Here is a 144,179-nt window from a genome sequence, read left to right on the forward strand (position 1 = left end):
TGTTCATAACTGTGGAATTCACAAAATGGAACGCTTCCTTAAAATCCTTTAGAAAAAAAAAAAAGTTCTTGTTTTAAAATTTTGTCTTAAAGTACATAATTAGGACCCCTCTTTGATCTTTGGTTTTTTCCTGTGTAAATCCTATGCTACAAATTTTTTCTCGGTTTTGTGATAAGAAGCTTTTAGCTAAATGCTGTTTAATTTAGCAACAGGCTAAAGTTCTACCTATTGTTGATAATAGTGGTGAAAATCAATTGGGTCAGTAGTCACAACTAGCTTTTGAATGAAAATTACCCTCTATTAACAATCATATTTTTTAATTTTCCAGTAATCATATACTTTTATACCTTTAATCATATTGTACATATTTACCTTTCTTGTTGATTGTAAAATGTAAACAAATTAAAAAATCAGCATATTATGTCACAAGCTTTCTCTGAAAAGTTTCAGTATGTGGACGTTGAACTGGTATAAGTATTTTTCATTGTAACTTTGACTTACAATATTCCAAATTATATCAATTCTTTTAATTTTTAGCTTTAGAATCCATATTGTAAATGTAATGTTTTAGAAAAATAAATGTATAGGACCTCTTATTAATATGGAATTAATAGCTGCAATGAAGCATATTTTGATTAAACATTTTCTATGTTATGTTATTGTGCTTATATTGTTCAGATAGACCAGCGACACTCTACTGGTGGTCTGGCAAACCAGGAAATTTTTCCCGTGTGACTGTTCCGCAATCCCAATTAGTATTATTTTTTGTTATTAGTATTACTTCATGAAAAAAGAGAAAAAAAACCCACACTGGTTTGCAAAATACTTTACAAGATTTTAACGATCCTCGAGTCTTTTTTTTTTTCTTTTTAAGATCTTTTTGCCAAAAAGTAAGGAAAAAACTTGACTGGTCCGCAAAATTTTTCCAAAAACTTTTGCCAGTCCATAGGTCAAAAAAGGTTGAGAAACGCTGGTGTAGACCATGGTTGAATCCTTCTTGGTATTAATTACATGCAAGTTAAAGATTGAAAATATTGAACATTGCTTATGCTTTGGGGATTTAATCTTTTGCCTTCAGTTAAACATTAGTTTCGATCATGCATTTATTTAAAAAGTGTAAAATGTTTGGGAACTTATCTGGCAAAAAGCCTACCATGCTAAGCTCTCCAAGAGAGATTTACTTCACCAAGTCAATTATATACAAAGTAATTTAATTGAATCTAAGTAGGCAGCACTTATTTTGTTACCTTAAAAATTTTATTAGTAGTCCTTCATTAAAAATTTGTCCCATTTTGTTTTATTGAGTCAGAATGGTTGAGTCCGTTGGGTGGAGCTTGGTTACTGTATAAACATTTGTTTTGTCGAAATTCGCATGTTTATGACAACAGTAATTTTGATCCTTAATTACAAATAGTTTATTAATTTTCTTTTATATGTTTTGTAATTTAATTCAGTTAAGCTTATACACTCCTATTTTAGCTTACAGCATTTTAATGTTATGTATTTATAAGGTACCTGTAACCTGCAAATTTCCATAGGTGGCAATTCAAAAACCCATCACTAGTGTGTAGGCCCTTTAACCGATAAGTACCAACGTAATAAGGGTACATCATCTTGTTTAAAAATATAGTTTTACCAGTGTACATCTATTCTTCTTTTTCATCATGGAAAATACTTTCTCATTTGGTGCAAATGATTGTTGAATGGTTCTTTTGATTGATTTAAATTTCAAATCAATTGGAATTTGTTTTTAAAGTAAGCATGGCATTTTGTTTTAAGTTACGAACTGTGAATTGACTTGATATTATTATGCATGCATTTTTCATTTTTAATGAAAAAACTAAATTTTAGTTTCTTGAAATGAGTTAAAGTAATGCAAGTTCATTTCTATTTGTTGCAGGTTGTAAAATTATGCTTTTATTTAAAAAAAAAAATTAAATTAGTTTTTAAAAATATTTACTCTCATCATTTAGGCATTACTCCATTGAATTGCAGACTGAATGCAGCAATCACTGTTTGTCATATGCATTATCTTGCTTTTGATAAAGAAATTTATGAGGTATAACTAAATTAAAATATTTTTCCATTTTTACTTAATTTTTAATGTAATATGTACATTCAGTTTAAAACATAAAGCTTGTAGGTATGCAGTACTAAGATTTCAAGTAGCTCTGTCTTCATATTTATGGGAAGGATTGAACTGGTAGTTCATTGAAATTTTTAGGAAAATTTGCAGGACTATTTTTTCATTTATTTATTTATTTTTTTTGTTGTTAAGGGGAGGGGGTCTTTGTAACATTTTGGGAGCACATCATTTCCCTTGGGGAGGGGGGGGGGAGGCACCCTTGGTTGTCCATATATTTCTATCTAACATATTGTCTGATCTGTCTTAGACTTCTTCACTGTTTGTGCCCTGAAACAGGTTGATTGAAATGTTAGCCAGAAACAGTAATGTCACTGCGGGTAAGCGGTGGGGGGGGGGGGGGGGTCCGACGATTATCGTTCAGAATATCCCTAGACAGCGCCTCAAATTCTACATTTATACAAAATGGGGGGAAATTGTCTTAAGACAGTTAGTAACCATCTTTTTTTTACTGGTTAAAATATCACCTTTTAATTTTGTTTCAAGCAAGTACTAATAAAGTTGTTGAAATAAAATTTTTACCTTTTATGTAATGTAATTTTTTTTTTTCAATGTACTTATTCTTGAGCTTGATAAAAAGGGATGTGAGGTCCGTTTGATGATCTGGCAAAGAACTCCTATAACAAATGGTATGGTGATCGCAGTGAGATTTCTTTTCAATATTTTCTGTATAAAAGTATAGCATGTAATTATTTTGCTATACTGTCATTGATTTTATGAAATTAGTTCTTATTTGAAAATTTATTTTTCAGAAGGGTTTTTTCCCTAAGAGTAAGAAACTTGAAGCTTTTCCTGTTTCATCACGCCTGTGTCTTTTTAGTGGCTTGATGGCCGTCCTTTCACCTGAAGATTGGGTTGCCATTCAAGAAGAAAAATATTTTGCAGCAGAACTTGTAGAAGAAATCTTTACCATTTCTAAATGGTAAAAAATATTTTATATTCAGTAAAAAGACTGATTTCCTGAAAGATGAATCATATCTTGAAATTTTTAGGTAGTTTGTTTCTAATACCTATAATCTGCACTGTTGTAGCATCTAGGACGAACATACAGTATTCCATATCTTTTAAATCAAAGTTTTATTCCCCTCAATTAAACTGGGAGAGGGGGGGGGGGCATAGCTTTTTTACAATAAACATATATTTCAACTTAAAATCACTTTTTAAACAGATATAAGTGGAATATGGATTTTTTATTTTTGTTTGAATTCTAACTAGTTTTATTAACGAAGCAGAGAGATTTAACACGATCACAAGAAATTCAATCTCTCTTAGTACTGTCCTTTTATGTAGGTAATACATGTACTTGGGCAACTGGAAATATGCCTGTTCTGGGGAGTTTTTCACTACACCTTGATGCACATATGGTTGTATGAGTCCCCCATTTGACTCAAAATCCATTAGTCGTAGATGGTTGAAATTTTGTATCTAAGACTTGTACAGCGTCTAGTTTTTAATATTCCTTTCAAATTGCAAATGAATTGTTTAAAAATGCTCATTACTGAGCTTTTGTAAAAAATCTGTGCTAATTTCATTTTGTATAAAGATATTTTCTCCAAGGCATCCTTAAATCCATCTCTATAGTTTATTGAAATTTTCATACTGTTTGGAAAGTGTTGTTAACAAATACGTAGACCTGTTAATTTGTAAGTACTTTATTTCACATAGTTTTTAATTTTGTATTTTCAAAATATTTTAGTTTTTCAGATTGCAGTGGATGATTCAGTTTTTAAAAAGTATGTATTAAGTAATGTGGTGACCACAATGTAATAAATATTGCATAGCACTATTAGTGATCCCAGAGGCCGAAAGTTTTGTAGCTGTCTGCGACAAGCTTTTAGAACTTCAGAATCTGTCTGCAAAATTTTGCACATGATTTCAATAAAAAAATAAACGGAGTCTTTTTAAAATTTTTTATTTGAAACATGGCAGGAGGTGACCCCTCCCCCCACTCTCAAAGGCAATGGCGCACCTCCCTAAATTCTAAGAAGCACTCCCCTCTTAAGAACGAGATCCCCACTCCAAAATGAGTCTAAAATCTTTCTCACAAATTACTTCGCTTCCCCCTCCCCTCCACCTAAAAGTTTCGATCGTGCAATCTGATGACCTCCCCTCCCAAGGGCGCCCATATTAGGGGGCAAGAGAGGGCTCAAGCGCCCCCCCCCTAGAAATCAGAATTTCCTTGCTTTTGGTACTTTTTTGTTTGCAAAAATGTAAAAACATTTCTTCTCCAGCCATTAATGAATAATTAACTAAAAATGTCCAACTTTAATAACTCTAATCTGTACTGAACTCAGTTTCTATGGGGAAATATCGTGCTAAACCATGGTGAATATATCTGAGCCCCCCCCCTAAAATTTTGCGTATGGGCGCCCATGCCCCCCCCCCCCCCTTGATTAGCACCTGATATTTGCAAACATGCGGTGACTACTGAACAGGGGTCTGTCCAGGATTTTTCACACGATACATTTTTTTGCTAAAACCAATTAATTTTGAGAAAAATCACATAATTTTTGTGTGTGTGAAGGGGGGGGGGGGGTGAAAAACAAAATTTCAATGTGGATGTTTTTTCTTTTTTCCCTTGATATTATCATTTTTGAAGGTTTTCACCGGAGGAGGAGGGGAGGACTCAGTGGAATCACTCTCAGAGAGATGGAAACCCCTTAAGTATATTAATACCTATGCAACATTCAACATTATATTAAATTATACTATAAATGTTAATTGGAAATTTTATATGCACACATTTCAAATAATTGAAGAAAAAAAAATCAAGCTGTCGTTGAGCATTTAACTCTTTGAAACTCTTAAAAATCAAGGAATTTTTTTTAAAGCTTCTAAATTTCGTGATTTCAAGAAAAATAAAAGGAGGATTTATTTGTTTGCCTCTTAACAAAGCGTACTAAACATCAAAAATTCAAAAAAATCCTATTCTCATAGCGGATACATAGAGATTGCAACTCTCAAAGTGAAAGCTACAAAAAAATAAAAATGGCTGATAAAAGTATTAATTTAAAAAAAAATATTTTAGAATTACATTTTAGAGGCCTATGATAAACATATCATTAATATCTATCGACACAGTTGCAGGAAAACTAAAACGAAACCATCTGTTTAGCATTTAAACATGCTAAAAACATAAACGGAATTTCGTTTTAAAATCTTAAAATGATGGTTTTAATTGACATTTATTTGCCTCCAAGTAAAGCAAAGACAGCTTTGAAAAAAGAGTAAAAATTCGATTCTCATATCGGATGCAAAGAATGCATTTTCAAAATGAAGGCATTATAAGTATAAAAACAGAAAATGAAAAAGTTTATTAAAGTAGAACTTTAGAATTACCATTTAATAGGTCTGCATGATAAATATTATTAATATCACTGATATATTCACCAAAAATTCGGAGTCGGGGGGGGGGGGGGATGAGTAAAGGTCTAACACTAGTTGCTAAATCGCGATAATTTTAAGCGATCATATTTCAATTTGTGGATAAATGCTTTTTTTTTTTTTTTGAAGTCATTAGTGAGAAGGAAAAGTCCTTACATTGCATTTTCAGAGAACTTCATAACAACACCATCACTAAGAATATGATAAAACAAACAAGCAAAATTTTTCGCTATGTTAGTTTTTTATCGCTTGCATCACAGAAGTGTGCTGACTTTTTTTTATATGCAGAAATATGCCTTATTTTGATTTCAGATTTGCTTTTTCAGTAAACTATTTGAAAAAGATCTGTTTTGTTTTGGTAGGGCGGCCGGGGGCAGGTGCGTTATATCATAACTTGAATCATTCTCTCCCCGCCTCAGCAGTTCATGCAAATAAATGTCCGACTGTTGCGGACAGCTTTTATTTTTTCTTTTTTCTCTCTGCGGACACGGTTTTCATTCCTTGCGACGATGTCGCTGTGTGGCGGGGTTTTTGCCACTGGGTTAGTGATTAAAAAAAAAAGAAAGATGAAAATATGATGTCCGTAGTCATGTGTACCGCTAGATATTTTGTGATAAAATCATTAGCTCATAAATACAAACTTTAATGTGAAACTGGTGAACCTTTTTAGTTTTAAGACTAATTTGCTACCCCTGGGCTTTGATTATGCACCTGTACACCATAGGCGGATTTAGGCCGAAATATTTGGGGGTGCAACAATAACATGGATCTGGGGGGGGGGGGGGGATATTCCCGGAATAACAATAAGGCAGTGGCGAAATCAGAAAATAATTTTAGGGCGGGACACACTTTTAAGTCTAAAAAACGCGATGTAAACCATATTTAGTAAGATTAGGGGATGGGCAATTCTTAACATTTCAAACTGCAGAAAAAGTTTTTAAACGAGAGTCGATATTAGAAGAAATGGGTGAACCCAGCTTCTGGTTTGGGAATGGGATTCACGCCCCAGAAAGAATTTGAAATAGTAGTTTTGAAAACGCAGTTTTACCGTTCTTGGTGATATTTTAGAGGCAAGAAAGGTACGTGTGGCTCCAAGGCTATTTTTAGAAATTCTAGTCTTACAAATGTGATTAAAGTCCATATTTATAGTTTGGGTTAGGAATGAGACTCATAGACTGTCTCCAATCAATTTTTTTGAAAAGCAGATAGAAATACGTACCCCCCCCCCCTCATCTGCTCACGTTACCTCTTTAACTTTTCATAATTGAAGTTCCAAAAATACTACGGAGGACACTTTTTGATGCTGTTACCGGACGGAGTGTTCTGGAGCTCTCCTCTGGAAATTTTTCGAAATTGAAGTCCTAAAAATGAAGTTCTTCTGCAGTACTCCATAGTATTAAAAAAAAGGAATCTCCCACTTAAATATTTCGAAATAGTAGTTTTCAAAACCAAAATAACTCTTTGATGATATTAGAGAAAGGGGGTCGGAGACCCTTGCTCGAATATTTTCCAAAATTAAAGTCTTAAACACATGAGTGTAAGACCATATTTGGTAACGTTAGGGACACTGCAATTTTTCAAAACTGAAGCTCCAAAAACGCAATTTTAAACGATTTTCGATGTATTTAGGTGATTAGAAGATCTTCATTGGAAATTTTGCGAAAGTGAAGCCCAAGAAACAAAATTTGAGATACTCTGTAATAACTTTGGCTGGAGAATGGGTTTTGGAGAAGAAACATTTTGAGGACTAATAGAAAAAATGAAAAAAAAAGGGGGGGGGGGGGGGGAGGGGGATATATGAAAGAAAAAAGATTGGTGGGAGGAGGCACACAATTCGCCGCAAATAATCTGAAGCTGTTGAAAAATTTAAATGCCAATATTTCTTTTTGAAAGAGAAATTAAGATTTTTTCCCGACATTCTTTTTTTTCGTAAAATAACTGCGCTTTCCCAAAATGAGATATTTTCTTCTCTTCAATAATAAAGTATATTTTTTTAAAAACATCTACTCAGCATTTTGTGGGGATGGTCACCAGTCTTGTGCCCCCTCCCCTCTGGATGCACAACTGCAGCAAAATGTCTGAGAGATCACCTTCAAAATTTTTTGAAAATTTACCTAAAAATTGTTGGTTTTCGGTTGATTTCAGTGTAGATTTTATTGATCAAGTTTCTTGCAATAGTCAATATATATATATATTTTTTTTTTACTTAGCCATTGTTGTTTCAAAATAGAAGAATTTGTATTGATATACGAATAAATACCCAATTACAGAACACGCAATTATTCTATACAATAACACAGCACTGAACAATAAATTGTTTGAGAAGTTTCTTTATTTGCATGAAATTATTTACTATTATTTTTTTTCCAAATGGATAAAATTACTTTAATTCTTAATATGAGCAGTTATGTTTTTCTTGCACTAGCGACGTGTGGTGATACACTGGATTCAAGTAAATTTACTAGTATAACAGCTATGATTCCCCCCTCCCCCCAATTGCGTTTCTGAGTGAAATATACTAAACTCATTTTTTTTTCAAAACTCAACCAAAAATTTTGGGGGTGCAGTGCACCCCCTGGCACCCCCGTAAATCCGCCTATGCTGTACACCTAATTCTTCAACATTTTCTTTGGAAGAGTACTTGGAAAACCAGTTTTCTGCAGGTTATCTGAGCCTTTAGCTCCCTTGCTACACTGGTACTCCAAATTATAAAGCTCTGCATTCACCTATGCCTGTGCATAGGTTTGGGCCATTGAATATGCTGTTTGGATAGGCATGGGCATACATTTTACTTTGAACATAGATTTTCAAACTTTTTTATTATCCTCTAAAAGTTAATGTGACATGCATGTAACATTTGTTGAGTCTGAATTGTGCACTCGGTTCAGGAAGGGGGGGGGGGGGGATCGTCCACCAGGAGTGGTGTTAACTTTTTTTTCCCATTATATTGCTTTTTACTCCTGTGAAATATTTGGCACTATTTTTGTTGTGTACATTAATTTGATTTTAAGTAGTTTAAAAATGAATTATCCATTTTTAGTGTTGAAGAATCGGAATTGATGTTGCTATGTGCTAGAAATCTGATTCAGTGGACCAATGCCATGAGGTAAATAAAGAAACTCATGATAGTTTACTATAACTTTAAACTAAGTTGTGAATGTATGACTTTTAGACATGATGTTCAGCGTTCAACATATAGATTTTTTTTTAATGTGTGATACATATATTATGTGTTTCCCAATTTTCTCTCATATTTTCAGAAACATTACTAGCTTAGACGCAAAAGAAACGAATATCTCTGTAACTAAGAGTTTTAAAAACATGTTTTCAGAGGAAGGAACTGTGATCAAACAAATGTTTGATTATGTAATTCAATACAGAGAACATTTCATTGATGTAAGTATCAGGTATGAACTAAGTCTAACTATAATTCATAAGTACTGCGTATTTGTTTAAAATATTTATCAATAAAATTTTTTTTTGTATATTTGCAGACATTTCGCCACGTTTGTAAAGATCTTTTCAAAAGCGTTATAAAGCTTCACCTTAGTTCATCTGATATGAGTAAGTTAAAACTGCTTACTTTTAATAAGCTTTAATCAAGCATTTGTTATTTAATGAAAACTATTGGACACAGTTCAAGTGCTCATATAATTATTATTATTATTTTTTGATTATGTGTAATAAAATGTTATATGCTTTCTGATGTTATTTATTAACATCAAAAGCTGGTGCTGTCAACTGGAGTAACTTGCCCACCGTGTGCAAGTAATGATAATAATTACTAATCATTAATTAGTTAATGATAGTATATTTACAGTAGTTATTAATCTCTTTTTTCTCTCTCTCAATCTTATATAACTTTCTTGTGGAATGCAGTTAACTCTGAATAACTGAAAACCTTATAACTCAAATATTCCTTTATCTCAAAGTTTTCATTGAGTCCCAAACTCTTGGGGATTTTTCCATAAGTCAAACTTGCAATACCTCGAGGGTTTTTTGTTAATTTGATTTATCAAGAGTCTACTGTATATATTTCAAAATTTGCAGAAGGAACAAGCAAACCTTCTTTTCTCCTCTCCTGTACTGTTGATACACATTTACCAAATGGAAATAGCAGTAATGTTATAAAATTAGATATTCGTATGAATGCACTTGAAAATGAATGTACTAGCAGAACTGACTAAGAGATAAATTCTAGTGCTATGAATTTTTCGTTCATAATGTTATCAATAAACTAATTAAATATAAACAAATCACAATCATCTCTGTATTTAGTTAAAAGCTTGGAAAATTATTATTATTATTATTTTTTTGTTTCAGGTGCTCAACAAAGTCGTTTGCTAAAAAATATGGCATTTTACCTTTTGAATGATCTACCTTATCATAGTAGTGGGAAATATGGTCTTCTCAGCTGTATTGTTGAAGTTATTGGAACAAATACTCTTCTGCAGTGGCACCCATCATTCCCAGAAGAATTATTCAATGCATTAGAAGACATTAACCTTGTCTCACATGTAAGCATTAGTTTTTTCGTTAAATCTGAAAAAGAACGTTCTATCACATTAGATCTTTTCACATTTACATAAAATATGTCTTGGTACATATGCTCGTACATGCAGATGTTGCTACAAAGCTTGTTGAAATGGACTCTGGGATGGCCAAAAGGAAATTTTTTTTTCGCCCACATGTTTATGTACATGATTCATGAGTGTTTAAAATGCAGATTTAAGTGGGAAATTTTTTATGTAGGCTGTACTTTCTTTATTTTGTAGAAGGAAAAAAGGTGGGAAGCGCTGTCACTGTTGAACATTTCAGAAACCTGGCTGGTCTATATATATTAGGAGTCCCGCCCCCCCCCCCCAAAAAAAAAATCGAAAGTCATTTTTTTTAAAGTCACACACACACCCTCTTATATTTTTCCTTTCATGTCTAAACAATTGTGAAAAAAAGTTTCGTTTTATTTGAACAACGGTAACTCGTGTCGATTGCCCCTGAAAATGTGAATTAGCAATGTGTACTATGCGAATCAAAAAGATTTTTTTTTTTGGAAGTTTGAAATGTCATGTTGATGAAACGTTACCCCTATAGCCCCACATGTACCACAAAAATATTTATTTAAATTTAAAAATATGTAGGTGTCCTACAGAAGGCCTAATATTTGTAATTTTCGTCAAAAAATTGGTTTTCTTTCTCTCATATTTTTAAAAAATGCATATCTATTTAAAAAAATAACAAGTTCAAAAATTATTGTCAAACACATTTTCAAATTATCATTTGCAGATGAATAATAAAAGAATAATATTGTTAAAATGAAAAATATAACTTAAACTTGAAAAAATCCATAGATTTGAGTACAATATGGGAGTACAATATGGGAGTACAATTGCAAAAAAGAAAAAAAATCAATTTATTGCTAATTTCTTACTTTAATGTTTTTATTATTCAACTTTATAACTTCTTAAAATTTACCTTAAATTTTTTAAAAAATGCATAGAAAAAAATCAATTTTGTGAAGAAAATTATGAATTTTAGGCCTCTTGTTGGACGCCTAAATATTATTTAGTTTGAATAAATATTTCTGTGGTTCATGTGGGGCTATAGGGGTAATATTTCATCTACACAAAGTTTCGATCTTCCAAGAAAAATAAATCAATTTGGCCTAGTACACAGTGCTGGTTTACACTTTCAGGTGCAAGTCGGTACGGGTTGCGGTTGTTCAAATTATATGAAACTTTTTCAACAAATGTTTCGACACAAAAGAAAAACTGGAGAAAGTGTGGGACTTGAAAAATAAACTTTCATTTTTCTTGGGACACCCTTATATATATGTCTTTGGCACTATCAAGTCCAAATTTTTTTACTTTTCAAAAATGAAAAACCACATGTGTTTTATCTTTAAATTTTAATACTTACTACTGTTATATTCCAAATTTAGCAGCATTCTGTTTCATATACCAGAATCATTCCTTTTCCTTTTTTTTAACCCCTGACACAGCAAAGTTATAAACGAAAAATGATCAAATAAGCTTTGCGCTACAATATGATTAGAATGAAAAACCAACATAAATAAAACATATGCTGTATTTTCTTGCCAATTTGTACTTTATTTACGTTGGTTTTTCATTCTAATCATACAAGTGGGTTTGTGAGTTATAGGTTTGATGTATCTATGTGTTTGTCTGTGGCAGCTTGGCTTCCAAATAGATGAACCAATTTTAATAATTCTGTTTTTTTTTTTTCTCTTTTTGTTTGAAAGGAAACTTGATCAATAGTGTTCTTTGCTAGATTTCATCTTTGTATGACTTTAATTACCAAAGACATTCATTGAAAACCTCCAAAATTACCATTTTTTCAAAATTTTGGCTACAAAAATATATTTGCACTACTAATCAAAAGAATGAAATTTTCTGCATATGATGGAATTTTTTGGAATTCAAAATATAACCATTTTTAGAAGATTCAAAATACAATCCAAGCCTTTATTCTAGCGATAGGTGATGATGTCATTGTTGGCCAACTATGATTTAAAATTTATTAATCTGCTACCAGTTTCAGTTTGTTAACAACTAAAATACTTGTAATTAATTTTAGTTTGGAAGAAATGCTTTGAAAAGGGTTTTAAATTTTCCCTCTTGATTCTTCCTTGCTGACTAGCAAATTTTACTAGTAGTGATTTCCTTTTCCATGTATCTGGATTAATTTTAAATGTATTTAAATTTTCCATGTGTTTTGACCCGCTAAGTTGATTTGAATGTGTGGTCAGCAATCCTGGTAAAGTTTTTTTTTTTAATTTCCAATATGGATATCAGTTCTTGTGCAAAAAGTTTAACAAGAGAGATTTGGCTTGCATTTTAAAAATTGTATACCCTTGATATTTTTTAACTGCTTCTGTTTTGAAACTTTGTTTTCATTAATATTTGTTTTTGTGCAGGTTTCAGATTTGTGCCACACATTGTTTAACCACTTTTCAGGAAATGATGATGAGTTCGTTGAAGTATGGTTGAAGCCACTTTTGGAAATTCTTAGCCATAATTGTAAACAAAAGATCAGTGTCATTAATGAAGTAATCACTTGATTTATATAAATAATTTATTATTTATTAATTTTTTCTAATGTTTTCTTTTATTTAATATTGTGCTATTCTTAATACTTTTTTTAATGCACACTTTTATTTCTTCTTTTTTATCCTTTTAAAGTGATTGTAATCATTATGCTTACTTTCAATTTATTATGGTTGTATGATGATTATTTGTTTCAGTTTTTAATATTTTGTGCTAAAAATGCATTACAGAAATTGAACACACCTGTACCCAGAGGTGATTGTGCTCCAGGGCTGTGTGCCTCAAATTTTTAGGTCACGTTGCTTGGGGTTACTCAGGCAATTAGTTATTTTACTCCTAGAATTGAAAAAGGAAGAATTAAATAAATAAATAAATAAATATGATGGATTTTCTATGTTTGTTTGAAGTAGAAAATAAAATATGCAATAAAATTTGACCTTTGCTACCTATATTTTCTGAAATAGAACTCAAGTTCAAATTATTGATATTTTTCGGATCCTTTATTTTGTACCGGGAAGGTAACTATGATTTCTTTTAAAATATTTTTTATTTGTTGGGAAGGAAAAGTTTGTAATGAAGGTAAAAGTAAAAGGGTGGGTGGTCCTCCTTTAATGTGTTTCATTGAACCTAAAGTTTCTCAAGACAGAATTGAGGCGGTGAGAGGCAAAAAGATGTAAGTGAACATTTTTAAGTTTTGAGTAAAACACATTTAAAGTTCCAGTCCTATAATTGAGGCAAACCTAATCTAGCCGCGTTGTGATGCTATGGTTAGGGTCTGTGTAGCTTTCACAGTGCTGCCAGGTTAGGTTTGCCCCAACTGTAGGCTTTCATTGAAAAGTTTTTCTAAATCATAGCAGCACCTACCAGGGGTACAAGTTATTCCTCTTGTCCCAAAGAGGTTCACCCACCATTTGTACTGGTTATCTAGGAATTACATCCCTTTGGTTCTCACTGTCTCAACTTATTAATGAGCTAAAGAACACTTTTTCATAGTTTTTTAGTAAATTCTTTCTGCTTGGCCAAGTCATATTCCTGTATCTTATTACTTGACTAAGTAAAATACAGTATAACCTTGATTTAATGATTGTCAAGGGACTGAAAAAAGTTATCGTTAAATCAAGGATATTGCTAAATCAAGGAACATAGACATTTATTGTAGTCAAACCCAGATCATTAATTTGAGGAAATGGCAGGTATCATTTAATCGCATGGGCTCAGGGGGGGTGCTCAAATATTTTAACCATGGTTTAGCAGGATATTTTCTTCATGGAAACCAATTTCAGTACAGATTAGAGTCATAAAAATTTGACATTTTTTATAAATTATTCATTAACAGCTGGAAAAGAAATGTTTTTACATTTTTGCAAAGAAAAAAATACTAAAAGCAAGGAAGTTCTAATTTCTAAGGGGGGGGGGATACCCCTTGCCCCCCTATATGGGCGCCCTTGTTTAATCGAAGTTATGCTGTACTTAAATCCTTAACTTCTCTGAATAAATTAAGCCTCTGTTTTCCTCTTAAATGAAATTGCTTTTATATTCATAATTAAAACATTATATGTAATTAGGTAATAATTTACTACTTATATTTCAGTATATACTGCCTAAATTACTGATATCTAAGCCTTTTTGTCTGCCCCTGCTGTTATCAAAATTATCTCAAACTTGGGAAGAAAATGGTGGTAAGAAATATGTCTTTCATAATTTTCATTCATTACTTTAGTGCTCTTTAAAAATAAATAATAATTAATTCTTATTTTAGGAAACTCTTTTTGTGCATTAATTACATGCATCAAGTTTCACCAGAAAATGTTTAATAACAAGGTAGATGGTGTCTCTCACTCAAGTTTGAAAAAAGCTTTGTGTCATGCTGATGAACAGGTGATTTTAACTACATGTTTGGTTGTAATCTATAGTAAAATTGGTATACAAACGTTTCACAGCCCTTCTTAAGGGACCCATTACAATTATTGCTATAGAGGGATATATTGTAAAACCAAGGATGAATCCTTTTAAAATAAGAGACACACTTTGGTTGGTTTGATATATTTATAACATAATAACACAAACGGGGGGAGGGGGTATCAAAGGTAAACTTTCCAAGAAACTGAAATTGAATTGGTTGCTGTAAGTTTTTAAACCAACTGGTCTATTTAAGCTCAAAGCTCAAAACCTTTTTTTTTTCTTTTTCAAAAGAAAATAAAATGAATTTGAATTTTTTTCTGACAAATTCAAATCTTTCTTTCTTTCTTTCTTTCTTTTTTTTTTTTTTTTTTTGTTTCTTTTGTAGTTAAGATTCAGGTAGAACCATTTTGGGAGGGGGAGGGATCAAAAACTAGCAAAACTGCAGTGAACTCCCCATTATTTGCAACCTTTCTCGCTTATTATATTTATATTTTTTTTTGCTGATGATTAATTGAATGTAGATAATTGCAGTCATTTTCACTCAACAAGTGCAAAATCTATTTTTAAACATTTCTTTAAATAATTATAAATTAGTTTTTCTCAAGTTGAATGGGTTTTGTTAATTTTACTAGAATGCAGATTGTAGGCATTTTGGAAGCAAAGAAAAATATTCATTCCAATTATCAAACTTGCATTTGAATGCTTCGTGGCAATAAAGTTTTATGCCTTCCATTATTGCAATTCACTCTATCTTTCTTGCAATAACTGAGGAATTTTTTGGGAGATTACCAAAGAAAAACATTTAAGTGATTTTTTTTTCTTATTTGCTAATGATAATTTAACATTTTTCTGCTATGTATTACTTTGAAAAAGGATTTTTTGTTGTTGAACTTTTTCTATTTTAACATTAAAAGGTATGATCAATCTTTATCTTAATACTATCCCAACAGATTAGACTTTCTGCTTTTGCTCTACTTTGCGAAGATACGAAAACGTCAAGTGTTGTGCAATTGGAAACTCTTGAATTGATTAAGTACGGATTACCATGGAATATCACCAGTCAGTCTCCTTCATTTCGTCAGCAACTTATTTCATTCATCAAAAAGGTATTATTCTTACTGCTACAATTGCAATTATGATAGAAACTGTTATTGACGTTTGGTATGTTGTTGCAGTTATTTCACAGATTGGTTGCCAGTAGCTACTTTCTTAAGAAGAAAGCAAGTGCAATTGACAACGGAAAGGCAGATAATGAAAATGATCTCCCAAATTCATATAAGGTAAGTTAAATTTAAAGAAAAATGAATATTTATATCTGTCTTTCTGATAATAGAGATCAAACCTGTGATGTCAAAGCATTTTAAAGGATTTTTTTATGATCTTTTTAACCGACTTCAAAAAGGAGGCGGTTATCAGTTCATACCGTATGTATGTTTTTTTTTGTTTGTCCACTCATAGCGTCTCACCTAGTGAACCGATTTTGATGATTCTTCTTTTAATGGATAGGGGATGGCTCAACTTAGGTCCCATTACTTCGTTTGACCATATTTGTTCTTTAGAAAAAAAGTTATGGGCAAAAAACAGTAAATTTTATGCAATTAAAATGATATTGTAGCGAAGTTCGCACTTCTCATCCGTGGATAACGGTGGCTCAGTGGTAGAATTCTCGCTTCCCCCACAAGCGACCCGGGTTCAAATCCCGACTAGGACAATGTGAATTTTACTAAAATTTCGTTTCTACTGTTTCCCGTATTTTCTCGAATGTTCTATTAATTTCTGTATCTTTCCAAGTCTGGAAAGTTCCAGCACTTTCTCAAGTATTCGCTTCATTTGGCTTTCACATTGACTTCGCTTACTAGGTAACTTCTTACTTTTACTGAAATATCTACATTTACACTAAAAAGAATGAAATAAAAAAATTTTGAAAAAAAAATAGAACCGACTTCAAAATTGCTCTAAAAAGTGAAAAATAATTTTATTCTTTAAACACCATCGATAATACTTTTAAACATAATTTTTGAAGTTGGCGCAAAAACAAAACGTAAAATCCATTGTAACCATGCTTCGTTCATATTTTTATCAAAAAATCATCCAAAGTTAGGAACGAAACATTTATATCGCTATTTAAATATGCTGTCATCAATGCGTAATGCATGTGGTAGTGAAGAAACTGGACCTGGTAAAATTTATACTTGTAGTTGAGTTATGGCTGTGAATGATTTTATCGATCGTTTTTGCGCCAACTTCAAAAATTATGTTTAAAAGTATTATCGATGGTGTTTAAAGAATAAAATTATTTTTCACTTTTTAGAGCAATTTTGAAGTCGGTTCTATTTTTTTTTCAAAATTTTTTTAAAATAGAATATTTCAGAACTTCTTCCCAACAAAGTAGGTACATCAAAGTATATTTTCAGCAAAGAAAATCAAAATTTCTATGCCACTATGCTTTTGTTATTTTTTAACAAATAAAATTTACAACATTTCCTTACATACTAGCTACGTTTAGCATACACTACATACTAGCAACGTTTCCTTACATAGCTAGTAACAAAGCCAATAAGATGCTTGGGTTTATTAATAAATCTATTTCAAACAAATCTAAAGAAGTTCTTCTGCCCTTATATAGAAGTTTGGTAAGACCTCATTTGGAGTATGCTGTTCACTTTTGGTCTCCTTATCTTAAGAAAGATATTAATGTATTGGAAAGGGTTCAAAGGCGGGCTACAAGGCTAATAAATGGACTTTCTCATTTATACTACGATTCCAGGCTTAGAATGCAAAAAATATACAGTCTTGAGCAAAGAAGAGACCGAGGGGACATGATTCAGTTGTTTAAGTTTATGAAAATTAAAGATGTTACGGGGCTAAAGTTTAGCACTGAAAACAGGACAAGGGATCATTGTTTTAAGCTATTTAAATCTCAGACTAAAATGGATATTAGGAAAAATTATTATTTTAGCAGGGTAGTGGAACCTTGGAACAGCTTACCGGAAGAGGTGGTAATGAGCAAGGGAGTAGATAGTTTTAAGAGGGCCATTGATCTTCACTGGGGATTGTAAATTGACTAGGAGCAGCCTAGCTGGGCCCAGAGCCTGTTGCTGGTCGTCACTTTTGTATTTGTATTTATACTGAGTGTATCACAATTCCTGATAGGGTTAGAAGGCTTATTAAAACAGCACATTACCAATACAAACAGCAATTACATTGACTGCATTGGAGAACAAAACTGCACAAGTGCTTTCCCCGAAATGTTTAGTATGTGATTCTTTCGTAATGGGGCAGCTATCAAGTCTAGAGTCTAATTCTTGTTTCACTCGCTGTAATATGTCAAGATTAAGGGTCTTTCATTTTTTAACAAGATACCCCCCTCCCCATTATCTAACAGATGTCTGCCATTTTTTTAAATAGCATGCTTCATGGTTGGATTTGACAATTCTCTGTTGAAGTCAATCGCCTTCTTTTGAGGCAACTGTGCTCCCCGGACCTGATTCCAGGAAATTTTTTTTATGTGTCTGCTCCATGTTCCAGGTAGTTTATAATATTTTTGCTGAAAGCTCCCAACCGCATTTGCTACCATTGATTGTGACATGTTACAGCAAGTGGAATAAGAATTTAACTTTAGACTTGATATCTGCTGCATTCAGGTATTGAACACTTGGGAAACAAAACTTATGCAGTTTCTTTCTCCTGTAATGTCGATGTTTGTTAGGCCATTATTTGGGCAATATACCATCATTATTTATTTGTATATGTATTTTGTTGTTTTTCTGAATAAAATGTATTATTTTCTCTCACACCCCCATGGAAAATTCTAAAATGACTCTCCTGGTTACTGCTGTGTTGGTAATATGTTTATTTTACTACTAGTGGTACCCGCATGGCTTTGCCTGTAGTAGAAAATTAAAAGGTCATTTGGTCCGCCTGTATATTTACAAATAATGGAGGATGAATTTCTCGCCAATTTTCTATGTTCATTGGCTCTCCCATTCCACGTCATGATAATTTCGTAATTTACTCATCCATCTTATGATAGTTTTGCTTCGGAAAATGTTTTTAAAATTGAAATAGAAAAAGAACAAAATCGAATTTTCGAAAAATCGCTTCAAGGTGCACACCTTTATGCTACAAACCAACTTTGAGCCAAATTTCATGAAAATTGGCCAAACGGTCTAGGCGCTATGTGCCTCACAGAGATCCAGACATCCTGACTGAGAGACTTTGAGCTTTATTATTAGTAAAGAAGAAGCCTCCCAGAAGAATATGGGAGGAAATATCGACCCACCCTGCTTTTAAAAAGTTGAAGAACTCCTTATTTTTTATTCAATTTCATGCACCTTTTTGCTTGTATATATCAAGCATGATTTGATCATATTGTTGTAATCTGCTTTTGGTTTTCTCATAGCTATTACAATTATCTTATAATTTATTTCAAATATGCTAACCATTTTGCTGTATTAGAAATTCATGTGTGTAATATCAAAAGTGTAAGTTCATTCTGCTCTATGAAAACTATAACATATTATAAAAATAATTGTTCCATTGATAAAGAATTGTTATAAAATCATAACATATTAGTCAATTTAGCACTTTTTCCAGCTGAAAAACTAGTGCCTCTGAAATATTTTCAAAATTATATAATTTCATTTACTTTTTAGAACTTTCTGATATGGATGAAAGAATATCTTCTTGATTGTTTACATCCAGGTGCAAATTTTCCTAGGCGTGTAACTGCTTTGAACCTGCTTTTTCTTTATCATACCTCATTTTCTGATGTACTGCCAGTGAGTAAGTGTTGGAAAGTAGTTGATTTTCCCATTATGTTTGAATTTTGATTGTAGTAGTAATTTCATAACTTTAATTACAGTTGACTCCAATGAGGCTGCTCAAACTATGATTTATGCTTTGCAAGATACTTATGAAAATAACAAGTTACTAGCTTTTGAAATGCTGTCATCAAAGCTAAATACATCTGTTGAGTTAGAAGTATGTTATTATTATTTTTTTCTTTTTTATTTGTAACATGTTTCTTAAATGTAAAATATAGGCAACTTAAAAAACCTTTTGAAGTAATGCTTAGTTCCTTTAGTTAGTTTTTCTTGACGTTTGTCCTTAATTCATGAGCCCCTTGGCTCAATGCTCTATTCCACCAGGAGGTTGGCCTGAATCTCACTCTCTTGCCCTTGAAGAACCTTGTCTTTAACACCCTAACCAAAACCTATAAAAGGGGCGCTTTCAACATAAAACTAAAAACCAAACTTTTGTTAAAATGCGGATTTTTTATGCTCTATAATTTATTTATTGTTCTGATAGAGGCAAATACTGATCTAAGGCAGGGTATTGACTTTGAATCATTTAAAAATAAGTCTTATTACATGAGTCGGGTAAAGATGAATATGTAATAATCGAGAAAAAATGTGTCATTATAGAAAATAAAATTTGCTGACATTTTATTTTTGAAGGTGGGGGAGGGAAGATGTATAAAGTGTAAAAATATTAACTTTATTAGAAACCTTACTTTTCTGAAACCTTACTTTTAAAGTGGTGAATTTCTCATAAATAAATCTTATTAGAAATTTGCCCCCTCACTTTCATCTTTAGATGTACTAGGAGTTTCAAAGAGTAAAGTAACAAGACCATGGAACACAGAAACTTATTAAGAAATCAGATAAATATATACTGGCTAAAGTATACATGACTTCTCTACATTGTCACCACACCAAACCATCTAAACGGGAATGGAAGAAATTATTGTCAAGATTGTAAAGACAGCTTTCTAAAATGGTGACCTCCTAAGTGTTTCTTTAAAGGTCCGAAAAGATGGAAATCTCTTGATGCGAGGTCTGGACTTTACGGAGGGTGACCCAACACCTCCCAGTAAAAATGCAGTAACAAATCGCACATAGCTGTGACCATATGCAGATGCCTTTTGTGTGCAGTCCTAGTCGTTTATGACAAATTACCTCTTGCAATCAACCCAGCCGGGCACAATTATGGGCAGTATTTACAGTTGACCATGGTTTCATCAACACAGCAACTTCTAGCTGACATTTTGTCCTGTGCATACCCAGCTCTATCTTCTGGCAAAGGTTGAAGGCTCTGATCATCTTCATTATCTTTAGCGTGATTTTTATTCATGCACAGAATCTGTACACCTATCAAAGCTCTTGCTACCTTACTGTTTAAAATACTTAAATACTTCTGTTATTTGCTGATTATAAAATATATTTCAACGTCTGTTACAAACCAAAAATATATGACATCAAAAGTTGTTAAAAGAATTTCAGATAATCTTTTTATATTTTACCATGATATAAGTAAAAAGATTGGAAATCGGTACCTTTATTTCCCCTTTTATGTTGAAATGTTTTAGTGTACGTTTCATTTGTAATTTTTAAATTTAGCATTTTATGTTCAGATATTTCTTGGTGTTGATGATGATTTATAATAAGTGATATATGTAATCTAATGCTAATTTACCTTTCAGACTATTTTTGAATTTTTCAAACTTTGTCAAAGGCTATTGACCAAAATTCCGCTAATAGGCTCGTTATTTGAACATTTTTAGGTATTCTGTCATAGGCAAGTAAAGGGCAGTAACTGCAATGTTTTTAATTTTGAATTTGTTTTTGCATTTCCTCATCAATTGTATGTTAGCTGTGTTGTACAAGTTTGCTTATTTGGTTTCCACCGAAAAAAAATTCTAATTCCAACATTTCCCTATTGTTAGTACTGTATCCAAAACACGTTTCTTCAAATCTCTCAAAAGCTCATTTCTGCAGATACTGTCGTTTACCTGCCCAAGCCCATGGTGGAATTGTCCTGACAATGTATTGAGTAAAAAAGGGGAGGTATAAAGTACTTTATTATTTTTCCTTTTGAATGTGTGGGAACCCCGATTAGATTGTGTGTGTGTTTAAACTTTCCTTTTTATGAGTTTGATGTGTCTGTGTATCTGTGTGTCTGTCTGTGGCACTCAAGTGCCTAAAGTGATGGACCGATTTTGAAAAAAAAAAATTTGCTCGAAAGAAGGTTGATCGAGTGTGTTCTTAGCTAGGTTACATCTTTGGATGACATTAATTAACGAAAATATTAATTAAAAACTTCGAAAAGGTTTTTCATGATTTTTACAATGAAAACATAGTTAAAAATTTTAAAATTTAATACCAAAATAAAGAGAATTTTTTTCTGCATCTGATAGAATGTGTTTGGAACTTCCATGTTTCATAGAATTCGAATTATAACGTTTTTTAAAAGCAGATTTTAATAACGGCTAAGCCTTTATTCACGAGATTGATAACCAAATTCATTGTTGGCCGACAAGGAAATAAAATACAATGATTTAAAATTTTTATCTTGCCAGTTTCTATTTAATAGCAAATAAAATACTTGACTTTAATTTTTAATAATATAAGGCTTTTAAAAGAATTTTCAATTTTCCCTCTTCATTCTACAGTTGGGACTCAGTCGGGGTTTTTTTAATTTTTAATTTTATAGTTGTTTATTTTTTAAATTTTTTATATTCTTATTTATAACACTTTTGTGTTGTACTTATTTTTTGTGAAATATTTCCACTAAATGATTTATTTATTTTGACAGACTGAAAAAATTCTTCACACAGCTTTCATGCTTGCTTCTAGTACAAAACCACCTGATACTGTGACAGCATCCTATTTATTTGCTTTTCTTGTGCAATGCAGTAACTTTCAAATCATTGCTTTGGAGTACTTGAAACAATCTAATGAACAGGAATTTGTGGACATTGAAACACATTTTTCTGAAATAACCCATTCTAATTCATTTATTGCATGCTTGATGTTGCTGATTGAGCTAAAAAGGCAGATAAATTTGGCCAAAATTAGTCTTTTGGATGCGGCTGCCCATGGACCTTTGTATGGTGTACTAGCTTGCATTAGAAGCATTTTACATTATGTAGACTTCAGGTATGTTTCAAATTTGTTTTATGTAAAAATTTTCTGTACTATTTTATTCTCATTAAATAAGAGCTGGAACTTTCGACTGCATTGTAACTATCATGTCAATGTTCAGTCCATACTTCTGTTCCAATATATATATATTAGGGTGATCCTTATTTTTGGAGTTCTTGATATTTTACGGGACGCCCCCTCAATTTGTTCCATTATTCAAATAAATGATGCTTGCAAAATTTTAAGTCAATCCATGAATATTAACACGTGCCCCTAGGGCCCCCCTTCTTTGAGTTTCGAAGAAAAAATTGCTGTTTTTCTCATTTTTATGTAAAAATATTCTAACATTTTATATTTAAAGTAATTTTGAACCTCAATAGGTGCTGCTACTTCCAGACCGACCATTTTCTCACTTTCATTCTGTAAAATTTAACATGGTACAGATAATAAAATGTACACCAATGGCCTTGGGTCAAGTGTACCGTTATTCTGCGCTCATTTTACACAAAGCGGCAGGGGAACATTTCTTTCCACCAAGATGGACACAAAGGATTCTAAAGGCCATTAATGAATCGCCTAGGCAATTAATGAATGATCTTTGACAACAACAAATTGCCTCCTCCAGGCTTTGGGGGTGTTGATTTACAAAGTTTCCTGCATATGTACTAGGTGTGGCAAATAGGATCGCTAGGCTTCAATGCTATAAATATAAGTAATGGCAATTACATTTTAATTCGCTGTTCTTTAGTTGTAAATATACTTAAATGTTTATGTAATTTTTAATTCTTAAAATGTAAATTTTGAAAAATCCTCGATTATTCTAACGTAAAAATATACTGCATTTTCCACATCTAAAATATAAATGTAAAAAATTTTTAGATTGGAATAATGCAAAAATCTATACTTAGAATTAATTTTTTTCTATTTCAGTACTTAGTCCTTTATTATCATCAAATTCTTCTTGCAATTCACAAGGTTTAGAAACTGAAATGGGTATCTATCCTAACCTGTTGAACCTTTTTTCTATATCTGGTCTACTACAACTCAAAAAAGCTTGTTAACTATTGATATCTGCTCGCCTTTCATCACTGTTAGACAAATTCCATATTAGGGACAAAGAAGCTGTTAATTTATTAACAGCCGATATTGATGCAATAATTTAAATCCAAATGACCTTGTGATCAATCATACATCCCTTAAGAGAGCAAGAGCAAATCTTCGAGAGGTAAAATCAAATTTCATGAATTTAAATTTAGATTTTTTAGTTATTCACTGGGATACAAAGCTACATCCAGATGTAACTGGGGGGAAAAAAACGCCGATAGGCTTACCGTGATAGCTTCAGGTCCCAATGTTAACAGCTACTCAGAATTGCCTGAGATATTTCTTCAGTTGTATATGATATCTTTGATGATTGCCCTTTATTGCTAACTGTTCAAGCTGAAGCGTTTGATACAACGGCTTGCAATACTGGCCGTATAAATTGTGCATGCAATTTTTTAGAGCAAAAACAGAATGGTGATATGTTACATTTCGATTGCCATCATCATGCACTTGAAATTGTTTTGTAGAGTGTGTCTTCAAAGAAGTTCTTGCCTTTCTTAGTTCTAGACGCCGATATTCCATTATTTAAGCGCTTCAAAATTTTGTGGAAAGATCTCCTTCAGTCAGAACTTATAACATTTCAATCCAGAACACATTCCACTTAAATTCTAAAACACGAAGTTGATGACATATTATTGTTCGTGAAAAGCGAAATTGAGAAATATTACAGAGAATTCTCATAACTTGTAATAATATTTCCTGGTGAAGTCCCTCCTACAGGGATATGTTTTTGGCAACCTGGTGCTTATCCCTGAGCCAGATGGGTGGCAAAAGGAATTTATTGTTTGAAAAAATATATATTTTACATAATTTAGGAAACAATTTAAATTGACCTTACATGAAGAGAAAGCCTGTAAATGCTGTTTTACAGTTAAATGCTGTATGAAGATATGGTTTTTTGCAGCAACCAAATCTTGGCTCCTCTAAATAGTATAATGTGTCTAAAAAACTAGCAGCGTACAAAATGATGACAAGTATGCAGCAGAAGCAGTGATTGGAAAATTCATAAATCACTTATGGTATTTAGGGGATGAACTCGTATCTTTGTATTGGATGAAGGAATTAACTTTGAAGATAGGAAAAAACTAGTCCAAAAAATGCTTGTTGATATGGAAGACGTATCAGGTGACTGTATAAAAAATTTCATATAACAGTAGATGATTTGGAATACTTTCTTAGTAAAAATCTTCCTCTTTATAGAATCAATTACAAGTCAATAAAACTGTTTGATAAGTTAAAAACACCAAAAGAAGTTTTCCTATTTGATCCTGATTCATGGCAAAATGAAGGAAGCTATTTAAAGGGAAGAGATATCGTTAAAATGCTGAAACTTGTGAATGGTACAAGGTTTTTTAAGTTCATGAGTAAAGAAAGTTGGAACTGTGAAGTTATATTTTTAGATTAAAATTTTCTAGGGACAAAAAGTAGAATTTCAGATCATTGAAGTCTTTTCCTTTCCACAAAAATTGTTTTGTATCAAAAAGTTGTTCTTATTTAGCATTTTTCATTTAGGGTACAGACTTTTGTATCTTTACTGTTGATTACATATAGGAAATTTGAAATTGTTCTAAAGTTGTGAATTGAAAGCATTGGTTTTTAATACCAGTTATTGCTTTTCAAAATTGTCAGACAGGGAGCTGTGTGTGCATATGCATTAATATATTCCTTCCTTTTTTCTTTTTTTCTTTTTGTAGTTCTATTGACAACGCTTACTCATGTACCCAATGGCACACTTTGATTCGCCAACTGATTTTGACTAGCTTTCACATAGCTGATATTGTTGAACCAGTTGTTTGTAATTCTTCTCCTGAAGGACACTTGCCAATGGACACGGATCCAGGTAAGGCACAATAACAGGCAGTTTACTGATCTTTTCTGAGTTTTGACAAATTATGCTGATGTAATACAGTGAAACCTGTGTAAGTTGACCAATTGTGGTGCACTACTTTGGTGGTCAACTTACAAAGGTATGATAAGGGCTAATTCTGTGCCTGAAAAAAGCTATTAACTGGTCAATTTGCAACTTCACAGGTTTTACTGCATTTTTATTATGATGATGTGTTAGTAGCCTTTGTAGTTATTTTAATCATGCATTCCGATATTTGAACGTCAAAACAAAATAAATCCTACGATTCAAATTTTCTGTTTGCTTCCTTGTATTTAGTAAACTGTATTTGCAAAAAAATTTTCACTCAATTTTCAACCTAAACTTTCATTTTAATTGCTCTAGAATGAATTTTATCAATTATATAGTAAAATAATTTTTATGTTTCAGTAAATATTTCTCAACTGCAAATTGCTGTGCGTAAAGCTATTGGAAATCGTTTTCAGTCAGCTATTGTCAGCGATGAGTCATCTACAAGGAAGGATGCTATCCAATTAGACATTATCAAGACTCGTGCAGTAACAGCTCAGATGCTGCTTTTGTGTTGTTGGAGAGCACATAAAGAAGTATCCCTTTTATTTGGTGAAATTTGTGAAAGAATTCCTATTAATATTGAGGATGAACAATCTAGCATTCTAAATACTACTCAGGTATATTTTAGTACTTACACTTTTCTGTTATCTTTGATGCTATGTTTGATGTTGAATTTTGAAAAAAAAAAAAAAAAAAATACTGAATAAGATAAACACACCAGTAGTGGTCAGTGCTTCAGTAGTGGCCACTTCAAGGTTACTTATATACTTTGAAGAAAGAAATAAACAATAATAATATGATTAATAAATTGGTACTTAATGTAACTATCATATTGAATTAATTTTATTCAACAGTTATTTGAATTTAAAGTAATTAAAGTAAGTAATGTAAGTTCTTCGGATGGGAGAATGTCAGATGGCCACTACTGAAATTTTCAGAGTTTGGAGTGGCCACTGCTGGATCAAATTTGAAGTTTGGGGAAAAAGTGAACAACTTGAAATTCTGGCATTTTTAGAAAATGGAGCGATTAAGGAAGAGAGTTGTGCTACAAAACACTCATCGAATTTCAAGAGAGGTAATTAATGTTGTAGGTCCAGAGTTTAAAGACATACTTCACTGTGGCCACTATTAGTGTGTTTTAAATCTTCAAGTAGCCACTACTGAAGCACTGATGGCCACTACTGGTTGTGTTATGTTTTAAAAATATTTTTGTGCTACCTCCATCTGAAATGTTTTTAATGTTTGCTCTATAGTTGAATCTTGTTAACTCTAATGCTTATATGAACAAGGGTGCCCATATGCAAACTTTAAGGGATGGGGGGGGGGGGGGGGCTCAGATATTTTTTCCATGGTTTAGCAGGATATTTTCCCCATAGATATCGATTAAATAATTCCTTTTTATAATTATGTATAGATTGATTCGTCTGTGTGTTGTCTGTATTTTTTTCCTTCTCCTTCCTTTCAAATTTTTCTCTCTGCCATTGAAATGTACTTCCGTTAGTTGAAAAATGCACATGTGTTCTCTGTCTGCTTTTTCCTTATAAGGTTAAGGTTATTGTCTGTTTTCTAAGAATTTTGTAGGGCGTAGGTCCTTCTGGCAATTTTGCGTGTAAGGAACCCTTCTTTCCCACGCTACAAGTATTTTCTGTATTGCAAGTTTTGTGTTTTGCTCTAAAAAGGCTAACTTGGCGATATGCTTTTGGTGTTGGCCGCTTCTCTCCCATTCCAATTCCTGTTTTGGCTCACTCTTGGCGAGATATCTGGTTATTGTAACCTTTCTTGTCGAGCGGGAAAAGTTGTGTTCATCTCTTCTCTTGCAATGTAGCTTCGAAAGTTATAGGATGCCTTTTGGCGTCCTGTTTTACAATGGACCAGTATTTCGTGAGTACCTCTTCCCCTTCATTTTTCCAAACTTCTTTTCTATCCTAAATCCTGTCCTTAAATTTTGGTTTATGTAAAATCTTGTTAAACTTAAAGAAAATGTATGCATCCTACTAAATGTTTTCAGATTAACCTTTGTGAACCTTAATGAAGTTTAAATGTTTTTTTAAACACTTCTAAGTCTGGTTTTTAAATGAATGCTAGCGATAATATGTGATGTTAAAATGTAAGAATTTTCAAGTTTTTTGCTCTTTTTCTTGCTAAGTACATCATAGGAAATAAATCTCCTTCCTTTAAAACTTTCCATCTTTCTTGATATTTTTTTTTTTTTTGTGTGTTTTAAAAATGCTTTTTAGATTAGATTTAATATTGTTTTGGGGGATGTCAGACGCTGGCAGTCTCTGTATGTTGAAACTGAGGTTAACGCACAAAAATAGAATGTACATTGCAGATTTAAATTGTAAACTATGACACTATACGATTTGAATGTATTTTAATGTATGTAGAGGTGGGTTTTATGTCACAGCCAAAACTAATATCTAAAATTGCTATTCACTTGAACCTATCACTACAATATGGTGCCTTTAACTATTACTATCGTCATAGAGTACTCAATTATGCCCATCATTAGTATAAACACAGTATCCACTTAAAAAAATGAAATTGTATTAGGTCTGGTAAGCTGATGGGGTATCAGCTCATAGCATAAAGTGCTATGTTCCCTCTCCCTTCATCACCATTTTGACCAATTGATTAATAAATAATTAGTGGTACATATATGATAACATGCAGAGAGATCTAGTGGTAGCTAAGTGAAATTTTTCAACTCGCTCCTCCATTCAAGCTGCACCAGAGGCTCAATATTCCCAAATTGATTAACTTATGAAACCCCACTACATATTACACCGAACAAGCCTTGCCGAAGTCTATCATCACTGCTGTATTGAAATGTATGTGTTGGAACCCAACTTCAAAATCGAACAATGTCTTTAAAAATGCCCACATCACGAATGAATCACTGACAAAAGCGCTAATTCCAAAATGGTGAATTACTCGGGGCATGCGCACTTGAATTTGATCAGTTCGCAATGAGGCAAATCAGTAGTGATCCAAGTCCAATTTTACATTTGTCGTACTGACGAAACATCTTCACATGGATGAATAAGCCAGATAAAAGTCAGAAAACGATGGTTTTAGTTTTAAATAATTGATTAAATGAAATGAATGAAATGAGTTAGGGTTAAAAATAGTGAAATATTAAAGGATGTAAAATTAACAGGTATTTTGATTCATACATTTTTTTTTTTTGAATTCTTAGATTAATTGTGTTACAAATGTGTATTTTTAGGTCACAGATATTGGACACTATTTTACAAAGCAAATGAGTTTGGTAAAACATAAAGGTGCATTTGAACAAGCATACATTGGCTTTAGCAAACTATGCAAAACTCTTTGGAGGTATGTCAGACTTGATGATGATTTGATTAAGTTTTATTATTTAATAATGTCTTATATTGTGTAATATTGACACAAATTAAGGATAAATCAGTACTATGATAATTTTTTCTTGTGTAAATACAGGCAAATTGTTTCTCTTTTTGAGAACTAAATTTTCATGACTAGACTCAATAATGTTTCCAACTTATGTGCTGTGGATTTTGCTGGAACCTTTTACGTGCCACTGGTTCATTGACAAATTTTAATGCTTGTAGTTTCTTCTGGCAACCTCTCTATAAGTGTAGGTGTTAATTTATTTCTATTGTTAATGCCCAGTTACAAAGTGTTGAAGTTTTTGGACTATGAATTTTGCAATTTGTTTTTGTTTTTTGAATTTTGTTTTGACATTCACTGATTCACGCATGTGATTTCATGTTTTGTTTATTTCTTTATTGTAAAAAATTGTAGTCATTTTTTTTTTCATGAATGTACATTTAAAATGATATGTATGCAGCTCTTATTTATAGAGCCTCCCTCCCCCTTCAACAAAAAAAATTCTGTGTCCTATTTTTTAAAATTTTATCTGTTTTTCACATTTTGATTATTTTTTTTTTCTGAAATAGGAGTAATATCAGTGAACTTAATAAACTCCCAAAAATATGGATAAATGATATTCTGTTAGTTATTGAGGACAAAGAAAAATCCATGCAGTTATGTCCAACTAGAAGAAGTGCAGGGCTTCCTTTCATTGTTCAGGTAATTTGAATGACAAATAATGTTCTGTTGTTTTAATTTTCAAAAATATCCGAATTAAATATTATCAAAAATATTATTTTTGCATTTATTAAAATTGCATACAAGCAAGAATTATCCTTAAACTATATGAGATTTGTATGGTGCTAAAGGGGTAAATTTACTGCTAGGAAATATTCCTAGATTGTAAATGTGAAACTGGGGAGCAGCAATGGAAACACTCTTCATTTTTATCTGCACATTTTAAAACTTTTTTTTTTCCATTTGGAATCTTTTTTAACTTCCTAAGCGTTAAAGCTGAAAAAAAAATATTACTTGAATAATGCAAGCATTAAATCTACCGTAAATTTTTCTTGTCTGTGTGTTTTACTGTCTGTTGTAAATGGCCCGATTTTTTTTTCAGAAATATTATTATTTCTTAAGTACTTTGTCATTAGAAAATTATATCAATGGGAGAAAAAAAAAATCCTAAAGCTGCAATAATCAATTTGAAAAAAAAAAAAAAAAAAAACCTGTTATCCTATGTATTACATGACCACTCTTCAGAGTAGATTACTTACTTCTTTAATGCAAATATATCTTGGTCATTTTCTATGTATCTGTTTATTCTTTTGGATTTGTTGCTTGACTGCTTGCTCTTTAGAATTTATTCTATGTGATGCACTTCTATGGTCCCATGTTGGTTTGCAGAGATGTCAGGGAATTGTTTTCACTTATTTTTGGCTCAGTACCAGTCAGACCCTTGAAAACTCTCATGCCTATTTCCCTATTCAAGGAAGTCAGTCCGCTGATGAGGCCACAATGTTTTTTTCTTTTGCAATTTCTGTTTATTCTATGTTCTTTTTTTTTCTAGTAAGTTTTCCTGCATTATTTTTGCTAATATATATATTATTCATATAGTTTTACTACTCATTTTCAAAACTACAATTTTGAGTTACATTTTATTTTTGATTCTTGCTTATTGCTTCTAATTCTTTTTAAGGGAGTGATGTTTTTTTTTTTTTTTATGTTTACAACTGTAAATTCATTATTTATGAAATTTTTACTGTGAATTCAGAACTCTGTGTTTTACAGTTCCCACTTAAACAATGTCAAATTTTGCTATAAAAAAATAATAACAGATCTTGTTGTTGAACACTTTTTTTTTACTACTGAAATATATATATTTTTTGACAAATTGCTTTTAATTCCAGGCAGTTGTAACATCTGAAATTGAAATAATAAATTCTTCTTTCTTCAAAGAAACAATGTCCAAATTTTTGAACATTGCTAAATATTCTGAGAAGACAAATCCTGATGCCCAAGTAAGTTTTTAAATTATTGAAGTTTTTTAGTTTTACAATTGTAGTAAATGTAAAATGTTTTAAAAAGACGGTTGGTAGTTTAAAATATTTAGTGGCATCGACTTTTGTTGCCTAAAAGTTAATTTCTTTTTAGCAGAAAGCAGGGGATTGGGTGCTGTAAATATTTAAAAACAATAACACAAAATATAATGATAAAGCTCACATAATATTCTAATTTTATCATAGATTAATATTGTCTTCAAACATTTATTGAGGTTAATGTACTGATAACTGAAAGTATTGATAAAGCTAAATGAATGGGTTGTTTTTAATACACACTGTCTCTTAGTATATATAATTTTAAATTGAATGCAAATAAGCAACAGTTACAAAACGATCAAAGTCGTAACTGTGTGGAGTGTTGATGTTTTGAAGCAGTGAAAAAAAAAGGTGTTTATAATTTGCTCAGAATACAGTCAATCGAATTGGCGAAATATGTTATCATGTATGTATGTGTGTTAAATGTATGTATTCATCAAATACAAATTTCCATTTAATAAAAAAAATAATCATAAAAATCGCTGATTTCTCTAATGCTTATAAAGTATTCAAATCATAACATAATGAAATGTCTGTTCGCTTTTTCACAGACTTCAAATGTTTTCTTTTTATTTGTAGGTACATGCATTAAATATTCTTCGAACATTGTTTCGTGATGCAAGTTTAGGTGAAGCTGTGATGCCATTTGTTTCTGAAGGGTTAAAAATTTCTATTTTAGGTTTTAAATCACATTTGTGGAGTGTAAGTGCTACTTTCATGACATTTAGCTTTATTTATTTATTTATTTATTTTTTGCTTTAAAAATAATATTTTTATGAAATTAGAAGCTAAGTTGTTGAATCAAATGAAAACTAGTAAAAGTACAAAAGGAACAATTATAAAATTGTATTTGTGAGTCAGTAGAAATAAAAATTTCCGAATATTAAATAATATACTTGAAATCTTATTTCTTATTTTATAATATACGTGTATGTTGTAGTTTTTCATGAATGAATTTTTATCCCCAAATCAAAATGCTATGACTTTTACAAACAAATAAAAGGCCAACTATCCAAATGAAAATTTATATTTTAATCAAATAACTATCAAATTTTACTCCTATGATTTGCATTGTACATTAGGGTGCTTGGTTTTGCAACTTTTTTTTCTCGCAGAAATTGAAATACCTAGCACAAAGTGGTCAATCACATGAGCATTGCAGATAAAAATATTTTTTAAATCCAATCATGTCTTCTGTGAGAAGTATTGTCTCAAAATTTCGAATAAAAACACCCAAATATTTATTCGCAACTCCAACAAACTATAGGGGGCATGGCATCCACCATCTAATGGCGGATGCTAAAGGTAAAACAAACACATGCCGTAGTGTAGAAAATGCTAAAAAGCCTAGCAATTCTTGTTTGTGTGTATGGTTTTTTTGTTTTATTCTTTTTAAATTCTTTTTTAAAGTCTTGTGGATGTTCTGAGAAAGAAATGAGAATTCAAGAAGCATTACTGAATGTCAAAAGTTAATGCAAATGACGTAGTTCGTATTTTTAAGCTGCCATTTCAACGATGTTGAATTCGATATTTATCAATTCTTGATAGAACTACATTTTTATTATGGCAATAAGACTGACAAGAATAACATTTAATGCTGCATAATTTAATTATATGGCATTATGATTGGTTATCAAAAGAAGAAGATGATACTTCTTTGTCTTGTTCGGCTTTCGCTAATTGTTTTACATTTGTAGCTAAGTTATTTTTCTCAAATTTCCAAATCGGTTAATTAAAATTTTTTTCTGTTTTGTATGTTTCTAATTTAGGAATTATGATTTAATTCTGTCATGCTATGCAAATCATCAATAAAACTCTCATGGATATATAGTGGTAGTTTTCTTTTCAATTGATCTTCCATTATTTCTTTAAACTTATCAAATTCCGTAATCTTTCTACCATTTTATCCACTCATCATAACAAATAAAAATGGTTTAACTGACATGCGAAATCTCGCCAAGAGTTCTTTGCTTGCACAATACTAAAACTATAACCCAAAAAACATTTTCGCGAAACTCTTTAGCTGGTAATATAAGCGATAAAAAGTAAAGTTAGCGTAATATTTTGGCAATGAAAATTCTCCACTTTTGTTTTTGCTAGTTCAAATTCTAAACGTTCTTTCTTGGTTAAACATTTTCATTTCGTTCTGTGATAATTTTTTTCAAGAAAATATTTTACATACTGTCCATTCCAACTAAATGCTGCAGTAAAATTAGGTTAGATAAATTAATTATTTTTAAACTAGGCAGAGATGAAAGCCTTAATTCTTCTGCTGATGTTATCAAATCTTTCTTTTGAGCTTAAGATTTAAAAAAAAAAAAAACCATATTCTTACAAATTCGCACAAAACAATAAAAAAATTTACCTGGTATTACGTTATCCTCTTTCAAAAAAAAAAACTTCGAAAAGATTCGTTGTTAATATCATGCAAATGCAAAGTTTCTTAATCAAGAGTTTTCTTGTGTTTATGCTTTCGTGTATATTTACAACAATCAACTCACTTTTTAGAGCAAAATAATGAAAACTAATGTTATTTTGAGAAGCTTGAGAATATAATTAAGGGTCGAAACAATTTCTGCTGCTGAAAGCAATCTAAGATACATCGAATGAGTTACTAAATACACATAACAAACTGCCTAGACACACGTGGAACACAATGTTTTTCCTTTTTCTGTAATTTTGTAAATTACCTCAAAATAGCGTATTCGAGCGCTGGAGTTGCGAATCACTTTTAGTCAGATTAAAATAGTCATATTTTTACGTTAAAAGATGTCATCTGTAATAAAATTTGATGTACCAACCTAAAAATTTCAGTTTAGTCCCCCTTGGAGTGGATTGCAATTCCACCTCTGGTTTTAAAAAAAAGGGAGTAAATTCCATTCAATGTTTTTTTTTTTTTTTGGCAGTGCCAAAAGACAAAAATGCAAGCTTGTGGGTGCAATGGTGTGCTTATTTTAGCTCTATATTAGCGAACCTATATTTACTTTGCTATGGAAGAAAATTTTAACTTAATAATGCTTTTCCTGATTTAATCTGCAACAGACATATAGATGACATGCTATGGATTAATAATTTATCTGATCTTAGTTATCAAATTTATCGTAATTTTTTCAATCTCAAGAAAACCAACAATAATGAATAGAACTTTCAGTCTTGTCTCTGTAAAATGGTTTTAATTGGAATTATTTTGTCGCCAGAAATTCAATTTAAAAGAATATGTATTACTGAATTCACCTTTAATCAAGACTTTTTTTACTTAAAACTTCTTAATTATTTTCCCTTGAAATTTCTTGAGTATTATTTTTAACGGATTAATGTCACTGAATAGTTTACTCCCTTGGCATATCTATAACTAACCTTTTATGAGAGGTGATGTTGAAATCACCCATGCTGCAAGATATTTTTCGGATGATTCTTGTGCTGCTGGAAATCACGGACAAACTTGGGATTTTAGATAAAATTTTGTCTAACAAATAATTTTTTTTCCTTCTTTTCTTGTTGGAAACTGCTTGAACACTGAATATGGATCATAGATTTATTCTTACTATCTCTTTAGGTAAGTATTGTTTGGCTTAATTTCATCCCTTGGAGTTTTTTGCCGTATTTGTCTTTTGGCACAGAAAAAAAAGGGTGATCCCCTTCCCCCCACCCTTTCCTTTGTTTCCAACTTTGCAATTTGGATGTTCAGTGCTTTTAATGTAATGTCTTTTTTTCGTTGTTTGTTGAGAAGTAAACATTGGGACATATTTTTGTATCTGACTCATCCAGACCAGACAAGACCTGGTCTCAAGGTTATTTCTTTTCCAATTAAGTGGTCCTCTGTTATTGGATTTTTTTTTTTTGCTTCTTTTATTAAATAAAGTTGTTTAAAGTATAATCAAGTCTCAAAAAATTTAATATTATCAGGTGTTAACACTAAACTAATAAAAACTTTCCTAGTTGGTTTTTAAAATAACCAACCTCAATATTGTGCAATATCTAACAAAATGAAAGTGTTCAGGCATTCATATTTTTGTTTTTAAATGAATTGATTATAATTTACCATTCAAATCTTACCATGTATATGATGTTCACTTCATAATTTTTGGTTATTTAAAGGTCCGAAATTCATCAACTTTGCTGTTCAGTGCACTCACAACAAGGATTTTTGGTGTAAATAGATCACAAGATGAGCTTGGAAAGAAGAACAGGCTAACTGGAAAGTCCTTTTTTTCCAGCTACAAAGATCTGTATGACTTCCTTCATGATGAACTTAATCATTGCGTTTCATCTGTACGTCAAAGACAAGATAAGAGGTATGCATTGTTGAAAGTTGACAAAAAGTCATCTGCATGCATCATTTGGCTTTTCAGTCATTTCTTGTAGCTCTATTTTAAATTGACATCTTGAAAAAAATCTTACTTTTAATTGTTGTTTTAAGTCAAAGTTCCACATTGCCTTAATTTTTCGTTGTCAAAGGCCAAACAACAACACAGACCAGTTCTCCCCATCTCCTTTATATACATAAATTAACTTAGCATTAGAAAGTTTGCTCTCTGAATTTAATACTACAGAGATTTGCTGCAATTGAAATTCTACTTGTAATGTAAGCAGGGCCGGATTTAGGGGAGGGCAGGCGAGGCTACTGCCCCGGGGCCTCCACAACAAAGGAGGCCCCACAATAAATTTTTACAAAATATCCTAACTTTCACGGGTTGAAAATATCGGATATATACATATATATCAAAATATTCGGATATATATCAAAGTATCGGATATTTTCGAAAATATGATGATTTTTTCGAACCCTGATAAGGGGTCTCCACTCCTTCGTTGCCCCGGGACTTCCACACTTCCAAATCCGGCCCTGAATGTAAGGAATTTCTCCTTGTCATTCCTGTGTTTTATAGTGTGTGTGTGTGTGTTTTTTTTTTAAACCTATTTCTTTAATTTTAGACCATCTATTGAACCTAGTTTGTACCCTATCTTGTTGATCCTTGGAAGACTTTATCCTGCGCCTGGAGAAAAAGACCACAAACTAGTATCTTTTATCAAATTCTTACACATCTTTGCTGAAAGCTCTATTTGGAAAACCCGAGTATTAGTATCCAAAGCTTTAATATCTCTTACAAGTGTGGAAAATTTACCAGTCACTCTGGAATTTCTTTTAGAGTCTCTGCATTGCAATAGAGAAGGTATCTTGTGCCAAAATCATGTTCATGGTTGTTTACTACAGGTACAAAACATTTGGTATTTTTATGCATGAATAATATTAGCAAGAAAACTCATTCCTGTATGAATAGCTTTTCCTTTGTGCTTGTAAAGCAAGTTCGCAACAATCTTGTTTACTACAGGTACGAATTTTTATGCATGAATAAAATTTGCAAGAAAATTCATTACTTTATGAATAGCTTTTTCTTTGTACTTATAAAGCAAGTTTACAACATATGAAAAGTTTAATCGTTGTTGAGTCTTGGTAAGTGCTGTAGTTGAAAAAAAGTATTTGGGGAGGGGATGACAGTTACAGATATTTGTTATGCCATAAGAGTCAGTTTAGATTGCTTAGTCAGCTTTCATTTAAAAAGCAGGCACTTTACTTTGTATTTTAAAGTGGTTTCCAACTAATTTACAGTAATTTGCATTACAGTATAACCTTGGTTTAATGATTGTCAAGGAACAGGGTAAAGTTATCCTTAAATCAAGGAAATCGTCAAATCGAGGAGCATAGACTTTCAATGCATTCTAATCCGGACCAGTGAAAGTCTTTAAATTGAGGAAATCTTTGAATTGGGTATATAGTTAAATCGAAGTTATACTGTATTTAAAAAATAAAACAAAAATGTCAGTTCCAAATGTTTCGCTCCCCTCCCCCTGCATACAGCACTGGTTATGATATATTCTACATATTGTTTTACCTAGCACATAATGAACTTTAGTTAATATTGAATAATTCAACAGATATTTTCTTGCCCATCACTATCTCACTATGAAAAATCTGTCATTTATTATAATGCAGAGATATTGAGACTGTTATTGTTTTATTGTTGCATTCCATCCATAATAATTTCTTAGGTTTGTTTTATGTTTGTCTTTTGTGTAATTATTAATGCATGTAATCAAATCTAGATGTTTTCCTTAAAAATATTCTATTTCATTAAAAAAAAAAAAATGAAGTGTTCAAAAAACTTGTGATAGTTTAAATTTTTGGTATATTATTGATTGTTGCAAAAAATGTATTTAACAAAATGTCTCTTTTTTTGACATTATTAAAAATTTAAAACAGCCACATAAGTTGAATAAAAAATAGACTTCATATATTTATGCACATTTTCATAGACATTCTAGTCACTACTTTTGATGGAGTTCCTCTGTTTCATTTAAAAAAATGAAATTGTAAAATGTACATTTTATGTATATTATGGTAGTTATTAAACACATGTTACTGATCAACATATTACTCAAGCAAACTATTAGAATTAAATAAACATAAAATGTCTATCAACTCGTTCTTAGAGAGCCATCTAAATCAATGCAGTTAAGGAAGCATGCAGCTTACCTTATATGTTCTTCATCTGTTTTGTATATCTATAGTCCAAATTATATGTTGGAGGAATCTTCCGCTAAATAAGACTGATATCCATAGATGTATATTCACGAACACATTAAAACCATAACTTCTTCTGAACTAAGAAACACAAATTTAATATATGTATTACAGCGCTACATGTTTACAGTATAAGCAGTAAGAGAGAAGTGAGTAGAGTTCTAACAAGGAATTAAAGTTCCTGGTTTGCTATTCGGCGACAGCGCCGTCTAGTGGAGGAAGTGGGCAACATACACAGTTTCTAACATTCCCCCTTGTGTGTTGTAGGACTCGACCGATGCATCGGCCAGGCCGATGCATCTGCGTCGAAGGTTCAACAATTTAGCCATCGGCATCCGATGCTAACTTGCAGGAAACATCGGCCCATCGGCCTTAAAAAACATCGAAAAGCTGATGGAATTGGCCGATGTTTTTGAAAAAAAAAAAGGACCTTTGTTGTTTTACTTTTTAATACAAAGTAAAGGGAGTTATTGTTTTCATATAAAATTGTTTACTTAAATTTCAGTATGAATTTCTATTTTAGTCACCCCTGAAAGAGTTTTTTATACAGCATTCAGGTACCAAATAAGTTATATGTTGCGTTGTTTCTTGCGGCTGGATGTACGTATGTATCTCTCATAATTCATAACTCAAAAATGGTAAACTGTAGAAGGCTAAATTTTCGCATGTGGGGTGTGCGTACGTTCCAGTTCTGCACTTCACTTTTTGTTTTCGATCGGGGGTTCTAAAAAGCCTATTTACTCATTTTTTGTGGCTATTAATTACTTATTTCAATGCAAAACTAATATAGCGTCTCAGACTGACAATCATTCGGCGATATATTGCCGAATTGGAGACCATGGAAACAAATATGAGATGGCGAAACCGGTTTTGTTTCATTTTGTTAGATTCCACTTGAAACGACGGTAATTTTTAATTTTTTCGATATTTGTAATATGAATCACAGTAATGCAGTCTTTTCTGTATTGCTTCGGCGGTGCTATACGTTTGAGGCCCGTCGAAATACATTTTGGGGCCCTATTTCTCTAGCACAGAAGTTGTAAAACATTTATCATAAGCATTTTTGTAACTCCTACGGTTCCCTTATGGTTATGGGGCCTCTCGCGCAATCGCAACATATGCTATATTTTAAATCCGCCACTGCACGTCAAAACATACTCGGATGCAAGTTTTAACAGGGTTTTTCTGTTCAATGTTTATTATTATTTTGAACTTTATTTTTTACGATTATTTTTTGTATTTCCTAGAACACTTGCGTGTCCCTCCTCCAAATCGAACAATTTCTGAAATTAAACCCTAGTTGTACTTCTGAGTTGTTTAAAACTAACACCATTTATAAAATTGGAGATCTTTTTTTCAAGCTTTTTCTATTGTTGTCAGAAATTGATTAAAGACGCTTTGAATGGAAACATAATTCGGAAACCAAAGGGACTTTTGAATTTTTTCTTCGAAAGTGCTGAAGTAGATTCAGAAACTCTTCCGAGGCGTTGGTGGCAGCGGTTCTGTACTAAAAAAATGAGGCCGAAGTTTAATGTTGTGAGTCACTCCAAAATCAGAGGGTGACCCCCCCTAACCCACCCTCGTCGTTTCAAGCACTTCTCAAATATTTAGCGATTATTTATTTTGGTCAAGAAACATCATTTCGCGTATTTCTTATATTTGTTTCACCTATATTTCGTAATCCGCCATCTTTTTTGCATCATTAATAGCGATCGATTTTTTTTTCTGTTGTAAGTAACTATTTTTTTATATAAATATATAAAATAAATGAATAAGTTACTTTCGTGTTCATCATATTTTTAATAATATGTTATAGAAAAGTTTCAAGGATTTTCTATTATGTAATTTTTTAAATTTCAGAAAATTATTGTTAAATTTCAAAATTTAATTTGAACTTGTTTGTAATGCTTCATAAAAAAATAAACAATCAAATTGTTCAATATTACGTGTGAAAACATCAGATCAAGTAGTATATGTGTTCAGTTATTAACTTGATGTAAATATTGAGTTTGTTTATTGTGGCTGCGTTTTAAGAACCTCGCTCTTTTCATTGCTATTTCTTTTTTTTCGCAAAATTTATGTCACGGTTATAGCTTTTATGAAAAATGCAAATTTTTCCTTTCATAAATTTTAAATAAGTATAAAAATATTCTTATTATGATTTAATATTATAATTTATCTATTCCCTTTTTTGTTTAATTTTATGACTAAAAATGTCTACGTGCAATCTTTCCACTTTAATTGCGTAATTTGTTGACGGTTTCATAGTTTGATTCTTAATTTTTTTTTGAATGATTAAACAACATAATTTAATGTTTTTAACGATGTTTAGTGTACCTAAATCCTTACATTATTACAATATTACTGAAATCTTAGTTATACGTTCAATTAAAAAAAAAAGCCTATTGGTTATTAAACAGTCTCTTTGTTTTTCTTCCCTTATTTTTATTTTATTTTATTTATTAATTAATTAATTAATTTATTTTTGATGTTGTTTTTTCTCTTCCATCATACAGCAGTCAAAAAAGGATAAGCATAACTACACCCTATACAGATTGTACGTAGTACGATCCAAAAGTTCGGGGGACAAGCTGTATAAAACCTTACCCAAAATAGTTCACATTAACTAAGCACATCCATCTTCAAAAGGGCACCTTGAGAGACTATGTACTTCTGCCAGTTTTCATATAACTCTTGGAAACACTCCTGGAAGCCATTTTTCGCTACCTTCTGTGATGCAGCTTTATCTTCTCCTGATAGAAGAAGCGGCGTCCATGCAATTTTTTTTTGCTGGGAACAGGTAAAAGTCACACGGAGCTAAGTCCGACGAAACGTTATGTTATTTGTTTGTCACATCAACGTTGGCAGAAGTGCATAGCCGTTCAAGGTGAGTATTTTGTAGATAGATGTACTTCGGTAATGTGAACTATTCAGGGTAAGATTTTAAACAACTTGTCCTCGAACTTTTAGATGATACTACGTACGTATGAGTTTTCAACTTACTATTTCATAACGTTTCTGAGTGACGCAAGTTTACGCGCATGAAGCCATCACAAGAGAATTTGCGATAATTAACTAAGGAGGCGTTCAAAATAGATATTTCGGTCATCTATATGTTCTTAGGTACATATGCATGCCGAAAAAACTTGTGAAGTTTAAGTTGGGTGATCGTAAAATAAAAATTTAGGTCGAAATCTGATTTTTTTCTTTCTTTTTTCTTTTTTTTTTGTGATTACAATTCCTTATTCGTAGAAAGGAAGTAAAGTGAAATGAATCAATGATCCTTTAAATCTCTGACAATCTTATCAATTTATTTCTGTTAGATTTTTTTTTTTTTGCCATCGGCCAACGGCATCGGCCATCGGCAATCGGTCATTTGGAGGAAAACAATCGGCCATCTTTGAACAATCGGCCAACAATCGGCATCGGCCCATCGGCCAAAAAATGCCATCGGTCGAGCCCTAGTGTGTTGAACACTACATTAGTCCAAGTTCTGAGCGAAATTTCTCAAATAGAGGTTTTGCTAGAGGCTTTGTAAAGGCATCTGCAACCATTTCTTGGCTTGGTAGATATATGACCCTTAACACTCCTTTTTCTTGAAGGTCTCTCAACAGATGATATTTCACGTCTATTGCTTTTGTCCTACAGTTGTTTCTATCTGTCTGTGATAATTTTATACAGGAAATGATGTCTTCAAATAATGTGATGGGCAGTTTCTGAGAAAGTCCCAGATCATCAGTGAGTTTGATCAGCCATTGTAACTCTTGAGCTGCGTTTGCTGCTGATATATATTCTGCTTCTGTTGATGACATAGCAACGCAATTTTGCCTTTTGGAATTCCATGCGATGCAATTTTTTCCGATTTTGAAGACATTTCCCTCTGTCGACTTTCTTGTTGTCAAATCATTTCCCCAATCTGCATCTGCATATGCAGTCAGAATTGGTTCATCTTTGCTAATTGTTAGCTTTATATATTTTGTTGTTTTCAGGTATCGGATGACTCGTTGTACTGCATTCCAATTTCGTTGTCTTGGTTTTTCGTTTCTTCTACTTAGCAAGTTTACTGCTAGTGATATATCGGGTCTTGTTACACTTGATATGTATAGTAGGGCTTCGATTGCTTGTCTATATTCTGTATTATCTGGTAGTAAGTCATCTTCTCCTTCTAACTTTAAGTATCCAGTTTCCATTGGTGTATAAGTTGGTTTTGAATCACTTAAGTTAAATTTCTCAATTATTTCTTCTATTTTGTTCATTTGGCTTAGACAATAGCTTCCATCTTCTTTCTTTTCAACATTTATTCCTAGATAGTAGTTTGCTTCTCCTAGGTCTTTTACTTCGAAATGTTTTCTCAGCATGTTAATTATCCAATTCATGTTTTCTTCTTTTTCTTTCTTTCCGGCAATTAGGATATCATCTACATAAAGTATTATGTACAACTGTTTGTTTTTGTGAATAAATAAGCAGGGATTGCATTTACTTTGTTCAAAAGAGTATTTCAGTAATACTTCTCCAATCTTTTCATTCCATGCTTTTGCTGCTTGCTTTAATCCATATATGGCTTTCTTTAGTTTACACACTTTATCCTTTTGTTTCGGATCTACATATCCTTCTGGTTGTTTCATGTAGATATCTTCTTTTAAGTCTCCATATAGGAATGCTGTTTTGATATCAATATGCTTTATCTTCAGACCTTTGTATGCTGCTAATGAGAAAAATGCTCTAATTGTTGTATATTTTACAACTGGCGCGAATGTCAGTTCAAAATCTTCACCAAATTTTTGGCTATATCCTAATGCAATTAACCTAGATTTCCATCGTTCTATTTCACCCTTGGAGTTTAATTTTGTTTTGAAAGTCCATTTACATCCAATTGCTCTCTTCCCAACTGGCAAATCGACTAACTCCCATGTGTTGTTTTCATACAAAGATTTCATTTCTTCTTTTGTGGCTTGGATCCATTTTTCTCTTTGCTTTTCTGGCAAGTCTTGAACTTCTTTCCAACTCTTTGGTGCATAATTGATATCAGTATTGGAGTAATAGCATAATCTTTCTGGTGGTATGCCTTTTGTGCTTCTTTCGGATCTTCGTAGAGGTGTCATTGAAGAGTCTTCTTCAATAGTTTCATCTTCCACATCAGTTTCTGTATTTTCTTCTTCCAGATCATTTTCTGTACTCTCTTCTTCTTTCCTTGCAGAAATAACTGGTGTTTCTACCTCATCTCGATTATCTTCAACAAATCTGACAGTTCTTGATATTATTACCTTCTGGTCCGAAGTTAATATTCTGTATCCTTTGCTTCGATTATCATATCCAATGAAAATTCCTTCTACAGATGTTTTATCTAATTTTCTTCGTTTAGATTTGTTGACATAAGCATAGGCTTTTGATCCAAATGTTCTTATGTTTGATAGATCGGGTTTTCTTCCGGTCCATAGCTCGTACGGTGTCTTTTTGTTAGCTTTGGTTGGCAACCTGTTTTGTAGGTAGTTGGCTGTTAAGACTGCTTCACCCCAAAAACGATTTGGTAATTTGGCTTCTGAAAGAAGACATCTTGTCATTTCTGTCAAAGATCTGTTCTTCCTTTCACTGACCCCATTTGACTGATGACAGTACGGTACTGTTAATTGGTGTTCTATTCCTTGTTCTTTAAGAAATTCTTCACATTCTTTTCCTGTGTACTCTCCGCCATTGTCAGTTCTTAAAATCTTCATCGTTTTCCCAAATTTATTCTTTGTTACTGCAATGTATTCCTTCAGTTTAGATAAGACTTCACTCTTTCTTGTAAGAAGGTAAATCATTGTAAAGCGGGAGAAATCGTCAATAAAAGTGAGGAAATAAAGTTTTCCACCAACGCTTGCATCTTGAAGTGGTCCGCATAAGTCAGAGTGGACGAGGGTCATTAACTCTTTTTCTCTGTGTTTAGATTCTTTAGGATATGGGAACTCACTAAGTTTATTTTCTATGCAAGTACGGCAGTCCTTGATCTGTTCACAACTATCAATTTGAATTCCATCGGCCAAATTTTCTTTCACCAACTGTTTTATTGCTTGGGTGTTTCTATGTCCTAACCTTTTATGCCATAGAGTTATACAATTATTATTCTGACAGTTTGATACGTAGTTTACTTTAATATCTTCGTTAAAAATCACTTCGTACAGACTATTATTTAAAGAAATTGCTTCTAAGTAAATAATGCCATTTTTTCTAACATAAGATTTTTTTCTTTCGAAATGCACTAGAAATCCTTTTTCTGTCATACATTTAACTGATAATAAATTACTTTCAAGTTCAGGAATAAAATATACATTCTTCAAGGTTATGTCAAATACTCCGCTTTCTGTTTTCGTTGTAATTTTAACTTCGCCTATTCCTTGCGAGTGTAGGATTCTCCCATCAGCGATTATAACTTTAACAGGATCATCATTAATTACGAGTGATGAAAACAGTTCCTTTTCTTTAATTAGATGCGATGTGCATCCGAATCAATGTAAAATGGGTATTTAGCGGTGTTTAGATTGAAGATAGACAAATCTCGGTGTTAATTGCTGGGATTTTTTCCGAGCGTGCGATGTAGCTACTACTTCCTTGTCCGTCTAATTTATTGGTTTCTTTTTCATAATGAGTGGGCGTTGAGACGGGATTTTGCGGATTACTCATCTCAGTTGAATGCAATTGATCTTTATTTTTTACTTTCATGCAAACTGAAGATCTTTCGTTATTGCGTTTTACTTTCGATTCTTCTTGTGAAAATTTATTTTTGCGATTGAGATTATTTTTATTTTTAAGATGATAACATGTATCTCTTGTATGATTATTTTTCTTGCAATAAGTGCAGAATTTTCCGACATTATTCGGCTTCTTATTCATCAATGACATGTTAGATTTGAATGCTTGCGTAAAACTATTCTCTGACACATCTTGTTCCTTTCTTCTATTATATTCATCGATTAATTTGTTTTTTATCAACTCGGAAGTTAGCTCTGTTTCCGGTCTTGCTTCTAAAGCGGTTATTAAATTATCGTACGATTTTGGGACAGATACCAATAGTAAAGCGGCTATTTCATCATCTTTTATGTCTTTTCCTACTGCTTTAAGTTTATCAATTAATTCGAGAATTTCGGCCACATGTTTATTCATGTCTCCTCCCTCGCACATCTTTGTCGCATATAACTTTCGCAACAAGAATAGCTTATTTGATAAATTGACTCTTTCATGAATAGATTTTAATTTTTGCCAAGTATTTCTTGCGGTGGTTTCATATTTAATGTGAATTACTTGAGAATCTTCAATAAAAAGATTTATTAGTGCTCGCGCCTGGCGGTCTCTTTTTAAGTACTTGTTATCTGGTGATGTGGGTGGTTCATCTTCTACTAAATCAATTAAATCTTCCTTAATCAATATCATTTCCATTCTAAACTTCCATATGGAGTAATTGGAATTATTTAGCTTAGTGATTTGAGGGTTGTTATCTTTTAGCAGAGACATTTTATAGATAATTCAACTAGATGCAAAACAATATATGAATATAACTTATTTTTATCTAAATAGTTAATGCTGCATTTATTTATAGACTTTCAGTCTCATAATCTATTAGAATTAAATAAACATAAAATGTCTATCAACTCGTTCTTAGAGAGCCATCTAAATCAATGCAGTTAAGGAAGCATGCAGCTTACCTTATCATATGTTCTTCATCTGTTTTGTATATCTATAGTCCAAATTATATGTTGGAGGAATCTTCCGCTAAATAAGACTGATATCCATAGATGTATATTCACGAACACATTAAAACCATAACTTCTTCTGAACTAAGAAACACAAATTTAATATATGTATTACAGCGCTACATGTTTACAGTATAAGCAGTAAGAGAGAAGTGAGTAGAGTTCTAACAAGGAATTAAAGTTCCTGGTTTGCTATTCGGCGACAGCGCCGCCGTCTAGTGGAGGAAGTGGGCAACATACACAGTTTCTAACACAAACAATTGTACAAATTACTTTGCACCAGTCTAAACAGAAAGTCACTTGTTATGTTTTTACTTTAAAGGTTTCATTGTCATTTAAATTGTGTGTTAAATTCCTTTTTTTTTCAGATCAATTCTAGTTAATTATGAAAATTAACTTCATTAAAGATAATGGAATTTACTTATTGAAGTTTTTAAAATAATATTTTACATGTACACAACTTTTCTGTATAAAAAAACAAGCTCTAAAATTGAAAGATTGATGCTCGATTGAAGTTCGAAAAATTCCTTATCTCTTCACTGTAAATTTTTAACCTTATTTAATTATTTATACTTTTTGTGCATGTGTGTTTTTATGTTGTTTTTATAACTTATTCCATAGATTTTAAATATTTTGAAAGAATGCCCTGTTTTGCCTGCATTTCAAGTGGATTGTATCAAAAACAAGTTGAAGAATTGGATAAAGCAGAACTTTGAACAGTTTATTATGTAAGATTTAAATTTTTTTTTAAAAAACCCGCTATATTATTTACATTGGTTACCTCAAATTGTAAAATATAAGTTTATAATGATTTTTTTTAACATATCCGTTGACTAAAAACAAAATTTATTTAGTTCTTGTTTAATTACATTTGATTTAAATGAAGTTTATTAATTCTTATTAATTTAAAATTGCTTCTTCAAAAATGTATGATGATTTTTTCATAAATATTCATTTTGTGAATTGAACTAGTAATAAAGTTTAATACATGTAATGTATTCATCAGATTCAAATTTAATTAATAATTATAATTTTTTAGCACTGACTTGGTGTGAAGAAAGCTTACAGCTATGATTTTCTAATGTGCGATAAAACCAAAGAATTTTTCATTTACAAATGTCAGAAAATAAAATTGTTGTCAATGACATTAAAAAAAAAAAGAAAAAAAAAATTACCAAAAAAAAAAAAAAAAAATACAATGGCTGTGTCTACTAAATTCAGCTCTCAGTAAACATAGTGGACACAGTAAAGGATAAAACAAAACCTGAGTGGTATATATATATATCAAGTAATTTGTTACTGAGAGTGACAGTGTTCGCCGATATATATCAGTCGATATACATCATCATAAACACATAAACATCGTGATACACATCAGATATTTATTTTTATCGTAAAATTTTGATATTTTCGATATTTATTTTTACAACTACGGTATTTTCAATATAAAAATTACATTAGTCATAGTAATATTGTTCATTTATTATTAAAAATAACCAAAAAGTTATGAACTATATTTTATGATGTATTAGTACATCATTAATGCAGCAAAGTAATATAATATTCCTTTTTTATTTTATATTTATAAAATTATTAGTAAAGTAACAATTTTAATTCATATTAAAAGTGCCTAATTAAATATTAAACGTTGGTCAGAAAAAAAGATGATGTCTTATATGACTGTGCACTAACTAATGCATATTTTTTATTCCTAAATGATATAACAATGAAAGTAGCTAACAGAAGAAAAATGAGTAAATCCGCCCCGGGTGTCACCCAGAGTGGAATTGCAAGTTTCTAGAAAAAAATGAAGCTAAAATGCTTTTTTAAGACTAAAAATTTGAAAATTTTTAGGTGGGAACCCTCCAGACCCCCCTTTTCTCCACTTCACATCATGGAGTTTACAATATACTCCGGATTAGGTTCATATTTACAGTACTCAAACTGAAAATTAATGCATTTCATGCTTACATTAGAATAATAAAACCCTATTTTTTTGCGTTTGTGTGTGTGTGTGGGGGGGACCTTAAATTATTGCCCTGGGTGTCATCTATGCTAGGTATGCCACTACTGTTACTCATATGAATGATTTTTTTACTTGATAGGTTGAATAACTGCTTTGCAACTAAGGCTGTGTTTCTTGAAATTTTACTACATTCAATGTCCCTGGATATTTATGTTGGTAAGTATTTAGTCATTCTAAGTGCATTTTATTCTTGCTTTGTTATTTATTTAACAAAGTATTTGGATTGCTAAATCTGCAGTTGAAGTGATTTGGATGGGAAATTATTGTTCATTAAGTGGTGCCGTACAAAATCTCAAATTCGAAGGTAGTTCGCTATCTTGTGGAGTTTCTTTTTTTGAATGACTTATTACTTATTTGAACTTTTACACTATTGTAGTCTGTTAGGGTTGTTAAATATTTTTTGATCAATCAATATTAATTCTGTTGTAACAACATTAGTTAAATTGTTATTCTTGTCATGCTCAGTCAGGGGCTGAGAGGTGGGGAATCTAAAAACAATTCTGGTAAGGAAGAAAATATTTAATTACATAAGTTTTTACAAGCAATATAATAGTACTGTAACAAAATATTTTTTTTTGTTGGTACTGCAGCTTTATCTGAACTTTAGACTAAAGGTTACTGGTCGGGATACAGACTACCATTTTAAGGGGGCCATGCTGAGGAATTCACCCCCTCCCCCTTTCTCCCCTACAGTTTCAGGTGCAAAAAATTTCTGAAACTGCTTGTTTATCAATAAAAAGTACCAAATCAGCCATGAATAATAGGGCAAAAACATTACTATTTAATTTTATAAGCAAGGAATGTAAGTAGTAATTCAAATGCATATTTTAAAAATTTCAATGAAGTAAAAATATTTTTGCAATTGCTTACATTTTATTCATAAATTTTTTGAACACATCAACAATTTAAGAGGGGGGGGGGAGAGAGAGATGGGGTGACCCGCCTCCTGTATCTGCTCCTGACAAGTTATACCTACAAGAATTTCATCTGTCTTGTTTTTAAAACAGACCAGAGGTTCATTTATATATTTTTTTGTCTAAAAACCTGAAATATGAATTTTCAGTTGAAAAGAAAATATTGTGATTGAAAAAAATAAAAAGGTAGTTTTTCTGGTTTGGTTTTTTAGACCTGGATGTCACCTTGCAGCTGTTAAACTCCATTTTGGAAGATGCATCAAGAATAACTCAGGATCCAGACAAAGATCATTACTTGTTTCATGGAGTTGTTTTTTCCTTGCTGAGCTTGTTGAATTATGAAACTCTACAAATAAAGTCAGAAGCTTATTTTTCTTTCAATGAACTAGTTTTGAAATTTCTTAGCAACAACCATAAAATAGTACAAAGCACAACCTTAGAGTTTTTAAAACTGCTTTTTGAAAACGGTCTTGAGAGCCATCTGTGCTCTGAAGAGAAATCTGTAGATCCAGTTTATTTGAAAAATGTGGAAGACATACTTTTAAATGTACTGAAGAGAATTGAATCACCTGCTGCAGTTTATAAGAGAAATTCACTGCTAGTTACAGAGGTTCTGACACTCTTGAAAACAGAGAAAATTGGTTCATCTTGTTTTTCCAAAGTAAGTTGGTTTTCTTATTTAACTTCTAAATAGAACAATTGTATTCCTTTCTTGTTTTGAAAAAAAAAAGAAAAAGAAAAAAAGTAGAGATTAAATTAAATAACTTGCCAAAAATCAAGTGAATACTTCTTTTAAATAACTATGCAAAATGTTCTGAAAAATCACTGCTGCTCATAATGACATACATTTATGGAAATGATTTAATGCTAACAAAGAGTTTGTTTTTTTTTTCAATTATGAATAGCTAGATTTAAGAAATAACTTCATTATTTGCAAACAATTTAATCATTTTTAAGACGAACTACTCTTTTAATACTTGTTCATTATCTGCAAAATTAGATACCCTCCTACCCTCTAATGACTGATGGATGGCGTTTGAAAATTGTTTCATCATCAAAGGACGAAAAATAAAACAAAGTTGAAATGGGACATAAAATGATATTATTCCCAGATGCTTTATAGTTAGCATTTTCCACATTTTCTTTGACAGTCAAGCTTCTTTTTAAATTGTCCATGTTAATTTGTTATAAAAGTACTTAACACATTGTGGACAGGCCACGTAAATCCTCGTGATTTTCTCATTTTGTCAAATGACCTTTTTTAATAATCACCAGGTTTTGTACCATTGGTAGCGCTCACTCACTCTCTTATATTTTTTCATGACTAAATGCTCATATCCTCAGGCCTGAATTACATCTGAATATTTTCACTTATGTTTCCTCATAGGACACCCATTCTTACTTTGTTTTTCCATAATGAGTTGAAAAAAAATGTATTTTAAGATTTGTTGTTGGCATAAAAGCTTAATTTTTGTTTTTGTTCAAAATTTTTTTTCTCTTAAAACGATTTTGTTAGTAGACCAAGCGAGAATTATGGGTATAGGTTATAGGATCATACCCCCCTCCAACCTTACAGTACCAGAGTTTGTTAACATTGTATTTTGTGGACTTCAATTTCAAAAAATTACTGAGGGAGAACCCCAGATGGCTTGTCTATGCCTTTTTGACCCGACATTCCACTTATGCACCCCTTTCTGATTCATGTACAGAGGTGTGAAAATTATTAGAATAGTTATGACTTTTTTCAGTTTTCTTGAATAATTTGGTATACTCTTGCAATAATTCATGAATGATAGTTTGTTTTGATGTTCCTATTAATTTTTCACTTCCTTAGAGTAGTTTTGGGGACATTACTTTGTTAAATATTGGCATTAAAAAAAAAAGAAAAAGAAAAATATTTGATCCAAAGTAATGAAACTGTTTTCATTGCATAAATAATATTTTTGATTAACAACCAAATTTAAAATAAAATTTTAAAAGTCTTATTGCTGTGCTAGTGTTTTATTTTCTTTCCTTGGGTTGGCAACAATATTATTTTATTCTTAAAGCAATTCTTTTTTCAGCTTTAATTAGTTTATAATTGGTAGCTTTATTTTTCTTTTGTCAAAGGATTCTTTTGTGATCATGAGTGAAGCAAGTGATATTTTTCCCAGAAAATTAGCGGCAATAAAGGATTTTATCCCAGAAAATCACTTCACACAACAAAAAATCAGTAAAAAACTAAAAATTTTGCAAGCAGTACAAAAAGTGTAGTACAAAAAGATATTTTGACTTCAAATGTGAATACATATATTCCAGTGTAAGGAAAGGGAGTAGGAAAAGTATATTTACTGCAAGGACTGATGGAAATTAATTCAGATTGCTAAAGCTAACAAAAACACAACTGATTATGAACTAAAAGTCTCTTTCAAACGTTTGGAATACAGACGTGCGATTTATCTACCCGTAGCAAGCTCATCTCAGTTGATATCTATGCTCGTTGTCCTTGAAAAAGGGATACAATCACATTTTATTATGAAAAAAAGCCTTGCTTAGTCAAAACTTGTGCATGAACATTTTGTAAGTAGTTGGAACAAAGTGAGAAATAATAATTTTCCTTTAAATATTTATTTGAGTTCAAATTAGTCATTCCTTTTTCTGAAATCATATTAGTTGCATACTGACGAAAGATTCAGAACTGTTTTTAAATGTAGCTAAAACTTTCTTTATGAGAACATTTCTTAATGAATTACATACGTTAAGGTATTTTTTACCTGTTAGGTATAGTTTCTGATGAATCAAAAGAATACAGTCAGTATGTCTGTCGAAGTACCAGTAAAGTATTTTCCCCGAATTGCATAGCGCAAACTGTTAAACATCCTACCCAAGTCATGAAATGGAGGGCAATTTCCACTCAGGGGGCTGGAAGTTTATACATTGTAAAGGGCATGATGACTCAGTATCAGCAGGAAAACGTACTTAAGTAAAGGTTCCACAATTAAAAGATTGGTTTCCAAACAGGAGGCTTCATATTCATGCTTGATGGAGCTTTCTGTGTCGTAAAAGTTTTTAATGAAAAAAATATATAAACACTTCCATGGCATGGAAACAGTCCAGGTATGAGCCCAGTAGAGAATATTTTAACTGTCGTAAAGAATAAGTTAAGGAAATAGAACTTTACAAAAAAGAATTTTCTGATAGGAGGACTCAACCAAATTAGGCACCATAACCAGAAAATGCAAATTAATTGCCGAAAACTAATAAAAAAATCTGCCAAGACGTATCGACTCTTTAGTAAAAAACAAGGAAATGCACTCTCAATATTAAATGTATCATTTTTTTAAAAATAAAGTACTATTTCTTTAATATAACAAGATTTCTCTATAAATTTCACAAATACTCTAATAATTTTTCACACCTCTGTACTCATATTTCAATACCTTCAAATCAAGAAATTGGATACCTTATACTAAAGTAGCTCTTTAAACTTCTCAAACTCATGTACATATAAGCAAAACATTTCCACATAAGCAATATGTTAAGCTTGTAATTAAGGCTCTTTAAATATCTTAACTTATTTAGTGGTAATTATAATGAATAAAATACTTATAATTTCATACTAATATGCACTAGGATGGTTCAAAAATACATGTAAAAAAAGTTTCTCCTAGATAATGGGACTCTTCTTAATATTTTTAGATTTGTGGATAGTAATATACTGGAAGAATTTTAGCTTTCTATTTCAACTTCCCCTCCCCCAAATTTCATTAGTATAGTGAGGGGTGTTAAAAAAATACATTGAACGGAAAAAACAGTGCTACATATTACAATATATATGCATTTACATTGCAATAAAATAATTATTTACAAACAAAAAAAAAACCGGGGAAACTAAATGTTTCTAAATTTGGGGCATTTTTTATGCTATGGCTAATGTTAAATTAAGGGGTCATTGAGCACCCTCTTAAAATTTGAGAAAGAAGCTAGAACTTTTACAGCTTAAAATCTATTAGTAAGTCTAAAAAAAAAAAATAGAGAGTGTCCTGGACTCTAGCTGAAAAAAAGTTTTTTTGAACCACCCTAATGTGCACATTGTTTTCTTAATTGCATTTTGATTTAGGTTTTTACTATGTTTCTTTGAACAAAATTTTCTTTAAATTTTTATTGAAAGGCATATGAAGTTTTGTGTTTGATGCCTGATGCAATGGTTGTGGAATGGGAGTTTATTGACTCAACGTATAACTTTGATATGCTGAAAGTAAGTTACCATTTCCAGAAATTATTTTTTGGTGTTGTATTATTTTTTTATAAATATTACCCTTTCTGCTATTTCTTTTAGAAAATGGAATTCGTTTTGAGGCAACTGGAACAATGTAATAGGTAGCTACAGTTTTGGTTTTTTGATTGAACTTTCTATAAGTTTTCTTTCCATGTAAATTATTGTGAATTATTGCTTGTTTTTACTTGGTTATACAGTCGACGCTCATTATAACGACCACACATTATAAAGACCGTCCCATTATAACGACCAGTGGTAAAAGTCCCAACTTTGTTCCTATCAACTCTACGTTAATTTGCCTTCGTTATGACAACCGTTCTGTATCGTCTAATCAAATACAGCGACCGAATTCAGCGGACGTTATTTCTAGTGTTCTTCCCAATAAAACAAATTTGTAGCTTGAAATGGCCTTGATTATTGTTTACGGACATCTGCCTGAAGTTTTCAATGTCAAATCCAACTTTGAGAGGGGGTGCAGGGGGGATTACCCTTCACCGCAGCTAGCACAAAAAAAATAATGGGGGGAAAAATCGAGAAATTTCCAGGTTCCTAAGAAAAGGGAGTTTACAGATGTGTTGCTAGTTTGGTATTTGAATCTAGTGGTTTTTAAGATTTGGGGGTTCTCGAGGGACTTTTAAATGTTTCTTTGAAAAGCAAGAAAAAGACAATTTATCACCTATATCTGAAACAGAAAATAATGTTTTGCAAAAATCACGTCTGCTAAAACGGCAAACATCTGTTTCTAGTTTTAGAAAATGTAGTGCTGTAGTGGTAGCAGTAGTAGTAGCAGATTTGTAAGTGTGTAACATTTTCCTCCCTATATCTTCTACCCGAAAATTTCTTTAATGTTCTGTCATAGTATTTTGCACACGATTTTTCTAAAAATTCCTATGATAAAAATAATTTGAGCATTTAACTGGAATGTTTGAAAAAGTACCGTTTTTTTTTTTTTTTTCGGAACAACAGGGCGTGAATGATGACTGTATATATATTTTTAAATTATACCTCTTATAATGACCACTCGTTATAAAGACCTTTTTCTCTGGAACCGAGATGGTCGTTATATCAAGCGTCGACTGTAGTTTTAAAGATATGTAATTGAACTAATGCAAAATCTGTTTTATTTTCTGAAGAATAATTTTTTTTTATTATTTAGAGAGGATATTTGCTGCTCATTATTGCTGTTTTCTTCTCAGATAGCAGTCAAAATTTATTATTCTTTAAAATCTTTCGAACAAAAGGTATGTTCATTTTTCTTACTGAAGTGTACCATGAAAATTTCAGGGTACTACTGAAGCACAATAAACAAATATTTTATTTTTGTTTTAAGTTTAACTGTCAATAAATACAAAATTTTTGTTTTATTTTTTATGCTTTTAGGGCTCTAATTGTTGCATGAATGACAAAGAGGACAGTTTAAAAGTTTTTGGAAAATGGCTTCAAATAGTCGAAGAATATTCACAACCAGAAAGCAGTTATTTGCAAAGAAGAACAGTTGTTACAATTCTAAAACAAATATCAGAAGCATTTGTGTTTAACAATGTTGTTATCATAGGTATTTTTTATTATTGCTATCATTTTCTTTTCTCTTCACAATTTCTTTGCATTTTTGAAAGTTATGAATACTGTGGATAAATTATATTATTAGAATGTTTAAATACATAGATTATGGCAACCAAAACTGCATTTCTTTACATGCATTACTGCATTCAAAACTTTTAGTTTTAAATATATTTCAGAAAATGTATCAAATGACTTGCATATTATGTATTTTTCCGAAACAGTGTTAGTTAGTGTAAGCTAATTCTTGAAATATTTGTTTTAATGAACTGATAGCCAGTGTGCTGATTAGTTTCTCATTGAGAAGATTACTTTGTTTCAGCATACACTGTAAGTATTGTTGTTCATTACATACTTTTGTATAGTAAATGGTCTATTCTATTAGCTGAAACAAACACTAAAAGAAATCATTCAAAATTCTTTTTTGTCTCACGGATCGCTAGGGCGAGGAAAAGACCATTAAAGGAGCACTGAGTTAATATAAAGAGATGCTACTACACCCAGGTGAAACAGATAAGTTAAATCTTGTGCATTTTGATGTACAACTAACTTTTTAAAAAAATGTTGAATTTTGGAAAAAGGATTTTTTTTTTATTTTTAAATTATAACACTACCATCTTATGTAGATGTTCTGGTGCTTCTGCACTGAGTTTAGAGGTTCCAAAAATTTCTATATTTATTACAACTTTGTAGCTCGCTGTATGAATAATTACTAACTTTAAAAAAAAAAAAAAAAAAGCAAATAACTAAACAGAATGCAAAAGTATCCTTGAAAACATTTCTTAGAACAGACAAATTTGAAAAAATATAACTAGTCACACTTAATCATACAAAAAAACTTTTTTTTTTAAATTATGGGAGGGAAAGGGGTACTAAAAATAACTACATTGTCTCTGGGACTTGTCCTTGACTGAGTCGCATCAATCAAAATGTGAAGTAATCGCAACATGCGTTAGAGCCAAAATTATTTCTGACCTCATTCAATGTTGCAAGGTTAAAAAGTCATTCAAAATAAATAAATACTCAAAGAAATCTAATTTGAAACCATGAAAAGTTCTTCACAGAAGAAAATCAAATCGATTTGATTGATCAATTGAGTATCAACTAAATTTTTGGTAAGCAAATTTAAAGGTCTTACGAACATCTTCAGCTATTAAAATGTCAGTAATCCAACGTTATTAAGCACAAAACTTGCAAATGATTGCAGACACGTGTTTCGGTGTTACAAGGAACACCTTTTTCAATGCAAAGAAGTGTGAGCTTTTGGATGAAAAGTCATCCGAGAAAAGCAACACGGTGGAACAGGAGGTAGTATAAATATCAAAAAATAGAAATTAAACAAAACAAAAAAGATAAAATGACACATGGAGACAAAATTTATTATATAATTCCATCAGGAAAAAACCGTTAAGTAATAAATTTTAAAAGAAAACCCATAAACAATGCAAAAAGTCCAAAAATGAAACCACTCTGAATAAATTAGCAATAAATTTACCAGCGGGAAAAACTATGTATGGAAGCAATGTATCAAATGGAGAAATGCAGAAAAAACAGAGTGAAGGATAAACATATTGGAATTAGTTAATCACAAAACGAAATAAGAAAGCAAAAAATGAAAAAATAAAAGTAAGAAATGTACGACGTTTACATAAAAATAATAGAAAATCTAAACCAATTTTAACAAAGGAGTCCACACAGAAGAAAAATAGGGAATTGCAGTAAGATCGTTAACTAAATTAGAACGGTTCCTCAGGATGTGAAAAGATTCCCAAAAATCAAGATCCAACGAATTGGGGCATTTTTGGATAATTTGATAAGAGTTAAAATCAAAAGAGTGATTCGATTCCCAACAGTGTTGAGCAATACTGGATTTATTCAGCTGTTGTTTTCTCACATAGCTTTGATGTTCTTTTAACCGAAATTTCAAAGAACGGCGGGTCTGTCCGATGTATCCGAGTCCGCAATTGCAAACAATTTTATAGATCCCACAGCAATTAAGAGGGTGAATAGAATCTTTAAGAGAAGAGAAAGAAAGTTTATTAATAGGAGAAAATACCACTTGGAATTGGAATCGCTTCAGAATCTTAGCAACCTGAAAACTGATACCAGGGAAGAAAGGCAGAACAACTAAATTCTTAGTGTTAAAAGTTCTATTAAGAACAACATTTTGAGATTTTTTGCAAAGTTTTTTATAAATGGAATCAACTAAGGTGGGCGGATAGTCTCTATCAACAGCCACAGCTCTTATATAGTTATTCCATTTATAAAAAACTTTGCAAAAAATCTCAAAATGTTGTTCTTAATAGAACTTTTAACACTAAGAATTTAGTTGTTCTGCCTTTCTTCCCTGGTATCAGTTTTCAGGTTGCTAAGATTCTGAAGCGATTCCAATTCCAAGTGGTATTTTCTCCTATTAATAAACTTTCTTTCTCTTCTCTTAAAGATTCTATTCACCCTCTTAATTGCTGTGGGATCTATAAAATTGTTTGCAATTGCGGACTCGGATACATCGGACAGACCCGCCGTTCTTTGAAATTTCGGTTAAAAGAACATCAAAGCTATGTGAGAAAACAACAGCTGAATAAATCCAGTATTGCTCAACACTGTTGGGAATCGAATCACTCTTTTGATTTTAACTCTTATCAAATTATCCAAAAATGCCCCAATTCGTTGGATCTTGATTTTTGGGAATCTTTTCACATCCTGAGGAACCGTTCTAATTTAGTTAACGATCTTACTGCAATTCCCTATTTTTCTTCTGTGTGGACTCCTTTGTTAAAATTGGTTTAGATTTTCTATTATTTTTATGTAAACGTCGTACATTTCTTACTTTTATTTTTTCATTTTTTGCTTTCTTATTTCGTTTTGTGATTAACTAATTCCAATATGTTTATCCTTCACTCTGTTTTTTCTGCATTTCTCCATTTGATACATTGCTTCCATACATAGTTTTTCCCGCTGGTAAATTTATTGCTAATTTATTCAGAGTGGTTTCATTTTTGGACTTTTTGCATTGTTTATGGGTTTTCTTTTAAAATTTATTACTTAACGGTTTTTTCCTGATGGAATTATATAATAAATTTTGTCTCCATGTGTCATTTTATCTTTTTTGTTTTGTTTAATTTCTATTTTTTGATATTTATACTACCTCCTGTTCCACCGTGTTGCTTTTCTCGAATGACTTTTCATCCAAAAGCTCACACTTCTTTGCATTGAAAAAGGTGTTCCTTGTAACACCGAAACACGTGTCTGCAATCATTTGCAAGTTTTGTGCTTAATAACGTTGGATTACTGACATTTTAATTTTTCAGCACAAAGGTATTTATTCTTTATCTTCAGCTATATCGTCGCCTCAGAGCAACAGTAAGATATCCAAATACCAGGAATAACAGTAAGATATCCTTCTGTTGCTCTGAGGCAATGATATGCTGCAGTGATCTCATAAAAGCTTGTCAATTGTTTTAAGTAATTATGTAATTATTAATGATTATAATAAAGCATTTTCCGCAATAAAAATAATCTTAAATAGTAATTAACAACAGAGAAAAGAACATTGTTGTCCAAATATTTAGTTTTAAGTACTCTTTTACAACTACAAAATCGCCCATCAAAGTATGACGGGTAAAAACTACTACATTTCAATGAAGCAATTGCCTGTTTGGTGATATTTTGATAGTTGAAATTTTAATCTTAACTCCAGTGGATTAACCCTAAACTCCAGTAGATAGCGTTCACTGTTGATCACTTTTTCGTTTCTTCATTCTCCTAAAATGACAGTTTTGCCAGTGAAACAGTTAAGTCACCGGATCGAGTTCAGCCTTGTCACAATAAAACATTTCCATGGCATGTCAAGCATTACCAAAGATTATTACCAAATTATCATGCTATGGTGCTAGTTTCATTGCTGGTGATGTCAGCTTTACTCGATCAGTGAATTGGCAATAATGTATATGAGGATTTTTTTAAATTGAACTTTTTAATTTGTGGTAAGTTGTAATAAATAAATACATATATCTTACTTTTTTAATGGCAAAGAATGGTTTTGATATTTGTTTTCTGTTATTTTGTTTATATAGGTAGGACGTTATCACTATGGAAAATTTTGCTAAACCTACTTATTGATGATGAACCTGAAATTAAAGTGCTGGCATCAGAAATAGTGATTTTGCTCAAATGTTTCTATGAACCAAGTTAGTTTTTTTTTTCTAAATACAGTCATTTCAAATCTGTATAGGGTCATTATCACAATAATAATTGAGCTTATGAGTTCAAAAAAATTAAAGTGGATCAAAACCATTGAAATATTTTATACGAATAGATGTATGCCATGGGCTTTGTGAAAAAATATATGCCCTGAAACGTATTAGCATTATTCAAATAAATTAGTTTTGAAATCTGAAAAATGAGCCGATGAGACACAAGATGATAGATAGAATAAGATATTATCAGAATGAAGTATGTTTTACCTTAAAAAAATTCTACAACATTAAATCAGAAAGTCATAATAATATTGTGTGTAGTAATAATAACAACTGTGACAACTTCAGTTTAATAGAACCATACAATCAGCCTAATTAAGCTGTCTGTTTTCTTTTCATGTTATGAAATAAATAAGTACAACTACCTATCATTTGAAGTAAATATTTGCACTTTTTGTATAAAATACAAAATAAAAAAAGTTTTAAAATCACAAACTCGGAAGTCAAAGTTGCATACGTTTTCGAAGATACAGTGAGCCCTTTTTTTTTCAAAATGAAAAGATGGATAAAAAGCTTGCTCAGAAAAGCTTTTGTAGAATGTCTATTCAATCATTTCATGTTTTGTATTTATTGTGTTTGTCCAGTGCCTGACATGCATGTTGTTTTAAAGTTCACTACTTAGTTTTGTTCTGGATTTAGTGTTTTTCTGCCCATCCCTCATTTTTTTATTGAGTTTGCCTATACTGACAAATCCAGTATCTCTCTCTCTCCCTACCCCCCCCCCTTCATAATCCTGCTTTACTTTTCTTATGATAACATCTTTATTTCAAAATGCAATTATACAGTTAGAAATGCATTGAAATAATTTTCCTGCATCAATTTCATTTTACACTGTATTTATTCATTTCAGATTTGAAACATCTGCCAGTTGCTCCAACTGTAGCATTAGATTTTTTCCTTGAAATTTTTCTCAAAATAAATTGTTCTTATCCTGCTGAGTGCATAAGTGCTTTGATAAATTGGATGCTTATCTGCAATAGTGAAAATTTTGATGATTTGGTAAGTATAGTATGTAGATTTTATCTAGAGTAAGCATTTTTTTTACATTTATTTAAAGTACCACTCAAAAGTTGTAAAAACTTTTTTTTTCTTTTGCGTCAGAGAATGTTTTTGGTTCTAATAATTGTACTAAAATTGGATTTTTAAGATGATTGCTTGGAAATGATTGACTTAGAAATAGCATTATGAATGTAATTTCTGCTAAGTGTTACAAATAAAAAAGTTGTCAACAGTTTCAATTAATTTTCGCACATTTATGTCATTTAAAACTGTTGTTTAAAATATACTTTGCTAGTATGTTCTGTTCATATTAAATGAGCTCTTAGAATGCTGTTCTATCTTTGGTTACGGAAATGTTCATGTTCATTCAACATTTATTTAGTTTTATTCTGCATTGTTTATTGTTTTTATTGTCATTTCACATTAGTTTTCAGTCAAAGAAGGTCTGTAAACTATAAATATTTTTTTTATGTAGCCACATTTGAAGACCAGTTTCTAAAAGGCTCATAATTTTGAACTCCTTTTGTATTATAAGCCTCTCATTTTAAGAATGAAATGCTCTCATATCAATCTCTAGTATGCCATTTTGTTGCTTTTTATTTTGGGGGTTTCAGCAATTATTTGACTGTTCAATATGAAACCTTCTCTTCGTGAGTTAGAAGCACATCAATCTTTCCTTTTTCCTAGTGGGACTGTCTAAAGTTCTTGCTTCACAATTGTGAGCCATGAGTTAGTGCAAAGTCATCTCTGTAAACTTCATTGCATGTTTTCTTTTTCCTTTTTTTTTAAAGACAGAAAAGAAAAGCCTAGAACATGTCTGAATAAAGATCTTTTTCAATATTTTTTTTTCCTTTATAAGTTTGTTTGTGAGGTTGTAATGCATTTTGCCAATCTTAGCTAATCATTGAATTATGGGTACCAAACAATTGCTCTTTGCCACTCTTGTACACTGCCTCTTCTTGTACAATATTAGTTTTGCACAATATTGTACAAACTAATATAGTACAAAGTGTGTGTACACTTCTGCTAGCTTTGTAACCTCTCTACAGTATAAGGGTTGTCCACAAGGTTGTGCAATAAGGCTCAAGTACAGTAGATGGCAAAATAGTGAAAAATTTGCAGACGCTGCCCTTTACCATCCCACGGCAGTATTGCTTTTGACCTGTGTACTGGGTACATGTACCCAGGGCCTGATTTAGAAATTTTAGGACTGTAATCACAACGAACCTGTGGGGCCCCCCTTGACTTGCAGAACCAAAGAACGTGCTCAATCACACATCTTTTTGTCATTGCAGAGGTTCCCACCCCCCTAGAAAGATGGCATACCATCCAAAAAAACTGAAACCCCCATCCCCCCCTCAAAAAAAAAAAAAAAAAAATCCACCATTGCTTTTTTTAGGTTGACCTCATTGACGTTTGCATGACTATAGGCTGCAGTAAACCGAGGGTGTAAATATGGAAAAAATATATATATGAAGAGCTCGGGGCAGGAATGTGATAAGCCACACTTTTGAAAAAATGAGTCTTTTGTTCTAAATGTTTCTTGGATAATTGAAACATGACAATGGATTATGCCATTGTCAGAAAAAAAGTATCTGGTTTTGGTATTGCAGAATATAGAATGTATAACATCTAAAAAAAATACTTGTAGAATTTTTCAAAAGTTGGAAATTGGCCTTCTGGAAAAAACTCATGTGGCATATTACATTCTTGCCAGGAAACCTTCATGAGTTTTGATAATGTCACTGAATATGTTAAAGTCATTTCCTTCCCCAAACGGTTCTCCAATTGCTTGCAAAAAGAGAAAAAGTGCTTTTTTTGGGGAGGCCCAAAAATGTTTTTAAACGTCCCCAAATTATCCTTGGAAAGGAAGTTCCGAAGCTGTTTAATTTCTGAATCAATGTATTTGTACTTTGAAACTTACATAAATGAACAATTGCAAAAGATTCAAACATCTTGAAACATTGTAAATCAACAGAAACAAAATAAATGCCTTAAGCAGTAAAATAATTAAAACAAAAATTTTGGGGTCCCAAAGACATGTACCCTTTTTTTGCATTATTCAAGAATATAGATTAGTTGACAAATGTAAATGGAAGTAAAATTGGTGTTTATATGAAATTCCTTTGTGTAAATTATGGAGCAAGAGATGTAAATATTGCATTATTTACATCTCTTGCAGTCATGAACACAAATAACTTTCCCTTTTCATTGAGCACCCACAGAAAAAATATGCTTTCAAAATCAGTCAAAAGTTACTAGAGCTGAACTCAGCAAAAAGTTTAGCATTGAAACAGCCATCAATTAATTAAATTTTGACATTTCTTCAATTTTTTTGTTATATTTGAAGTATTTTCTAAATGGGGGGGGGGGCAGATGCCCTCCATTGCCCTCCTCTGAATACGCTCAGGCGTGGAATCCCATTTCCATTTGAAAAAGAAGTTTCAAGTTTCTGAGGTTAAGCAATAGTGATGATGACTTGATTGCTGCTGCAGTCGGTCTTAGATCCTCCGTGTTTGCTAATGGTTACTGGGGCACATTAAATATGCTTGTGGTCACAAAGTCCTCCACGTGAATGAATACCTATGGAGGTGATGGATCAGGGATTGCTGTGCTCCTGGTCCAGTTCAAAATAAAAACAGAAGTGTCTCCAGGGTCCCATCTAACAGGTTCAACTATGCATAGTGATAGGTACAGGGAACCCTGGAATGGTTATGCTGTTTAGTGTCAGAAACTGAAAACATTTTTGCACTGAAAATGTTCCCTGTAACCTCAAAACGCATAAATAATTTATGTGCTTTAACAAAGTTTATTTTATAATTTATCGTTCCTGCACAATATCTCACTTTTTATTAAAATAGTGTTTTTTGCTTTTAGGCAGATGAGCGACCATTTGACAAAGGCGAAATGAATGTATTTGCTGAGGATATTGCAGTTACATTTCTCATTTCAAAGCACTTGTCAAACTATTTACAAGAGCAAAAATCAAAATTAAATGAATTTCTCTTTAGTATAAATAAAAATAACTGTGATACGTTAAAACAGAGTCCCAAGTTGAAGACTATGAATGTTGGTGAAGTTATTTATTCATGTCTTATTGGATGCAATGAAATATTTGATGGTATATTAGAGCGTAGGACGTTACTACCATATCTTGATAGATTTTTTGATGAAGAGTTGCTAAAAATCAGGCAAAAGCTTTCTGTGATTATAGTTTTATTGCCTTACTGTAATAAAGAAGAAGAGTTCAAGTCACAAGTGGAATTATTGGTTGAAAAGATTGGAAATTTTAACTATAGGACCGTTTTTGTAAAACACATTTTATCAGAACTCAAGACGTGTTTAGACAAAATGTAAAAAAAAGAAAGTATTTTTTAGCTGATTTTATGCATTTGTTTTTATAAATAAAAATGTCATGAAAGAAATGGGTGTATTTAATTAATAGGTTTTATCTTCTTAGAACTGTATTTCGCAAACTATGGAACAGTGAGAAGGGGCAGAAACAAAGGCTAGTTTTTCTTGTGAAGGAAATTTAACTTGCATTATTTTAATGAACACTTTACTCAAACTAAAAAAATATCAATCTTTATTAGTCAAAGATTTCAGAACTTAAGGGGCGGCCTGTGAATGATATATTTTGGAGTAGGGAGCAATGGAGTAGATAGGTAGGGCCAGGCCCGGATCTACATATCCGCAGACCCCGCGGCAGTGGCGGATACAATGGGAGGGTCATGGGGGTCATGATCCCTCCCCTAAACCATCGACAACAGTATCCGTCCACATTGTGTTCAAACACTTTATGCATAAAATGTGAACAATTACAGTATCTTTTCAATTAATTTATCATTTTTGAAAGTGAATATTTGAAATATTACTTCTCACACATTCATTGCTTATGAAATTAATTTGCAATGTTTGTCCCCCAACTAGGTGCCTTATTCCTGGCCAATTTGGTGCTTTTTACTGCCTCCAATCAGTTTAAGAAATTTTTCGTTCCCAAAACCATAGGTTCGTTCATGGGGGGGGGGGGGGGGGGCGCAGTGGCGGCTCGTGGGAGGGGCCAGAGGGGGTCCGGGCTCCCTTTGGCCTTCACGCCACTTAAAACAATCTTTTTCACTGTTCAACTTCTAGCTCTTTTCTGCATTTGCTTCTAGCGAAAGAGCATTTTGTTCTTTGGAACTTCTAAAAACGTATCTGAGAAACACAATAGGGCAGAAGGGATTTTAATTCAAAAGAAATAATGATGTTAGTGTAAATCTTAACTTCTTAAAAAATAAATCTTTGAATTAAAAATTTTCAATAATTACAACTAATTGGTCAGCCAGTTGCCCCCCCCCCCCCCCCGTCCTATTTCTTCCTTCTTTTTTCAAGTTTGTCTGAAAATAAAAGAGTCTCTCCTTCGAATCCTTCCCTCCCGCCAAAAATATTACGGAACGTCTCAACATTCCTTTCCAGTTCTTCAATTTTGTTGAAAAACAGGAAGATAGATTTTGTTTTAAAAACTAAGTGTGATCATTGTGAATTCCCACCTCCATGAACTTGAGTTTCAGGGATGTAAAGTAATATAAAAAAGAAGTGAACATGTTTTCATGTACTTAATATGTGCAGATTGTAGCAACGAAGAAAAAAAAAAATTCCCTGAAAAATATATCCCTTAGGCTTTTATTGATGGAAAATTCCTCACCTCCGTGACAGACCTTATCAATGGCATTATTTCTGAGGTGAAAATAAATGATGGAGGGGAAATACATCAATATTTGAAATTCTACCAAAATTAAAAGTTGCCAGTATATTCTCAAATTTTTAAATAAAACTTTTTAGTTTGAAGCAACTCTTTCTCCCTAGAGTTTCAATAGAAATGAGTTCAGTGAAAGTGATCAAGTTCAAAGTGAGAAATTCTATTTGTCCTTCTTCATAGCCCCTATCAACTCCATCAACTAAAAATGAATAATATTTTTATTTTCTTTGCGTGAATTCCAAGGCTAAAAAAATCGCTTCTTTTTGAAAGCTAATCAGAACTTTAGTGAAATGGACAAAGGGCAAAAAAAAAAAAAAAAGACTCAAAATAAGAACTTGTATTTTCAGCATTCGAAACTCAAAACATATGCAAACGGAGCTGTTCAAAGAAAGGATTTTAAAATATGCTTTGCTTTGAGTTTTAAGTTCCGTGATACAAACTAAAACTAATTCTGGTGTTGTTTCTAGAGTAGAAACGGTCGCCCTATGGGAAACATTTTGAAAGAAGCATTCCTCACCAAAGTGTAGAGAATGTCCTTACATGTCTAAAATGGGTACTATTATGTCACTGTATTGATTAGAATCAGAGCTGGATTTACCCATAAACTTAGCATATATAGGTCCTCCGCTTCTTTGGGGGTTCCCAACTCTCGAAAAATTGTATGATTCGATCCCAAAAAGAAAGGAAAAGTACTTTAAAAATAAATTTAATTTTCACGTGTTTAAAAACTTAGAAAATTTTAAGCTTTTTCAAATGCAAGATGGAGAGGGGGGGGGGGGGGGGGGGGGAGGATATCAAAATGTTTCAAATTCAGCTCCTTGCTACATTCTGCATCAAAAATGAAAAAAAACATGGTTATCACACGTTTCTGTAACATATTGCTTGCTTGAGATATATTTTTGCATGACTCGCACGTTCACATTTTGCTATTTTATTAAAGACGAATTCCGTAATTAGGAAGGAATTTTGTTATTGCTTGCTTTTTTATTACTTCTACTGCAGACTATCAATCTGTCTAGAACGAGAAAAAAAATATTACTACCTCTATTCCTTTTCGTTTTCTGCTCTACTTGTTATTAAAATATACAAGTAGTGCAGAATAATAGGTGTTTCTTACTAAGTTAGAAAGATACTGCAAACCGATACAATCAAGTATTAAAATGTCCGAGATAGGAAAGTACAAATGAAGTGCTTTGAATAATTTTAACTGTTCTTGAGGTTTTGAAAATAATTTAAAACGATTCTAAACTGCTTGAAAAGTGCTTCAATTTTACTTCTTACCAAGTGTATAAAGTATAAAGCATGAGTTGTCCGAATAGTTAGGGTGTTACTTTCTCATAGCATATATTTTTTTTAACTTCCACCATTTCTTTTAAAGCGTTTTTTAAATCTTGATCAATTTTCAGTTCATTCAGTGATGTGTTTGTCGGTGGGTTGAAGGGATGATCAAAAACTAACTATATACCGTACTTCGATGTGAACAAGTGACAATGCGTTATCGTTTCTCCTCCCTCTCTTTCTCACTGTCGATTAATATCAACAATTTGTCGAACCAAGAGCAGTTTTTATTTTGTATTGGCTTAATTTGCAAAAGAGTGCATAAGTTTTAAAAAGTTTTTATTATCCTATGTTTTCTAATGTTTTTGTATTTCCAATTACCCCGTACAAGGCCGCAAAATGCAGAAATTCTTAATGTATTTTTTAAAAAATTTCCCGGAGGAGAAACCTTCGAACACCCTAAAAATGGAGTTATTCTATCGTCTACCCTAAACTCAAAGTAGGTTCCTGCATCACTCTCCTGATACCCCTCCTTCTAAAAAGTTAAAATAATAAATAGACAGCGGAAATTGTTTTTAAAAAACACACACATTGACAAAAAAACATACTGGGGGACAAAAACTTAAAAAAAAAAAGATGACATGTTTTGGTGTTGACGTAAAAGTTGTCCGAGCTACAAGAAGGATCCCCCTACCTGAAATAACTTAGGGCCCTGTTAAGTCTAAATCCTGCCCGGTATACTAAAGTCTCTTTTAAAAATTATTTCAAAGTTTAGATTAAGAAACATCGCAAATCAATTTTCATTGAAAAAAAGACTTTCAGTAAATAAATAAATAAATAAAAACATTTTAATGGATTCAATGATAATATTTAGGATATTTATGTGAAAACGGAGCCTAGAACTAGAGAGAGGAGGTTAAAGTAAAAAGTTAGGGACCCTGAGGAAAATTGCATTTGGGGCCCATAAATCCTATTGACGGCCCTGAGCCGTTCGTTCTTTAATTAAGAGAGCTGAATATTAGATTCCTACTAATCATTAAAATAGCTCATTGTCATGGGCGGATTTAGGACTAAGTTCTTGGGGGGGCAGGATTTTTTTTTGGTGCGACATTTTTAATTGCCCTCCCCCCCCATGTTTTTATCTGTTTTCTGTGATGCATAAGGCCATCATTACTTTTTTATGTGTCGTTTTTATTACTGTGTGTAATCATGCTGTCCTTTTTGAATTGACTTAAAAAGAGAGGTTGCTGGTATTAAGAGAGTGACGCAGGGCTCCCTTTTAAGTGGGATATAGAATATCTCCAATTTTAGGGGGCCCGGGGGTCTTGGGAGGATTTTATATAAAATGGATATAAAATTCTGCATTTTGAAGTCTTATAAAAGTTAATTGGAAATAATAGGCAAATTATTATTTTTTTTTTAAGTTTTACGCTTTAAAAGGGCTTTGTGATGCAAGTTAATACTTTAAAAGAAATGGTGCTCAGATTTAGAGAATAGGTATAAAGAGGAGTACATACTACCCGTTTGAACAATTCTTAATTTATACACTTGATAAGAAATAAAATTGAGGCAGGCTATACTGCGCCTGTTCTTTTCAGGGATTTTTAGAACCAATAATTTGCACTTTCCAGTCTCAGAAATTGAGTAGTAGATTATACAGTTGTACAGTATTGTTCAAACTTTGTAATAAACGGCTATTTTAAGTTTAAAAGAAAAAAATAAACTTTAATTTCTCATTACAACTTTTTTTTAAAATTATAAGTAGTGCAGAAAACGAAAAGGAATAGGGGTAGTGTATCATTTTTTCCCCGGGCTAAACAGATCAACAATATGTAGTAAAAGTAAGATAAAAGCAATCAATACAAAGGAATTTCTGCATTCGGGATTAAATAAATAGCAAGATATGAAGCATGTGAGTTACAAAAAAATTTATTTCAAGTAATATGTTACAAATGCAAGAACCATCATTTTTACATTTTTGATGCAAAATGTAGCAAGGAGCTGAATTTATCACATTTTGGCATTCCTACCCCTACAGTTTGTTAGAAATTTTAAAATTTAAGGTTTGTAGCCACACGTTTCCCAAATATTCAAGGTTTTCAAGTACTTGAAAATGAAATTAGTTTTTCAAGCACTTTCCATTTTTTGAAGGAACGAATCACAATTTTTTGGTAGTTAGGGTACCACTTCAAAGCAGGGGCCCTAAGCTGTAGCTTGTTTATTTTATAGGCAAATCCGGCCCAGCATGTAGTTCACTCTTACCTGCAGATTTTTGTTTGATTTTTTGTAATTTTAATGAAACTTCGTCAGTTTTTACAGTTAAAGGATTTTTACGATTTTACCAATCTGTGTAAGGTTTTTATCGGTTTTCATCAAATTTCAGTAAATTTTTCCAAAACTTTTGATGACTGTTTTACTCAGATTTCAATAATGACAATAACTGTCTCATTTAGACTTAGATGATTATAACTTACCTTAATTTTTAAACAGTATTTAGAAAGTAAATAAAATGGTATTTTCCCTCTAAGTAAAAAGATTCAATTAATCAGAATGTTCAGATAACTGAAATTTATTCAGTTTGCGATAGTATTTACTTTTCTTTCTCAAAAAAAAAAAAAAAAAAGACAATTCGAAAATTTTTCCAAGCACATGAAGTACAGTTCTAAATATTAGTTTCATATATACAAATTTTTTCCTTTAAAAAATAAAGAAAACATAGAAAAACATTTTATCAGGTAATAATGCGATCTTACAAGAATTGTGCAAAACTTTTGTGCCGGAAATATATCTCCCTCACTTTTTCTTTTATTCAGACGTTTTCCTTACAATGTATGATTCTGGAAAATCAGAAATTTAGTTTTGAACTGCTAGGGATTGAGATTCCTATTTTTTCCCCTAAAAAATTAACGCATTGTTTACAGTGATTTTATGTTCTGTTTGTTCAATGGTTGAACAATTTTTCCAGTTTTTTGTTTCATTGTTACATATATTCATTGAGTATGGTGTTAACTGTTACATTTGATAGTATTTTGCTGTACAAAAACCTTTTAGCTATGTACTTCTTTTGCAATAGCATACATTTCAAATCATCCAATTTCACTTGAACGTGTGATACCAGAAGGTTCTTCAAAATCTTTCGTCTGTAACAACCCAAAACATCTAGTTTTTGAAATCACGCAAATTGAAAATAAACATTCTGAAAAGAGAGAAAACAAATCGTAATGAGTAGATCGTTCTGTTAGCGCATATTGGGGAGGGGGGAGGGAGGGTCCCAAACGCTGAATGCATAGCTCGTTTAGCCTATATTTTCATTCATATACTTGCCCAAATGGTTTTCAGTCCAAAATAGTGAATTTAGACCAATTTTCAGTACCTCAGTGACAGCCGTACTATTTGTATTTAATGTTCGCTTTCTTTCTTTTTTTTTCTCCTTCAGAAAAGAACATTCGCTATTCTCTTCATTTTCATTAAACTATTCAAAAAAGAAAAAATCATGATTTTTTTTTGTTAGAAGATTTTGGAAGATAAGTTGTTACTATATAAACTCCTCTCAAAACTGGGGGGCATTGCACCCTTTGCCCCCCCCTATAAATCCACCCATGCTCTTTTAAACTATTCAAAATCAAAAAAATAATGATATTTTTTAAATTTTTGTAAGATGTGTTGTTACTACATAAAGTCCTCCCAAAACTGGGGGGCATTGCCCCCCTCTGCCCCCCCCCCATAAATCCGCCCATGCTCATTGTTTGCACAATTAACAACTTTGATGTTATACTGGCCTCGATTTCTAACCATTAAAAGTTTTCTCCCCCCCGTGAACAAGGCATTTTTTAATTTTAATTTTTTTTAATGAGTAAAACAATTGCAACTTAGCTGGGCCATTGTTTATGGTTACTTCTAGTAGGTAACACTTTCATGTAAGAATGAAAAAAAAAAAAGGAAACAAAAGGTTTTGGAATTGTAAAATATTTGCGTTCAAAAGTTACATTTTCTGGAGAATGGTCCTTGAACGACCCCTCATTTCATAAAGGGAAGCGTAAAAAACGTCGAAGGTACTTTTTTGACCTCGCGACCTTTGGACCATAAGTCCATTAGACATCGGCTGATGTTGACAAGGCTAAGGAGGTCTTGACATGACCCACCTGAAGCCCTTCGAGAATCTACTCCGCGGAAGATTCCTTATACCTTATCCATTTTACTCCGCCATCAAATATAACCTATACATATAAGTTCCTGAACTTAAATTTCAACTATTTTCTGGGGATCGCATCCTAATCCTCCTCCTCAAGGAGTGTTTGAATTGTCGCTTTACACGTTCATTAAAATTATGCATTCTGTTTCCACGCGATATCGCGTGAAAAGTCTCTCTTCTTCAATCGCTATTGGACATAAAGCCGGCATATACTGACTTGGGAAGGGGTGGGGGGGGGATGTATCTATAACAAACTTGTTAAAGAATTTCAGTTTCCAAAACATCGCCCTCCCCCAAAGAGAGTCAATGGTCGGTCTAAACTGGCGCTTTGGGAACTTCAAAAGGGAAATTCTGCCTGGAAAGAATTTCTGCACCCCTTCCCTTCTCCTAATCTTTCCAAAGATAGCTTACACTCACGTTTTTAAGCTGATTTAGATAAAACTTTGTAGGAATTCTCCAAATCCCCCCTTTCGCAAACATTGCCCAAGATCGTCTAAAAATAGTCTAGCAATACGTTTTTGTAGCTACAATTTCGAAAATTTTCCGGGGGAGTCCCCCCAAACCCCCCACCGTCTGCACGAATGTTACACTTGCAGGTGTTCGTATTGATTATTGCTTTTCTCTACATTCGTAAACGCAATTCTCCTACTTTGAGTCCTCAAATTCTAAAGTTGACTTCCTCCTAAATTTGGAAGCTGTATCCGCTTTCTCTTTCAAGTTTGAAAAAAACTAGAGGTTGGGGGGGGGGGGGGGGGAGCGCCTCCTTTTCAAGGAACAACTTTTAAGTGGTCGGCCGGCTAGTAAATGCCAGTGCCGGTTCATGCTGTCCCATCCGCCACTGACAATTGTCATCACAGTTTTAAATTACTTCATGGAACACGCTTGAAGCTCTGGTAAAATTATGTGTGCACACTTTAATTTACGAAACAGAAACTTCTTTTTCGGTATGGGAAGGGAAAGTTACATACGCTCAAAGAGCTTTTTTTAAAAAAAAAAAAAAACTTTTCGCAAGAGAACAGCCTAGTGGGGAACAGCTAGTTTCCTTAAGCACATTAAAATTGCACCGAAATGTTAAACATATGGTAAATATTTTCCACTTAATGATACACCCAAACCCTTTTTTTTTTGCTATCTTTTTTGTGCGATTTTTTTGGTGGGATTTTTAATTATTTATTTATTTATTTATTTATTTATTTATTATTATTATTATTTTTTGTTAATGCGGTGTATGAAAATTTCAATCAGATTGGGACTAAAACGGACGAAGTCATTTATAAAACGAACAAACTTTTTTATGCGATTTTTTTTATGCGGTCCCTATTCACCGCACAAAAAGAGGTTTTGGTGTAATACATTTTACTGCTCGTTCATCAATTATAACATATACGTTGGAACATGTTAAACAAACTAAGAAAGGTTGAATTTGAATTTTATCCCGAGTCAAAAAGACTCGATAAAAAATGAGAGGTCTATGATGATTAAAATACCTTGCCTCCGAAATTAGCAAAGTGCACCGAAAATTCCATTTTTATCAATTCGGTAAGACACAATTGAAATAATTTATTTTGTATGAATTTTGCAATCTGTAAAACAAATTACACGAACCATTTCCAGAGTTTTGTGGAAAATTCCACATCACCTATCTCAGTATTAATAGTTTAATTCGTAGACAGTCTTCCAAATAACTTTCGACTAGATTTGACAAAGCACGATTTGTTACACGTACAACGGGAGAAAATGGTCGTATAAGGGTTGTACGGCGCCCAAGAGGAATATCAGTATTCGATTGTATGGATGGAAAGAGATTGCGTCCTTGAATTGAAATAGTGTTATAAGATTGAAGTGGTTCCGAAATGAAATTTCTCATTTTGCAGCCATTTGCAAATGTCTGCGATTCAGATCCGGCCATGAAGAAATCAATATGTCTGAACTCATTTCAAATTCGATGCGTCTTTTAAAAACGGTAGTACAGTCGGAACCCGATTTAATGAATTCATCGGGACGGGAAATTTTTGTACGTTAAATCGGGGTTATTCGTGATATCGGGATGTGAATTTTTTTTTTTTTTAAATTTCACTTAGCTTATCTAAAATCCCTTATAAGCAACAGCGCAAAAATATCCATAATGGGGTCGTTTCCAAAATTTTAAAAGTATTTTTTTTCTGAAAGAGTATGCTTAAAAACATTTTTAAAGTAATTTCTTTAAGTTTAATATTTTTAAAAAATTACTTAAATTGGTGCTCTTTCATCGTTTAACGCTTCTGCCGATGACATCACAAATGATGAAATGCCATTCAGTGTTGCCATTCACGGTCCAAAATGTTTAATTCGCATCTTTTCTCACGTGTATTGGCAACGATATGGTTGACAGCAAGCGTAGAGTGCAATTGTAATTCGCTTCTTGATTATCATAACGTGGAAATGCTGTAGAAAGATGCGCCATAGTGCATCATTTCTGACGTCATAAAGACCACGCCTTGTTTGAAGAATCGGACATTTTAAATAATTAATTAAAAAATAACTGTTGGTAAAATGAAAGTATTTTCTGAGTCCTTTTTTTTTTTTTTTTTGCTTATTCTATCAATTTCAGTTACAAAAAGTACTACTTTTGACTAAAGGAAAGAACCCCATTAGAAAGCGTACACTTTTTACTCCGTTTTCCACGACTTATTACACACTAGTTATGTGAAACTTTAAACTACTGAGTGATAGATGTTTGACAATTTCCTTGATACTTGACTCGAAATAGTTCTCTTTCGACTTTATGGAGAGAAAAAAATACTGTGCCATTTTCAGCCTGCTACATGAAAGATGTTTTTAGTTTCCGGACCATGTAAAGCTTTTGAAAATGTAAGGTTTAATGGGAGTTTCATTATTGCTTTCTGCATCAAAATCAATACTCATTGGTTGCCCCCTCGTCCGTCAAAAATTGCTAATTCCAAGAAGTATTTTTCTCCTTCGAACAATATGGATATAATATTTAGAAAACAATCCAATATTTCCGCACGCGAATTAACCAAAGAAAAAAAAAAATTTTTTTTTTCGGCTGTTAAAATAATTTATTAATGCGGGGCTTTTTATTCGCTAAATAGGGGTTTTTGCCTTCATTTTAGTCGGGGAAAAAGAAAAATTCGCTCAATCGCGAAGTTCGTTAAATCGGGGTCCGACTGTAATATTATCGCAAAGCGTCTCTCGCCAAGTTACGACTGTTTTACTAAAGACTTTATCCCTCAATTGCAAAATAGCATACAATATCTTTTCAGTTTCTTCACTTAAACCAGTGGTGCTCAACCTACGTCCAGCGGGACACATCTGACCTACGAAGCTTACCCGTGGTTTTGTTTAACGCTACTAATTGAAAAGCACGATTAATGAAAATGTTTCAAACTTGGAGCCGAATATTCAGAAATTGGTTCTTGATGCATTAAAAAAAAGAAGCATAGTAATGATAACAATAATTTTTGGTTTTTAATTTTCTTTCCTTTCCCATATTTTCTCATGTTATCAAGGAATTTTTAAAATATTTTAAAATTTTACATGCGTTCTGGTCCGTGAGCATCATTTTAATGTGAGGTGCGGCCCTCAAGTAGAAAAAAGGTTGGATACCACTGACTTAAAAATAAAAAAAAAATGTATACATTGGCAATGGGGTCGTTTCCAAAATTTTAAAAATATTTTTTTTCTGAAAGAGCATAACATACAGCTTAAAAACATAGGATCTGACCACTTTTTAAGTAATTTGTTTAAGTTTAATATTAAAAAAAAATATACTTAAATCGGTGCGCTTTCATTGTTTACGCTTCTGCGGATGACATCACAAATGATGAAATGCCAATCACTGTTGCCATTTACAGAGCAAAATATTTAATTCGCTTCTTTACTCACGTGTATTGGCAACGATATGGTTGATAGCAAGCGTAGGGCGCAATATTTAATTCGCTTCTTGATTATCATAACGGGGAAAGATGTGCCAAAGTGCACCATTTGTGACGTCATAAAGACCACGCCTTGTTTGAAAAATGGGACATTTAAAAACACTAATTAAAAAATAACTGTTGGGAAAATGAAGGGGATTTTCTGGGTCCATGTTATTATTATTATTACTTTTTTTTTTTTGCTTATTCTATCAATTTCAGTGACTAAAAGTAGTACTTTTGACTGATATCTCAGTGGTTGGTGGAAAGCTGGAAATTGCTTTAATCTATGCCGTATGGGTCTGAAATGACCATACTAAGTGAGCTTTAGCCGTGGTGGCCAAATTAGTGACAAAAAACACCTGTTTCTTCATTAATATAACAATATCTCATAAATGACTCTTCCAATAGTCATACATATAGGCAGATTACTTGTAGAGATTAAAATTCTGAACAAAACTAAGCAAGCGCTTCAAGAAAGAACGTACCTTTCCCACTCCCACCCGCCCTCCCCGAGACTCCCTGAAATAGAACGCCGTAACACCAGAACACACAGCGGTGCTTTTCTACCTACGGAAGCATCTATACACGTGCGTAATCATTAAGTTGACATACTAGATGTTGCAGAAAACAATTTATTTCATTTCAATGTCTTAAAGAACTAAAAAAAAATCCAATTTTTATACAGAAGTCATTTTATTTCTCAAAAGGAAGTACAAAAATACTGATAGGTTAATTTCAAATAGAATTATCTAGAGAAAATGACTGATTTTGAGGGATATAGTTTGAATTAGAAGATTAGTTTTTTGTTAAAGGTAAAAAGTTCTCCAGTTGGCTTCTTGAAGTAAATCAATTTTTTACTTTAAGTAATTTAAACTAGGGGACTCGTGCGGAACACCGCACTGTGCTTTAAATTGTTTCATGTGGCAATTCACTCTTTAAAAATTTCAAAGAAAGGACATTATGAAGAAGAATGAAAAAAGTAAACGAATGTTGGCACAAAAGAAGGCATGTAATTTGAAGACATCAGTAACAAAACCCCTGTAATTACAATGGTGGTAGTGATAATGTGACCATTGCTGTCTTTTTGGTTGTACGTATTGTCAATGCAAACATAAATATCATTAAAAGTTTTTATTCGTTTAAAAGCAGTAATTGTGCATGTGAAAAAACGGGTTCTGGCAAATACTATGCCTATGTGAACCTCTAACGAAAAAAAAAAAAAACCCCACTAAAACGATAGTTATTGGCACGGATTCGAACTAACGCCATTCTGATTATCTGCACGACACCTTAACCAACCGAGCAATAATGTCTCCGTTTTCGAATGCTATTCCTTGAAGTGCAATGAAAAATTAGCAAGAAGGAAAAAAAAAAAAGAGAAGCTTTTTGACAGAAGAAAAGTAAAAAAAAAAAAACGGATTCACGTCACTATGGCTCTGAGGTACAGATATATTGGTCTGGTCTTTTGATACTGGCAAGGCGCCCGAACGCTGGTAGAGGGTTATCAGCCGAATGGTATACCGATTGAGCTACTCGGCTCAGTCGGTCAGAAAGCAAGGATTAATTTACCCGATCAAATTTGAGTCCGGTCCATTTAAACTTTCTTTTTTAAGACACAGGCCAAATGTTAGATTTTTTTCGCCGAAAGTAGTTGGCAAAAGTGGAAAATTTTAAATAAGAATTCTGCCGATAAAAAAAAAGGAACCGAAAATTGCCGTGCCAGATACGATTTTGCCATCTTATCGTTTATACGCAAAACTCCATCCTACCGAGCGAATACCTAACCTAAGCTTTCAAATGCAATCCATTGAACTAATATATAAAACAAAAAGAAAAATAAACGTTTTTTTTTAACAGAAAAATTTATTTTTAGGCCGTAGTAAGTAAGAAAGTTCTCGCGCACCGACAGAAAAACAGTCTAGAAAAATAATTTATATAAGATACGATATTGAAAATAAGAATTTTTATTTTTTAAAAATTTATACATATTGACATAGCAGGCTGCTTGAAGCGGTACAGCTTAGATGGCAGCACGTGTTCATCATTTAACCGAACGGTTAAAATACAAAAAAAAAAAAAAAAAAAAAAAAGAGAACTATGTAGTAGCTTTTCGAATGTAGTCAAGATGTGACTGGTTTATTTTTCGCCGAAAGCAGAAGAAAAAATAATATCTTACTCATGACGTTGATAGTAATTTTTATGCTTTCCTTCACATTTTCATAAATAATCATACGTAACCAAATAAAAAGCCTAATTTCAATTTATGGTAGTAATTTTTTTTTATTTATACAAATTGTCAAAAACTGTCATTAGAAGAATCTGCATTTCAGTATTCAAAAAGAAAAAAAAAAATAGAATCTGCACAAAAAAAATATTCTCTTGAGATCTGAAACCTTGAATCTGATGCTTCTATTAATGGTATTCAGCTCAATCGGTCACAGCGCCAGTTAAACTTTTAAATTTAACCGTAAACCTCAGTCCGGTGCTTTAAAACAATTTTTTTATTTGACAGAAAAATACAATAATTAGACCGTGGGTCTTTTTTTCGTCATTAGCGAGCACGATAAGCTTTAAAATTAGGTGTAAATCAAAGAAATCGATCAAGAAATGAGGATTATCTCACGTAGCGATAAGAAACAGGTTAACTTGAAAAGCATAATTTCAATTTGGGGTAGTAATTTTTTATTTGTACAAAGGTCAAAAACTGTCATTAGAAGAATCTACATTTCAGTATATGATTTTTTTTCTGAACAAAAAGTTATTCCATTTTAGTCTGAAATCTTAAACCTGATACTTATATTTTCGCTTACATTATGCTTTAGTTTTCTGACCGGGGCCAAAGTTTAAAAAAAAAAAACTTACAATTAAAAATCAATTTAGCTACAGGTTGCATCAAGTTTTCGTTCCAGCAAGGAGCGTTTCCATTACATTTATTTTATTACCTGCCTTGTGTTATTTATTGTTTTCAAGTATTCATGTAACGCGTTATATTTGTCTAACTTTTTGATGCAGATCGTCGGGGTCGGGACCGAAATTCATTAAAAAGTTTCAAAAGTAAACATTTGAAATATTACTTCTTTTCCCCGACACACAAAGGAAGGAGGTTATGAGTTTGATGTGTCTGTGTATCTGTGTATCTGTCTGTGGTACTCCAGCGCCTAAACGGATGGACCGATTTTGGAAAAAAAAATGTTCGAAAGGAGAATGGATCGAGAGTGTTTTTAGCTAAGTTGCATCTTTGGAAGATATTAATTAACGGGGATATTAATTAAAAACCTCTTAAAGGTTTTTCGCGATTTTTGCCGTGAAAACATATTTAAAAATTTTAAAAGTTAATACCAAAATAAAGAGAATTTGCTTTCCGCGTCTGATAGAATGTGTTTGGAACTTCCATGTTGAATGTGTTGATGTGTTTGAATTATATCGTTTTTTAAGCAAATTTTAATAACGGATAAAGTCTTTATTCACGCGATTGATAAGCGAATTCATTGTTGGACGACAAGGAAATTAAACGCAATGATTAAAAATTTTTATCTGTTGCCAGTTTCTATTTAATAGCAAGCAAAATACTTGACATTGATTTTCTTTACTAATAATAAAGAGGAAAGTCTCTCTGTCTGGATGTCTGGATCTCTGAAGCGCATAGCGCCTAGACCGTTCATCCGATTTTCATGAAATTTGGCAAAAAGTTAATTTGTAGCATGAGGGTGTGCACCTCGAAGAGATTTTTCGAAAATTCGATTTTATTCTTTTTCTATTTCAATTTTAAGAACATTTTCTGGAGCAAAATTATCATAAGATGGACGAGTAAATTACGAAATTATCATGACGTGGAATGGGAGAGCGAATGAACGTAGCCAATTGGCGAGAAATTCATTATCCATTATTTGTAAATATACAGCCGAACCAAAAGTCCTTTTAATTTTTCTATTACGGGCAAAGCCGTGTGGGTACCACTAGTTAATAATAATTACTATTAATAATATAAGGCTTTTAAAAGGATTTTCAATTTTTCCTCTTGATTCTACAGTTGCGACTCAGTTGGGGTTTTTTAAAATTTTTAATTTTATCGTTGCTTGTTGCTTATGAAATTAATTAGTAACGTTTTTGTCGTATTATGTGCATTATTCCTGGCCAGTTTGGGGCTTTTCATTGACACCCATAGAATTTTTCGCACCCAAAACCGTAGGTTCGTTCGTAGGGGAGGAGAGAGAGGGGAGTCATTCCTTTCAGCCTGACCCCCCCCCCCCGTAAAATGGTAGTTTGTACCCGCTCCTGAGCCATCCAGCCGGCTCACAGTGTTTCGATTGATACAAGTTAGGTGGACAAAAGTCAAGTTCATATAATTCATCATTTCATCTCACTAAATTAAAGTGTTCCTAAATTCACATGATTTAATTGTTCAAGATGGATATTATTTACACTAGTACTAGCTGCGTTGCCCGGCTTTGCCCGGTCTATTTTGAAAACAAAAATTGTGTCAAGTGACGTATATTCAACAATCAGGCATAAATAAAAGAAAAAACACCATCATGCAAAATTTCCCCTCCAAACAATGACAAGAGATATTAAAATACTTTTAAGAAATTTAAATGAGAAAGCTGAATTTAAAAAGCGTAACCATGGAAACACAAAGTAAAATAAGTTTCAGAATTGAAAATGAGAAAGATGGAAATGATGGATTCAAAAAGCGTTACCGTGGAAACGCAAAATAAAATGGTTAAAAACTTGAATAGAGAACAGATTTTTGAACTTCATTTAATTCGCTTGTAACTTTTTTTCTAATGGAGATAGAGGGTTAAACTTCCGACCATAGGTCGAGTTAGATCTGGAGTAAAAAAGGTAGCTCTTTTCAACGGTAGGACAATTCCTTCAATTTTTATTGATAAATTTAATGAAGACAATAGTGCCTAAATTTCAGCTAAGCCTAAACAAATTCGAGCTAAAAACGTAAATAACTCCCGCCGCAATTAAGTTAGAGCGTTGGAACAAATTGCGTAGAACGCGGAAAATTCTTCTCTTTCCAACGATATATAATATTACTAATTGCGAGTAATTTTTCACACCCATATTCGGGAATTTATGCGAAAATTTTCCCTAAATTGGAATAAAAAAAGAACTATTCATCGAATTGTTTTCGAACTTGTCTGCAAACCTTTTCAGGACTTGAAGGAACAAATTGTGAAAATTTCAGCAAAATCGGCCGGGTAGTTCTCGAGTTTTAAGAGTTCAAACAATCAGACGCTTTTTGGACACTTCATTTTATACTATGTAGGGAAGTGCTTTTTTTTCCCCTAATTTAATCATTCTATCTGATAATTAAACAATATCAACATTTTTTTAAAAGATAAACGAAGGAGTTTTTGCTCGTTTAAAACCTTTCAAGTAATGGTAATGATTTTACCCTTTTGTACCTGGGCTTAATTTTCTGTATATAATAGCTGCACTTCTCCCATTATTAATAAGGCGTATTGCAGTCAGTACACTCGAGTATAACATTTTTTTTCTCTGGAGTAGGGTAACGACCCCAGTATTTGGTACTTTAAGAGTTTGTCCTTAAACTTACCTCTGTTTTCGTTACTTAGAAAGAAAAAAATGTTCACTCGCAAATATTTTTGTGTCAAAGAATGCACATCTGTGCATCTATTTAGTTCACTAAAAGCAAAAATATTTCAATTGATATTTTTATAAAAATATATATATCTATATAAAGTTACCAAAATCAACAGTAATTGGCATCTGCAACCCCAGTGTATGACACCTTATGATCCAGTAATCGGCACACGTTAATAGAACTGGAAAATCACTTTATTTTTCACTTTTATATTACATACAAATTCTATCATCATAAGAAATATAATTAATGTCATTTTAAAGTAAGTAATTTTACATAAATTACTGTTAAAGCACACATCTGGCCGTGCTGAAAAAGTATTTTAGAGAAATAAAAATAAATTTGGAGTGTTGCATGGAAAAAAAATCGAGATTATTGCTGTTTCATAAGCCGGTATGCAGTTTTGATTTCACGAATTATAGCTACTTCCAGAGAAAAAGGAACATTAACCCGATGACTCTAAGGGATCATAAAAAATGAAAGAATTCTTTACTGTCGCAATATCTGACTGATGGCCAAACATATTTGTTTTTTATTGCCTCTCTTAAAAATCTAACAGTATATTCTAAAGGATTCAAATCAATAGTAAAACCCATTTAATATAATTGCTGCAAAAGTATCAGAAATCAAACCAGTGACATATTGCACAACACATTATTGTTTATAGGCTTATGTGCCAATTACTGGAGACTAGCAAAACTGAAGCACCGCTAAATGGCATCCATCATTACTTCAAAAATCCAAAAAGGAACAAAAATATAATTCTACCCACTCAAAGTAACACCTTTCAACTAAACCAAACTTTTGACAACCAAAATTTAAAATATATTTGAAGTCAGGTTTTAATGGATTGATGCGCATGCTTCCCTTAAGTCACAGAAGACGCTTTTGCAAGAAAAATGGCTGATTTAACACAAGCCACAATTTTCCCCCTTTCCTATGCACTGCTACCATATAGTAACATGAATTGAAGTTGTAATCTTTAAAATCAATGTACGTTCAGTTGGTATATAGCCTTCTACTTTTAGAAGATTGGATACAAATCTTATTTTAGAACATTTTGTTGGAAGTGCCAATCACTGGTGACCTGCCAATTACTAAGGGTGTTAACCTACTTTCTTTGGAGTAGGGATTTCTTCGAAGAATGATTGAAGCACCCAAAGTTTTGGGTAGAAAAAAAATGTTGTACTCGAGTGTGCTGACTACAATACGTCTTGTTAATAATGAGACAGCTGCAGCTACTACGTATAAACAAAAAATTTAGTCTGGGTACAAATGGGTACAAGTCATTCCCATCACTTGAAAGTTTTGAAACGGGCGAAAAATCGTTTATCTTTAAAAATTTTTTAAACATTGTTTAACTATCAAATAGATTATTTAAATTAGGAAAAAAAAGCACTTACTAGTATAAATAATATCCATCTTGAGCAATAAAATCATATGAAATTAGTTACACTTTAATTTTGTGTGATGAAATGATGTCTGGAACTCAACTGATTCAGTCTATTACAAACGGATACTTACCTTTGAACCTTATTACTCACGTGACGGAAGGGAGTTAGACATAAACAAATAACTAAGTATCATGTTTTGGTTTATTGTTTGCACTATCCTAACACCAACGTTTCGAATTTTGAACATAACTTTGTCCAACTAGTTTGTACTAATGAGAACACTGTGAGGCTATCCTAGCATATTAAAAAACTAAAAGAAAAAAATCGCATTATTGAGTTAAAATATATAAAATCATAATCAAAAACACTCACCTTAAAATAATATTTTCATCCAAGAGGATTAGAGTTTTTCAACTTAGAAAAAGTAAACCAACTGTAAAGAAATGCATTAAGTTATTAAGAATTTTATTTGCTCATTAACTGAAATCAACAACGACACAGATTCTGCTTGCTTAAGCAGTCCTCATTATTCAATATTTTAATTTTTTCTCGCAGATTTCTTTTTCGCTTGAATAATCTAATATACTCTTTAAATGAAAAAAAAGTATCTCAAAATCATAGTTGGAAGGAAATAAAGATTTTTTTTTTGCTTGTAAACGTTACTGGCTGCCGAGTTTTAAATTTTACTGATGTGTTTGTGAAGGATTTTCGATTTTTGCAGACGCTGTTAAGAAAATAGTAAATTATTTTCAACGAGGAGGTTTACTAAATTTGACTTCAAGTAGTTGAGGATAACATTATGGAATCGAAAATACGGATCCTAATTTTATCCAGCTGACCAGTTATTGGAATTATCTAAGATGGGAGAAAAATACGTTTCTAAACCGTTTTGTTCTTCCAATTAATTTTCTAAAGTTTGTAAAGTTCATATCTTCATTCAGTTGACTTTTAGAAATAAAAGATTAAAAAGAAGATGATAAAAATAAAAGTCTGAAGGTTCTCTCTCATTTAATGTTTTTATAAAAAAAAAAAAATATTTTTCTTTTTATAAGTGGAAAAAAAAAAAAAAAAAAATCTGAAATGAAACAAAAAAGAATGAATGCGGTTGTACGAATTTGTCTCGCTCGATATTTTTGAAAACACAAGCTGATGAATTGAAACATGTAATTTTTGTGAAACATGTAATTTTCAACGAGAGAAGAGAGTGCAGAAATCAGTCGCGTCAATACGGGGGGAGGGGGAGGGAGCGGTCACCCCGGGTGTCACTCGTCTGGGATGTGACACCCAAAGCGGAACCGCAAGTTTTTGGAAAATATGAAGCTAAATACATTTTTAAGACTACAAATTTGAAAATTTTCCTGTGGGCAACCCCCCGAACCCGATTTTTATTTGTTTTTTGTACATTAGATCACTTAAAATTTCGTTCTGACACAAATGTAGTTGTTTCCGAAAAATTACACGAATTTCATGTTTTCAAATAAAATTTTAACATTTTTTTTTCTTTTGCGTTTGTAGGCGCGGGTGGTGGGTGGGGGGGTGGGGGGGTGGGGGGGGGGGTGAGTCCAAAAATTACCGCCCCGGGTGTCATCCTTGCTAGGTACGCCAGTGAAGTTTTAAAACACTTTTTTGACATTCTGGGACATCTCGACATATTAAGAGAAGTAGATGAATAGTTAATTAATGACTAGAAAGTCGCCCGTCAAGGTATGACGGGTGCAAATTGCTTCTACATTTGAACGAAGCCGTTGCCTGTTTAGCGATTATTTTGATAGTTGAAATTGCAACCCTAACTCCAGTGGATTAACCCTAAACTCCAGTAGGAAGCGTTCATTGTTGACCACTTTTCCGTTTCTTGATTTTTCTGAAATGAGACAGTCTTACCAGTAAAACAGTTAAGTTACCGGATCCAGTTCAGCTTTGTCACAATAAAGCATTTTCCTGCATGTCAAACATTACCAAAACATGTTATCAAACTATCATGCCGTGGCGCGAGTTGCATTGTCGAAACCCGCGTGTTACTTGATCATTGGCTATTATTTATCTGAAGATTTAATCTTATTTTCTTCAGAAAATATTTATTTGTGCTTAATACAGCAGAATCTTATTTATCCGGACTAACTGGGGCCAAAGGCAATCCGGATAAAACGAAAATCCGGATAGTGAGGGTAGTATGGGCAACAAACAAAGTTAATCCTTAAATAAGCAGACTTACTGTTCATTGCGATAAAAAACAATGTTTTGTGACAACATTATTCAGAATGTTTACTTTTTATATGATTTATAACTTTTCATATCCTTATATAAATACTGGCCGATGATCGAGTAACCCGCGTGTTTCAACAATGAAACTCATGCCACGGCATGATAATTTGATAATGTGTTTTGGTAATGTTTAACACGCAGGAAAATGCTTCATTGCGACAAGGCTGAACTGGATCCGATAACTTAACTGTTTCACTGGTAGGAATGTGACACTGGTAGGACAGGAGAATTAAGGAGACAATTAACGCAATCTACAGGAGTTTAGGGTTAATCCACTGGTGTTAGGGTTAAAATTTCAATTATCAAAATATCAATGACTTCGTTCAACTGTAAAAACAATTTTCACCCTTCATACCATGACGGGCGATTTTCTAGTTGTTTAGAATGTTTACTTTTTATTATTTACTTTTTATTCTGTACTTTTTATTTTATGATCACATGAAGTAAATAATTTGAAGCAATACTTCGGAAGTTCGTTACGTGTAACACCAATTAAAAAGATTGCAAAATAACCTAAGCTACACAAAAAGTTCTGTAAATAAATTCTTTGACTTAGAACATAAGAATAGCGTATGGTCGGTTAATTGTTCATAAATCATTCTTCTTATTCATTGTCTAACACAAAATTGAATCACTGCTCGCTGTATAAACACTTCAGCAATATTTTCATCGACTCTAGAGAAATCGAATTAATTTGGGTGACACAAATTGAGTTATTCCTCCTGACCTTGCACAATAATTGCTCTTCTGTGCTGAAGTGAAACATTTTAGATCTCTTTTCCAAAAATAAGTGCGCACAAATCACGATCAATTTATTTCGATTGTGTTATCGTCAACCAACTTTTCCGATTGAAGGAGATTTTCTGCATAAACGAATTTGTTCGTATGTACTGCATTATAAAGGAAAAGTTAAATGCTATTTACAAAGTACAAGCAGATTAAAACTTATGATGTCAGTTAGGGACTATTCATTAATTACGTAAGGATGATTTTGGCAATTTTTGGCCCCCCTACTCCCATGTAAGGGTACGTAAGATTTTTTAAACCCCTACCCCCTATTTTAACGTAAGATTCCACTTTGTTTTCCAAAATAATAAAATGTTGTTAGAAAAAGATCAGTTACACTAAAACTTCCAGTTTGCCGTAAATCAAACATTTTAATTTTTCTACAGATAAGTTATATTATTTTATTGCTATCGCTAACGTTGTAGTTGGTCAGTGTTATCTAAGTACTTTAAATACTGTTGCGCGCAGCGTAATTAAATACGCCGCGCGTACATAAACAGACATCTCAATACAGTTCTTTGTCTAATGTATAAGAATCTTACATTTCGCTGGAATCGTTATTAAATTCACTATTATTAATTTTTTTAAAAATCTTTTTTGTGTATATAAAAATGTTGGAATTCATACTGTCAGTATGAATATTTTTACGGCATTTTTTTTTTTTTGATGTGATGCAATACTAATTAAAAATAAAACATGCCATACATAGTGCGATTCTTTCATTATATTTTACACTACCGCACTATGCTACTTGAGCCTTCAGCTGCTACTTGAACCCATGAGAAAAAAGTGTTTAAAATCCGTCCTGGTCCTATAAAACTCAATGTATAGACTTAAAAAACCTTCTCCATGACAGGTAGCAGTACTAGGCAGAAGCTGGAGCATGAAACGAAGTTTCTGTTATTCCCGTCTTTTTCTGATTGAGGTTATGATTGCAAGTCGTTTAAACAGTTGTTTTAGCGAAAGTGTAAACCAAAGTTTCAAAAACTGTGGTCCGCGGACCCCGAGGGTCAGGCCCGACGAGAAGCCATGTCAGTCTAGTCGGAAGCTAGGGGCCCAAGCCTTGGGGGGGGGGGGGGGGTGGCGACACTGACGCAAAAAAAAGAAAGAAAGAAAAAGAAGAAATGAAGAAAGAAAAAGGGAGAAAAAACTCCGAATAAGAGAAAACGTAAAGATTAAGTAATTTACTGTTGTGGCACTTAATTGTTTTCTAGTAAGCAGTATTGATCCATCCCCTTTTTTTTTTCTTTTTTTCCCCTTTATTAGGGCCCGCGTTAGCTCTCTGCGGCCCTGCCGGGGGTTCGCGGTGCTATCTAGCTAAAACGTTAAATATAATTGAGATTGAAGGACGACTAACGATATTTTAATTCTAAAAGAAAGCACATTTATGAGGAATAAAAAAGTTCTGGCTTAGAAACATGTAGGAGAAGGCAGCCCCCCCCCCCCCGGAACTCTCGTATGTAAACACACAACAAATTTATTAGTTCTGTATATACATAGGTACATACATAGATACATACATAAATACGCTCAGTTTTTAATTATATAAGATAGGATTTTACGGCTAAAGTTACTAACATCATGGATGCTAGTAACTTTTACAGTAAATTTTCAGGATTTTTTTTAACAGCGCAGACTTTTCGACGGAAGTATTCAAACTTTAATTCTTTTTGTTGATTTGGTGTACTTGGTATTTGAATTTTAGGAGATAGCTATGATACATAATTTTTTTCAAGTCGGTATTCAGCGACAAAATGAATTATCAATCAAACAGTACTTCAAAGAAAACAAAGATAGAAAAATAAAATGAACGAAAAAAAAAAAAAAAAAACTGATAACCCAGTTACTTCATTTTCTTTGATTTTACCGGCTTTCAAATACCCCCGCAATTAATAGGAACAAACGGAAATTTATATCGAAATCTGTAATATAGTTCCTTATTTGTATCAGCGATACACACATTATAAAATCACCTTTTTTTTATACTATTGATTTACCTTCATTAGAACTTTTACCTTGAACTAAGGTTGAAAATAATCTTTTCCAGGTAGTATTTTGTTTGCAATTACACCAGGATTTAAGTGCTTTCTTTGACGTTAGATTAAAACTTTTTTGAAGCCAATTGATCTTTTTTATCGATCTACTTAGAGCAAATTGCAAAAGAGAAAAAATATTGAGAGGACATTCTTTGATATGAGAAAAATACATAATTTCTGTTGCAATCGAAATTTCTCTGGCGCAGAATGTGAATTGACCGAAACAAAAAAAGAACTCTTTTTGTAAGTACATTTGGAAAAGCAATGATATCACAAATCAATAGCTATTGAGACGAATTAACGTTAAAACATACATACACATGCCGTATCTAAATGAACATTTCTTCTTTTAACTGCCACACAATTTTGATACCTACTTGTGTGTAATGTACGCTTAAAATAAAAGTAGAAGCCATTTACGAAACCTGTAATTCGTTCTGTTCTAGATTGGCCTATTACAGTTGAAAGTTGTCATAAACCACCACAGTTGGACTGCTGAAAAGTAGTAGTTTTGGAATCATATATTTTATTCAGGTTTTTATTAGGCGATGACGATTGTCTCACTGCTAGTTCCAGGTTCTACATGTCGTAAATTAATTTGAGGCATGCGGATTAGTACTTTACTTGGTGCATTCGCCTCCTTTTGCGTTGTGTTTTTGGTACCTGCACTTAACTATCCGCCAATGTCTAAAAAAAAAGTTCTCGAAGATCGTTGTTGTTAAGATACAGAAGAAAACATTTCACTGCATTAATTCAAACCCTCAATATTTACACTGAAATACACCGCCAGCTCAGGCACTCCAGCCAGGGACTGCAGTTTCGTGCTTATTAGCACTCATCTGCCCGGCATAGGAAGTGACTGAGCTGGAGGTTCTTGGAGTTCAACCGAACCATTGCTTCGGTCACTCGTCTGGTCAGAGCTAATTCTATATTAGCTACCAGTTTGTTTGGCACTCTTGGCTTCCTTAAGTGGTTTTCCACCTCCAGCTCAGTCACTTCCTGTGCCGGACTGATGAGTGCTAATAAGCACGAAACTGCAGTTTGGGGAAAAGTTGGAAGGGAAGCGGGGAAATCTGGATTTATGTGTGTGTGTGTGTGACCATCTGGCAACACTGTATGGGCGGTAACTTACTGAAAATACCACAATATTTACTCCAGTAATATGAGACAGTAACATTCTAACATGATTAGATATAGTTCAATCTTATAACTAGGGATGTCCGATAAAAAGAAACTGCAGCATGTACACCGGAACATGATGTGCCTTGTATCTCACATTGTGCAGATCAGAAGCCACACATCATAGTTGCCAGCCGTTTTATAAGAGAACGACGCATTCAAACACACAGTACTCTACACAAACTACACACTTTTGCTTTGTTTCTCTTCGAAATCATGCACGATTGCGATAATTAGGGAACAATTTTTTTTTAAGCAATCACGATTGCTTATTGTTCTCACTTGACTGTTTTGATGTGCTATCATTTTATTTTCCCGCCAGCACCCTCTGCAACATCACCGTCGACCGGCTCCTCACAATGCTGCTCCTATAGCGAAAGCCGTCTCCAGGTTGCGTCAATATCCTATATTTACACGCATACATACACGCACGTACTAACAAACACATACACACACATACATACACCTACAAACATACACAAACACATACATGCATACATACAGACACCTACACATTCACACACAACTACATACACATTCAACACAATCATGCCTACACACAGACACAAACATATATGCCTACACACACATACACATTCCCCACCACACATAAACACTCATATACACAACTACCCACACACTCATACCTGCACACAGACACACACATACACATACCCCCTACACACAAACACATACCCCCCACACACATAAACACACATGCCTACATACACACACACACACTCGTGATTGCGAAAAACATAATTTGAATTCAAGAGGTCAAAATTCAAATTAATTTTTTTTTATCATAAGGTGTTTAAAACATTCGGTTGGGAAGTTATGCACTTGACTTGAAATAACGATTTTACAGGTAAAAGTACACACCAAATTGGAACTCCCACTACACACTGGTAGAAGAAGTATCATTTTGCACCCATACTGCGTGCTGGACAGCACTCTACCAATTACTACAGGAAATACAAGGGGTGTGGCTCCTATCCCGAGTGCGTCGATTTCCCCTGCTTTACCCTGTACTGCCGTGGTCAGGTAAGAAGCAGTAACTGACATTTTTTCATTCAACATTTATTTTGAATTTTTGTCGTTTATTGTACGTTAGCTTTACTGTACACTAGCGGTACCCGCATGGCTTTGCCCGTAGTAGAAAATTAAAAGGTCGTTTGGTTCGCAAGTATATTTACAAATAATGGATGATGAATTTCTCGCTAATTTGCTATGACTATTTGCTCGCATGTGTTACAGTTTCACATTATGATAATTTCGTAATTTACTCATCCACGTTATGATAATTTCCCCGATAAAATGTTCTTAAAATCGGAATAGAAAAAGAACAAAATCGAGTTTTCGAAAAATCTCTTCGAGGTGCTCGCCTCTATACTACGAACTAATTCTGTGCCAAATTTCATGAAAATCGGCCGAACGGTTTAGGCGCTATGCGCGTGACAGACATATAGACAGAGACACAGGCATCCAGAGAGCCAGAGACAGACTTTCAGCTTTATTATTAGTAAAGATAAAAAAGTTTGTATGTGTACTTATTTGGTTTCCGCTGAAAATTAAAGCTACAATAAAGTCTTAAAATGCGAAAAAACGAACAAAATTTTGATGTTTCATTTTTTTCTTAAAATTAATCTTTGAACTGTGGTTTATTCATAGCAAAATTTTTTTTTCAATTCGGACTATTTTTACAGAAGTTATAAGCTGTTCTCTCACTGTGATATTATACATTTTGTTAACAAATATTTCATTTAAATGCAAATATCTCATGATCGTTAAATTCTGATTCATGTATATCTTTCGAACGCTTCCTGCAGATCAGGATTTGTTTAATTGCTTTGAGTTTTTTTCAGATTGATAATGATATAAAAATTTAAAAAAAAAAAGAAAGAAAGAAAATAGGGAGGAAATTTTCAACACCATCATTTCTTTTTTCTAAAATCAGGCTTAAATCCTACTTTTATTGACTTTTTTTTAGAAAAATTCGAAATTTTAACGAAAACTGTTTTTGACACCTTTTGAACAAAATATTGTGGCTAATGAAATTTTGCTCTCCAAGTTTTCTTTAAATATGAAACATGCATCTAGAAAAATTGAAAAAAATCAAGTTAAAAAAAATCGGTTCTCATGGAGTGATTTTTGCGGTTCAAATATTTACGATTAAAAAATACAAGGTTCCTCTGTATTTTACAAACTCTCTCTCTCTGTACAGAATGTTTCAACAAAACTTTACATATTACTTCCCCTCATAAAGGTCTTTAACCCATAAAAATTTTAGTACTGTATCTTCAAAATTAAAAAGAATGATTTTCATACTCTATTGTAGCCTTAAGCATGAAAAAAAAAAAAAAAAATCTAATTCCAACATTGTTCTTAGAATTGAATCCTAAACACGTTTCTTCAAATACCTTGAAACTGATTTCTGCGGGTGTTATTGCTGTTTGCCTGCCCATGGCAGTATGGCAGTATAACCGGCACGTCATTGCATTGATTGGATTTCTCGATGTTTTCCTATCAAATAGATAACCGTAATAATAAGTAGGACAGTTTGTAATGGCACCCTGAGGCAAAGCATTCCTTGTTTGCACATATTTAGAACAGCTTGAATTGTATTTTACATTTGTATTCATTTGGCTGAAGGGATGATTCAGTCTATTTCATTCGATTCAAGTCCCTAATAAGGACATGAATGTCCATAATAGGGACACGTGGTTCCTTATTTGGGCACTTGTAGAGCCGCTATATAGATAGGCCGATGCATCAGCCTAAGCTTAGCCATTTTAAATCGGATTTTTCATTGTTGCACTGCTTGGGTTACCACAGTAAAGTTTTGGATTTCGCCAAATTTGCCGAAAATAATATTTTATTTTGTAAACAATTCATGTGCCACTAATAATTACTCACAGTGAAGAATCACCAAACGCGATAACTCGCCAGAAAAGGCAACCACTCAAAAACGCGTTTCGATCCAAAATGGCTAATCTTAAGTTGATGCGTCGGCTCGTATATATAGGGGCCTTAGGCACTTGTAAACATTTTTCGTTTTTATCATTTAAATTAAACAAGAATAATTAAACCAGATTATATGGTTGCTAATTTTAATAATGATTCGATCAATGAATTTTATTAGTCCAGGGATAGTGGACATGCATTTTTGGAGTTCGATGACGTGCACACGGGGGTGAAACAATTATAATTTTTTTGAAGCGTTCATATTGGAAACAAGAACTTTATTGCCAATTCACAACACGGAAAAAATTCATTTGTTTATTCATTGAAGTTTAACGAAACTAAACTTATAAAAGCAATGTGAAAGTCATTTTTAAAATCAGTTTCAATAAGTGAAACCTCATTATAATCAGTTTCATGCTAAACTATTTAAAAATGATCTAAAACAAATTTTTAAACAAATTAACCTGTTCTACATAAAAATAGTTTTTGAGTAAGTCGAGTGCTTATGAATTAAATTTATTGAAATTTACAACTGATCAATCACTGGTATAACTTTTAATATTTCAAGTATTCAAAACCCATGAATGAACGTTTTAAATTTTCGTATTTTTTCTTAAACTTATACATGAAAATTACATTTTAAATGCAATAGCACAAACAAATCTGTATTGCCATGATTTTACTATTCATACGTGAGAAGTTAGGTACTTGCTGCTACATAAGATTGAAAAGAGAAGGAAGTTTAAAGAAAAAAAAATAACTTTTTTGTACTAATAGCTTGAAGTTGGTCGAGATATAAAGAAGAAGAAAAGAGTGCTTCGTTCATCAAACAACAAAATCTTAATTTCAGTGGCACACAAAAGATAAAAAATACTAAAAGGTTTATAAAAACTGGAATAATTTTTACGAAAAAAAAAGAAAGACTTTTTCGTCTCAATGTTGGTTTTCATTTCTTTATTTTACTACTCCCTCTTTCTTTTGTTTTGCTTTGTTTTATTATTTTTTTTTTTTTGAGCTTTTGACAACAACAAATATAAGGCTCAGCAGGTTCTCTAAAGCTGAAGAAACTTTTTGTCTGCGTAAAATTCAAGCGTCCATGAAGAATTCCTTTACTCGACTTTATTTTTGCAAGTTGACAGAACTTTTATGACTTTTCTAGCGAACGTCCGTGAAAGGATTAATTGAATCTTATCAACTGACATCTCCAGAGCTTATGCTCATTTTTTAAGGCTTGCGTTAATCGAAACATGAAGAAAATATTTCTGCCTGAATAAAAAATAATGCTCTCTTTAATTGAATCATGGGTTTTAGCCTATTTTTCCAAATAAATTTTTGGGGAAACTTTACTTTTGCAAGTTGACAGAACTTTTATGACTTTTTGTAGCGAACTTCTGTAAAAGGATTATTTGAATCTTACCAAATGACATCTCCAGAGCTTATGCTCATTTTTTAAGGCTTGCGTTAATGGAAACATGAAGAAAAAATTTCTGCTTGAATAAAAAATAATGCTCTCTTTAATTGAGTCATGGGTTTTAGCCTATTTTCCCATATAAATTTTTGGGGAAAATCAGCATGTGGGAAAAATTATGTATACAAAAAATATAAGGTCAGAAATAAATTAGAAATCGCAACAAATACAAAAAAAAAAAAAAAAAATAATTTGAATTTTGACATCTTGAATTCAAATTATGTTTTTCGCAATCACGAGTGTGTGTATGTAGGCGTGTGTGTTTGTATGTGGGGGGTATGTGTGTTTATGTGTAGGTGGTATGTGTATGTGTGAGTAGGCATGTGTGTTTGTGTCTGTGTGCTGGCATAAGTGTGTGTGTAGTTGTGTGTATGAATGTGTGTGCGTGGGGGCGGGGTATGTGTATGTGTCTCTGTGCAGGCATGAATGTGTGGGTAGTTGTGTGTATGTGTGTGCAGGTGTCTGTATGTATGCTTGTGTGTATGTGTTTGTGTATGTGTGTATGTGTATGTAAGTGTAAGTGTAAGTGTGTGTATGTGTGAGTGTGCGTGTGTAGTTGTGTATGTATGCGCGTGTGTGTAGGACATGGATGCAACCTGGAGACGGCTTTCGCTATAGGTGCAGCATCGTGAGGACCCGGTCGACGGTGATGGTGCATAAGGTGGCGGTGGGAAAATAAAATGATAGGACGCCAAAAACAGTCAAGTGAGAACAATAAGCAATCGTGATTGCTCAAAAAAAGAAACATTGAGTAATAATGTGTGTTAAAAATTGGAAAAATGTGGTTCTGTCAATTTGTGCTTTTTAATAATTTTTGAGGTCCGACTCAAGCAATCTATTTTTGTTCGAAACATCTCGTTTGTACTAAGGGCAGCCGAGAGCTAAGGCGGGCTCCTAGTCAGTTTGATCGCCGGCCCTCCTTCAGCCCATACAAGAATTAAAATTTATACCATGACGATTACGAGATGGACTCCCCAAACGAACGGGCCCCTAGTTTCCGACTAAGCTGACACGGCCTCTCACCAGCCCTGTTAGCACTCCTTATTATTATATTATATATTCGAGCAACTAATTGTTATACTTTTAACAGTTCGAAAGTTTTTTAAATTAGTACCTACGGATAAGTTTGAATCCTAAATAAATTCAGCTGTAATAGACGAATTTGCTTCAGACAAACTTTGTTGGAAAGAGCTCTTGATGTAAAACATATTCAAAACGAATTTATTAAATTGATTACTAAGAGGCAGTTTTGTTAAAAAAAAATATAGATAATTTAATTAACACCTAGCGGAGATATTCGATCTTTTTTTACCTAAAAAAACTAGCAACACTAAGAATATTTTTATCACAGAACAACAGAATTGTTTTAAAAAATCCCTAAGCAGTTTTCATAAAGCACTCAAAAGTACAAAATAACTTTTCTGAAAGGACAATTTGAGAATTCCTGTAGTTTTCGAAAAGTTCAAGAAAGTGACACCACAAACGAAGAAAAGTGCGGCTCAATTCATGAAGAGAATTTTTTATTATCTAGCTTTCAATCATAACTTTGAGTGTTGGAACAAGCATATTTTTCTTATTAGGAAAGTTTGGTTTGAAATGACTAGAACCGCACTTTTCTTCGTTTGTGGTGTCATTTTCGTGGAATTTTCGAAAACTACAGGAATTCTTAAATTGTCCATTCTGACCCAGAAAAGTTATTTTGTCCTTTTGAGTGCATTATGAAATGTGCTTAGTATTTAAAAAAAAATTCTGTTATTTTATCCTTTTTAGTGTAAAAGTATTTCAGAAATAGAATAATTTTACCCTCACGAAACTTCCCCTTATTTTTTCATATAAATGCTCGGTATTAAAAGAGAAAAAAACCTGTATACGTGTCTAAAACTTTAAGCAGTTGGCACTAAAATTTAATCCTTGTTCCTCTGTAGGATTTATGCTTGCTAATTTCATGCCTGCTTCAGAGAAGCCTTGATTCAAAATTTTCATTATGATTGCTTTCAACGTTACTGTTGCAAAGCAACAAAATTTGTAATAATGGGTTTTATATTTAAAGATTTAATAAGAAAATTACATAAAATTTGCTGTTTTTCATCCTAATTGAAATAATAATTTTATTCCAGAATTTTAATTTTTCAGCGCTAAGTTAGACCTTAAGATTAAGCAAATCATTCAGTGAAATCCCGAAGTCTCTAAGTGGTCTAGTTGCAGAGATATACACTGGTGTGCAAAAATTAAGGACGAAGTCGAAAAATTAGCATATCAGCGGAACGAAGAGGCAGAGCGGACAGAAAGACCAATCAGGAGATTAAGTAAGGTGATGTACGGTAGCACATGCGCAGATATGCAGGCAGACGTAATGGGGGAGTGTCTGAGTAGTATAAAGCGGTGTATTTCATGTATAAAGCATGTTGTCGGTGTAAGATCAGTATTTCTGGCAAAGAGATTGCATGCCGTATAGCAGTTAAAATCACACCGAGTTGCTGCCTCAGCGAGAAATGGCGAATAATCAATCTGTTAGACGACATCTGGATGCTTTTACCCGAGGTCGAATCATTAGGAAGTTGGAGGAAGGCCGCAGTGACAAGTGTGGCTGCAGAGTTCGGAATTGCTCACAGCATCGTTTCACGACTTTGGAGACAATTTCAAACTACAGGAACAGCTTTCCGGGGGTTCAGTAGTGGTCGTTCACGAGGAACCACACCCGCAGATGACCGGTATATTGTCTTACAGGCCAGAAGAAACAGGCGGCAGACAGCGGGAGAAATCGCTAGACACACGACACAGGCGACTGGACGACCGATATCGCATTTTACCGTGGCCAGAAGACTGCACGGTAGTGGTCTGTTTGCACGACGCCGTATACGGTGTGTACCTCTAACGCCTGCCCATCGGAGAAGGCGTTCTCTGTGGTGCCGGGAACACCGGAATTGGAGAGACAATGAATGGGGACGAGTACTCTTTACAGATGAGAGCTTTTTCAGTCTGAGTAGCGATTCTCATCGCATACTCATCTGGAGAGAGCGGGGAAGCCGCAATCATCCCTCGAACATCATTGAAAGGGACAGGTATGGAGGTCGCGGTGTTCTCGTTTGGGGAGGCATCATGCTTGGTAGTCGTACAGACCTTCTTATCTTCGACGCAGGTTCAGTCAACGGGACCCGTTATTGTAACGAGATTCTTCTTCCATATGTGCGTCTTTTTAGAGGCGCTATGGGTCCGCAGTTCCTTTTCATGGACGTCAATACACCATGTCATCGCATAGTAGCTGCCGAACAGCTCTTAGGCCCTGTTTATGCACACTCCGGCTTCACCCCGGGTTGAAGCGGAAGGTGGATAAAAGGGGGATTGCAGCCGGGTTGATGGGAAGAGCCGTTTTTTTCAAATCGTGGATTCTCTTTTACGTTCCCTTATGCTTTCGTTTCGGTGCTATCCCATAGAATGCTGCAGTTGGATTTTTCCATAATTAGAAGAAATTAGTTTCGAAACAAAATCACCAACGCAAAAAGAACACGCACAACAACACCAAAATAAATACACACCAGGAGGAGACACGTGACCACGCAATGCACTGTGGGAAAAATCCGCCAATAATTCTTCAATGTAGGTGGAGGGAATTCGCTCCTGCATTGAACGCGACTTGAAGCCGGGTTGGATGCATAAAACAGCCTTATTTCGCGAAGCAGGGTTGACGCCGGGATGAATCTAGCTGCATAAACAGGGCCTTAGAGAGTGAGGATATTGAACTTATAGATTGGCCGGCACGATCTCCGGATCTCAATCCCATCGAGCATGTATGGGATTTTCTAGGCAGACGCTTGGCAGCTCGTACCTTACCACCAGTAACGATTCGGGAGCTTCGATTGGCGCTGCAAGACGAATGGGCAGCAATGCCTCAACAACTCATTGACACCCTCATTCTCAGCATGGGCAGACGCTGTGAAACCTGCCTAGCAGTCGGGGGAGATCATATCCCCTACTAAAGACCGGATGTTTCTTGCTGGACACCCATCACAGGGATGTTTCGGCCTTCAGTCGCATTGCGCTCCATGCTACTTTTTCAATAAAGCTTCTTTTTATCCCTCTGATTTCTCTTTTAGTAAGTGTTGCTTACATTACACATGTCCTTACGTATTGGGGATCTTACGGTATTAAATGTGTTGATTTGGAAAGCTTTTGTACAAAGTTATATTGAAAAAACCGTCTCGTCCTTACGTTTTGCACACCAGTGTAAGCAAAACCAGGCCTCAGATTTCTCCGCGACAATCAGGCCAAGTATAATAAAAGTGCTTTAAAAAAGGAAAAGGTCAGAAATTCTGCTTGTAGTATTTTTAGTTTTTTTTTTACATTTCAAAAATTAGAAAAAAAAGTCATTGACAAAAAGAAAAATCCAGTGTCCCAGACTTACATTGACGAAAGTCGAATATTGACTGATGGGACTTCAGAGTTCTTATGTTTTCATGCTATAAAGATAACTTCTGCACCATATTTTACTTGCCAGTGCCTCATAATTAGGAGGGCACGTCGTAGTTTCTCTAAATCAGTAGTGCCCAACCTTTTTTCTCCCGCACTTCATGTTACCATGAATTTCGTGAGTCAGAACACATATAAACTTGAAATGTTATTATTTATGTATTTTTAAATAGCATCATAAGATTATTGCCTCATTATTTTCTTAATAAGAAAGCTTCTAACGTTTTTTGGAAGTCAATTTCTGACTATTTAGCTCTAAATTTGCAATAATCGTTCGGCCTAAAAAATAATCCTTTCCTGAAGAACTTTGTCTCGCTAAGCACAAAAATAAACATAGAAAGTTGAGATTAGATACTTCATTCTAAGATACAAAACCAACCTGGGTGATAAAATCTCTCTAAAGTTCTTTTTTTTTTCTGCCAGATGAAAGCGCCTCCCATTTTTTGACTTCGACCAGAATTGCGACAGAAAATCTCACTGAATAGAAACACAAATAGTCTTCAAGACATTCAAATTTCAGGGAGAATTCATCCCTGTAAAGAGGAAAAATATAAATTTATTTAACAACAAGTTGATGCTTCCAAACAAGCATTTCTCATTAAAATAATACCTAACAAGCGTTTTCATGAGACCCTATTGGGGACCCCTTATTTTTGATTTTAAACTTGAGCACCCGCTCTAATTTTCAAAATCTGGCGCCGCTTTATGTAGCTTACATATTTACGTTAGTATAAATGTATAGAAAGGAAATAATGTTCCAAATGGACACAGAGACGGATTTCCAGACCATAATTTTAGGGGGATGGGGGGGGGGGGTCATGCTGAGGAATGTATGGTTTTGGGTGCCAAAAATTTCTGAAACTGCTTGGGTGTCAATAAAAAGCACCGAATTGGACAGGAGTAAGGCACCCAATAGGACTTAAGCGTTACTTATTAATTTCATAAGAAATGAAATGAAGTAATGTTTGAAGCATTCACCCCTAAAAATAATTATTGAATTCAGAAGCTTATTGCAATCGTTTACATTTGATTCATGAAGTATTTGAATGCAATAAAGATGGATAATATTGTCGACGATTTAGAGGGCGGGAATTCTGATCCCCAAGACCCTTGAATCCACTCTTGACTGGACGTCTGTATATAAAAGATTTTGACCACCATAAAAAATAGTCACTTCTTAAAGTGCTTTCTTAAAGCACGCTGAGCTAACTATCAAAACTTCATCGTTATCTTTACTAATAATAAAGCTGAAAGTCTCTCCGTTTGTCTGGATCTCTGGATCTCTGTGACGCGCATAGCGCCTAGGCCGTTCGGCCGATTTTTATGAAATTTGGCACAAAATTAGTTTTTAGCATGGGGGCGTGCACTTCGAAGCGATTTTTCAAAAATTTGATTCTGTTCTTTTTCTATTCAAACTTAAAGAACATTTTCCCTAGCAAAATTATCATAAGATGGAAGAGTTATCATAACGTGGAACCGTAACATGGGCAAGTCGGAGAGAAACTCACCATACATTTAAATATACAAAAAACCAAAAGACCTTTTAATTTTCTACTACGGGCAAAGTCGTGCGGGTACCACTAGTTCTTAAATATAAGCGTAAGACAGCCATTTCAACCGCATTTTTTAGAGCATGAGTGATGAATGTTTCACGAGCTTTTCGTAAAAGAGAGCTAATTACTAACGCAACTGAGTCCAAAGCGGCTAATGATATGCGTTCTTTCAAAATGGGGAGGAAAAGTAAGGGGAGAAAAAAAAAGCCAAGTTAAAATTAACTGCTAACTAAATGCTATTTTCGTCCTTAAGTAAGGAAGGAGAAGATATGTTACAAGGATATTCGAGCCGTTATGTTTTACGTTTTATTGTGTCATTAAAAATAAGGGAAGGTATGGATTTGAAACATTAAATGTGTGTGTGCGAATCATCGATTTTTTAGCATGAAAGCACAGAAGGTTTATATTTTAGTGTTTTAATTTTCTTTCTGTAAGTTTTTGTTATTTAGACTATATTTATTTCAGGACAATTCCACGTGTAGCTGAGTGACATTTTTAAAGCAAAACAACGTGTATTTTGCAATATTCAACAAAAAATTTAACTGTACAAAGAGATCTTTTTGCCTTGAATATTGTATTTTTTAAGCTAACTATAATAAAGGGTGTTTTTTTGAGAGGTATAGAACTTTAAGTTGGCAACACTGTTTGATATGTGTGCCATTTTGATAGCTGTCACTTGTTTTATGTTCAGTTCGGTTTGCCATTTCATCATGAATAGAGAACAAGGCGGTGCAACATGCCACACAGCGCGTGTCACAATTGATTTATTGAATGAAACGTTCGGTGAACGAATAATTTCAAGTAATGGACCCGTGAATTGGCCTGCGAGATCATGCGATTTAACACCGCTGGACTACTTTTTGTAAGGCTATGTGGAGTCTCTGGTCTGCACCGATAAGCCACAGACGATTGAAGCCTTGGAAGAGAACATTCGCCACCTTATTACTGATATACGGCCTGTATTGCTGCAAAATGTGAGAAAATTGGACTTTCCAATTGGACTTTCTCCGAGCCAGCCGAGGTGGCCATATGCCAGAAATCTTATTTAAATAAAAATGGCAAGGAATCATCTTTCGAATAAAGCAACATTCATGGCAATTAACAACATTCAACTGTGTTTTATTTGAACTTAAAGTTCTCTATCTCTAAAAAAAAAAACACCCTTTAGTATACTTTTGATTGAATTCTCGAAATACATTTCGGATAATTTAAAGTTTTTTTCAAACGCATAGTAATTGACTGATATATGCTACCTTTTAAAATGGCAGTCATTTACAGGGTTTTTAACATTTTTTTAAAGATCATCCAAAATTTATTTCGAGAATTCAGTTAAACCAATTGATTCAGTTTAAAAAATACAATAACCCAGGATAAAAGATCGTTTGCGCAACGTTTATTTTGAGTTAAGCGTTACAAAATACTTTCTGTTTTACTCTAAAAATGTTAGTCGAATACCCGTGGAATTGCGCTACACAGTTATTTTGTTAAGCTTTACGAAGACATAGCGCATATTTTTGAAAATTCATTTGACTAACACTGTGGCATGTTTGTAATTTTATACTCATTTGCAATTTTAAAAAACAACTGACAGTTTGTACTTGTGTTTTAGACAAATCATACATTTTCCGTTTTAGTTTCAAAAACTTCATACTCTCATGAAACTTTGGAAAACATATTTTTTGTTCTCTTCGAAAGAGAGACAGGATGCTGAAAATTCTTATCTACGAAAGTTCAGATTCTTAATGAAACATTGGAATTATTTAAAAACTAGAAAAGCTCCCGTCATGGTATGACAGGTGAAAATTGTTTCTACCCTTGAACGAAGCCATTGCCTGTTTGGTGAGATTTTGATAGTTGAAATTATAACCCTAACTCCAGTGGATTAACCCTAAATTCCAGTAGATATCGTTCATTGTTGGCCACTTTTTCGTTTCTTCCTTCTCTTGAAATGACATTCTTACCAGTAAAAGAGTTACATTACCGGATCCAGTTCAGCCTCGTCAAAATAAAGCCTTTCTCTGCAGGTCAAGCATTGCCAAAAAAATATTATCAAATTATCATGGCGTGGTGCGAGTTTCATTATTGGTAACGTCAGAGAGTTTCCCGATCAGTGAATTCACTATTACAGAGTTTCCCAAACTGTGGTCCGCTGATCCCCGGAGGACCGTGGTGCTATCCAGCTAAAACGTTAAATATAATTGAGATTGAAGGACGAGTAACGATATTTTAATTTTAAAAAATTCACATTTATGAGGAACAAAAAAGTTCTTGCTTAAGTACATGCAGGACGCAGCCCCCCCCCCCCGAGCTCTTGGAAGTGCTTACCTGAACCAGACACCAATAATGACTGGATAAGATATTCCTTTCAAAGAAGGAGCCATTGCTAGTCTTTCTTGGGTCTCCGAGAATGAGCAAGATGAATTAGAAGATTTATCTTGGAGTGGTTTTTTTCAAAGAAAATGATTTAAGGTGAGTTGGGGGAAGTGCAGCCCTTAAATTGTACAGTTCGACTTTATTAAGGCTTAGACATTACAAGACTTGATACAAATTTTTTAATTTTTATTTCGTATGTTATCTGTTTTAGTGTGTTTCCCGAGACATGAGCCTGTTAAAATCATTGCAGGTAAAAAAGTTGAAAAAAAAAAAAACATTTTAAACTATTGTGCTCTAGGGCCGCACTTTCTCAATAAAAGTGGGGCAAGAGCATCACCTATCTGAATTTTTTTTAAAAACAGTTTAGGAAAATAAGGGGCAAGTGCAATCAATAGAGTATTTTTTCCTGATTAAAAACGATTTTTTTATTTTAATTTTCACCTATTCATTGGGAAGTTATTACATTTTTCCTAACGAAACCTGTCAATGTAAAATGAAGAACGTTTAAGGAACAATGGATTATTAAACAAAATTATGAAGTTTTTATTTTAAATTAAATAAGGAACACGAAAGATAACTTTTATTATGCTAATAAGCTTAAAAAAACAAAAACAAAACTTGCATACCAAGGAGTAATCTTTAAAACTTGAATATCAACGAACTTATAAAATATTAACTTAATAATACAAAAGGTAACTATACAACTGACAAAAGGTAACATGTCTTTGGCGAACTTGAACATATTTTTTTGTATAAGTACACTTAGTATAGTAATTAACAATAAATAAGTATAGTAATTGACAATTTAATTTATATTATATTCTGAGAACGTTACTTGGAATATCAAATTTCCTCTACGATCTGAAGAGGGATTTGGAAGGATTGATGCAATGTCGTCGTCTTGGATCTCGCTAACGTCGTCTCTTGAAGGATAACTAAACAGAGTGCTATAATTTCGAGCCGCTTTTAACTTTAAAAATTTAATTTCAGAGAAATTATCATAATTTATATTAGTAATTTGTCCTACAAAATGTTTAGTCATCTTTTTTGTAGAAAATCTCACAAGAACCCAGTTGCCTACCTTTGTCTCCGTTGGATTCCTTCCCCACTGAATGATATCTTCTTGCTGTTTTTGCTCTGTGGCAATCATTTCTTCGACTGTCATTTCATCATGTAAATCTTCCCTTAAACTCATATTTTCATTATCGTCACTTTCTTCCTCCTCGAATAATTTCGGAGGAATTACAAATTAATTACATTGCTTCATTAAATCGTTGCGAACAATGTTATATGTCATAAAATAACATTGCCAGATTAATGGGAAAGTGCAGCCCCAAAAAATGCGAGGCTGCACGTGCCCCTTTTTTTCGGGCCGCACTTTCTCAGTCGTATAATTTTCTGGGGCAAGTGCAGCTCTAAAATTAATTGATTTGAAAGTAAAAAATAATAAATCTCAGCTTCAAAAATACAAAAAGCAGACATGAAATAGTTGTACTTACGTTTTGGAAGCACGAAAAAGTGAGAACAACAACAGAAGAAACGATGATTTATCGAACCATAACAACATGGCACTGTAAAGTGGGAATGAGAAAAAATTTTTTTGGAAAAAAATAGAACCGACTTCAAAATTGCTCTAAAAAGGGAAAAATAATTTTATTCTTTAAACACCATCGAAAATACTTTTAAACATAATTTTTGAAGTTGGCGCAAAAACAAAAAGTAAAATCCAGTGTAACCATGCTTCGTTCATATTTTTTTCAGAAAATCATCCAAAGTTAGAAACGAAACATTTATATCGTTACTCAAAGATGCTGTTATCAATGCATAATGTATGTGGTAGTAAAGGAACTAGGCCTGGTAAAATTTATAGTTGTCGTTGAATTATGGCGGTGAATGATCTGTTCTATCGTTTTTGCGCCAACTTCAAAAATTATGTTTAAAAGTATTTTCGATGGTGTTTAAAGAATAAAATTATTTTTCCCTTTTTAGAGCAATTTTGAAGTCGGTTCTATTTTTTTCCAAAAAAAAATTTTTTTTTCATCCTTTTTAGTGTAAATGTATATATTTCTGTAAAAGTCAGAAGTTACCATCATGAAACTTTACCCTTTTTTTCCTGAAAATGCTACATACTAAAAAAAAAAAAAAAAAAAATATAAGCACATCTTAAACTTTAAGCGATTGACACTAAAAATGTATTTTACCACTTGAGATAATGCCGGAATTTTCCAGAATCGGAAAGATACAGAAATAAATAGACCATTCGAGAAAATACGAGAAACAGTAGAAGCGAAATCTTAGTAAAATTCACTTTGTCTTAGTCGGGATTTGAACCCGGGTTGCTCGCGTGGAAGGCGAGAATTCTACCACTGAGCCCCCGTTATCCACGGAAGGTAAGCGCGAACTTCGTTACAATATTTAATCATTTAATAGGGAAATTGCATGAAATTTATGGTTTTTTGCCCATAACTTTTTTTCTAAAGGACAAATATGGTCAAACAAAGTAATGGGACCTAAGTTGAGCCATCCCCTATCCATTAGAGAAAGAATCATCAAAATCGGTTCACTAGGTGAGACGCTGTGAGTGGACAAAAAAAAAAAAAAAAAAACATACATACGGTATGAACTGATAACCGCCTCCTTTTTGAAGTCGGTTAAAAAGTTAAGAAACCAGGAAGGGAGTAGAGTTACCATTCAAGTAGCGCGATCTAACGCACGCAGTGCAAAGTAATAACGTTTACCAAGCTACTCAGATGACAGCAGTCTTGCAGATATTCCCGGTTTCTGATTATTAACCTAAGCCGCACTTTCCCCAAGATCGCACCTACCCCAACTGACCTTATGTCATTTTTGGTTTCATGTCGAGCCAGAATTAAAAAATTTAGCAAACAAAGCAGTGAAACATCTTCTCCCTTTTTCTTCAACTTATTTGTGTGAACAAACATTCTCATCACTTTGCAAAATTAAAAGTGTAAAAAGGAATCGACAGTAGGTGTTGAACCAGCCTTGAGGTTGAAAGTTTCGAAAATTCTTCCTAAAACTTTGGTCATAATAAACTCCAAGAAACAGTTTCATACATCCCACTGATTTTTATTTATGAAGACTGAAGCAGTGACGTCGCTACGAAGGGCGAGGGGGGCAGTTCGCCCCGGTTGTCACGAGTCTGGGGGTGACACCCAAAGTGAAGTTGAAAGTTCTTAAAAAATATGAAGCTAAAATAGATTATAGTAGAATAATATTAGAAAAAATTGATTTAACTGTGTCAAATAATAATAATAATAATTATTATTATTTTTTCCGCGCGCAGGCTATTTTTTCTTTTTCTTTTGTTGGGGGAGGGGAGGGGGGGGGGTCCGCCAAGTTCATAATTTTTCCTTAGGAGGTCCGCGGAGGTCTGAAGTTTGGGAACCTCTGCACTATTATACATATGAGGATATGAAAATAAATAGTTTTTGTATACATTACACAGAAATGAAAATAGCATAAAATATTTTCATTCTTCACGCATTCATTGCACGTTGTCTTGTTGTCTGCATGCTGCTTCATACGGATCCAGTGCGCAATCTTTACTAATAGTAAAGCTGAAAGTCTCTCTGTCCGGAGGATGTCTGGATGTCTGTAGGATGTCTGTGATGCGCATAGCGCCTAAACCGTTGGGCCGATTTTCATGAAATTTGGCACAAAGTTAGTATGTAGCATAGGGGTGCGCACCTCGAAGCGATTTTTCAAAAATTCGATATGGTTCTTTTTCTATTCCAATTTTAAGAAAAAAAATATCATAAGATGGACGAGTAAATTACGAAATGATCATAACGTGGAACCTAACATGGGCCCAAGCCAATTGGCGAGATACGAAATTATCATAATGTGGAACCGTAAGATGGGTACAAGCCAACTGGCGAGAAAATTCACCATACATTATTTGTAAATATGCAGGCGAACCAAAAGACCTTTTGAGTTTTCTATTACGGGCAAAGCCGTGCGGGTATCACTAGTAAGCAATAATTTTGGTTAATAACAAAAACAGGACTGCGGAGTAGGAGTTGGACTGGTTCTGGGGTAAAGGAGTAGGAGGTTTAATGTTCTTACAGTCGGAGTCTATCATTTCCCCCCAAAGTCCGTAACTCTGTCAGAACTTGTGGAGTGAGAGTCAAAGTCAACGTTTCTGAAATTGTTGGAGTCGGAGCCGGTTATTTTTCCTTCCGATTCCGTAACCCTGATACGAAATAATGAATAATTAAATCGTACGCGCACACGCACACGTACAAACACACACTCAAGCGTCCCCGCATATTTTATAAAATCACTAGTGGTACCCGCAAAGCTTTGCCCGTAGTAGAAAATTAAACGTTCATTTGATTTGCCTGTTGCCACGTTATGATAATTTGGTAATTTATTCGTCCACGTTGTGATAATTTGCTCGCTAAAATGTTCATAAAAATGGAATAGAAAAAGAACAAAATCGAGTTTTCGAAAAATCGCTTCGAGGTGCACACCCCCATGTTACAAACTAATTTTGTACTAAATATCATGAAAATCGGCCAAACGGTTTACGCGCTGTGCGCGTCACAGACATCCAGACATCCAGAGATTCCGATATCCAGACAGAGAGACTTGGAGTTTTATTACTAGTAAAAATTAATAAATAGTGAAAATATCTACTGTAAAAGCGAATTTATACTAAATTTTTTTTTTAAAAAACTAGATTAAAAAAAAAGGCCTGCTAATGCAAATTATCTATTAAATTAGATTGTAGTAAAAATGCACGTTCAAAATTGAGAATATAGATGGGATAATACACAGCAGAGTCAGTCTTTTATTATCTGTTCCTTACTTAGAGAAGGAATTAAAATGGAGGGATTAAGTCCAATTATTGGCTTAGCTAAAGCTGACCCACAGACCCCAAGTCACGTGACTCAACAACGACGAATGGCTGGATCGTTTTGCGTGAAACAAGCGAATGAAACCTGATTTCTTCCAATGCTTTGCTTTAAAGTCTATCACGTGACATAGGGTCTTGATTTCATGAATGAAAGCCTTCACTCCCTCCATTTTATCTCTTCTCAATGGTTCCTAACCTGAGGTTCTGCACTAAATTCCGGGTTCTGGTCAACCTTTCTTCTCGCTGCACATTTGAGTATATCTGATTTCTTCAGAGAAAGGCTGTCATTGAAAAAAAAAAAGAACACTCAAGAATCGATGGGGTGGTTTCCAAAATTTTAAAAGTATTTTTTTTTCTCAAAGAGCATACCTAAAAACATAGGATCTGACAATTTTTTAAATAATTTGTTGAAGATTAATATTAAAAAAAAGCTTTAATCGGTGCTATTTCATTGTTTACGCTTCTGCCGATGACATCACAAATGATGAAATGCCATTCCCTGTTGCCATTCACAGAGCAAAATATTTAATTCGCATCTTTACTAACGTGTACTGGCAACGATATGGTTGATAGCAAGCGTAGAGCGCAATATTTAATTCGCTTCTTGATTATCATAACGTGGAAACGCGGTACAAAGATGCGCCTAATTGCATCATTTGTGACGTCATAAAGCCCACGCCTTGTTTTCAACATTTTTAAAAAATTAATTAAAAAATAACTGTTGGGAAAATGAAAGTACTTTCTGGGTTCATGTTATTATTTTTTTTTTGCTCATTCTATCAATTTCAGTGAGTAAAAGTAGTACTTTTGACCGAAGGAAACAACCCCATTTATTGAAATATGATTTTTAGAATAAAACATTTATTTAAATGACTTGCAAACTATTTAAATTCTTTTTATTATTTTTTTAAATCTCCTGATTTTAGTCGAAATCACTGCATTTATTTCATTAAACATTATTAAAGTCACATTCTTAAGAATGTATCTGTGAGTGTTTGAAAACAATGCTTCTTTATCAAAATAAGGAAAGAGTACTTAAAATAATCAACTAACCAATGTTTTGAAGCACAAAAATTGCAAATTACTGCAGACACGCGTTTGGTGTTACAAGGAACACCTTTTTCAATGCAAAAAGTGTGAGCTTCTGGGTGAAAAGTCATCTCAATGAAGCTGAAAAAAGCATTGAAAAAGGTGTTCCTTGTAACACCAAAACACGTGTCTGCAGTAATTTGCAATTTTGTGCTTCAAAATGTTGCTTAATTAATTATTTTAATTTTCAGCACAAAGGTAGTTATTAGTTGTTAAAGAGTACTTAGTTTGAGCAGTTTTTAAAACAGATAAGGGCGAGTTTTCATATGACATACTAGCATTCCCGTACCCGGTATTGTTCGGGTAATGGAATTAGCAGGGGTTAACAGTGCTTGGTGCACCTAGTTTCGAAAATCCCCTATAATAATTACTTATTACCTATAACTTTTTCTAATTTGGGGAGGATCCCGGGGACCCTGGACTCCTTATATATATATGCCCTTGTCCTTAACCGATCTTTAATTGTTATTAACGATCCTTTTAAAGTATTGATTATCTTTGCAAACAGAGGTCATCCACATTTTATTGTTATACCTATGTTTAAGCTAGAACTTCTTTGTATACAACATTTTTAGTTTTTTTTTCTGGTGCTAAAATTATTAAACTGCTTGATGAACTGGCTTTGGAGCAAGCTACATAACATTGGTCGTGTGAAAAAAAATCTTCTCTTAAATCGATCCCTGCTACTTTTAATGTCTGTCCTTGTGACTTATTAATGGTTATTGCAAAGCAAACTTTAACAGGAAACTGCACTCTTCTAAATTCAAAAGGATAGTCCGCCTGTGATGATGTTCTTAAAAACTTCGTTTCTAGTTTTGAAAAAATAAAAGCAAAAGACAGAAACATTATGATTTGACTTGAGAAAAGCCTCGAAGAATCACGTGAGAAACAAAAACAATATCAAATATATAGTTCGCTATCGACCAAAAGTTGAGATGAAGTACTGAATAATGATTTGAATGGAGGAAAGCCTTCGAAAATAAGGGATTTGAATTCCAATGACAAGTTTTTAATTTCGCAGAAATTACGGGGTTTTAATTAATTTCTCCCGAACTAATTGAGATTTCGAAAAATCCTTTCTTAGTGGTTACTTTTGTAATCATGCGGACATGCCTGCCAAGTTTCAAGTCTGAAGCTTCAGCGGTTTCGGCTGTGCGTTGATATATATATGTATATATATATATATGTTATCTCAGGACATTGATTTTTACTTTCTTCTATATCTAATATATAGAAGAAAGTATTGGATTCGTGCAAATTTTCGAATTTCGAATTTTGACGGATTCAAACGTTTTGAGGTGTGCTGAGTTCATTTCGACTATTTTTGGAAAATGTCTGTCTGTCTATGTGTGTGTGTATGTATGTGTGTGTGTATGTATGTGTGTCACGTCTGTGTGTGACCAGTTTTTTGTGGCCGCTCTACAGCAAAAACTACCGCATGAAATCGAACGAAATTTGGTACACATATGTGCCCGTATGTGAACTTGTGCCCATTGGTTTTTGGCGCGAATTCCTCCAAGGGGGGTGGAGCAATGGGACGTTTTTTGAGTTGCGCGTGCTTGCTATTCCTCAGGAAGTAACTGGCGGAATCAAACAAAATTTGGTCCATATGTTGCCATTAACAGGAACAGGTGCTGATTCAATTTTGGTGTCAATAACCCAAACGGAGGTTGAGCTATAGAACGTTTTTTTGTCGTCCATTGTGACTGCTGTATCTCAAGAAATAATGAACGGAATGAAAGAAAAATTTATCGGCAAGTAGCCCTTAGTGGGTATAAGAGCTGATTTTATTTTGGTGTCAACAGCTAAAAAGGGGGGTAGCGCAATCGTGCGTTCTTTTTTTCCATTGTGAGTACCCTATCTCAAGAAGTAATGCTACGTTCTGGTTGAAATTTGGAATATATGTGAATCCATACGTAAACAGGCTTTGGTTCAATTTTGACGCCAATCGCTCCAAGAGGTGTTGATTTTTTTTTTTTTTTTTTTTTTTTTTTTGCGAATAAAAATAGCTTTATTAATGCAACAATAAGAAAGATAAATCGTAATAGATTGTCGTCTGCGTATTTCTCGTGATTTTAATTGTATGGAAATGATCGGAAATATTATCTCAATGATTTAAAATTTTTAACTGTTGCCATCTTATGTTTGTTAACAAATAAAATATTTGTAATTAATTCAAGCAAGGCTTTTAAAATAACTTTCAATTTTCGCTCTTTGCTTTGCTTTTGCAATAATTCAGACATTGGGATGGTCGTCAAGTTTTTGCATGTGTAATTTTGTTTTTGTTGGGAATATTGCTTCCTCGTCAAGCATGGGGAGGGTTCAGAAAAAAAAAAAGAAAAATATAGAAGAAAGTTTCGTGATGGCCACAACATACTAGTTATATATTAAGATTACTGTCTGACCATCGACTACATGAAAAGGCTAATATCCGGTTTATAGGTGGAAATGGACGTATCTATTAGTTTACAGGGGTGTTAATTGGATTGTTTCAGATGTGCACTTTCGCATTTCTATTATTTAGCCTTAGTTTTGTAAAAATAAAAATTTGCTCACAGCAACATTTTTTGAAATTTAAAGCATATTTCATCTACATTCTCATGGCAAAATTAATTGATTTATTTATTCACAACAAAGTTTTGAGCTTACCATTTTGCTTTTACGTTCATGAACGAAATGAAAATATTTTATTTTCTTTTTGTTGTTCCCATGGTAACTATTTTTGTTTCCCCTTATTTTATTTCTAAGAATGCAATAAATAAATAAGGCACTAGTGACATTATAAAACACGTGTATCAATATCCCATCGCTATTTTCCCATCTTCCCTGCTAGATTCATTCAGATGAAATCGTCTTTACTTGGCAGATTGCCAGATTACATACAATCTGTGGTCAAACAGTACTATGTCTAAAACATCCAAAGAGCAAAAATTTAGTGAGTACGCTAGACAAACGTACTCTGGCCAAATGTTGGCTAAATAAATTAACATGTTCATCTCTATTAATAGAGCTACGAGCGCAAAAGAATTAAAAAAAAAGTAATGACTCATAGTTTCTTCACTTTTAACGTGGGAAGATTTATTTTGGCATAATGCTTCTGAAAAAATTATGTCCACTCTGAGGAAAATGTTAAAAAAATCAACTACGAAATAATTAGAAGAAAGTAAACAGTTTTGTCCTTCGCATTAAAATTTAGCTCTTCGTGCAGTTGTCCGACGTAAATTAATGATTTTTCCTGAAATTTCTTTAATGAGCGTAAATATAAAAAACTAATTAACTTTCTTTCATCCTTTAGGGTACATTAAAGATTCATATTCCAAGTTGCGTATTTTAAAATATAATGAGAATGTTTTGAAATCATTGTTTTAACAGGGTGCGATGAGCATAACGGTACTAGAATGAGGTCGTTTCCAAAATTTAGTATTTTTTAAGTAGTATTTTTTTCAGAAAAAGTGTGCTTAAAAACATAGGATCTGGCCGTTTTTTAAATAATTTGACTAAGTTTAATATAAAAAAAAATACTTTAATCGTAACACTTTCATTGTTTACGCTTCTGCCGATGACATCACAAATGATGAAATGCCATTCACAGAGCATAATATTTAACTCGCATCTTTACTCACGTGTACTGGCAACGGTATAGTTGATAGCAAGCGCAGAGCGCAATATTTTATTCGCTTCTTGATTATCATAACGTGGAACCGCGGTAAACAGATGAGTGAAAATACATCATTTGTGACGTCATAATGGCCACGCCTTTTTGAAAAAGTGGATATTTAAAAAAATTATTTAAAAAATAACTGTTGGGAAAGTGAAAGTATTATTTGGGTCCATGTTATTTTTTCTGCGTATTCTATCAATTTCAGTGACTAAAATTAGTACTTTTGACTGAAGGAAGCAACCACATTATTATAATTGTTTAAGGTTTTACTTTTTCAGTATTTTTTGCTTTATATCGGGGTTTTCAGGCTTTTTTAACCCGCAGACTGGAGCAAACTTTTGAGAAAAAAAAAAGGGGACCGGGGTTTTTTTTTTTTTTTTGGCAAAAATAATAAATACATAACACTTTACATGGTATTAAACAACCATCACAAAATTTTTAAATGTAATTACAAATCATTATTGTAAATTATTCATAAGTAAATATAAATTTGGGGAAAGGAAATTGGAGAGTTTATCACAAATTTCAAGTAAAAAATAAAGTTGTTGTATAGTTATCATCATGCTTTTCCCTTTTTCTTTCTTTATGTATTTAACAAATTTATTTTTTGAGCAAGGAAATTTTTTGACGTGAACGAGCAAATATCTCTGAGATTCGGTAAACTTTTTCGACGTACCAGTGCTGGTTCTTAAATGGTGAAACACTTTATAAACATTCTGTACATTGAGCAATTTCAAAATATAAATTAATTCCATGCATTTGCAGAAGATAAATTTATTTTTCGCTTAAAAGTAGCGCTTGAATAATTCGATATCATTTTATACGAGCGTTATCTTAAAACCCTAAGCATTTTTTTTTTTTTGAAAAACTTTGAATAACATGTACATAGATACTTAGAATATTCTCATTAATCTTCAAACCCTAAGTTTTTCATAGAACAGTGTTGATGACATTAATCACTACACGAAGAATTAGCGCAAACATTTTGTGATAAGCTCGAATCAAATCACGATCAAACTAGGAATTCCGAATGGAGACACATAGGGCATGCTAATGTCATTCCTAATTACAAGCGCAATTACAATGTACGATTAAAGTCTACCCTTATCTGAATTAATATCATTCCGATTTCCTAATGAGTAAATTGACAACACCATACAATATATCTTAATTAAACATTGTGCGGTACTTAGTTGAAATAAAAAATCTTCAAGCGAGTGGACTGTATGCGTTTATTGCTATGAACAGACAAGACAGGTTTTCAATGGCGATTTTCTTATCGTAACAAAAAGAAAGGTTGCCATATGTTGGCGTGAATAGTTCAAAGAAAATAATTTCGCCAGGGCGATAAAGTTAAATACTGAACATCCCGCCCGGCGTTGAAATATAACATTATTTCAAATTTTCAAGAAATTACACAAAACAATTTTAAACACAATAGATAATAGAACATTTTAGAAACATAAGAGAACAAATATGAAAATTACAATAAACTGATTTAGTTAACAGGATGAAATTTGATTATCTTCAAGTGGCAAAACACTAATTTTTGATATTGGTCTTTTAAAAATGCCTTTGGCCGTACGTATTTCGGCAACTCTTACGTTTCCGTCTGGACCTGGAATTACCTTAACAATTCGACCCATTGACCAATTACATATGGGAAGTTGAACGTCCTTTAATAAGACTAACATGCCTGGAATTAAATTTTGCCTTTTAAACAGCCATTTAGATCGCTGTTGCAAATGGCTCAAATAGCTATTTTGCCAATATTTCCAAATAGTTTGGACTATTTTTTGCGTTTTCTGCCACCTATTTAACAGATTATCCCTTTTATCAACAAGGTTAGGTTCCGGAAGAGAATTGATCGGTTTTCCTATTAAGAAATGTCCTGGAGTTAATACTTGGAGATCGTCAGTATCAGTAGATAAAGGAGAGAGTGGCCTTGAATTGAGAATGCCCTCAATTTGGGTAATTACTGTTATGAATTCCTCTAGCGTTAACTTTGTAGAACCAACCCCTCTCTTCAAGTGATATTTGAAAGCCTTCACTCCCGCCTCCCAAAGGCCACCAAAGTTGGGTGCTCTGGGAGGTAGAAATTTCCACGTGATACCTTCTGATACTAAGAAGTTAGAAATGTCTTCACTACTCAACATTAATTTGTGTAAGCGTTTGAGTTCGGCGGAAGCCCCAGTAAAATTACTAGCATTATCGCTAAAAATTATAGAGCTTTTACCGCGCCGTGCAAAGAATCTTTTTAAGGTCGCTATTAGCGCTTCTGAGGTTAAATCTGAAACAAAATCTATGTGAACAGCCTTAGTTGTCATACATACAAATATAACAACATAGATTTTCTGAAAAATACCCTTTCTTTGACCCTTATATTTGATCTCAAAAGGCCCACATAAATCGATTCCAACATTTAAAAATGCAGGACTAGCGGTAACTCTTTCCGTAGGTAGATCCCCCATAATCTGGGTTGCCATAATGGGTTTGGTTATGAAGCATTCAATACACTCATGAACTACCTTTCTCGCGGCACTTCTACCACCAAGAGGCCAATATTTTAAGCGAATCGTGTTTAGTAAAGCTTGGGGTCCTACATGTAAATCCCTCTTGTGATAGTACTGGAATATGAGTTTTGTAAGTTTGTTTCCCGCTGGCAAAATAATAGGATGCTTTTGGTTAAAATTCACATCTGAATGCGAAAGTCTGCCCCCCTACTCTTATTAATCCTTCCTGGTCTATAAAAGGATTGAGAAATTTTAACTTGCTTGTAGGCGTAACTGAAGTTCCCTTTTCCAGTGCCGATATCTCAGGTGAAAAATACCTTACCTGTAAATTTCTTAAGAGATGGTTTTCGGCATTTACACATTCTTCATGCGTGAGCGGACCTGTTTGCTTCACAGGAGACTTGCAGTTTCTGCTAAACCTAAAAATAAATGCTAGAATCCTAATTAATTTTTGAAAGTTGTTAGTGATATCTAATAATCTGTCAAAGAAGTTAGAGTCACTACTAGAAGTTAATGTCACTTGGGAAACAGGTTTAAGCTCCTCGGTGTAGAGTTGATTTGACAAATCACTGGAATTTTTCAGAGTCTGCGGATCAGTTAAGTTCAGCTTGACAAGATTCGGACCATTCCACCACAGTTCTCAAGTAGCAAGAGATTTGACATCCACTCCACGTGAAATCTTGTCGGCTGGATTATTCTCCGATAAAACGTGTGACCATTGAAAGTTCTTTGTCATTTGCTGGATTTGCGATACCCGGTTGCTTACAAAGGTTTTGAGTAGACTCGAAGAGGTATTAATCCATGCTAGCGCAATAGTAGAGTCTGAATACAGTTCCACAGAGTCTATATGCAATTTAATAGCGGCTAAGGCTTTTTGCGTAAGTTTGGATTAGAAGCAAACATGCAGAAAGCTCGAGACGAGGTATACTCATGAATTTGGTCGGGGAAACTCGTGATTTACTGCACAGAAGTTGCTTCTTTATTTCGTTGGTTTGAGAAACAGTTTTCACATATATAACTGCACCATAAGCCTTTGAAGATGCATCTGAAAAACCTTGAAGTATAACAGACTTGGTGTCGGATTTTAAAATACATCTAAGCACTTGGATAGATTGCAACTCAGGGAATGTTTTGACGAAGTTGTACCATTGCTCTGCAATTTCTGGAGGGAGCGTTTCATTCCAGTCTAATTTATGTAGCCATAATTGTTGCATAAATATTTTTGCCTTGGAGATGACAGGGCCTAAAAGTCCAAGTGGATCGTAGATGCGTGCGATTTCCGAAAGTACATCTCGTTTGGTGAAATTGCGATTTGGATTGTTGCTAACCTTGTACATAAATGAATCACTTGAGCTATTCCAAAGCATTCCTAGCGTTTTAACTACAATTTCTTCAGAATTTCTGTCCAGAGGAAATTCCTGAAGTTCGGTCGTAGAACCTTCGTTGCTGCACCACTTGTGTAAATTCATGCCGCCCTTTTGGAGAATTTGCGTCAATTCTGACTGAAGATTCAAAAACTCCTTCAAGTTGGAACTACCAGAAAGGCAGTCATCCCTGTAGAAATCTTGAAGAACGGCTCTGGACGCCAAAGGAAAGTCCTTTCCCTCGTCCAATGCAAGTTGCTGTAAAACTTTCGTTGCTAAGAACGGAGCAGATGCAGTCCCATACGTGACAGTTTGTAACTGGTAAATCTTAGTTGGTGCAAATTCACTCTCTTTTCATAATATTTTTTGTAGCTTAGTTTGAGAAGAATCTACTTCAATCATCCTGAACATTTGTTTAATGTCAGTGGTAAATGCGTAAATATACTTTCTAAATCTAATTAGAATTGAAAATAGATCTTCCTGAATTACCCCTCCTTTACTCAATAAATCATCCAAAGAATGTCCGCTGGTTGTTTTCGCACTTTCGTTGAAAACTACGCGCAATTTAGTAGTTTTGCGGTCGAAAAGTACCGTGATGAGGGAGATAGTACCTGACATCTGTTCCCTTATCTTCTTTTATTTCTTTCATGTGATTCAAAGTTTTGTATTCGTTAAGAAATTCTGTATACCGCGCTTTCATAGCCGGATCCCGTTCTAATCGTTTCCATAGTTGATCTAATCTTCTAGATGCCGTTTGTTTAGAATTTCCTAGCATGATTTCAGAACATTCTGGTTTGAATGGCATTTGAACTACGTATCTACCATCCGAATTCCTGAAATGCGTTTTTGCGAAGTGTTCATTGCAGTAGTTTAATTCATCATCACTACAGGGCGTGTGATTTTCGACTTCTTCGATTTCCCAGAACTTAGTTAGAGTAATATTGAGAGTTTCCAAATTTTTTGACAAAAAGCAGTGTTTTGCGGAATGATCAGAGCTGCTGTTTAAAATGCTACCCGAAACAAGATAACCAAAACAACTCGATTGTAAATACAAGTTATCTTTCAGCTTTCTTTTATCTACCTTTAAAAATGCGAAGAATAATTCTGCACCCAAAAGAATATCTACTTTTTGTGGAATATAAAACGCTGGATCTGCTAAGCATACATCGTTTGGAATGTTTAAATGAGCGATATTAATTTTCTTAGAAGGCGTGAAATCTGTGATTTTTGGAACAATTAATAAGTCGATTTCCCAATGCGAATCATCCCCTTTATTAGACAAGTGAGCTGTTATCTTCTTCTTAATATTTAGCGCTGAATCATTTAATCCACTTATCGGAATATTTATTCTTTCCCTTTTGAAACCCAAAGCTTCCGCTGCCCTAACAGAAATGAATGAACTTTCACTTGCACAATCCAAAATTGCGCGTAAGCCCCTTCTTATGCCAGTAGAATCTCTAACATAAACTATTACTGTATTTATCAAAACAGTTTTCTCGTTCCCATTAGTAAAGAAAGAGACGCGAGTATTTTCTGACATTTGCGAGTCAAATTCAGAATTCCTTATGTTCTGTTGTTGGCTTAGTCCTTGCGATTGAATCTGAGGCGTTCCCGTCGAACCACCACAATCTGCGTTATTTTGTCTGCTGTTTATGCAGTTTACGTATTTATGAAGTAAAGTATGATGATTCAATTTTTTCTTACAAACGAAGCAAGAACTTTTCGAATTACATTGGGAGACTAAATGACGCTCGCTTAAACAGTTGAAACAAAGTCGATGCTTTTTAACTAGATCTATCCTTTCGGATAATTTCATTGCTTTAAATTTATCACAGTGATACAATTGATGTGTTTGAGTTTTACACGCGACACATATTTTCGAAATGTTATTAGATTTAACAATAAAAGATTTGGATTTACATGAAATATTCGCACTAATACTATTTAAGATTTGACATCTTCTTTCTAAGAATTCCAGCAATGCATCAAAATCTGGAACTTCATTATCTTTAAGAGTTAGTTCATATTGCTTTCTCGTTTCGCGGTCTAATTTTTCTAGAACAACATTCAATAAAATTGCATTAGATAATTTGTCTCTTGCGAAATCCAAGAGTTTTAGCGATCTTAGGTTTTTTTTTAACATTATCCAAAATGATACGAAGATCTTTAGCAGATTCGTGTTTAATTGGTTGAATATTAAGAATGTTGTTAATGTGACAGTCGACAATTATTCTTTTGTTTTCGTATCTTTGTTCTAAAGCTTTAAAGAGTGAAGAAAAACTATCGTCAGTCGTTTCTAGAATTTTTGCTTCTCCCTTTAATGAACCGCGTAAGTAATGAAGCTTTTCACTTTCATAAAGTTCGGAATTTTCATTTATTAGGCTATTGAATTGAGTTTTGAACAAGTTCCATTCCTCAAATTTTCCGCTAAAAGTTGGAAGAGGAATTTTCGGAAGTTTCATTGAAGCCTTTTTTGGCTGATCAACATTCATCGAATTAATTTCTTGTGTAGAAGTATCAATACTTTGTTTTAGTACAGAGTCACTGTAATGCTGTAACTTCAGTTTGTTAATAGATGATTTCAAGCTTACCTCCAAGTTTTGAATATCTTCGTCCACTTGAGACAATAAATCTTCACATTCCTCAAATTGCTTTTCGGTGATGATTTTGTAGAAGTCATCTTTTAGCGTATCAAATTTTTGATGTATGTTCAGCACTGTCTCAAAAAGAGCTTCTAACTCGGAAATGTCCATCTCGTCCTTTCTTTCAGCGAGGGCAATAGAAATCTTGGTGATTTGCCCTTTAATGTTACCGTGCTTGCGGTTTAACGAGGTGATGTCCGCCATTGCAATTTATAGCGATTGCGTAATTTAACTTAATTGTATATTTGCGAGTTAACTTGAATTTTATAACTAATTCAAATTTATCGTATCCGGGTCGCTTAGGACCAAAATGTGCGGTACTTAGTTGAAATAAAAAATCTTCAAGCGAGTGGACTGTATGCGTTTATTGCTATGGACAGACAAGACAGGTTTTCAATGGCGATTTTCTTATTGTAACAAAAAGAAAGGTTGCCATATGTTGGCGTGAATAGTTCAAAGAAAATAATTTCGCCAGGGCGATAAAGTTACAAATACTAAACAAACATTATGTTTCGCATTTTTTTTTGTTGACTTGAAAATACTGTTGAAAAAAGTCGTTAAATATATTTTTCTGTCAAATCCATTTTTACTGCATTTGTAAGTAAGTTATTCACAACGAAAGTAATCATTATTTACTATACAGGGTGTATCAGTACAGTGTTTACAGACTTTCAGGGCAGATAGAGTACACCTAGACGATGGGAAAACACATAGCAATGCATGGTCGGAAATGCTTTCCTGGAGCGGTAGTGACGACACAAATCACCAAAAAGACAAGGCAGGAACAAGCTAAAAAACACGTTTATTATCCTTAGTACGAAACAAAAAACTAAAAAAAAAAGAACATGAAGAAGCCAACGATCGTCATCAAAATAAGTGTTCGAAATTACGACCCCGGGCCGTGATCACATCTGCCTCACATCTCCGGCGCATTGGAGATCGAACGTCTAAGAGAGCGTGGCATCAAAAACCGCGTGTGCGCATGCACCGTCATCTGAAGCTTCGGTCTACGTAAAAACATCTATCGTGTACACCAGACAAAAACTTACCAGCATTTTTGCTGTATTAAAAATACTAAACATGTTTTCTCCTCTTATTTATCCTGTCTTTCTTGTGCTTTGTGCCGTCACTATCGCGTCAAGAAAGCGTTTCCGACCAGGCATTGCTATGTGATTTCCTATTGTCTTGATCAGAGGTTCACAACCGGTGGTTCGCGAACCCCTGGGGGGTTCGCGAGAGGTTTTCAGGGTGTTCGCGAAAAAAATATTGTAATGGCGGAGTTTTAACATTATTACAAAGTTTGACTAATTTTGACTAAAACTAAATTTGACTTCATTAATGATCAATGCAAAGACTTAATTTCTGATCTGATAAACTTTAGGATAGGGCTTGAATCTACGACAAAAGAAAACATTTATTTCACAATTTCTTTTCAACAAAAAAGCTTTGAGAATATTCCTTTTCATAAAATTTTAAATAAGTTGTCATATTGTTTTCCTATGCAAAATAAGAACATCATAACTGCTTTTCAATATCCTAAGCCCTTCTGCAAAAGAATCTTTAATTACCGTGATGTTGCTTTTTCGTCCGGTGATGACAATTCATGTTTATGTAACGATGTCAATTTTAAAGATTTCATTAATGCAGATCACAAACATGTTATCACTGGTAATTTGAATATCATTGCAAACCTAAATATCAGATATTTAATGAACTTTGGTACTAAATTCAGATTGAACAATACCTGCAAACTTCGTGAAGCAATTTTTGTTTTTAGGGAAAACGTTTTACAATTTATTAAGAAAGCTGCATATTCACACTCCATACCTTTTGAGGCTTTCCAGGAATGGAAAGATCAGTTAATTGCAGAGTTTAAAGCATTTTTCACGAAACAAATCAACAGCAAAGAATACAATTACCAAAATTTGAAAAAAGAAGACATCGAATATATAAATAATTTGAAAAAAAGTTTTATTTTTATTCCAATCGACAAAGCAGCCAACAACTATGCTGTAATCTGTAAACAATTCTACATCAACAGAGTTTTGCAAGAACTCAACTCCTCGTTCTATTATATCAAATCTAACCTCAGCACTGATAATATTCTAAAGCAGCCCACTGCATATAAAAAACTCTGCAACTCCAAGTTTTCCTACAACTTTCCCATTTCGAATTGTCGATCTCTGCCTTTTATTTTCCTGGCACCCAAATTCCATAAAACGCCAATTAAATTCCGTTTCATTTGCTCAACAACTGGAAGTATCGGTAGAAATATCAACATTAAGTTGCAACTAATTTTAAAACAAATTTATGTTTTTTTGAAAAACATATATGCATACTGGCTACTTCTGGAGTATTGACAACAGCTTTGAAATTATTGAAAAATTACAATGTACACCCAAATCTGTTCATACTTTTGACTTCGAAAATTTTTTTTGTAACATTCCTATTGATGATTTATACAAAACTCTATTAAAAGTTTTTGATACTTTTCACATTGCTGAGGAGCTTGGAATGATAAGAATTTTTTCTACAGTATCTGCCATTTTTTTTTTTTCAACAATTTCGTTACTTTCAATGATTCTATTTCTAAACAGGTTCATGGAATCGGAATGGGCTCAAATTTCTCTAGCACGGCTGCAAATCTATATCCATTTTTCTACGAATTCAAATACACGGTTCAATATAACAAAAAATACAATATTTTTAGGTATATCGACGACATTCTGATCCTCAATAATAACTTAGAACAGAGGTTCCCAACCGGTGGTTCGCGAACCCCCAGGGGTTCGCGAGGTGCAGAAAGGGGGTTCGCGAAAATTTCAGTGCAATGGCGGATTTTTCCTAGTTTGGTAAAAAATTATAAAATATTCAATTTGCACACATAGTTACTAAATTTTTTTTTTTTTAATTTGAAAACGCGCCAGACTCTTGTATTAAGCTCAAAAAAAAAAAAAAAAAAAAAAAAAAAAAAAAAAAAAAAAAAAAAAAAAAAAACAGCGGTTTTATAATCTTGGTTAAAAAGAAATTTTCTCATATTTTTTTTTTTTTTTGATAGACAACAAAAAGAGATATCCTTCCTTCTTTATTGCGAGGCGCCATGCAGAAACGTTGTATTAAGCTGTGGCGGGGATCACGATGACCTTAAAAAGGCGCCATCGCCTGGAGTCAATCAAACAATATACATAATATACATATGTCGAAAAAAATAAAGAATTCTCAAACAATGCATCATAGGGGTATTATTTCTAATGTGGTTGAAATATAACTCGGGAATTTCCGTCGAATTCAGTCATCGAATAGCAGACATGACAGCAAAAGGCTCCAAACTTAAAATTTATTACTGGATTTTACCCATCTGTTCGTTTTCAAAAATATATAACATCAGCATGCTCATAGTTCTGGGGAAATAGTTGTTAACAGACGTATTTAGAGATACTTTAGAGATGCTTGAAAACAAGTGATTTTGTTTGCAATTGGTTTTGCTACGTGAACTTGCTACTCTGTTTGTGAAGTTATAATCGTGTTGGTAATTTTTATGATTTAATAACTTTCTGCTGTTATGGATCGATGGTTGAAAACTGGTAGTTTGGTTGAGCGACAAATGGACAAGCAGTCAATCGATCAACCCTCAACATTAGCAGTAACTTTCGAATCAACTCAGGATATTGAAATAGATAGCTGTAATGAACTGCCGCCTCCCCCGACTAAACAGAAAAGTGAACTAGGGGAGAAAAAAGGAAAAAAAGCGAAAATATGACAGTGACTATTTTCAAATGGTCTTTTATTTTACTGGAGAAGAGTCTGAACCTAGACCGCTTTGTCTTCTCTGCAACGAAGTTCTAGCGAACAGCAGTTTGAAACCGTCACTTCTGAGAAGACACCTCGAAACAAAGCATCCGACACACAAGGACAAACCTATCGAATATTTTAAAAGAAAATTGGAATATAATAAAAAGTGTAGCGTCTCTACGTTCCTGTTAGAATCCAACGAAGATAGTAAAATGGCCCTTGAAGCTTCATATCGTGTCAGTCATAGAATTGCAAGATCTGGACAGCCACATACCAATTGCAGAAAATTTAATTGGACCGTGTGCTAAAGATATTGCTAAGTGTATGCTGGGATAAAAGTCAGCAAAAAAATTGACCTGGTTCCGCTGTCAAACAACACAGTATCACGCAGAATTACTGATTTGGCAAGTAATGTGGAGAAAGAACTTGTGAATAGAATAAAAGAGAATAATTTTGCGATCCAGCTTGATGAGTCGACTGATGTAGCAAACGCTGCAATATTACTTGTCTATGTTAGGTATATTTTTAACGATACAATTAAAGAAGATGTACTATTTGCAAAACCTTTGAAAACCAACACAACTGAAGAAGCAATTTTCGAACTGGTCAACAGTTACTTTGAAGAAAATGGAATAGATTGGTCTTTGTGTGTGGGTGTGTGCACGGATGGTGCAAAATCAATGACAGGAAAATTTGTTGGCTTTGTGGTGCGAGTAAAGAAGATCAACGAGAAAATTGAATGGACTCATTGCTGCATTCATAGACAAGCATTAGCATGTAAGCGTATTCCCGCAGAATTATCCGCTACTTTGAATGATGCGGTAAAAATTGTAAATTTCATAAAATCACGTGCCACAAACTGCCGTCTATTTCACGCGCTTTGTGAGGAATTGAGAAGCCTTCATGTTACTTTACTTCTTCACACAGAAGTTAGATGGCTTTCCCGTGGCAAAATTTTGACACGCTTATTTGAATTGAAGTCGGAAGTCCAAGCATTTTTTGTTGATCATCCATTTCACTTGTCCACTTGCATATTCGATCCTTTTTGGATGCAAAGGCTTGCATATTTAGCTGACATCTTTTCAAAATTAAATGAATAAATCTATCCTTGCAAGGTGCAGTTGTTAATATTTTCGTTGTATATGATAAAATTGAAGCTATGGTAAAAAAATTGAATTTCTGGATCCAATGCCTGGAAATGGGTGAGTTTTCTTGTTTCACTTCTCTTAGTAGTTTTTTTTATCAGAAAACTCAATGAAACTTGATGCAAGTGTTAAAAGAAATATATGTGAACATCTGCAACATCTTGAACTAACTTTTGACGAGTATTTTCCCAATAAGCGTAACGTCCCTCTCTCAAACAATTGGATACGCAATCCTTTTGAAGGAAATCCATGCTTAGAGAACACCCTGACATTACCTGAAAAGGAAATGCTCATCGAGTTATCCTGTGATAATTCATTGAAAACTACCTTTAAAGAGCTCTCGTTAATTGACTTCTGGCTCAGTGTAAGAAATGACTATACCGTTTTGTCCGAAAAAGCAATTCGAATTTTATTACCATTTTGTACAACATATCTGTGCGAGAAAGGATTTTCCTCCTATACTTATCTCAAAGATAAATACCGAAGCAGATTGAATGCAGAGCCTGATTTAAGACTCAAACTGTCAGACATTGAACCAAACTTTCAGTTTCTTTGTTCCGTCAAACAGCCACAAATATCGCATTAAGGATTTTTTTCCCCAATTTAAAGTATGCTTAAAAAAAATAGTTGGTTTATAAAACTTCTTGTTTATAATTTTTCTTGTAGATGTAGTTTTAACTTTTTATTAATGTTTGCACTTAATGATATTTTACAATTATATTTTTGTTTATTGCAATCAAATGCTGCAAAAAATGGAAAGCAAACATGCTGCTTTTTTATTGTTTCTTACATGTTACTAATTTCAACATCAGGGGGTTCGCGAACTTTTTTGCCTGTTCCAAGGGGTTCGCAAAGAGAAAAAGGTTGGGAACCGCTGACTTAGGAGATAAGTTCAGTATAATTTACCCACAAAGCTTACAATTAAACAAAGCCAATGTTGACATACATTCCGCTAATTTTTTGGACATTTCTTTCAAAATTGATAAATCTGGGCTTATCATCGATGTCTACGATAAAAGAGATTACTTCAATTTTTTCACTAATAGTATGCCACATTGGTATAGCAATCTACATAAAAAAGTTTTTATAAATATAATAATTGAACAATTAAGCAGGTTTTTTAGGATTTGTAATAACAACGTTCATTTCAGCAAACAATGTTTTAAATTTGCTGCAAATTTATACTACTACAATTTTTATCCTGCCAATTTTACCTTCTTTTACTTTAATTTATTCAAGAAATCTTTTATAAAAAATCGAAAACTATAGTCTCTGCCCAAATAACTGCGAATGGCAACAGGTCCGCTGTGGGCGTGAATGATGGGATACGCTTAAAACCTTATGCGGGGCCGTGGTAGCCTGATCGGTAAGGCATTGGACTCGGGGCCGGAAGGTCTCGGGTTCGATCCTCGCTGGTCGAAGACCCACCGTCGTCATTAAAGGGGACTGGGCGACGTTAAATATGCTCGTGGTCTCAATGTCCTCCAAGTGAAACGATACCTCTGGGGGTGCTAGCACCAGGTAGCTATTAGCTCTTGGACTAGTTCTAAATTCTCATTAACTGTTCGATCCGGTGATGGTGCTGCCATCTATCGGTATATAAAATAATGGAGGCAAGGCACTTAGTATGCAGTCCTCGACATAAATACAGTTGAAGTCAGTTGTGACTCTGAATAGGAATAGGAATAGGAAAACCTTATGCAAGGGATGCGTTTCTTGCATGCTGAGCCTTCGGTCAACTGTCGGAAATGGAATGAAACTGGATTTGGTTAAAATGAATGACTGATTTCAGCATTTAAAAAAACTCGTCAATTTTTATAAAAAGTTAATACTTAATAAATTTATCACGTTCAATCTGGCAAGTTAATACTTAATAATATGATAAGAATGCAAATGCACTATACGTACGTTACCGACCTCTATAAAAACCTGCATATTAATATATTATGCCAACTGCTCCAGCTCTTTGATAACATAGCAGTTACTACCCATTCTAAAATTCTAAAGTTCATATTGTTCAACTTCGCATAGTTTTTCAATTTATACTGTTATTATTCTTATATGTTTCTTGTTATTTTTGTTTCATACACTTGCTAGTGTGCCACTTACGAGTGAGACTTTAAATGAGATATGTATAATATACATTTAACACTTTAGCTGCATTTGCGCTGTCTAAATGTAGAATATTTTATTTTAAGTTCTAAGAATTTTATATATATATATATATATATATATATATATATATATATATATATATATATATATATATATATATATATATATATATATATATATATATATATATATATATATATATATTTCAAAATTTCTTTTTAATTTCTCAAAAGATTGAAAAATGGAGCAAACACCTGTTTTCGTGAAAATCCCTCACAAAACTAAAAGGAAAACTTTTATCTCTATTATACACAAACGGAAATCTCAATTTTAAAAGTCATGTGCAACGTTTTAACCCCAGTAAACATTCGCACACCTAAGCATATTAATTAAATGCCTCTTGAAACTATTTCGTAACGTAGTAGCTACGCTTTTACCTACAGTTAATGCTTAAAGAGTATTAGTTCGAACAGCGCGTTGCACAGAAATTGAGAGAAGTGCCAGCATTAAGTTTTCAGAGTGATTACTGTGATTTATGTTGCGTGAACTAAAATTTAAGGCATGGTACAGTCAGCATATCCGGCAAGGAAACTTATATCTGTTCAAAGAGAAGAATCATTTTAGGTATGGGGAATTTCTAAATGACAAGTTGAAACAGGTGATTTGTACACTAACTTATACAGAAGAATAGTTCAGGTCGAGGTTTCTTTAAGTGCCTGTTATTAGCAAAGATTTTATTTATGTGTTAGAAAATATAAAAATGTGTCGGACAATACTTGTCCTTTGGCTAGTAGTTTTATTCTCTCGGAAACTGAGGATAAGTGGGTATGGTATTGTTTGAGCAGGGAAAAAAGCTTCGTGAATTTCATTTTCGAGTCTCAGAGCAAAATGTTTAAACTATGTAAATGCACAAGAGTAGATTAAGTCTTTGACTTAATTCCAGTTGCTTACTTCTATAACTTTGCGAAAATGTCTGTCTTTATTCCTCGACGGTTAAAAATCTCGCTGGAAGCAATATATTGATTCAGGAGGAGTTGATGATTTTGAAATTTTTTCATGTAGGCGAAAAGAGAGCACAGGTGAACATTTTTTTTCCATTTCTTTATTTTTCAAAAAATATTATCAATTTCTCAGCACAAAAGTGTCCCCATGATTGAATAAACTTTTCTTTGTTTCATGGAATTTTTTGGGATTAAAATTTTTTTTTATATTTATCTTATGGCATTTTTAAAGAACGTCTGTAGTTGTTCACATGTGCCCCTATAGAGGGGGGCGCTGGTTTTTGTGGAGGAGAGCCGTAAAATGAATCAAAAAGTGAACCGGAAGAACATTTTAGATGCTGCCGTACTTCTGTGGGTCTAAGAGAGTATTTCAGATACGGAGGCTGGACATTTCAATTAGACTCCACACCAGTTCATACCGCCAAAAAGACAAGAGTGGTGCAGGGCACATTGTTTTTTACATGATATCATGTGTAGAGTGGACGCTTTACTCGCCAGACCTCAATCCCATTTATTATACTGTATGGCCTATTTTAGAGTGAAAGGTCTACCCTAAATTACACAAAAGTTTGAACTCTCTAAATCAGTTTCTTTAGAGGGAATAGGATTGTTTAAAGGTAAAAGAGTTGCGGCCTTTAGCTTAAAATTTCAATAAACATTTGCACCACTGTATCACTGCAAAAGGCAGCCTTTTTGAAACTAATTAAATTTATTGATTGCTAAAAGATCTACTCATATTATTCTTTTTTGTGTTTTGTTAATTTATTTATTTAAAAAAAATACATAGAAAATTGCTCTTCCGCGTTTTTCGCTGCACACTGTATGCCATACAACTGTAAGTCTTGATATTTCGATAATTTGGACGCAAGGGCAAATGATTTATGCGCCAAAAACACGCAACACTATGCTCTTTCAATTGAGATTTATTTGTATTGTTTAACCTTTCCATTAACGTTTGGTTTCCTGGATAAAGGGTACTATTAGCATTCTAACAATAAATGAAAGTGCAGCAACAGTTACATTTATGAAAATGCTTACCAAGAAAATCGTAAGAAAAATTCATTTATAACGTTTAGTTTATAGTAGATACAATGCTGTAACCAAAGTAATTTCAAACGAAAAAACATAAACTGAGGTAGTAAAATGGCGCATTTTACGAGCAGAAGCAAAACAAAATGGACGAAAGCAACCCTGTTGCGTTTCTTGAAAACTATCTAATCAACTGACGCGTAGAAAGATGTAAAACCAAAAATGCTACTACATGATGTAAACCAGCAGAAAAAATTTTTCATTTCAAAATAATATTGCAGAAGAAAACGTAAAACTTTTGTTTTGAAATGAAGATAATTGCTAATATTATGAATTACACTATTCTCTTCTAATAATGATTTCCTTATTTTTAAATTACTGACTTTTGCTTTGCTAAATATAATTTTTCTTTAATAAATTTGTTTAAAGAATTGAGTACTGTGTCATGAGAAATGAAGCGCGTCAAGAACTCATTGTTAAAACATTAAGAATCAATCTTGTGTCTAGCGAAGTCTGATTTTTAACTGTGACTAAACGTTTTATCATTTCTCTATCGACAATTTAGGGGATTTGATGGATCATTCTCTTAAACTAGCTTATAGCAAATAGTGCGAAAAATGTTTAATCCGTGTATTTTTAAGACACATAACTTTTGATATAAAGAATTTTCTTCGACTTGAAAAAATATTTAAAATGAACTTTCTAAGTTTTTACTGAAAACTGTTAAATTATTAAGTTGTAGCTTAGCAAAATATCCTTCCATGAATTAAAAAAATATGCATATGCGTTTTGTTCGTGTGAAGTTATGTTTAAGTTCCCGTTTTAATGGAACTTTTATTGGTTTTTAAATACCTGATACCTTTTTTGGCGGATTATTTTTCATTTTAATGTTGTATCATTTACTTAGCTGGCGGATTATTTTAATAGATCTTTTCATGTTAATAAATGGCTTGTTTTTTCATTTGCGGGCTGATTTTACTTTTTAACCACTCAACTTAACTAATTGACGGATTATTTCTCATTTTAATGGGGTTTTTAGTCTTGTTTTGTTTATAAGTAGATTAATAAGACAAAATAATGTATGGCATCAACTAAAAATAGTTTCTGTACAACTTTTACCGAACATTGGGTCAATAAATAAAAACTATGATCGCCAAGATTAAAAAAGCGAAGAGTGAAATGACTATGATGAAAAAGTACATTTGTTGTTCCTTTTCATGCAAAGGAACTCTGACATCTTGGTCAAAAATTGCTTGAAAACCAAATTTCTGTGAAAAATTAAGTTTCATTAGCGTTAAAGGGAAAAAAAACCCACATAAAGTAAAGAATTAGTATTTTTATAGAACAATAAGTTTAAAAACATCCTTGAAAACTTTTAGTAAATCCTTCCATTTTTTTCAAAGATTCAGATCGCACGTTTTGGGAAAAAAATATCTCCTTTTTTTCTGGCACGAATGCTTTAAATTAACGAATTCCTTCCAGAAAGTTTTTCACTGGTTAAAATTTTTTTGTTGCAATTGATTGGTTCATTTTTTTCCTTTGACCTCTTTGTTCTAAAGATGTTTTCCAACTCGAAGCAATTGTATATATAAAAAATAATTAATTAGATATATTAATGCTATGTAAGCACTTTTAATCAACTTATAAAAGGGAAAAAAAAGGCAACAAGCATTTTCAAGTAACATTCATAAAGCTATTAAATTAAAATTTAACTGCTTAAATATTTGAAAATGAAAATTATAATTTTGGAAGCTAATAATATAATAAATGAGCAATAGAAAAAAGCTTCAGCTAAAATGTGAGTGAAATAATTTTTAAAAATGCTCCCAGTCACATTTTATAATAGTTTGCCATATTTACGTTGGTTTTTTTAATTTTAATTTAATGATATATTACTTTGGTGTTTTTATCAAGTAGTGAATATTATTCAGGACTTGCATGATGTGATGTTTGGAATCAAATACTTCCCTTGCGGTATTTACAGTATCCGCTCACAAAAATTAATGTCTCACGTATGTACAAATGTCTCAAATACATCCTAAAGTTGTGGTAGATACTTAACTAATATCTAGATACTTTCAAATCATGCATATCAAGTTTTAGTTCTCTCATAGATGTCCAGTTTTGGAACTGTTTAAAGCAAGATATTTAGATATTTCCCCACCATCAATGTGCATACATGCCATGGATATGTAGGGGAAGCTGCTGTACCCACGGACAAAATTTACTTTTCAATTTTTGCTGGTCTCTGAGAATGGAGAATCGATCTGAAAAATTTTCTGGCACAATCTACAACTTATCATCTGATTTGGCAATTTTTGTTAGGTAAAAATCTCAAAGCTTTCAACTTAAAAAGAAAAAAATCTTAAAAACCATCTTTTTTGTCCGTGGGTACAACACCCCGTTCACCTCACGGACAGGTGCCTTTGTACCCATGGACATAAAAAATATATATAAACAGATCTGAGGATCTGAGATCAATTACAGTCGACTCCCACTACAACGCGATCCGACTTACGCGAAATGGCTATAACGCGAATTTTTCACGAGTAGCGAATTTTAGAGCTAACGCGAATTTTTCGCCCTCAACATGAATTTTTTAGAAGGAAGTATCAACTTCGTTATTGGCTATTAAATATTGATTTCGTGAATGTTATTACGTCCCTTTGAGCATCACTGACAGCCAAAGTTCCCACGCCAAACTAGTCTAATGCATCAAATGACCATAATCGCACCTTAGTGTCACCTTCATCTAAAGTTTGAACATGTGAAGAAAACGAAAGTTCATGATAATAAAATTTAAAAAGGCTAAGATTCTCGATATGCTTGAACAATTACAAAACGTCGAAGGTAGCGCGACAATAAGTATGAGTGAATCTTCCATATGTACAACTGAAAGTCAAAACAAAAAGATGTCCGTAAAAGTTTAGAACTTGATTTCAATATAGAAGCTTGCAGAGCAGTCTAGCAAAGTAAAAATTATGAAAATGGAAGCTACGCGCGCTCTTGCATTGTAGATTAATTAAAAGATCACTTAAAGGGGATGTAGCCACAAATTGAAACGATTTAAATAAAAGGTGAAGCGTATTTAAAAATGTATTAGATAAGAATAACGATCTGATCTTGGAGCATAAATCACCACTAGTATCCTCATTTTTTAACTCGTAAATATTGCTACTGTATCTACTGTACAGAACTATTTTGTGCATCATTTTAATTTTACTGCATACAGTGCGTACCGTGTTGTTTTATTTTATATCTTTTATTCCCATTGGTCATTCATTTTGTGCATCTTAATTTATTTTATGTTAAATAACAGTTTTTTATTTTTTAAATACAGTAAATGTTCAGTTCTTTATGGAAGAAACTGTAATGGTTAAGGAATGCTTTAAAGCAGTTTGAAATGTGTTTATAAGTGCCTGAAAGTATTTGGTATACTTAAAAAAAATTGTATGCATATATTTTTCCACAACGCGAAATTTTAACTTACGCGAGGAGTCTTGAAACGCATCCCTTGCGTAAGTCGGGACTCGACTGTATACTCAATACATTTTTATAAGCCATTTTGTATTTAAATACTTCAAACGTCCATTGAAAATGACAGTAAATAAAATATTGAACAGAAATTAAACTTCGAAAATTAATCGAAGTTTTTTTTCCTTTTTTTAAATTTCCCCTAATTTTTAACATCAGTGAACTCTTTAAAAAAGTTATTACTCTTAAGAGAGTTAATTATGTTATGAATAATTAATGTTTTAAACAAAACAATAACTAGATTCATGATAGTATGGCTCTCTATGTACCTGCATAATAACTTCAACTTATATGCGAATTGAAACCTTTAACCAAAATTTAACCATTACAAAAAAACTCAATTTAGATTAAACCAATAAAAATCTTGAAAAGTCGACTTCAAATAAAAACAGGTGGGATTGACGGTCTGTAGATCCTACAACAGGAGGGAGTTACTTCAACACTATATCTTCAAGTCCTACTTCAAATTCATCATCATTCTTGAAAGCAAATTTCGGACGCTGATGACAAGGCATCATTTTAAGGTACTTCACATTGTAAGAAGACTCAGGTGTGACCCAAGGACACTAAAAATTTCCGTCCGTGGGTACACATGGTTATGTGTCCTTGGGTACAAAGGTACGCCATTTAGGTTTTGCAAGCCACATCGACAGGAACAGTTTTACAACCTTAAAAATCAGAAACAAAACCATGAAAATGTAGGGAAACATACCTACAACAAAAATAAATAATACAATCCACGACGGACAAAAAAAAAAAAAAAAAAAAAAGAAAATGCTAATTTTTTTTACTTAGGTCCTACTAAAACCAAAAAAAATGTGATAGAATCTTAAATGCTCGTTAGATGGCGTTGAAACTTCCTGGGGTACTGGAGAGGGCTGTGACACGCACGTTGAACCCCAATTAGGATCTCTCTCGACGAAACCCGGAATTTCCAGACCAACGTCCGTAGGTACAACCGTCCGTGGGTACAGTAGCTTCCCCTACGTATGAAACATCTAATGAATATTCGCACTGAAAATCAGTTTTGCAAAGATATTATATGAAACGAGAGTTCTTGTTGAATATTGTAAGTTCCACTGGACGTGGCACTCAGCCTGCGCAGAAAGAAGAGAACTTAAGTTTCTACATTTTGTGAGATAACATCATATCCGTGTTTCTCCTTCCTTCCTTACTTTTCTTTTTCTTTTTTTTTTACTGTAAGTAAGATGTATGTTACTCAGTTGAAAATAAGAGACAATTGTTCATTAAAGTTTCATTTACTAAGCAGTTTGATGGTTAGATATTCTATGAAAAGAGAGTTTTAGCTGAATACAGTGAATTTTACAAGGAGTGACATTTTGGCTGTGCAGAAAAAAGAAGTGAAAATTTTTACCTTTAATGACGTAACGTAAGATCCGTGTCTCTGAGTAATGTTAGTTTTCCAAGCTCATTTTTATTTTCTCTACTTAATAATGTCTAATGTGCTGCTTAGTTGAAAATAAAATACAATAGTTACTTAAATTTTCATTTAACTAGCTCTTTGAGAGTTAGATATTCTGCAGAAAGAGTTGCATACAGTAAGTTTCACACTGCGTGACACTCTGCATGAGCCAAAAGAATAATTGAAAATTTCTACCTTTAGTGTGATCCGTGTTTCACAGTAACGATATTGTCTGACCACGGATTGTATGGAAATACAAACATCCGTTTTACAGCCGGAAAGGGACGAATCTATTATTTTTTTAGCAATGACAGCTTTTGCAGAAGCAGAGTCTCATTTAAACGAGCGGAATACCGACATCAAATTTTTACTTTTCCCCCTGATTCAGATAGATTCGTCTTATCTGGACGTTTGAAAATTGCATACAATCCGTGGTTGGACATTACTTTTCCATCCTTATTTTTCATTGCTTAATTTTATGTTGCTTAATATTTTTCTACTTCGTTGAAAATAAAAGACAATCATTCATTAAAGTTTCAACCAGCTGTATGATATTTCGATACGTTGTGAAAAGAGTTTTTCTCATTACAGTGTTTTAAATGGCATGGACTGGACGTTCTGCCAGCAGGGGTGTCCACAGGGGGGGGGGGATTATGGCGCAAGTTGCGGCATCAAGATTGGGGGGGGGGATTTTTTAATTTTTATTTATTTATTTATTTAAATTTAATTATTGATTTATTTTTAATTTAAACTATTTATTTTGCTTTACTTTATTTTATTTTAATTAAATTTTATTTATTTCATTACTTTGTGTGTATGTTACTGGTGTAGCACAGAATTTTTCTAACAGAATAATAATAACAATAATTAAAAATAAATAAACAAAAAATATGTTTTTAAAAAATGTATAAATCAAAAAGAGGGCAAAAAATAAAAAAATAAAATGCTGAGAACATTTTTGTGCCATTAACCTTGGGGGAGGGGGATGGGAACCCCTGTCTGTCAGTGTAAATAAAAAAAAGGAAAAAAAGTCTATGTTCAGTGAGATAACGTAAGTTCCGTGTTTCAGAGTAACGATGCTATTTCTAGAAACTAATTTTTCATTTCTCGACTTTATAATGCTTAACATCATTCTGCTTCGTTTAAAATAAAAGGTTGTCTCTCGATAAATTTTCATTTACTATTCTGTTTTGTAATTGAATCTGCCATGAAATCTTGCTGAGCATTGTCAGTTTCACAAGACATGATACTCAGCCTGTGCAGAAAGAAGAAACTAAAGTTTCTGCCTTCTGTGAGATAACATGACATCAGACATTCTGTGAGATAACATGACATGTTTCAGAGTGAAGATGTTTCTCCAACCTTACTTTTCATTTTTTTTTTTGCTTTTTAAGGCTTAATATAGTTCTGCTTGGTTGAAATAAGACTGTCTTTCGTTAAATTTTCATTTAATAGTTAAAATTGCTTCTTACAAATAACACGACTGTGTTTTGGGTATCCAGTATCACGAGGATCAGTTAAGCGTATATTGTTTAACTTACATTTTTTAAAATATAGTTTCCGGCTTCCGGCGTATTAATGTCCCGTAATTAGAGAGGGCGCTCTGTGAGTTGTGATGGGGACGCGGTGGTGCAAGTGGCATCAATAGATGACAGTAGTAGTAATGTCATAGCGCGTAAGCATCGTCATGTGTTATGAAGAAGCGTATTCGAAATGGTGGTTACTGCTCAGCGAGAATTTCACGTTCGGTTCCGATTTGGCCCATATAATCTTCTTCCAGACAGAAGAAAATGATGTTTTGGTGTTAAAGTTTAGAGCCACAAGTACTGCACTGATAAAAAAGAAATCGCCCTACCTACCTCAAACCATCACAACGCCGAAAAATGTAGGACTCGTGAGATCGATCATACAGGAATATTCATAGTGTTTAACACTTAAAAATGCAGCTGATCAGCGATTTTCTGATAGGAAAGTTAGAAAAATCCTGGACAGTGATCTTCACAACGTGAATAGGAGTCAGATCGTCCATCCAGGAATCTCCATACACTGTAAAAACGATTCAGAAACGTTCCTGGAAAATAATGGGCAGCTGATGTGCCCAATTTCTTCCAGTAACATATCTTGGAAAAAACAGGAACGCTTTCCGCTAAAAGTCAGTAACCTTTCTGAAATTAACCTCGAAACTTTATGAAGACGTGCGAAATCTGCCCTGTTAAAGTCAGTCATGTCTCTAGAACCTTTTAGAAAAATTAAGTAGGTTTAGTGCAATTGATTAGAACCTTCCTAATTTACCAAGAAGGCTCCATAAAACTCAGAGCGACCACAGCTATGCAAGAAAGAACCAAGCATATCTCTTGCCTGCAATTCCTGCCTTGCAACGCTGTAGCTATCCATTGACATTTTCGCTCTCATTGGGAGCTTAGTCAATCTGGACAGGCCGTAAGCAATCTTAGCCCGATACACTTAATAAACACGTTCATTCAATCTTTAAACTGGTTGCTAAAAATATTTTCGACAACATTGAAAAGTCTGCACGCGTGCAACTTGTAGCGATTCAGGAAACTTTTTTGTGAAGATACTTGTTTTTACGGGGAAATAGGTGAAAACGTGTGAAATCGCGAGACGTTCCACGGAAATAACCAGTAACGTTTCGGAATATTTTTACAGTGTAGTGTTTAGCACCTAAACGTGCAGCTGGTCAGCAATTTTCTGATAGGAAAGTTAAAAAAATCCTGGACAATGATCTTCACAACGTGAATAGGAGTCAAATCGTCCATCCAGGAATCTCTATAGTGTTTAGCTCCTAAACATGCAGCTGATCAGCGATTTTCTGATAGGATTGTAAGAAAAATCCCGGATAGTGATTTTCATGATGTGAATAGAAGTGAGATCGTCCATCCAGGAATCTCCAAAATGTTCAGCAATTAGGGGCGCAGCTGTCAGCGATTTTCTGATAGGATTGTAAGAAAAATTCTGGATAGTGATCTTTACAACCATCATAGAAGTGAAATCGTCCATCCAGGAGTATCCATAGTGTTTAGCACTTAAACGTGCAGCTGGTCAGCAATTTTCTGATAGGAATGTAAGAAAAATCTTGGACAGTGATCATTAAAACGTGAAGAGTTTTACTAGTCGAACAAGTTCATGTCGGCCAAGTTAGAACCAAATGCAAAATCCTTGCTGAGTGGTAATCAAAATACCACCATTTTGAATATGCTCCTACAGTACACATGAAGATGCTTACTGCGCAAAGTAATTGTCATTACTGCGAATGTCACGTATACTGCTACCTGTCGATATCGCTTCAACTACCGTATCCCCTTTACAACTTACACAACGCCTTCAGAAAATACGGGAGGTTAATATTCCGACCCTGTATATCAACCATAAGGGTCCTGACCACAAAGAACCTATTGAAACATCAGTCAAGTTTTTATCTTGTGACTTGTTAAACTGTTATGCTAAACAACAACATACAGCGTTTATTCAGCGTAAGCTAACTGAAGTCCTCGGCTGGAATTGACTGAGCTGGCGGTGTGTTTCATGTATTTCTGCCTTAGCCCTGGCTATAGGGCGGTAACTTACTGAATATACCTGCCTTGCCTTCAATATTCGAGTTGAACCGAACCATTGCTTCGGTCACTCGTCTGGTCAGTGCTAATTATTGCATTAGCTACCAGTTCGTTTAGCGCGCTTGGTTTACTTAAGAGGTTTCCCACCTCCAGCTCAGTCAATCCCATGCCGGGCTGATGAGTGCTAATAAGCACGAAACTGCAGTCCTCGGATGGAATTGATTGAGCTGGCTGTGTGTTTCATGTAACATACAGCGTTGTTTATTTTTCATAGATCTTTTCTTTCATCTCTTTCGCTTTCAATCCGAAAGTATTTATCCATGCCTTGAAACACAACTATGCAATTTTTAAAGATAAGCTTGCGATTGTTTCCGGCTTTAACAACGTTTAACATCAAACAAATCGGTCGCACGAACGTGATCGTCGAAAATCTGCTTGACAAAGCGAAACACAAATCTTTTGACACAAACACCCGTGTAAAATTCTTGTCAGACAGATGTGTTAAGCATTTTAAAACAAAAAAAAAAAAGTTAGTTTCTGAAGAGAATGGTGGGAAAATAACGCTTCGAAACATAAAATAGATGCTGCATATTGAATGATTGTAGCTACGCATTTTGAAACTGGATGCGATAAAAGTGTTAAAATTATCGCTTTGCGTTACGAAATGTCATTTGTATTCATGTCTTGCAATGACTGATTTTCGTGCATTTTTCTCAAAGCTAACGGGATTTAACTTGATAAGAAATACTTTTAGAGAAGCAGTTTGAAAGCAAAACAGATAACTGTGCAATGTTTATTGCTCGCAAATTATTTCGGGCGTTAATTGAATTGAAAATACGTATCACTTATTAGACTGTTCTGAAACAAATTTTATTAAAGGGGAAAAAAAACCTTGTAATTTTGAAATGTATAGACTGAAAAAAACTATCCAATCAAAATGTAGATTTATAAGAGTTCTCAAATAGTCATATTCTCGATCTAATGTAATGAAATTCTACTCTCCAGTCAAATCACTTCACTGAAATTTTTTTTCGAAAAATTCCTTTAAAATAATGGGCAACTAATGTGTCTAGTTTCTCATAGTAACAAATTTGGTAAAAACCAGAAAAGTTTTCCATTAAAAGTTAGTAAAAAATTCTTGAAATTAACCTGGAATCTTTCTGAATAATTCAAAAACCTTCTCAATTAAAAGCAACCATATATTCTTGGACTAACTTAAGAACCATTAGATAAACTTATATATATGTATGTAGTAATGGTTTGACAGCCTCTTGATTTACCAGGAAGGCTCCTAAAGCAAATATGGCAAAAGCCAAGACTGAGTTGCACGCAATTCCTTCCAAACTGAAATGTCCGGAGACTCCATTTCGCCCGTGGTTGGGACTGAGTCAATTCACAGGAGCTGTAATTACGTTGAAGAAGAAACACCTTTTAAAAAAGCCTAATATATTTTTACACTATTGGCTGAAAATGTATTTCACCACAGTATAAAATCAGAATTCACGGAACTTGTTGCTATTCAGGAAACTATTTCGCAAAAAACTTTTTTTTTTAAATTTTATTTATTTATTCATTTATTTTTTTTATTTTTTAATTTTTTTATTATTCATTTTTTTTTTAAAATAGAAAACTAGTGTAAGCCCTTGAAATCCCAAAACGTTACCCAGAGGTTATCAGTGACGTTTCAGGATTTTTTTTAGTGTTGTAATTCAAAGCAAAATCTAAGTAATTTAATTTTTCCTTGAAGTACTTACGACGGCGTAGGAAATTTTGGTCTTAAAAAATACTTTTGCCTGAACAGCTTGTGATTATCAAGGTTGAAAAAATACGTAAAGCACTTTCAGCATTGGGACCCCTTCTCCCCATAAAGACGACAATTTTTAGATTTTCGGAAATTCTGACTAGCTAATTATTACATTTTTGAAGGGTGGATAATGTTATGTTATCCACCCTTATCTCATATCTAACCCTAATTTTCCTTATTCTTCATATCTAACCCTAAATCTAAAGGATAATTTATTGTATGACGAGATCCTTTGTCCCAGGAGTATAAGTGAAGTCCTCAATTTCTGTATTCCTCGGCCAAACTAACGTAAGTTCAAAAATGGCGATTTTTCAGGTTATTACTGAATTGTACGTTGTCGAATCCTGTTCCGCAGCCACCTCAAAGTAATTCTAGACACACACACACACACACACACACACACACACACACACACACACACACACACACACACACATATATATATATATATATACATATGTATGTATATGTATGTGTATGTATGTGTATGTATATGTATATGTATATATACATATATGTATATATATATATATATATATATATATATATATATATATATATACATATACATATATATATACATATATATATACATATACACATATATATATATATATACATATATATACATATATATATATATATACATATATATACATATATATATATACATATATATACATATATATATATATATATACATATATATACATATATATATATACATATACATATATATACATATATATATATACATATACATATATACATATATATATATACATATACATACATATATATATATACATATACATATACATATACATATATATATACATATACACATATATATATATATATATATATATATATACACATATATATATACATACATATATACATATACATACATATACATAAGAAGTCTACTAGAAAAACGTTTTTAAGCCTCTCTTTTCAAAGTAGTGATAATGTGACTTACGTTGGTTAAGCTTTGAGGTAGGTACGGATTTTATTTCAATGAATAAGGCAAACTTGTTTAGTATACATTTTTGTGGCTCCTGTCAACTTGAAAATTATGCAATTAGTGAATCGCAGTTAGCAAAATAAACATTCAGTTTACAAGTTTCATTACTAATCTCTTCAATTTCACTAGTTATTTCTGCCTTTTAATTCAATGCTCTAGGATTATCATGTGTTGTCACATGTCACGTGGAAGGTTAGTTTACTACCCCTTCCAAAAGATCCAGTTTATTTAGGTGGATAGACAGCAGTTCTACCCCAGCGAACACGGAACATTCAACTTTACAACTGTTTAAAGCATGGGTGTCTTTACTGATAGGCTTACAATTCCTTTTGACCTATTCTTGATCTTTCCCTCAAATATCTTATGCTAAGTTCCCAATAAATATTTAAGTTACCTCTTAAATACTGATTAAAATCAGTACAAGAACGGTAGAGAGGCGTAGCCTAGTTAATATGAATAACTGATTTTGAAGTTTAACATTTTGAATTGGTCAAAAAATAGGTTTTAAAATATAAAACATAGAAATAAATTTATGGAACTGCTCTGGAGCGCAAATTATGCTTGCACCTCTAGCTCAAATTTGGAGAGCTCTGGACAATTTTTGATTTTCCCAAGCGATAATTAGGTACACTGCAAATACCCAGTACACATTGGAAACACGATTAAAACACTTTAATTCAGAAAAAGTTACCAGTTGCCTGACATGCGCGCTAAAATGTGTTCCCAATGTGCTCCGTTAAAAGAAAGTGTACTGAAATGTGCCCCAAAGCTATTGCAACTGCGTTCCGCTCAGGGTATTTGTTAATTTTATACTTGGGAATCAATTATAATTGGGGGCACAGAACAGATTGGGGGCAAATTTGAGAACAGATCGAGATCACTTTGGGGACGCTTGTGTAACCATCGTTTTTTTTTTTAACAAAATATATTTTATTTCATCAGCTTTTTTCAACAACCAATCAATACAATTTCTCAATATGATACCAGAAGAAAATTTGTTGCAATGATTGGCTGTCGGTTAGAGTTGCGAATGAAATTAAAAAAGACGGTCTTTCCTAGTCGCAGACCGTTCCATTGCCCGGCGGTGGTTGGCAGCTGCTTCGCGAAGTCACTGTAAAATTAACAGCAAAAACTTCTTGTATAATCAAAGGAGTGTTCTACAAGTTCTGAAAAGTGTCCCAAGAATGTGTTACAAAATGTACTAAAGGAAGGGTCAGCGCTCAGAAAATGTTCTCAAATGCGTTCTCAATAGCATTGAAAAATGTGTTCTGAACCAAATAAATGTTTTGACAAGCATTCTCGGAGGAGTTTTGAGAAATGTGTGCTTAAAAGTACACTAAAAAAGGGGACATGTGTCCGTTTTCCAAAGTGATCAAAACGTGTTTAAGATGTGCCTAGGAGAATTGCAGTGTAATGGCGGCACAGAGTAAAATTCTGTAACAAAGTGTACAAATTTTTTTTGTTATTCACAATCAAACGCATCTCGATTTCATCTCCTCTGCTGCTCTCTTGCACCGCATTTTTATACCCATATTCAAAGTTGCAGAAAAATTCAATACAACGCTACTACTCACGGGCTGGAATTGTGGAAGACCATTTCATTTTTTGAAGATATTACGATTATTTCTCCAGCTTTATCAACTAGTATAATAGGGTCAATCCATTTGAAATCACCCAAAAAGAATAAAATTTGTTGCTTGACATTTTTGATTTTCCTAGTTTTTTTTATCAGTTATTTCTCACTACTAAGTCAGTTCAAAAGTGTTGAAAGAAAATTTTTTAGGCTCATACTTTTTTTATCGCGCCATTTTAAGTTTGCATAGTAGCCGTTTTTTGGACCAAAAACAAGTTTTACGTAAATGTATCTAACTCGGTTAATTTTACAGCTATATCAAGACAAAACAAAATCCTACATCATTAGAATGACGTCTAAGATATGGTTTGCTTGCAAAGTATTATTTAAATGGTGAGAAAGGTGAAGAACAAATTAACAACTACAAACTGAAAATTAGCATAAAATACCAGTTTTAGTACTGCAAAATTAGTAAAAAGCGGAGAGTCTAAGCTCTAATTTTTTTTCTTGTGCAGATATAATATAGGACTATTTGTTGTAAAAATTTTAAGCTTGAGAAGTTTGTCCTTTTTTTGCAAAATTTTTCAAACGGCCTGGGTGATTTCTACTGGATTGACATTATAACGAAAGCACCAAATTTTGTCTCTGAACCCGCTATAATGCAAGTTCTTTACACAAGTAATGATTTCTGTAAAAGTTGCTTTTCTGCTAGTGGATTATAAACACCGAGAAAACAACCTGACCTTGCTGCACTACGAGATTGTTACTGATATACAACAGCGGTTCCCAACCTTTCCCCTATGTGAACCCTTTCCAAACTCTGAAAGAAGTTGGCGAACCCCTTGGGTATTAGGTAATAAGTAACAGGCAAAAAAAAAAAACGCGTGCACACACACACACATAGACAATAAAATTTGGGAGATTTTTATATATTTTGATGCTGCTCAATACTTTTTAATAAAAGCGAAAACATAATTAAAAAATATGGAACTACAAATATTACTACGTACCAATATGATCGTTGAAAAATGAATGCAAAACAAATTAACCAAAAAAAAAACTGTGTTCAAAAATAACCATGGATGTAAAATCACCAGAAGAACAGTTCTAAGTCTTTTTAATCCAAATGGAACAGCATTTTCGTATCGGAAAATTATCGTTTGGGCGATCTCATTAGAGTGAATAAAACCTTTCAGAAGGTTGCCACTTTTTTTTCTCGAGTGTGACTAAATAAAATTTTGTTTTGTTTTCAGGTAAAAATTTCCTATTTTGATTATTATTTGGCAATTTATCTTCTTTCTTTTTTTTTGTTCTGTCAGAAGAATATAATCAAGGATTTTAGTTTTATTTATGGAAGTTTGCGTTTAATTTATTCGGGAATTTTTGATTATTTATGACGGGAAATTTTACAGTGTATTTTTTTCTCTAATTGAAGCCTGATTGTGGAACATGAGTCACTTGACATAACTTTTATTTTCGAGGTACACCGTGAAAGCCGGGCAACGCAGCTAGTAAAGACTAAAAATAAAGCTACATATAGATAGAGCATTAAAAATATGATTAATCTGCCCTCTGATGGTCCTATATATATATATATATATATATATATATATATATATATATATATATATATATATATATATATATATATATATATATATATATATATATATATATATATATTAGGGTGGTCCTTTTTTTTTGAAGTTGCAGATATTTTACGTGACGCCCCCTCAACTTGTTCCATTGTACAAATAAATGATCCTTTCAAAATTTAAAGTCAATCCATGAATATTAACACGTGCCCCTAGGGCCCCCTTCTTTGAGTTTCGAAGAAAAAATTGCGGATTTTCTCATTTTTATGTAAAAATATTCTAACATTTTATATTTAAAGTAATTTTGAACCTCAATAGGTGCTGCTACTTCCAGACTGACCATTCTCTCACTTTCATTCTGTAAAATTTAACATGTTACAGAGAATAAAATGTACACCAATGGCTTTGGGTCAAGCGTACCGTTTTTCTGCGCTTATTCCAACCAAGCGGAAGGGGAACGTTTCTTCTCATCAAGATGGACACAAGGGATTCTATAGGCCATTAATAAATGGCCTAGGCCATTAATGAACGATCTTTGACAGCAACAAATTGCCTCATCCAGGCTTTGCGGGTGTTGATTTACAAAATTCCCTGTGTATATAATAGGTGTGGCAAATAGAGTCGCAAGGTTTCAATGCTATAAATATAAGTAATTGCAATTATATTTTAATTCACTGTTCTTTAGTTTTTAACATACCTAAATGATTATTCAATTTTCAATTTTTTAAATATAAACTTCTAAAAATCCTCGATTACTCCTAACATAAAAATATATTGTATTTTCCATAGCTAAAATATAAATTAAAAAAAAATATCCAGATCGGAACAATCTAGAAATCTATACTTTAAATTAAGTTCCTTCCATTTCAGTATATAATTCTTTATTATTATCAAATTCTTGCAATTCACAAGATTTAGAAACCGAAATGGGTACCTATCTTAACCTGTTGAACTTTTGTTTTCTACAGCTAGTCTATCACAATGCAAAAAAGCTTGACAACTGTTGATATCTGATCGCCTTTCATCACTGTTAGACAAATGCCATATTAGGGATAAAGATGTTGTTCATTTATTTACAGCTTATGTAGATGCAGTAAATTTAAATCCAAATGACCTAGTGATCAATCGTACATTCCTTAAGAGAGCAAAAAAAAAAAAAAAATCTTCGTGAGGTAAAATTATATTTCATGAATTTAAATTTAGATTTTGTAGTTATTCACTGGGATACAAAGCTGCATCCAGGTGTAACTGGAAAAAGAACGCCGACTGGATTACCGTGATAACTTCAGGTCCTAATATTAAACAGCTACTCGGAATTCCTTAGATATTTCTTCAGTTGTATATGATATCTTAGATGATAGCTCTTTATTGCTAACTGTTCTAGCTGTAGTGTTTGATACAACGACTTGCAATACCAATCGTATAAATTGTGCATGCAGTTTTTTAGAGCAAAAACTGAACGGTGATACATTACATTTGGATTGCCATCATCATACACTTGAAATCGTACTGCAGAGTGTGTCCTTAAAGAAGTTCTTGCCTTTCTTAGTTCTAGGTCAGATATTCAATTATTTAAGCGCTTCAAAATTTTGCGGAAAGATCTCCATCATTCAGAATTTATAACATTACAATCAAGTACACATACCAATTAAATTCTAAAGACGAAGTTGATGATATATTATTGTTCGTAAAAAGCGGAATTGAGAAAGATTACAGAGAATTCTCATAACTTGTAATAATATTTCCTGGTAGCTTACCCCTGAGCCACATGGGTGGCAAAAGAAATTTTTGTTTGAAAGTTTTTATATTTAGGAAACAATTTAAATTGACCTTACATGAAAAGAAAGCCCTTCAATGCTGTTTTACAAAGCTGTTTTACAATTAAATGCTGTATGAAGATATGATTTTTCTCAGCAACCCAATCGAGGCTCCTTTGAATAATATAATATGTCTGAAAAAATAGCAGCGTATAAAATGACGACAAACATGCAGCAGAAGCAGTGATTGGAAAATTCATAAATCACTTATGGTATTTAGTGGATCAACTAGTAGCTTTGTCCGTATTAGATGAAGGAATTAACTTTGAAGATAGGAAAAGACTAGTCCAAAAAATGCTTGTGATAAGGAAGACGTGTCTGATGACTGTTTAACAAATTTCAGATAACAGTAGATGATTTGGAATACTTTCTTAGTAAAGATCTTCCTCTTTATAGAATCAATTATGAGTCAATAAAACTGTTCGGGGATAAGTTACAAATACTAAAAGATTTTTTCCTATTTGATCCTAATTCACGGCAAAATGAAGGAAGCTATTTAAAGGGAAGAGAGATCGTTAAAATACTGAAAATTGTGAATGATGCAAATGAAAGAGGAGCACAATATTAATCGAAGAATTTCACAACTAATTTACCAAATATGAGTCACAAAAACAATTTATTTTACAGACCGTCCAAGACTATCGGAAAAAAATACACACTATCGAGATACATTGAGAAAAGCGTACGATTAAGGAAAGTTTCTAAAGCATCATTTCATTCTTATTCAACGTAAAATCTTTAGATGATATAAAGTAATTAAAAAGATTAATTTTAGTGATACCTCACTAAAAATGTTTTGCAAACCTAGGAGAAACGATGTACTGGGTCTGAAGTAAAAACTCGAAGATTTGTGAGAAAATTATCAGAAGTGTTAAAGTTCAACGGCCTAGGGGCACATGTTATTATTGACCGATCAAGTTCAAATTTTGCATACGTTATTTTTATTTTAGTGTCACAAAACTAGGGGGCGTCACTTGTTAAATTCCGAAAATTGTTTTTCCCATATAAATAAAGACCACCCTAATATATATATATATATATATATATATATATATATATATATATATATATATATATATATATATATATATATATATATATATATATATATATATATATATATATATATATATATATATATATATATATATATTAATTTGAATTTTTGGCATCTTGAATTCAGATTATGTTTTTCGCAATCACGAGCGTGTGTGTGTATGTATGCATGTGTGTGTAGGATATGGACGCAACCTGTAGACGGTTTTCGCAAGAAGAGCAGCGTCGTGAGGCGGCCGGTCGATGGTGGTGCTGCAGAGGGTGCTGGCGGGAAAATAAAATCAGCGTAACGCCAAAGAGTCAAATGAGAACAATAAGCAATCGTGGTTGCTCAAAAAAAAATAATAATAATAATAATAAAAAAAAAGACCAGGTAGCACTTAGCACTGGTTAAAAATACTGCGATCCCGCTTTTCAGGTAATAGGTTCAGAACCTGCTTATAAACTCAAATTTCAGAAAAAATTGTAATGAATAAATGCTTTCTGGGATTACGTAGGTCCGTTTTATCAGCTCATGACATCTTGCTCCTTGAGATGAACATGTGAGTGAAACATAACTCACATGGCCTATTTATTATCAATCGAAAACTAATTAAAATCAAAATAGTATTTTTTGGTTAAACACAGAAAAAAACAGCTAATCTTATACAACTAGAAAAATAACTCGTTAAGATATGACGGGTGAAAATTGCTATAGATTAGAACGAAGCAATTGCATGTTTGGTGATATATTGACAGTTGAAACCTTAACCCTAACTCCAGTGGATTAACCCTAAACTCCAGTATACAGCGTTCATTGTTGAACACCTTTTCATTTCTCCATTCCCCTGAAATGACACTAGTATTTTTTGGTCAATCACAGAAAAAACCAGCGAATCTTATATAACTAGAAAATTGCTCGTCAAGATATGACGGGTGAAAATTGCTTCTACATTAGAACGAAGCAATTGCATGTTTGGTGATATATTGACAGTTGAAACCTTAACCCTAACTCCAGTGGATTAACCTTAAACTCCAGTATATAAAGTTTATTGTTGAACACCTTTTCATTTCTTCATTCCCCTGAAATGACACTAGTATTCTTTGGTCAAACACAGAAAAAACTAGCAAATTTTATATAACTAGAAAATTGCCCGTCAAGATATGACGGCTAAAATTGTTTCTACTTTAGAACGAAGCAATTGCATTGTTTGGTGATATATTGACAGTTGAAACCTTAATCCTAACTCCAGTGGATTAACCCTAAGCTCCAGTAGATTGCGTTCAGTGTTGAACACCTTTTCATTTCTTCATTCCCCTGAAATGATACAGTTTTGCTAGTAAAACAGTTAAGTTACCGGATCCAGTTCAGCCTTGTCACAATAAAGTCCATCATAATTAAAATATAGTTAAACATTACCAAAACATATTATCAAATTTTCATGCCGTGGCGCGAGTTTCATCGTTGGTGACGTCAGGAGCGTTACTCGATCATTGGCTATTATATATACGAGAATTACACTGATTTCATTTTATCAAAAACTTCTCTTAAAATTCGTTTAAAATACCTTACTCACATCTCTTGGGTTTCGAGTGTTTAATAATTTTATTTTAGCTTTTATATTACCAAACCAAACGATTTATTTCCAATAAATCGGCAAAAAGCTTGAGTCTCCTACGCCTGCAGAACTCAATTTCACTAAGAAAAGTTTTTCTCAAACGAGATGCGGAATTTCTTTTATGGTAAGCAGAATCAGAACGTTTTTCCTTTCGGCGAAATATTCCAAAAATAGTCTTTCCGTAAACATATTTTGATATCAAAGGAGATGTCTCTTTTGAATGCATGCAAGGATTCATGACATTTTTAGTCATATTTTTGATGACTGAATTCAAATCTATGGAATTATAAGAAAAAATGTTGAAAGCATGTTATGTCTCTTGAAAAGTATCGCTCATTGCTAAAACAGGATTTAAGTTGCCTAAAATATGATGCTGCTTTTATATAGGACTAGTGGTACCCGCACGGCTTTGCCCGTTATAGAAAAATTAAAAGGTCTTTTGGTTCACCTGTATATTTACAAATAATGTATGGTGAATTTTCTCGCCAATTGGCTTGTACCCATGTTACG

At 33.1% G+C, this 144,179-nt stretch overlaps 1 protein-coding gene across 1 annotated transcript; it reads left to right on the top strand.

Annotated features, from left to right (window-relative positions):
* The first annotated feature begins 982 nt into the window (after positions 1 to 982).
* On the top strand, positions 983 to 62,589 carry LOC129222480 (thyroid adenoma-associated protein homolog). The gene is made up of 31 exons (XM_054856994.1): positions 983 to 1,000; positions 2,914 to 3,065; positions 8,568 to 8,633; positions 8,788 to 8,923; positions 9,022 to 9,091; positions 9,851 to 10,044; positions 12,462 to 12,593; positions 14,183 to 14,270; positions 14,351 to 14,469; positions 15,444 to 15,599; positions 19,149 to 19,292; positions 19,372 to 19,476; positions 22,090 to 22,433; positions 25,217 to 25,362; positions 25,798 to 26,057; positions 28,670 to 28,779; positions 29,382 to 29,514; positions 30,705 to 30,815; positions 31,473 to 31,595; positions 34,992 to 35,197; positions 35,829 to 36,108; positions 45,825 to 45,931; positions 47,309 to 47,385; positions 48,356 to 48,804; positions 52,294 to 52,380; positions 52,462 to 52,502; positions 53,558 to 53,642; positions 53,782 to 53,956; positions 58,038 to 58,151; positions 59,071 to 59,219; positions 62,097 to 62,589. Exons 1-31 carry the CDS (start codon positions 983 to 985, stop codon positions 62,574 to 62,576), a joined length of 4,857 nt encoding a protein of 1,618 aa, XP_054712969.1. The 3' UTR covers positions 62,577 to 62,589.
* The last annotated feature ends 81,590 nt before the right edge of the window (positions 62,590 to 144,179 follow it).

The sequence above is a fragment of the Uloborus diversus genome, chromosome 5, assembly GCF_026930045.1.
Source record: "Uloborus diversus isolate 005 chromosome 5, Udiv.v.3.1, whole genome shotgun sequence".
Taxonomy (NCBI): Eukaryota; Metazoa; Arthropoda; class Arachnida; order Araneae; family Uloboridae; genus Uloborus; species Uloborus diversus.

Bases quoted from the DNA above. Each gene is read 5' to 3' on its own strand.
- LOC129222480 (XM_054856994.1), top strand. The intron at 12,594-14,182 runs GTAATCACTTGA...CTTATATTTCAG, and splicing joins AGATCAGTGTCATTAATGAA to TATATACTGCCTAAATTACT. The intron at 22,434-25,216 runs GTATGTTTCAAA...TTCTTTTTGTAG, and splicing joins TTACATTATGTAGACTTCAG to TTCTATTGACAACGCTTACT.